This window comes from Paramisgurnus dabryanus, chromosome 11 (genome assembly GCF_030506205.2).
Source record: "Paramisgurnus dabryanus chromosome 11, PD_genome_1.1, whole genome shotgun sequence".
In the NCBI taxonomy this organism is placed as follows: Eukaryota; Metazoa; Chordata; class Actinopteri; order Cypriniformes; family Cobitidae; genus Paramisgurnus; species Paramisgurnus dabryanus.
Window position 1 is genome coordinate 31,673,088 of NC_133347.1, and position 144,179 is coordinate 31,817,266.

Consider the following 144,179-nt stretch of genomic DNA (forward strand, 5'->3'; position numbering starts at 1 on the left):
GTGACTTGTTTTACCACACAGAAGAATACTACGCTAGATTTATGCTATGGCTCAGTTTGCGGGGCTTATAAATCTTTGCCTATGCCTTCTTTTGGTGATTCTTACCATAGCAGTGTCTACCTCATGCCTGTATATAAACCGTTGTTCCGGCGCCTTGAGCGGGAGGAAAGGACAGTGAAAATCTGGTCAGAGGCAAGCATCTCCTTCCTCCAAGCATGCTTTGAGTGCACAGACTGGCAATGTTTTTATGATGGTTGTGGTGATGATAATAATGAACTCATAGACACTGTTTCATCATATATTACATTCTGTGTGAAATCAGTAATTCCATCTAAAAAAGTGGTTATTTTTCCAAATAACAAACCTTGGGTGACCAAGGAACTTAAATCTGTTATTAACAAAAAGAAAAGATTATTCTATTCAGGAAACCTCCTGGATAAAAAAATAGCTTCCAGAGAAGTCAAGGTAGAAATAAGGAAGGCCAAAATGAATTATAGGAATAAAATTGAAAGCTTGTATTGTAGAGGGGATCTAAGGGCAGCCTGGACGGGTATAAAATCTATGGCATCAATTAATCAGTCTTCCTGTGGGACTAAGCAGGTTGTTCATGTAGATGGTGTGGAAAACGCAGACTTGGCAAATGGTTTTAATTCTTTCTTTTCCCGTTTTGAAAGGTCTGATTTTCTGAATAATATAGCTAAAACCCGGGAATCTTTGGTTCCAAATAATGGCCTAGTGATAACGCAAGGTAATGTTGCAAATCTTTTTAAGAAGGTAAACATACGTAAAGCTGCTGGCCCTGATTCCATCTGTGGACGCGTTTTGCGTTATTGTGCGGATCAGCTCTGTGAGGTGTTTACAACACTTTTTCAGAGGTGTATTGAGTGTGGTAAGATTCCGGCTTTATGGAAATCATCAATCATAATTCCTGTCCCTAAAACAAATAATCCAAGGGAAATGAAAGAATTCAGACCAGTGGCATTAACATCACTAGTGATGAAAACTTTCGAAAGAATATCGAAAGATGAAATTGTCTCCCTAATTGATGGAAAATTAGATCCTCTACAATTTGCCTATCAAGCGGGGAAAGGTGTGGAGGATTCTAAGATTTTTATTTTAGATAAATTATATAAGCACCTCGAAAAACCTAAATCGCATGCAAGACTTTTATTTGCTGATTTCTCTTCAGCGTTTAACAAGATGCAGCCTCATATCCTAATTGAGCGATTGGCCTCTCATTTTAATCTACCTGATCAGATTTTATTGTTGCTCTTAAATTTTTTAACAGACAGATTACAGCAGGTCTTTGTGAATGGCCATATGTCTAGTATTCTCACTTCAAACACAGGGTCTCCACAAGGCTGTGTCCTTTCTCCTTTGCTTTTTATTATGTACACTGATAGCTGCAGGACTTCCCAACTGGGCAGCTATCTTGTGAAATTCTCCGATGATACTGCTCTACTGTTACTTCTTCAGGGGGCTCAATCGGGCCATGGAAGTGCTTTATCCCAATTTGTGAATTGGTGTGATGACAATTTTTTAGACCTTAATGTTACAAAAACTAAAGAGTTAATTATCGATTTTAGAAAGAATCAGTCTAATCCAGAAGCCAGCATTATTCATGGAGAAAATGTAGAAATTGTAGAGACGTACAAGTACCTAGGAACTATGTTTGATTCTAATCTTAGGTTTGATAAAAACACAGAGTCAATCATTAAGCGAGGACAACAGAGAATCCATTTGATGCGGAAGCTAAATTCTTTTAATGTGTCGCAAAGGATTCTATGTAATTTTTATCATTCATTTATTGAAAGCCTTTTAACATTTTCCTTCACCTGCTGGTTTTATGGATTGTCGGTGCGGGACAAGAATAGGCTAAACAGTATTGTTAGAATCTGTTCCAAGATTATTGGTGTTCAGTTGACAGACTTGAGCACCCTTTGGAAAAAAAGGGTGCTCCAGAAGGCTAGACAGGTCATGAGTTGTCCTGACCATGTTCTCAGTCAGGAATTTTGTCTAATGCCGTCAGGACGACGCTACCTTGCTCCCCCAAGGAAAACTAACAGATACGCAAGTTCTTTTATTCCTTCTGCTATTACATTTTTAAATGCTGATTCCTAATTATTATTATTCCTGTATATATGGATGGAAATGTATAGATATACTGTGGACAGCGGCAACTATAGGTGCCAGCCATCCTAAACCTTGCATTATTATTTATTAGTATTTATTGTTTCATATTGTCTATTTATTATTATGATCGTGAGCATTGGTTGCTGCTTAGTCAGTACTGTGGCTGGTGTACTTGTTGCTTGTTGTTTGCTATTTTTTATTTTATTTTTTTTTATGCCCATCTATGCAAAATTATGTCACTGACACTGTTTCTTTGTTTGTGTGTAGGCTCAGATTAAGTGTTGTGTTGTCTTGTCTTGTTGATACGACTGGTAGACTAGAAATTGAATTGCCCTTCGGGGATAAATAAAGTTGTTTGAAGTTGAAGTTGATATAGTTTACTTCAGTGGTAAACAAACTAAAATACACGAATAATTCTCTTAATTAATTAATGCAAACTTATAGACATTTATGAAAATATTATGAGCAACTTTCCTATATCATCTTTATTTCAGTCTTTTCATAAATTACAATTAAATTACAATGACATAAAAAATTACAATGAAAAACTATTTACATTAACTCATTCCCCGCCCGCCTTTTTAAAGAAGTTGCCCGCCAGCATTTTTTTTTTAATTTTTACAAAAGTTTTACAAAATGTCTTCCAGGAAAATGTTATTCTAGAAATATATAAACATACAAATATATCAAATAAAAAAACAGACCCTCAGCTTTCAAAAAAACAAAACAGGAAAAAAGTTTCATCTTATCTTTATTTGTTCTGTTTTTATATTAAAAAAATAACAAATTTTGAGCAAATAGCTGAAATAATTGCATTTTTGTAAAGTAATTTTCTTAGAGATCAGATTCAGAATGATTATAAAACATACATGAAGTTTAAAATTAATTCGTTTTTGCTTTAGTTTTTTCGCTAGCAGCCATATCACCCTGTAGCCCAAGACAGCTTGCCCACTGAAGCTAAGCAGGTTTGAGCCTGGTCAGTACTTGGATGGGAGTAGGCGTGTGCCCCGTCATCCTGGCCAAACTTGCCCATTGGCCTACTAATCATCACCATATATACTAATTGGCGATCACTTTGTCTCCTTGCCACTAATAAGCTGGTGTGTGGTGGGCGTTTTGGTGTAATATGGCTGCTGTCGCATCATCCATTTGGATGCTGCACATTGGTGGTGTTTGAGGAGATTCCCCCATTCATATGTAAAGTGCCATTCACAGGAAAGCATTTTCTCTTAATAGACCCTTTCACTGTTTGTACACAATGATGACGTGGCAATGTATGCACGCGCAGTTTGGCAACGGAAGTATGGCAAGAATTAACAGTAAGGCAACACGGACAGAGAAAGTTATTTAAAAAAGTTGACATCAACTTTTTCAACACAGCTACCAAATCCTGTACTATGGTGGAGTGGATAGAAGACGTTAGCAGATGGCCAAATACAAAGTGGCCAGATATATATATACGTATATTAGTATATTATATTAGTGCATCCAAACCCAACAACCAGACATTTTGATGCTGGGAAACTGTTTTAATAAACTTTCTGAGTTGCTAACACGTTAGAGCCAATGGGGAACAACACCACTTCTGTTGCCAAAATGCGCGCACAGGCTATTTGATCACGTGGGCTGTAAAAGGGTCTATTGACAAGATAACTCGTCAATGGCGGGGAAAGAGTTAAGTAACAGGTTGTTGGATCTGTGTTTTTTTTTTATCACATATAAATAATTTAAATAACAATCAAGGATAAAAGCTTTTAACACAGTTTAAGAGATACATCAAGACCTGAATCAATGACTTTAACCACCTGCTGCTTCAGAGATTGTCAGAGAATCTTTCATTTTACTTTGCATGAGTTTACCTAACCAGGTGTGAAAAGAAAAAGTGCTTGCTAATATATCTATAATGTATCTGTAATATATCTACATTATTTGCACAACTATCTTAAACAGAAAGCAATTAGAATATCCATGTGAAACATTTGATCAGCATCTGTCCAGCATTATTGCTGTGGTTTAACTTCTACTAATAGTTTGTGTGTAATTTTGAATAGATGTTTGGAAGTATGCAGCAGTGTTTTTCTTCGGTTGAAATAACATAATGTAAGATTTTGGTATGAAATAGCAAAAGAGAATTCCATATGTACTGGATATCTGAACCAATGCATTCATTAGAAAGTTGTCTTTGCTATTTACAAGAAAAATAGCTGTCAAGTATGCAATCCAGATCACAATATAAAAAATTATACTAAAGGTTATTGATTTGGCCTCATTGTAATTTTTGGGAAGATCTCGTGCCATGTAAGAAAACAAGATACACAAGGCACCAAGAACAATATTTATGAATGCAACTGTGCTAGTGGTTATAACATACCCCATTTTACAGGTGAGAAATATCTGTTTTTTAAAAGACAGTACGTCATTGAAGGGTTTAGGAGGTGTAAAGATCATCCACATAATACAAACAATAAAATAAAAAACAGAAAAAGAGATTACAAACATCCACTGGCCATTGTACTTTACCCACAACCTGTGCACGTTCGGGAACTCATTCATTTTGAAGACACAAACTATTTGAAAGGCACGGACAAACAAACAGGAGAGACAGACAGTAAAGAAAAACGTAAATAGGACATTTCTTAACATACATTTTATGGATGTGGGTTCACCAAAGAAAAAGAATGCACTTAGGCAAGACATAATCAGACACACTAACATTAGGAAAGACATGTTGCCACCAGCAGACCTCACCATTGGTGTGTTGTAATTGTAAACAAAAATGAATACTGTGATAATGAGAAGAGTAATCAAGCATACATTAGAAAATATAAGTGCAATGGAGGGAATATCTGTGAACTGTAGATAGATAACAGAGCGTGTCTGACATGTCGCACTGCCCTCATCAGACCATTCATTCGCTGCACATGGAAAACAGGTATAGGGGTCCCCTGGAATAAAAACAAAGATATGAATGTTTGGTAATACAGGCAAAATATAAATCTTGTAATGACTCAAATTAAACCATTCATAAAGTTCTATATAATATAATAATAATAAACTATTAAAGGAGTGCCCTGGATTTATGAAGCCTAAATATCAAGGACTCACTACTTAAGGTACTTACGAGAATAATTCACATAGCTGTTTTGTGGACATTTTTTACAGAGAAAGCAGCAATCATGATATCCCACGTGTTCTCTTGAAAATCCCTCCTTACACTCAACAGAGCAGTTTGAGAAAGGAACCTTTATAGAATAATAAAGGGTGTTAAAAGCTCATCTGGACTGCTAAATGTATAAATGAAGCCTTCAAAGACCATGGGTGTCATTAGAAAAAACTTTTACTGGAGTAGACCAAGAGTAATAAAGGGTAACTTACAGAAGTATTGTTACGCCAGGGCATGAGCGAGTTGTCGATGGTAAAATTAATTTCTGGATATGTGTCATAAGTGCCCACCAACTCAATCCATGGAGAATTTGTTACAGTGTGCCAGACCACAACTGCATAACTGACAAATGGATCACCATTAACATCATATTTCACCTGATGGTTATTGAGTGTGAAATCCAAATTCTTAATTTTTTCCAGAAGCTGTTTTGAAGTGAAAAAGAAATGTTCACAAAATGTTAACAAAAAATAATAACAAATTCAAATTAGTACTTTATTAGTAGTGAGTTGTAGTAGTGATCCATTATCCATTATATACGAATTTCATATCACAAACATATCACAGCTAAAAATTTTATTCATTCGATTTTTATCATGTTTCTCTTGTTGTAACGTGTGAGAATGTCACAGAGTGACTCGGTAGGGCGGAACCAAAGTGGGAGAAGAGGTTCTGCCCGGGCCGGTTTCTGCAAACACCGGCACTTCCGGGTTCCCCGGGAGTCCCCAAAATTACACGCAATGAGGCACAGCTGTGTAAACAACGTGGTGCGTGGTGATTGGGTGAGTCATGCCGGGTGGAGGGATATAAAGAGGAGAGTAGAAGAGACAGGAAGCGCTGTTGTATCAGGAAGGACGCCGCGAGTGCACGCTGGGTTGAGTCGCGAGTGCAGAAGCACGATTGTTGAAGTTGTCCCGGAGATTTGTGGAGAGAGAACGAGTCAAAAGTCAACAAAGGGTGAGCAAAGGATTTGTATGAGTGGATCAATACAGCCATTATTGTCTGTGTTTACACGAAGGCTTGGGCGAGTCGCACCGGTGGAGTTGTTTACATCGTGGATTGACCTGTAAGAAGAGAAATAGAAGAAAGATCGATTAAGGAATATGCCAGTCGTAAGTAATATTTAACTCCAAGTGTGTGCTAGATACTTAAATTACTGATGAAGAGCGTAATTTGTTTGTAACGGCCCCACCAGGTGTGTCCGACAGGTGGGCAAGCCGGAGGAAGGGTATTGTGCTGACGCTGGGTGGCGAAACTTACGACCCGGTTCGGACATCGCTCGGCGTAGCCACTTCAATCCCCCCCAAGCAGCGTGTGAGTGATTATTTGATCTGAGTACACCAAAGCGTTTTGCAGTGTTGTGCCGTGTCCCTGTTGTTTGTACTCACCCCAGGAAGGACCAGGCCTCTGTGGAGACCATCGGGAGTTGCCGAGACGGTGGCCTTCCAACTAATTAACTACGCGACTTAACTACATCCAGCGGGAGTCCTATGGATCCAACTAAGTGAGGTACTGTGGGGAACTTTGTAGCCATACCTAACCACGTAATGACCGAGGAGGTGTTAGGAGCAGTAGAAGATCTTGGCGGCCGTATATATGCTGTGTGTGGTGGTGCATGTTGAATACTTACCTTCTCGTCTAGATCTTAACCTGCCCACAGGAGGAAGGGAAGACGGACGTGCTGGTCCGGGAAGACGGACGTGTGTTCGTTGTGCCACTCTGAACTGCACCCCCCACGAGACATTGTCTCATCGGCCACCGCTGGACGCCGGTAAAAGCCCTTAAAAGTCCTGTTTATTTTTGCATTTTGTCATTCGGACTTCTGTAATAAAATACTACATATGATGCTAGAACATCTGTGTCTCAAAACAGCTTTACAGGGGGTATGGCTTAGCTAAATGAGATGTAAATGAGCCCTATTGTCTCTCCAGCCAGGGAAAAGGGCAAGTGTTAACTTTTTTCTTTCTCAAATTTCTCAGCATTCGCTTTCTTGAATGTGTTACATTCAAATGGCCAAATCTTATCAGATTTCCATGTGTTACACATTGTTGGAAAGCTTAGAAACTGCACTTTCAGAATCTATGAATAACTCAAAATGCCCCAGATCCGACTTGTGTCCCTACTTTCCGTGACTGGTCACATATATACAACACTATGTATAGTATATTATTGGCAGTGCAGGTCTATAGATTATAAATGTGACTGGTGTTATGATGGTTATAATTTCTATTAGATAGGCACTTTAACTGCTTTTGCTCTTTCCATTTCTCTCTTACCGATTTAAAAAGCTTAATCCACTCATTATTTAAGGCAGGTTTTCCAAGGTGAGCAAACAGCAGTAGACACAAAAGGGCTTGCTTATATAAGCAACAATGGATGTACAGACTGGGCTTCTTTGTAAGCACACAACAATAGAATCAGCAGAGACGTTCCTGTACGAGCGAACAACGGTAAGTATGCAGGTAGGTCTTCCAAGGTGAGCAAACAGCAGTAGACACAAAGGGCTTCCTTATATAAGCAACAATGAATATCTAGCCAGGGCATTTATTTCAGCTCTACAATTGGACGGTATTCACGGTCACAGGCACGGACATCAGCAGGACAGGTGCTCCGCACACTCCAATAATAGTCAAACCACTCCACAGCAATGCACACGTGTAGTTATGCACAATACACAAACTGAAATCCAAGTACTCACAGCAACGTAGGGCTTATACTCTGCCACCTTGACCGAGCCCCGTCTCCTGGAGTCGAAGTGTCTGATAGTAGTAATGAGATGGAAACATAGACAGCGCTTCACTTCAACATGCAAATCTGCCACGCTAGCTCCTCTTCTCTCACACAGCCGAGACACATAAGAATGGAGTATTCTTTACAGAGGGTCAAGAAAACAGAACACCATAAACACACAGAAGCAGATAATCAATCGTGTAGACCCAGCAAAGCAGCGTAGCTGAGGAACAGATGACTTAACTCATTCGTGAGGGCATCCATTCACATCCATTTCATTTTCCCCTAGATCCTTATTCACAGCATTAATTCCTCTTCAACCAAATGAATGGTCTGGTCCTTCTACCCTTTTCGAACTCACTCTTCTCGTGCCACTCGCTAAACTGCTGCTTCTTCCTCCAACCGGAACAGGAATGAGAGCTTCACAATAGCAACAACAACAACAACGCTCTTCTTCTTCTTTAGTTTTTATTGGCGGTTGGCATCCAGCATGGTGCATTACCGCCACCAACTGTTGGGTGGGTGTGGAGCATCAACAACGCTCTTCCTTCCTTCAACATCCCTTTAATAGCTCATCCTTCTCTGTCGTGTCCCAATCGGCCATCGCCACTTTCAACCCGCACACCTGACGCACGTTAAATCCCCGGCGGAGCGATCCGAACTGGCTGGGTGTTTCATTTAAATCGGTCCGATGAGAAACCACCCTCGCAAAAGTAGTTGCGCTTGCCCACTTTCTGTTGTCACCCCGTGACATATATCATGTATAGAGTAGTATAATAAAGTGTTATTTGAATTCATGTCAGTGCAGCAGCACTGCAAATCAACAATTTTATAAATTCTGCAAAAATGTTTTATGGTTGTTTGAATACACTTTGTTTCTGGAACAGTGTTTAATGTGGTCAATCTTTTTAATTCATTCATAGTTTAGCCAGTTTACAATTATATATACTAAATACTACTTACTTACTACTTACTATTATTAATGCTAAATGTTGGACATGTTCATAATGTTTTGATGCAAAAAACACACAATGTGCAAACATTGTTTTCTATATTTACATTAATCTCTAAAGATAAGTTTTACATTTTCTCCAGTGTTTAGTTGTGTGATAAAAACATTTATCAAAGGCTTGGAAACAAGTATTTTATGTATATAAGGAAATAGATAGGCATTTATTTTACAGGCTAGTACTGGCTAAAACAGATTGATGCTGTGAAGTGCTCGCCTCACTCATAATAATTTGGTTTTTAGTGCTAATTAACTTCAGAGCTCTTGATTACACATTGGTTCTTATCCATAATGAACAGAGGGTGTCATCACATTGTCCCTACACAGGCTCCTTAAAAGCTGTTATGTCCTCCTCTGAGCTGTCATCTTCCTTTAAGTGTGTATCGAATAGATTGCAGTTTTGATCCGTGTCCAGCTGTATTCTGTCAGTCGCTGTTTACACACATACTAAAACAGTGCCTCCGAGCCAGAGGTAGCATCAGCCCTCGTGTGCAGCCATCCAAACGACCAGCACCTCTGTCTGCACAACTCCACTGGGCAAGGACACCATCATTGCATTTGAGTTATTGGTATTACTATGTCTTTATCTTTGCATTTCTACTATTTCTACTGTCATTCATAACAGATAACACTTGCATCCCAGCCGCAAGACACGACGCACTCGTTCCATCGTGTGACCCATCCACAACTCCCTTCCTTCACCTCATCCTTCTCTGTGGGACTCTAGAACTGCCAGTGAGCTGTCAACAAAGAAGACTTCATCCAAGCCTTGCATACCCAGTCTCCCATTTACATCCTAGCTCTGACAGAGACATGAGCCGTTTCTCAATATGCGTTCTTGTCTGTACTTGTGTTCTTGTGGACTTGTAAAACGTCATCAGTCACTGCACAAGGACTGTTCCAATTCAAAGTTCGCATCAAGCCAAGTTCACAGAACATTCCCAGATGTATTCTTGATCTGCCTATTTTATCAAGGATGCATCATTAGGTGACTTGTGCAGACTTATGACAGCCAAGTTTCCCAAAATGCATTCTGCATCAATGGCATTGAAACTTAAAACTTGCACAATATTCGAAATATTACTCTTTCTGTGTCATAAAATTTAGCTGTTTAGTTGAGAATATATAAGAAAAAACTTCAAATATGTGGTCAGTTAGTAAAGATAGCACCTACATTGAAATTTCCTCTTGGATATGTGAGTTCCAGGGAATCAGCAGGTGGTCAGTGGCGTGTACACCGCTAAAGCAGCCTCATCTCGGCAAGTCCTTCTGAAATTTGCCGCTGTCTCGGTGCAGCTGCTCTGCAATCCATTATTTGATGGTCTAACATAAAATATTCCCTTTTGACATATCTTACTGGCATTTTTTTTGTCTCATCAATGTATTTCTCTTTACTATTCATATGAAGTCTGTTATTTCTTAGTATCTTTTTAACTAACGTTAAAGTTAAGTTTCATAATGTAAATCACATATTTTCTATATAATCTTAACACTGTAGTAAATTACTGTGCTTTACTTTAACTGGATGTTTTTCTTGTGTTTATTTCATGTTGTACAAATGTTTTGTAGTTAAAAATAAATTTTTGTGTTTTATATCATACTATATTTTGTAATAAATACATTAAGCAAATCAGCGTATTCACATGTTACCTTAACACTCTGGGGTCGACGGCGGCGCGGGCGCCCGCAAACTCTTTATTTTTCAATCACTCCGCAAAGAGACTTAAAATACTCTGCTGATTTTTGACATACAGATATGATTTATACATCATTTAAAACGTTAAAGTGTCTAGTTTTTTTCTGTCCACTCCCAATAAAAACAGAATGTTGTGCTTTTCGCAAAATTAAGAAAATAAACATGATGCGCGTTTTGTTCTCTGTCCCTCAGTGAAGTCTTTTTAGAAACGCGTCAGAAAAATAAACTGTAACTTAACGAATACTTGTCGTAGAAACAAAAGATAAATGTCTACATAATGCTTGGAATGTCTCCTTTTAAATGATGTAAGTGAGATTGAAAACAGATATTGTCATTCGGTGTAAACTGTATGAGAAGGAGGAGAAGTACCGTATTTCTCCAGTTACCTCATTATCTGTAATGAGAAGAGATTGCCACACCCCCGCGCTATTGAAGTGAACGAGCAGAAACATCCATATGCATGACTCGTGCCTCCTGCAGTCAATGGATATGCAATCCACAATCCAGTCTCTCCATTTCTTGTATTTCCATCCGATTGCACCAAACATGACATCTAAATCCTTATTTACTTGCGTATGTGTGTCAGTATCTCCAGACGTGAGTGTTTTCTTTTTCTTCTGTCAAACAGTTGACGCGACGGGAACGCACATACACAAACACAGGAGTCAGGAAACTCGACGCGCTTTTTGGTATTTTTATAAAATACGCGATTGCAAACAGTACAATCACTATTTAGTTGCGTCTAAGCGCATATCTCCGCACAGCAAGTTTATTAAACACAGGATCACTCGCATGTGCACACGTTTACTGCAACACGTGAGGTAATGGCGGCGGCTGTAAACAAACATTGATAGGTTTATCACACGTGTCCCTTGTTGTATTTCTACTATAATGATCACAAAAACACAAATAAGAGTCCAGACAACGATAGGCAGTTGTTCTTTTGAGCTTTTTACTGCACAAAAGTAAACCTCTCGCTGGCCAACCAAACACAAACCCTGTGTTCACTTTACGATGGCCAAACAGTACCTTTACCATGATTAGACTACTATGGTTTTTAAAAGGTAACTTATACTTGTGAAATTAATAGAAAATATTTCAATAGAAATATATATATATATATATATATATATATATATATATATATATATATATATATAATGTGTGTATATATATGTCACAGGTCGGAGCGGACCCGAGATATCTAAAGGGTCACGCCCCTTCCTAGTTTCCACCTCGAGGAGGTTCCCAAGACCACCCCAATGACCAGACAGACAAGTATACTATAATTAAAAGACAACTTTATTAAATATTTAAAAAGGTAAAGGGAAAAGGGGAATGGCAGTTAAAACAGTTTCTTCTTCTGATCTCCAGGACAACTTCAAGTAAAGCGGGGGCTAGGACTCCTTTCCAGAAGGGTTTCTACTATCCGTGGCGCCCTCCGCTTCTCCTGGAGGCAGAACAGGAAAAACAATTTAGTGCTTGGACTGATGTTTTCTTCACTACCTGTTGCTGGTAATGGTCTGAGGTGTTCGCCCTTCTCTCGCCCCTTAGGGTCACTGACTAACTCCTCGGGCCTCCTCCCGGCCGGAACTGAAAGCAGAAGTGGGATATGTAACACGGGTGAAAGCTTCGTACAGAGGTAAGTACTTTACCAGCTGGGACTTGGCATTCCTCTTCCAGCCGTACCGGGACAAGAGGTAAGTTACGTCACACAGGTAAGGTACACACACAGAGGCAAGTGGTTGCAGATACTGGGACTTTACGTTCCTCTTCAGGGCGTGCTAGGGACAGAGGTAAGTTACACCACACAGGTAAGGTACACACACACAGAGGCAAGTGGTTGCAGATACTGGGGCTTTACGTTCCTCTTCAGGGCGTGCTAGGGACAGAGGTAAGTTACACCACACAGGTAAGGTATTCACACACAGAAGTAAGAGGTTTGCATCAACTGGGACTTTACGTTCCTCTTCAGGGCGTGCTAGAGACAGAGGTAAGTTACACCGCACGGGTAAGATATTCACACAGAGGTAAGAGGTCTGCATAAACTGGGGCTTTACGTTCCTCTTCAGGGCGTGCTAGGGACAGAGGTAAGCTACACCACACAGGTAGGGTATTCACACAGAGGTAAGAGGTAGGGCTGTCACTTTTGTGAAAAAATCATTTTCGATTTTTAATATATAAGTGTTCATTGAATCGATTGTAAAATCGATTTTCCATGTCTAAAAAAGACGTTTCCATTTTCAACGCCAAATAACAGACAAATGTAAAGAGAGCGCCTGAAACGCACAAGTCAGCAATATTTCTTATTCATTGTCATTAAGTTTCGTGCAGAATAAAAAACAGCAACAGTAGTGCAACATTCTAAAAAAAATATGCAGAGTGGACTGCTGCCATAAATGAAAAACATTACTGCAGGCTTCAACCGGCTGCTTTTATGATTTAGGCAATTCAAAAATTATTTTAAATAATGATTCGATCCATTTCAAACAACTGTTCAAAAATGAAACTTTAAATAGACTTACTTGAAGTTGAGAACATGCTGTGTATTTTTTTATTAAACGTAACCGACACTTAGGCGGCACTAGGCAGGCATAATGAAATGCGCAAAAAGACTAGGGCCATTACAAATTATTGGTCAGGAAAACAAGTCGATCAACATTTTAGGGGTCAAGAGCAGAGCGCTTTTCATTCACTATATGTCCATCTGTTGAGAAGACCCACTCCGACCGCACTGATGTCCCAGGGAAACTCGGGTACTTCGTTGCCAGCTGCGTATTTTGTACTGCCAATCTTCCATCACAAAAGCGGGTCGCTGTCAGCTCGCAAGGGTGGCTCCTTGTCATAACTCATCATCTCCTGTAAGGTCTCAATTCGACGCTGTCTCGTGTTGCACAGGTTTATTGACGTTGTCCTCCATTTTCTTTGCAAAACACTAGATGCAGCGATTGAAAGCGTGAAACTATAGGTGCGTAAAATTGCTGGGTATTTTCTGTCTAGCTTTCGCACACCTACTGCACTTTCGGAATTCTTTATTTTCTTTTTCTGCTTGTTTGTGAGTTTTGTTACATCTATATTTTTAACTGTTTAATTCTTTTAAAATTAATAGTGTACATATTTGGTTAAAATCGATTGCCTATTTTCGTTTTCGAAACTTTTTTTGGTTGGTCCGATCGATTGTGCAATCGATTTTCGAACGAAAAGTGACAGCCCTAGTAAGAGGTTTACATAAACTGGGGCTTTACGTTCCTCTTCAGGGCATGCTAGGGACAGAGGTGAGTTACACCGCACAGGTAAGGTGTTCACACACAGAGGTAAGAGGTTTGCTTAAACTGGGGCTTTACGTTCCCCTTCAGGGCGTGCTAGAGACAGAGGTAAGTTACACCACACAAGCAAGGTATTCACACACAGAGGTAAGAGGTTTTGATGGTTGTCTCACCCAACACTTTTCCCTGGGGCAGTGGACTTTCGGAACACCTGCTGCACACAGGGGACACCTGGTAGATGCGTGCGGGGCCTGAACGCTTCCCTAGTTCCCCCCTCCTCTCGGGTACTGGGGGTACTGAACTGGGGCGAACTCTCGAAGAGGCTCCGTACAAAGATGGTGGAAGTACATATAACTGCCCTCAATAAGGACCACAGGGCCACACAGTAGGTGTCAAGCGCTACTACTCACACAGTTTCACAGAGGTAATCCCCCACTGCCCTCACTCGGGATCTGTACGGGCCGTCGCGGACACACTGGGGGTCCTACTTTTCTGGCACCTTTCCTTATGGTGGTCTGACCACAACGCGCTGGTAACTTCCCACGGATTACACTGGACTGAGGGCGACACCTGTTTCTACAAGCACAGCACACACTGCAAGCTTTAGTGCACACACCCACAAAATAAAGTTTAAGACTTACCCACAGCAGTCTTCACACATTTCACATGACATAAGGAGTTACCCAACTCGGCCCAGGTCTCCCGGAGGGGAATTCGTTGGGCACTATTTCCAGCACAAGGAGAAAAGGGTCGTAATATTTGTCGTTGGATCTCCCCACTGTTCCACATAGACCTCGCTCGGCTCCCCCACACTTCTCTCATCCAGTGGGGCCGAACACTCGATCGATAAACTCACAATACAAATTAGAAACACAGACCGGCATCAATATTTCTCTGTATGTCAATGGTTGGGGTACTCACGTATGGTAAGATTTATCCCCAGCAAGAGATCTCCAGCTTGCCTTCAATATTAGCTCCCGGCTCGCCTACGTTTTTCTCCCCGTAGGGCCGTCACAATGTAGCACGCTCACAACACACTTCGAGTAAATCTTCCTTCGTAACACTTGCAAAGATTCGTACTGTTACTCACATGTTCATAGATCCACAATACACCGTGTTTTTCCCACTGTTTACTCGATCCTGTCACGTAGTTTCAATAAGTTTGCTTCACCCAGTCACCTCTCCTCTCTACTCCCTCTGGCTTCACCGTCAACAGCTTCAGCTTTCTTCCCTAAGGGATCGGTTTCCAGTACATACACAGGCCTGCACAGCAGCGATCAAACGTACCAAAAAGCACCCCGTTTGAGTTTGTAAAGGTCTTTTTATACTCTGCTTCTCCTCTTCAATGACCTATCAGCAATCGCTGCACTTATCGCCCACACCTGTGCATAATATGGCCTGATTTTGCCCTCGGGGAAACCCCGGAAATTCCGGTGTTCAGAGTTAGTCGTCCAGGCGGAACCATCATCGAGCGGAACCCATCTTCCGTACTTTTGGTTCTGCCCTCACAAATCGTCACCCGGTGACATATATATATATATATGTGTGTGTGTGTGTGTGTGTGTGTATTTACATTATATTGAAAAGTAAACCTTATCATGGTTTTACTACAGAGAAAGTTACATTCCTGTTGAACATCCCCACAAGACTCATTATGTGGCTCATTATTCAATACTCTTTTGTCTCTCAGCTGTCAATCACTGATTATTCAGGAGCTTTCCCACCTCCACGCATACAGCTTTTCCCAAGCAAAAGTGTCTTAGAAATTGTAAATCAATATCTTGCTTTATGTGAATGAGTAGGCCAAATGATTTTCACATCATTTTGAAGAAAAAACTCTAGACTACTAGATCCTGTTTGGAAAGTCTTGGGAAAACATGTTTAGAATGAGTTTTGTGGAGTTATATCAGTGACTTTAAAATTTTGCTTTTTCAAAAACCACGCATAAACATTTTTCTCTCAAAAATACAAACATGTATATACATGCATGATTATATGATATTGTAGCCCAGTTTGTGATGAACACAGTGTTATGAGACTTTTGCCATTAATATGTTTTTAAGCAACTGAAAAAAGCACAAATGTCAGTGCATGAAAAAAAAACCTTTAGATGACAACAAGTACTTGCAAGTCCAAACTACGAAGGTGGAGCGGTAGGGGGAGTTACCTTAGCAACACGCACTACGTAGCTGTGATAAACGAGGCGCCCGCCTCGTCCCCCGATCACCACCAGAGGGAGCCATCCCCCGAGTTTTAATGCTCATTTCGGACTTCATTTACCATGATTCCACATACCGGGACTGATTACACTCCACCTGTATCCCTTAATGAACTCTTTAAATACTCCCCTTGGACATTCTTTCAGTGCGAAGTCTTGATTTGCCACGGCTGTCTTTACTGAGCGGTTTCCCTGTCTGGTTATACTCTGGTTTGTGACTTTGATCTGTTTATCCTTTATTACGATTGTTTGCTGCCTGTCCTGATCTCCTGCCTGTTATAAGACTACGAGTTTGCCTTATATTGTGTTGTTGGTGTATAACCTGTTCTGTTTTACATTGAGAGACACTTTTTTGGGCTTTACTTAGCTTCCTCTTCTAGACGTTACTTTAGTAATACGTTCGTTTATAATATTGAGTGATAGCCCCAGCAAATTTAACTGCTTATGCTATCATGTATTTTGTTGTGCTATCTGTCGTTTTTCTGTGCTTTTCACTGCTTCTATTTATGTAAAGCTGCTTTGAAACAATTGACTTTTGTGAAAAGCACTATATAAATAAAATTGAATTGAATTGAATAAAGACACAAGCAGCAGGTAAGCCAAGAGAAAATATACATTTATCCTACATGCTGCTACTGTAAAGGTTGCGACAGCATGTGAGTTATACTTAACTAATTAGTAAAACTAGATTTCAGCTGCTTTCTGAAAATGTTCAATTTGTTTTCATCCAAGGCCAATGTAAAGTTACATCCTCATGTTTTCAGTTTGGAGAAATTCATCTAGTGCATTAAAATCTAAGACCATGTCCATCTCTTAATTGTAAGGAATTTATCTTTGATTTCATAGTAATGCTTTACATAGGGTGACCATACGTGCCATTCTTCCCGGACACGTCCTTGCCAGGATTTCGGTGCATCTTCTGGAAGTCGTATTTGTTGACCGCATACACCATTCAATTAACCTCTCGACGCGCACTAGCTCGCGGACGGAAGGACGTCAGTTTTTTTTATGCTGCTAACAATATATATATATAGCCTACTGTGTACAAACAACAATAATAATAACACTACTATACATCGTTTAAAAGGTCTAAGGGTTTAGCATCAGTGTATGGTGTCCGTTTTGAGATTAAATTGCTCTAGTATCATAAATATAGTATTTTATTACAAAAGTCCAGATAACAACATGCATAATATAAACTGACTCCTTACCTTTGTGCTGGAACGCGAATCGAATCCAGTCTGTTTCAGATGTGTGAATAACCCATAAAAACTCTCCAACAAAGTACATCCAATGACCATTTTTGTCCACAAATGCGTATAATCCGTGAAATATGGATATGTTTTCCATTGTTTACATCAGATTTCAGATGCACGTCTTGTAATAGATTATAATATACAATCTGAGGACAATTTACATCCTAACACTTGTATATGAGAGCACACTTGCGTTCAAAATCAGCGCTCAAACTTAATTGTACGAGTAGGCGGGAGTATAATACATAATATCCAAACAGCGCTGTCTAATATCGTGACGTCATCTGACTCGCGCGTTCCTCCAATGACTTCATGGAAAATATTGATAGACAGAACGTGTAGCCAATTAGAACATGAATTCAACGATCTTTGTGTGAAGCTTTATTTCCTGGTGTGGATACGGCATTTTATACGCTTATATAAGGATAAACAATAAAAAGAACGAACGTGTATGCATGTAAACAAAAGACTTTTATTTTGTGGCTGACTGGCACTTAGAAAAGGCACTAGTCTTACAAAAACTCTTGCAAGAACCTCATTTTTGGGTCTATTGACTTCAAACGTGAAATATAACTTCTTTAGACTTGTGGCTTTGGCCTCATTGCATTTATAGGTTTCACACATATATTTATCATTAAGATTTTTAGTGTTAAAAAAGATGTTATGCAAAAAAAAATTATTACAATGTACTTCAGCCTCTCTAACTTTTTTTTTTTAAATCTTAAAATAATTTTGAAACATGGAAAACGAAGCTCAAAGTGTCTTCTATCTAATGATACCACAGTTATGCTTATACTATAAATGGTTTAGTAAAAACAGCCCTTTTAGTGAAAGTAGGTATTTTCATGGTTTCGGGCCAGAATGGGGGTGCTTTTCAAGAGGTTAAAAACATAAGACATACAATTGTAGTTTCATTCTTACCTTAAAATGTAACGGTTGCTTTTCTGTAATAATAATAATAATCCTCTATGACGTATGTGGCCGAGAAATACGACTTCAGCAAGACGAACCCGAAATCCTGGCCAGGACGCGTCCGGGAAGAATGGCACATATGGTCACCCTAGCTTTACATGAATGCTGTATAAGCGCAGTTTAGCGTTTGTATTTGACCTTTATTTTAAAAAATTTAGAGACAGTAATGTCTTAATATGTGTCACAAGTTATGAAAATGAAATTCGGACTCCAAACCTGTAAAATGAAATATGACCTGCTGTCACTGAAAAAAATCTCATGCATGGTCGTCATGAAAGAACTTCGCAAAACAACATTCCTCGGGGCTTCTGGTTCAAAGGCATGCAAAGGTGGTGATATGAGCCACTGGTACCTAAAATGACCTTTACACCTAGGGCTGCACGATTCGGAGAAAAAATCTAATTGCAATTTTTCTGATCAAAATTGCGATTCGTGATTTAAAGTGCGATTCATTAGTATATAATAAAAAAGCTACATCCAGGTTTGTTGTGGTGGTTTTAATAGCACCAAAGAAAGATGCTGTGCTACTGTTTATTTAAGACCTCTTAAACATTGTACCAAGGTGTCTGCAGGACTTTGCTCTTCTGCAGACACACTTTTTAAAAAAAATCTAAGAACATTAAGAAAATAGAATTTAACAAAAATTTATTGAAAGTTTTATTTAAAATAAAATATAGGCCAATGTATTTTGGCTGTCACTACAACAATGCTTCTGACAAGCAAATGTTTAGTTTTTTCTTTTAATCATAAGACTATACTCATCTTGTTTTACTTTTCAGGCATCTGTAATAAATGTAAATATATTAGTTATTAGAATCTATGCTTTAACATAAGCAAAAAATACAAATAAAACACTGCACAGTCCTCACTGTAGGATTTTAAATGTGGAGCTGCAGAAGCTTGTTCAGTTAAGATTAAGGAGTGATTTTAATTTTTGGTGTGTAATAAACATTTCTGACACAGAAAGCACCAGGTTACTGTCTGTCACTTTAAGACACAAGACAGCTTTAAAAATGCTCTGCTTTAATGTACTGATAAACATCCAGCTGTTTATGTTCAATTAGACAAGAAAGAAAACTTAAGTTTAGTGATCACGCGTGTGCTGACTGCTCTCTGTGTGCGCGCTTCATGAACCCTCGTGCCTGTAAATATACTTTCAAAGCGGTGCGGATGTGCGCGTGCAAGCAACTATACTGTACCTCTTTCGTCTACTGTGTTCCGGGCTTTAATGAAACCTGCTTATAGTCTGATGAGGCGCTTGTCATTGTTTGCGATGCATGACGAGAAACGGACGTATATACACCTTTCTTTAAGTCCAACATTACACAAAAGGGAAATGTTTTCGCGCATTTCTGTCCTTTCATTTGCCGGTTAATGAGTTATTTTATTTTTTATTATTTTTTATTTTTATTTAACCTTTATTTAACCAGGAGAATCCCATTGAGATTAAGAACCTCTTTTGCAAGGGTGACCTGGCCAAGACAGGCAGCAGCATATAAAAAAATACAAACACATAAGTATGAACAAATACGCACACACACAAAAAAAAAAAAAAAACAACGCCTCATAAAATCAATTTAGATACTTACAGTCTAAAAACATTTACATATTAAGGCGTCTGCCTCTAAGTCTTTCATTTTTACTTTAAAAGCATTTAGCGAGATTAAATCAGTTAGTTTCAAGTCCTTTTGCAACGTATTCCATGATGAAGGTGCAGAATACTGAAATGCCTTCTTTCCCATTTCCGTACGAGTCTTTGGCACAGAAAGCATAAAAAGGTCCTGAGAACGCAAAAAGTGTTGCCCATTTCCTTTTTGTATGACATAATCACATAAGTAATTTGGGAGCAAACCAAGAATTGCTTTATATATAAAAACGTACCAATGACATAGCCTTCGAGTGGCTAGAGGAGGCCATCCAACCCGAGTGTATAGCTTGCAATGGTGAGTCAGTGCTTTACAATTTGTAATGAACCTTAACGAAGCATGGTAAGCTGTTTCAATCTTATGAATATTCTGTGCAGACGTATGCATATATAAAAGATCACCATAGTCTAAAACAGATAAAAAAGTGGTGGCCACAAGTCGCTTTTTTACATTAAAAGAAAAACACAACTTATTTCGAAAATAAAAACCCAGTTTTAGCCTCAGCTTTTTCACCATGGTCTGCACGTGTGGTTTAAAAGTCAGGGAATCATCAATCAAAAGACCCAGGTATTTATAGGAGTTAACAACCTCTATTTCACTTCCCCCCATCGTGACAATTGGAGGGAGGCTTTGAGGCCTAATTCTGGATTTAGAAAACAACATAAGTTTGGTCTTTTCTCCATTTAAAACTAATTTTAGCTGCATAAGGGTATTTTGAACTTCAATGAATGCAATTTGCAAATATTCAATTGCTTGTACAAGAGTTGGGGCACTACAATATATGACAGTATCATCAGCATAAAAATGGAGATTGGCATTTAACACCTTTTGACCCATATTTTTTATGTAAATAGTAAATAAAAGTGGACCTAATACAGAACCCTGTGGTACACCCTTAGTCACTGTTGCAGTTTTGGAGCATAGACCATCACATCTAATACACTGAGACCTATCACTAAGGTAATTTGAAAACCAAGCAACTGCTTGCTCTGAAAGTCCTGAGTTAATAAGTCTACATTTCAAAACTTCCTGATCAACAGTATCGAAAGCTTTGTACAGATCAATAAAGAGTAATGCTGAATGCTGCTTCTTGTCAAGCGCAACCAAAACGTCATTTACCACCTTCATTGCGGCTGTGATTGTGCTCTGTCTTTTTCTGAAGCCTGATTGATGTGTTGATAAAATAGCATTTGAATATAAAAACTCCTTTAATTGATCACTCACAAGACCTTCAAGAATTTTAACTAGAACTGATTAATTAGATATTGGCCTATAATTATTTAAAATTGCGGGGTCACCTCCTTTCAATAAAGGTAAAACAAAAGATGATTTCCATATCCTTGGTATTTCCTTATTTTCCACTGTAAGATTAAAAAGATATGTAAGAGGCACAGCTACAAAATCAGCTGCCAGTTTCAAGAAATAAGGATCAATAAGGTCAGGTCCTGAGGTTTTTCTACAATCCAAGGATTTTAGGGCTTGATGAACTTCCTGTACCAAAAATGGTACGAAATTAAAAGGCTGATCAATATATCCTGGCTTATCAATAATGGGATTCACAGACGCAGAACAAGTAGTATCAAATAGAGAACCTGAAGATATGAAATGCTCATTAAAACTATTTAAGATCTCCATTTTGTCATGAACAGCAACTGAGTCCTTCATAACAAAGGTGGGTACTACTTGCGAATTTTTGCTTACAGAAAGTGATTTTATGGTTTTCCAAAATCTTCTGGGATCATTTAAATTTTTTGTAGTAATAGACAAATAATATTCAGATTTGGCGGTCTTAATAAAAGAGGTGCATTTGTTTCTTAACTGTCGAAATGCAAGCCAGTCATATGTTGAACCTGTTTTTCTTGCTTTGGCCCAAGCCAAATTACGTTCATAAATAATTTCTGCCAGCTCTGTGGAAAACCAGGGGTTATCACGCCCCTTTACTCTATATCTTCTAAATGGGGCATGTTTATTTATGATTTGTGTAAAACCATCATTAAAAAATGTCCAAGCTATCTCCACATCAGGGATAAGCTCTATTCTACTCCAATTAAAATGAGATAAATCATGATAAAACCCCTGTTCATTAAAATGTTTAAGATTCCTCTTACAAATGACACTTGATTTTGATTTAGGGACCTTAGTGTTCCTGATAGCAGCCACAACACAGTGATCACTTATGTCATTGCAAAAGACACCAATAGATGAAAATTTATGAGGAACATTGGTCAAAATCAAATCAATTAGTGTAGACTTCTCTGGGCATTTAAGATTTGGATGTGTGGGAGAATTGATCAACTGTGTAAGTGGGACAGAATCACAGAAAGTTTTAAAATCATCAGATACTGGTTTAAGCCAATCCCAGTTTAGATCGCCAGCTATAATAATTTCACTATAATTTAACCTACTTAAAAGTTGTATTAGAGACTGTAATGCAGAAATTGGGGCAGATGGAGGTCTATAGCACCCAACAACTGTTATACTGAGGCCCTTAACAATGTCAACATTTACTGCCAGAAGTTCCAATTGTTTGCAGATTGATTCAGACAAAACTACCCTGACATGAAATTTAGTTTTCACATAAATAGCAACTCCACCACCTTTCTTTGCTCTATCTGCTCGATAAACATTATATTAATCCATGCTAATATCTTTATCCATAACTGATTTTGTCAGCCAAGTTTCAGATATTACAACAATGTCTGCATCTGTTGATTTGACCCATATTCTAATCATATCCATTTTGGATATCATACTGCGGACATTGAGATGAACAATACTTAGACCAGACAAGGATTTACAATCAGGTGGCATCTGAAGACATTGCAACTCAGGCCCAGGATTAGGTTGCACATTTCCAGATATCAGTAAAAGTAAAACAATCAACATTCTTCGTCTAGCAACATTACATGATGATTCCTTAGACAGTTCATACGTAAAATCCGAATGAGATCTCTCATTGAATATAAAGTAATTATTCAAAGCCAAGAGACTTTGAAGATGAGGTAAGTCTCTGGGTAGCATGCATGCTAAGTTTATGTCCTGATCCAGCCGTTTAGGAGTTTGCACAGATTGTACAACATCCACAGAACAAGTGCATCCAAAAGCAAAGTTCAGTGGGCAATCCACATTGTTAGATGTACTCACCCCGAAACGATTGCTTGCTCGTAAATCCCACACAGCCAAGGCGCATAGTAAAATCTCAAAAAGCGCCATCGACTTAGTTATAATGGGTTTTAAAAATGTCTGAATCCAAAATCTGCCAACTTCCATGACATTCCGTGTTGTGCAGTTAATTCCATTTGTATGCTTGGATTTCGCGATTCTGTCCGTGTTTTCCGCATCGCGGAAATCATATGGCCGTACACTTTGTTGGGGAGTTGAACTGCTGCTCGCGCAATGGCGTTATCTGACGTTGTTCAGTCTGACACCTCAGTGTTAATGCCCTCTATTGGTTAAACCGCATCAAACATAAAATGCGCATGAAGCGAACTGTCAAAAACTGCGTACTAAATGATTGTTATATTTGATAGTTCTGAATCGAAATAATCGCAGCTTTTGCAATTCGAAAATCGCACCCATCCAAATCGCGATTTCGATTTTAAAACGATTAATCGTGCAGCCCTATTTACACCAGTCTGTTCATTCATACGTGAAGCCTGAGGGCGCCTCACTAGCATGTTATTTAGACAAAATAAAATATTTTAATTCGCGTGAGGAAGCTGTCGTTTTTATGCACACTTTTATGTCATTGGATATTCCACTGCAGTGAAGGCTTATTGCACTATTACTGTTAACGATTATTCGATTGATTGATCGTTAATTTAAATGATCATCGAATATGGGAAATTGCATAAATTGACATCCCTACACAGGAATCAAACAACGGGCAGGTAAGTAACACAGGAACATCCAACGTGAACAGGAACAGACATGGAAGAAATGACAATGAACCGGCAGTGAGTATTGCACAAACACAGGTATAAATACACAGACTAAATATAATAATAATTAGTTACATTTATATAGCGCTTTTCCAGTGCTCAAAGCACTTTACATATGAATGGGGGAATCTCCTCAACCACCACCAATGTGCAGCATCCACCTGGATGATGCGACGGCAGCCATATTGCGCCAGAACGCCCACCACACACCAGCTTATTAGTGGAGAGGAGACCGAGTGATATAGCCAATTAGTATGAGGGATGATTAGTAGGCCAATGGGCAAGTTTGGCCAGGATGCCAGGGCACACCCCTACTCTTTTTCGAAGGACATCCTGGGATTTTTAATGACCACAGAGAGTCAGGACCTCGGTTTAACGTCTCATCCGAAGGACGGTGCTTTTTTTGACAGTATAGTGTCCCCGTCACTATACTGGGGCATTAGGACCCACACAGACCACAGGGTGAGCACCCCCTGCTGGTCTCACTAACACCTCTACCAGCAGCAACCTGGTTTTCCCAGGTGGTCTCCCATCCAAGTACTAACCAGGCTCAGCCCTGCTTAGCTTCAGTGGGCAAGCTGTCTTGGGCTACAGGGTGATATGGCTGCAGGTGGAATGAATCAGGTGATTAATCAATGAATGTCCAGGTGACGACATTCAGAACAGAAACAAAACATGACACGGACTAACCGTGACACGTGCACCATCGCACAGAGACACTTTAGAATTGACACACAAAGAACGCTTGGGTCCGGTTCAGAATTTACACTCTTAAGGGCATTTATCTACCCAGCTGCTAATAACATGCAAAAAATATGTTCTGACGGATAAAACAAAAAGACAATAAACTCATTAAGGATTATATATGGTATATCTGTGTTGTTCCGGTCATGCTGGGTATTTTCATAATACAGTACATTTATTTATTATAATGCAATGCTTAAGCACTGTGCAGAATACCAAAAAGAAAGGGTGTATTTATTTTGCGATCTGAAGCCACATCAGATCAAAACACTCGACTTCTGCTATAAAGTTAGTTTGGAGCAGTGTTTTGATGGTGTGCTAAACTAAGGCTATGTTTACATTAATGCGTTTACCCTTAAAACGCGTTACTTTTGCTACGTTTACGCCTTTCATTTACACTACACCACCGTTTTCGACCCTCATAAACGGAGTCGTTTGTAAACGCTGAAGACCCTGTTTTAGTTTGAGAACTCAGACGTTGCGCTACAGTGTTAATGACAAAGACAGAGTCTTATGTAAACGAACAGCCGATTTTAACGTGACAGCGCATCATTTTCAAAGTAAAAATTTGTTTTATTCAGGTAAATAGAGGTTTGCAACGGAGGTTTTGCCAAAAATAGTAAACATCTACCAACCAGCTATTATAAACGCTATATCAGATTGTTTTAACATGTATCCTTATAAATAATGTCTGTTTTATATTTGAGTATTGTTGGGTTTGAATATTGTTGTAATGTTGTTTGTCTTGTTTAAATTTAGTTAGCTTATTACGAAAAATAGACTGTAATTTTAAACGCCGTTGTAGAGGCCAATATGAAGAGAGAATTGTGATCGGTCAGACATTATTTTTGAGTTTAATTTAAGTTTTGTTTGCTACTTTAAAATGGATTTCGTTTCATATAATTTGTCTCTTAATTTTAATCGATGTTTATTGATAAGTTTTGTTATATAAATTAATAAAAACAATAAAATCACCGTCATATTAAGATTTAATGCTCGTTTAGCAGATTGCGCTTTTTGCTATTTCTGTGTTGCTGGCGGAGGACGTGCACGGACCTCGCACACTTTTAAAAATTAATGTCATATTAATTTTTATTAATTAATCGCACACTGAACAGCGACAGGTAAGGGAAGTTATTTGGTGTCTTTCTGAAGAATACAGTCAGTTCGTACGAAAATTTTAAAATGGACTAAGATCATAAATATGAACGGCGAACAATGAACTATTATAAATATAACAGCCTGAAATGGTTGAAGAGGAACTTCCTGCATTAAAGCAATAAGCATTTCTGTAGGCTAAAACTATACTTCATCTCTTATTATATTTGATTGAAGTTTGCATTTGCTGAATTTTTTTGCTTCAAGTTTATTACTGTTTAGTACTGTTCACTTGAATGCTTCCTTTTTAAATCAGAAAGTTCCCTTTCAGTCGGTCACTACGACGTCACGTCGTGACCGACGAATTGGGAACTCGCTTAGAGAGACCAATCTGCTTCGAATACTACTAAAACGCCAATGAACTTGGCATTGAAATATTTGCATAATGCTGGCGCCGCCCCGCCAGGTGCGTATATAAGCAGCAGGTGCAAATAGGGAAATTAGCTTTTATCGCTTCGAAAGCCGGCAGTATCTGCTATTGAGAAGCTACTTTACTCTGTTGGGATTTGATTGCTGAAGTTGGTTGAATTAGCAGTATCACAGCCGACGCTTCGCTTATTCCACGGCTCTACATCTGTTTATTGTTTTAAGTTTAGTGTGTGCGTTGCCTTTCCCTGTGCGCATCATCAACTGAGCATCTGAGTGAATTTCCCTAAAAGAGTGATACGAGAGAGCTTTGTGCCTTGTTAAAGGCAGCCACTCTCTCGTATATGCGGAGATCAGCGTCCTTTTCAGGATAGCTTTTCGCCCGTGCGATCTTGGATGCGAGAAGTGTAAGGGTTTCAGTGACGGTCACGAGCGCTGTCTTCGTGCTCAGGCATCGAGCACTCCGGGGCTGCGTTCGTGGAGAGTTTCTGTTCTCTCTGTGAGAGCATTACCCTCTTGGATTGCGGAGACGACTGTCGTTTCTACGGGAACGCTGTCCGCGCCTTTGCAGTGCTGATGCCGCCATGGTGCGGCTGTCAAGCCCTCGCAGGGCGCCCTTCGCGTCACTACGCTGAGTAGGACGGAGGATGCGTCCTCCACCTACCGGCCTTCTCATCCTCAGCCGGTTGAGGCTCCGGTGGAGACTGCAGAGTCGTGTTCTACGATGTCTGCCGAATCCATTGGACCTCCTTCTGGTCCCGTCACTTCTGCAGCATCAGAGGGGTGTCCATTTTTCCTCCGAGGCAGAGTCGTTCCGGAGATGGCGGCTGTGCCCGCTCGAGCGGCGGAGACGGTAGAGTTGGAAAGGTTAACCCCTCTCCGCCCGAACCGTCCCGCCCACATGATTGGTACTTCGGAGCTGCTCGGGCCTCTCGGTCCTCTCCTCCTGTGCCTTTCTTCCCCGACGGCACGAAGAGCTGACGTGATTTGCGGCCGTCCGGCCGTTCAGCTTTCACCCCTCACCTCCCTCACCAACGGAGCCGCTAAGGGCGGGGACCCCTTCAGTGGAGCGGGATGCGTTCCTGGAGGGACCACCCAACCCTTCCCTCCCGTGTTTGTAGACAGTCGTCCGGTTACGGACGCTGCCCATCAGGCATGCCGGAGAGGCGGCTTCGGCCCTGCACGTAATAACGTTGCTGCAGGCTCACCAGGATTTACCAGGGAGGCCGTGACCTTCAGTCGTGCGATGTCCACCTCAGTGGTTCAAGATTGCCACCTTTGGCTGTGTCTGGCTGACATGACGGACGCAGACGAGAACAACTTGAATGCTCATGTTTCACAGACCGGCCTCTTCGGCGAGCCAGGGGAGTCGTACAGCTCCGCTGCGCAGACTGAGGCGATCTCCTAGGTCATGCCCCGGCGGAAGAGAGCTGCCCTTGGTCCACCACGCCGGCTCCTCAGTCTGCCTCTCGCCGTCGGCGTCCTGCGGCGACCACCTCCGTTCCCCTCCTCGGACCCCATCTCGGCAGCGCAGGGGAACCGGTCGTCAGCAGCTCGCCCCGCCCGCTTAGCCGCTTCCCATGAAATTCAGGAGTTTAAGTGGCCAGTGAAGGGCGACCCGGATTGGCAGAGGATCACTCTTCAGGAGATGGAGCTCCTTCCCCCGATAGAGGGTCGGGTGGAAAATCCTTGGTTTGCATATGTTCCACCGGCTGTTCGGCCGGTACCCACTTAACCACACATAAGAGTGCATTCCTCTTCCCTCTCTAGGTCTCCGGAGGATCGAGAGAGCCGTGAGCGGGTTCACACCAGCTCCCCTAACTCTCCTCTATCGCCAGCGGGTGACCTGAGGAGTCCGAGCTCTCCGCTGAGGAGACCGGACCACCAGCACCCTCATCGGAGTCTGCGCTCTCCGTAGAGGAGACCAGACGACCGTTACCCTCAGCGGGCTCAGGTCAGTGTCACACACACATACTGTAGATGTTTATGCTGTCACAGCAGACGCACCGGCAGTCCCACCTGTCTCGCTTCGCTGCCCCACCGCGGGTACTTCGGTAGTGTCGTTATTTCTCCTCGTACGGTGCCTGGGTGCTTGACTTCAGTTCCCAGCCCGTTTCGTTGGGTTTTACGCACGATCCGCCTCGGTTACGAATCCGGCACACCCCAAATTCGGGCTTTCGTTTCACTGTGGTGAAAGCGTCCGATGCACATGTACTGCGTGCAAAAGTCGATATCCTGTTGGCGAAGGATGTTCGAGCCGGTCCCTCTTACCAAGATGATGATGATAGGGTTTTTCCAGCCTTTATCTCATAGTACCCAAAATACGCGGCGGGTTACGATCGATTTGATTTACGCACCGGCTCTACGAAGGTGTCCTTTTTGGATGATAACGCCGAGGCTCGTATTTCAATATTCAGATCGGTTTGCAGCCTTAGACCTGTAAGACGTGTACTTTATGTGTCCATCTCCCCTCGCTTTAGACCGTTTTTCACTCTGCGTCCTGGGGTGGGCATATTAATACTAAGTACACCGTTCGAGCTGTCTCTCTCTCTCCGTGTCTCCATGTAGTCACGGCATTAAAATATCAGAGAGAGAGCGTTGTTCGCATTCTGATTTTATGTTCGTCGACTTATAATAGCCCGTTCTTGGCAGACGTGTGCGAACACAGAGAGTTAATGCTTCGGCATCTCGCTCGTTTTGTCTTCAGGTCGACTGGGAAAGAGCAACTTTGCCCCGTGCAGAGGATCCTTTTTCTCAGTATGGAAATAAGACTCGATCGACTAATTGGCGTGTTTTACAAGAGCGCGCAACCAGTCAGTTCTGACTTGCCTCGGTTTAATTCGAGGGAAGTACGCGGTCCCTCTGAAACAATTTCAGAAGCTCCTGGACATATGACAGCATGCTGCGGCTGTGACACCGCCCGAGCTGCTTCATATGAGACCGCTTCAGCGTTGGCTTACGATCGAGTCTCGAGGAGAGCGTGGCACACCGGCATACACCGTGTAAACATTACACCTGCGTGTCATTTCAATTTTTCCCCGTGGTAGACCCGGCATTTCCGATAGAAGATGTGCCCCTGAGGGGTCTCCTGGCATTCTGTAGCATGCAATGCCCTCAGCACGGGATGATCAGCCACGTTTGACGGGCTTGCAGTCTCAGGGGTGTGCATAGCACCCCAACTGCCGCGAGCGGTGCGCTGTATATCTGGGACTTGTACGCTCCGCTATGGAGATCCGAGGGAAGGATGTATTAGCCGACACCGATAACATTGCGACTGTTGCGTTATTTACCATTAAGGCGGTTTTGCGCTCTCGTCACCTGTCGCATCTCGCTCGTCATCTCCTCCTTTGGAGTCAGAAGCATCTGAGGTCTCTTCGTGCCATTTACATCCCGGGTACGCTCAATACAGCGGCAGACACGCTTCCCGAGCTGCGCCCCCGGCAAATGGCGACTCCACCCCCAGACAGTCCAGCTAATTTTGATGAAGTTCGATCGTGCGTAGATGGATCTGTTTGCGTCGCCGGACGATACCCACTGTTGCCTACTTTATTCACTGACCGAGGGCAGCCTCGGCGTGGATACGTTGGCACACAGCTGGCCGCGGGGGATGCGTAAATACGCATTCCTTTCAGTGAGCTTTATCGCGCAGGCTCTGTGCGAAGTCAGGCAGGACGAGGAGAGCCTTTTTAATAATCGTCCGTACTGGACGACTGGTAATTGGTTTTCATAGTTAATGCTCCTCGCGACAGCCCTCCCTGGCGGATTCCCCTGAGGAAGGACTTTCTTTCTTTAGGAAGGGGCACATTGGCACTCGCGCCCCGACCTGTGGGATCTCCATGTATGGTCGTTGAGCGCGCGCAAGGTTTAGGTGATTTATCGCAAACGGTATCTAACACCATCGACGCGGTTCGAGCACCGTCCACAAGACGGGCTTACGCGCTTAATGAAACCTTTTTCGTCACCTGGTGCTCTTTGCAACGCGAGGACCCCAGAGAATGCCCATTAACATTGTGCTTTATATCTTCTACATAGGTTAGATGGTAGGCTGTCCCTTCGCCATTAAAGTTGATATCGCCGCTATTTCTGCTCGTCACTCACTCACTTATCAACGGCAGATCAGCTGGCCAGCATGATTTGGTTATTAGATTTTAAGAGGCGCTCATAGGCTAAACCCCTCGCGCCCTCCTTCTATTCCTCCTTGGGACCTGTCCATGGTGCTGAAAGCCTTTCAGGCCCCCCCGTTCGAGCCTTTGCAGTCCGCGAGTCTGAAGCTTTTATCAATGAAAGCTCTGACCCTGCTAACATTGGCCTCAGTGAAGAGAGTAGGGGATTTACATGCATTCTCTGTTGACGATTCGTGCCTTCAGTTTGGTCCTGCTGCCTCGAGCGTAACATTGAGGCCCAGACCAGGCTACGTGCCCAAAGTTCCCACCACTCCTTTCAGAGATCAGGTGGTGAGCTTGCAAGCGCTGCCCCCGGAGGAGGCAGACCCAACCGTGGCTTTGTTGTGCCCCGTACGCGCACTGCGATTCTACGTGGACCGCACGCAAAGCCTCAGGACCTCAGACCAGCTCTTTGTTTGTTATGGTGGCCAGCAGAAAGGGAAGGCTGTCACCAAGCAGAGGATGTCTCATTGGATAGTTGATACTATCACCCTGGCTTATAATCTTCAGGGTATTCCTTGCCCCTTTAATTTGAGAGCTCACTCCACACGGAGTGTTGCCTCATCTTGGGCTCTCGCTCGTGGTTCCTCGCTAACAGACATCTGCAGAGCTGCTGGTTGGGCGACACCTAATACGTTCATTAGATTCTACAGTGTTCGTATCGAGCCTGTATCCTCTCGTGTTCTTTCCTCACCAGGGGGAGCACGGAGAGCAGGCTCGCAGGTCGGCTTGCAGCCTCCAACTGATGCTTCATAACTGTGTCAGTATGGAAGGGCTTCAGAACAAAAATGCGTAATGGTTTGAATTGTTCTTCCTCCGCTGCCTTGGCAGCCTTTGTTGCGGAGCATTGGCTGTCAGCCTTTCACTAGCTGTATCCTCGCGAACCTACGTGTCTGGCTCGGGCTCCACATTGCGTCCCACCGGGTTCCTTTGTGAGTATTTTCCGTGGGGTTAATCCTACTAGCCCACGTTTCCCTCAGCAGAGCACTGCTTTGCTTACACAGCCAAGGCTGTCTTTATTCCTCAACCACGGTTGACTTTCGCCCACCATTAGCCCTTAAGAGGGGCGGTGGCTTCCGCAGCGTTCCTATCCCGCTCAGGTAGGGCGCTTCCCAGTCGCTGGCACTTCTGTGGGGTTAAAGGAACATCTAGTGCCCGGCCTTCTGCCTTAAAACCTACCTCCTCCTCCTTAAGTGGAACCGGAGGGCTTTTACGCAGACACTGGAAGAGGTCAGCCCCTAGTGGCGTTTTGGTAGGGATTCCCAATTCGTCGGTCACGACGTGACGTCGTAGTGACCGACTGAAAGGGAACGTCTCGGTTACGGATGTAACCCTCGTTCCCTGAAGGAGGGAACGAAGACGTCACGTCCCGTCGCCACAGGTGCTGCCACCTGCTGTTACGGCCGGTCACACTTCTGGCTTTCTCAGCGAAAAAGAAGCTAATTTCCCTATTTGCACCTGCTGCTTATATACGCACCTGGCGGGGCGGCGCCAGCATTATGCAAATATCTCAATGCCAAGTTCATTGGCGTTTTAGTAGTATTCGAAGCAGATTGGTCTCTCTAAGCGAGTTCCCAATTCGTCGGTCACGACGTGACGTCTCCGTTCCCTCCTTCAGGGAACGAGGGTTACATCAGTAACCGAGACTATCTTTCTATTTGGTTTAAAACATCAACATTAACCTATTAATCATATTAATATGTTGTAGGTCGGAATTTAGAACAATATAAGCCTTCCAAAACACATTTTTATAGGTTCAAAAATAGTCCCTGCTGAAAAAACCAGCATCAAACCAGCATGGACCAGCATGGGAATTATGCTGGTCTATGCTGGTTTAGCTGGTGGTCACAGCATACCAGCACCAAAACACAACATATGCTGGTATGACCAGCATGGGATGCTGGTGCTAATGCTGGTTTAGCTGGTGCTAATGCTGGTTTGTTGCTGGTTTAGCTGGTGCTAATGCTGGTGCTGATGCTGGTTTAGCTGGTGTTCACTAGCAAACCAGTACCATATGCTGGTCTTGCTGGTATGCTGTTTTTTTCAGCAGGGGTGTCTGTTGTAGTTGCCTGCAAAGGATCCAAGTATGAATTTTTGTCAATATCGCACACCCCTAGGCTGCATAAATGCGCAAAGGTAAGCTATTATTAGATTAATAAGTTATTTTACACTTTAATGCGCATGCCCAGTTACGTGATTGGTCATGTTTCATGCGTTTATGGTTGTGTATAGTGTGGATGAAGATTCTTTTTAAAATGCCAGTATAAACGAGGATCGTTTTCATTTTAAAATGCCGTTTTAAAACACAAATGCTCTAATGTAAACAGGGCCTAACAAAGCGGTGTGTTTTAGCTATGAAAAATAGGTTTTAGGAATAATTTCAAATGGTAAAGCTTATTGTTTCTTTTTTTGTGAGACATTTAATCAAAGAAATAAGGAATTAAAAACACTGTGATAGATCGGTTAACTTGCAGATTTAACACTTTTATACATATACACAAAGTTTACAACATGAACATGAAGTCCTCAAAACTTGATTCTCGCTGTTTTGTTTGCTAAAGTAAATAATATTTTCCCTATTTTAGTTTTTGTTATTCATTTGTTACAACATTATTTAAATAATACCAAGGAAAAAAAAAATAAAAAACACCAAAGTAATAAATACATTTGATTATTATTTGACATAAAAAAATTATGCCCTTTTTAGTCCATCAGCCCCTGCCCCTGAGTAGGTCTGTGCACTCCACTGTTTAAAGGTGCATATTGGTAGCCTAAAGATACAAATTTGTACCTAAATGGTACATATTAGGACCTTTTTTAAAGGGTACTGCCCCAGTGACAGCTTTTGTACCTTTATTTTTGACAGTGTAGAAATTACTGTTAACATGGTAAGTGCGTATCAGAATCTTAATTGCGGCTGGCTTGACCTTGTTTTCAAACCGCGACTGGCTTGACTACATACACCGTAATACTAGGGCTGCACAATTAATTGAAAAATAATCAAAACTGAAATTTAGAAACTTTAACCAACCCTATTTTATCATGTCGGTTATTTCATTTTTTTAATCCTGTTAATAATTTCCCTTTAAAACATACTACCGCATGTGGGGTTACATGGCCATGTCCAGTGAGTAGCATAGAGAAACATGGAGGTGAACTCAAACACTGTTAATTGAGCAGCAGGATCATCTAGTGCCCAAAAGAAACGAGGTACTCGCGCATGTGCGGGCACCCTTGACAAAACTATAAAATGCGTGCAAATTTGTGTGGCAGGGTAGTTAGATCCTCCCTGTAGTGACGTTGGATTATTGACGGTAGAGAGGGGTGTATAAAGGGCTGCTTGGTGCTGGCCGGATGTGCGTCATGTGTTCTGTGCCGGCGCTCTTCCTGTTTACGGGCATTCAACGGAGGTCTGTGGTTAACACATAGCCATGTGGATATTCTAGCACTGCTTGTGGGGCTTTGTGTATGCTGGGAAAGTAAGCATTTTAGCATTTGGCTCTGTTTGATATTGGATTATGTTATGTTAACACTAGCGCATTGTGTCATTTATAGCCTATTGTTAAATAACCGTTATGTGCGGTTTGGCTCGTTATTCTGCCTAGTCTCAGGTACGTAAGAGATTTAGTATATTGCCAGAGGTTTTAGGTTGTGTGGTGTGGGGTCAGCTTTGTTTATCTTTACTGCAGCATTCCTGTGTGTTTACGGTTTGCGTTGGTGTGGCTTCTAGCTGTGTTGTCAAATACATGCTGTTTGGCATCCTCCCTTTCATCTCTATCCCGTGGATATTGACGTCAACTCTGCTTGTTGGTGTGGCAAGCGGCCGCATTATCTGGTATGTGTATTATATTTCTGATTTGTCGTTCATATACTGTCACAGGTGGGAGCGGACCGCCAGTGTGTTGTGGGTCACGCTCCTCCATCTGTTTCCACCCCGAGGAGGTCCCAAAACACCCCAATGCACAAACAGATGAGAAAAACGGTTAAATTTTATTTAAATATTAAAAACACAAAGAGGGGGATTTAAATACTTCAAAGAATTTCAAGTCCTCTGGCCTTCGTCTCTTGAACTCACGGGGGGGGGCATTGAAATCGGTATGCAGGTGAGTACACTGGGCTCGTAGCTTTGGACATCCAGGGAGTATGCAGGTGAGTACACTGGGCTTTTAACGTTGGGCGTACAGGAGGTATTCAGGTGAGTACACTGGGCTTTCAGCGTTGGGCGTAACAGGGAGGTATACAGGTGAGTACACTGGGCCTTTAGCGTTGGGCATACAGGAGGTATACAGGTGAGTACACTGGGATTTTAGCGTTGGGCATACAGGAGTTATACACATGCACACAGGCCCGGAAACGGCTGCCCAATGCCATCACTCAGCTCTTCTCGGACAGGGCTCTTTCTTTGGCCTAGAATGTGATCACTGACGACACTGACAACAGCACAGCACTACAATTGTCCAAGTGCACACATTTCAAGAGAATCACCCACCGCACTCCACACACTCACAGTGAGTTAATAATAATAATAATAATAATAACTTTAATTTATATAGCGCCTTTCAAAAACCCAAGGACGCTTAACAAAACAAGGGGAGGGGAAAGGGGGGGGGGGGGCGCTACAGGCCATAGGCCTCCGTGAAGAGATGTGTTTTTAGCTGCTTTTTGAAGGTTGTTAGAGAGGAGGCAGAGCGAATGGCATGAGGAAGCTTGTTCCAGAGTGATGGAGCACCCACACAGAAAGCTCTATCTCCAAACGTCCTTAGCCTGGACTTAGGGACAGCGAGCAGGTCCTTGTCAGAGGACCGCAGGGATCGTGCTTGATTGTATGGTTGTAGTAGATCATTGAGCGTTCTGAGGAGTTAAGTTCAGGGTCACAGCTTTGGGCCGGGCTCGGAGTCCTGAGTAGTCAAATGACTTGGGCAGAGGGCAAACACATGCAAGCGTTGAGGCCACGATCCTTGGGTTCCTCCTTCCTTTTCTCAGCTGGCTCAACACGCCAACAGATCCTCACAACGAGCTGGGTGGCTAACACACTCTATAGGAAGACAGAGACGAACTGGGATAACAGTATTAGAAATGTTGCAAATGACAAAGCACTAGCAAGACGAATTCCAAATGTAACACACTGTTCCTTTAACTTCTTAATACTTCCCTCTTCCTTGCAGATGTCCCATGCATCCGAAGCCTTGTTTACACAGATTTCTCAATTTCTTCCAACGTATAAGATCTCTTCGAGATACAAGTTGAATTAATAACACATTACTGCAGAATGAATGATCAAACACTTATCTCCGCCTTGGTTTCAGCCAAAATACTCCGTCTTGACTTCGCCCAGCCTGCAAATCCACACAAATACGTCTCTCCAAACACCCTGATAACCTCCGCCTCTCTCTCACAGCGATCGCCGGAATAAACTTCTCCTTAAATGCGTCTCTTCAACCACCATAGTTTTTCCGCTTCGCTTCTCCACGAACGCCGGAACAAACATGGCTTTTCAATTCCTTCTTTGAAGGCTAATTCTCATCCGCCATTGGTTTCCAGACACTCGTCTTTACTCTTAGTTTCGGTTTCCAGCTTCCCTTCACCCGCCCCCTTTCATAACAAACCCAGTGGGCTCCCGGAGAGTACTCCTCTTCCTGCTTCTCAACAGCTGTTTTACACGCCTCTCCTCCAAGGCCCAATCGTTGCACACCACATTCGCTTTACACACCTGATGCCGATTTGTTTTGATTTCTTCTTCCCGGAGTCGACCGGAACCGGCCTGGTGTTTCATTAAAACTCGTCCGGGCGGAACGATCTTCGCCCTTTTCGTTCCGCCTATAAAAGTCACTCCGTGACAATACTATAAACAAGCTTATTAATCATGTATATTATCTGTTAGGGTTAAGACTGTGTGTGCTGCATTCCCTACTACATTCGGAAGCACGCTGCTGTTTTGTTCCTGCTGGATTTGTTTTCTTTACTTTTTCTATACATTTTTGACTGTCATTATTTTTGTTTTGGGTTTTGTTCTGAATGATTTGGTGTGGCGCCATAATCACATGCCCGAAGGGCGCGCTCATTCAGATTTATTTGTTTCCTTTATTGTTTTCTTATTTAATTCAAATTAATTCAGTACGCTGAGATTTTCTTTAGGGATTTCTTTCTAAGTTGCTTATGTTTGTCTTTTTTTGAGGTTGTTTAGTTGTTTAAGCTTCAAATTATCTAGCTTATTCATCTATCTTTACGCCATTTATTTTGGGAGGATTTCTTTGCTCCATTGTATTTAATAAGGGATTAATTAACATTTATTTTTGTATTGATATTTGTTTGTTTGGTATTATAATTGCAGGAGCTGTGTGTCTGACAGAAGTGAGGCTGTCCTCTGTCCTGGTTATAGTTTTCTGAGTCACCGTGTGCTGTGTTATGCTGTGTGAGCACCAATGATAAAATCACTGGTATTGGTGCGTGCGTGTGTGTGTGTGTGTGTTCCCAGCGTGATTTCTTGTGCTCTCTTTCCTTAAGCCCTTCTGATGCCAGTAGGCTGCAGCCCTGTAATTGTGGAGTTTATTGTGATTTACCAGCCTCAGCCATTAGCTGAGTGATTACCATTTAACCCTTGCATTACTTAATGTTTGTATGAATAAACTACAACTAAATTTTGCTACCCACGTCTCTTGCTCATTTTATTCAGTAGAATGAACCTGGATTCCTTAACACTGGAGTAGTTCCAGGGTGACATAGTCTATTCTTATACTTTTGAGTGTTGGTTGTTACCTTCAAAAGACGTGGGCAAATATTACTTTACCAGCTGGTATTGCCATTATTGTTTTTTTTTTTTTGTCATTTTACAGGAACAAGACGGGCAGCGTAGACTCTTTTGAAGGGTCTGTTTGGCCATCCCTCCTGATTGTGTTTCAGGTCCCCATTTACTCCCTGTCCCGCCTTGGCTGGTGGTAAGTGTTTTGCTAAAAGTTAGCTATGGCAGAATAATTACAAGAACTTGTGGCCCAATTAACGGCTGATAATGAACAACTTAGACAAAAACAAAACCAAATTGTTATTCCAGGTCCCAGTACAGCTCTTATTTCTACCACCTTACCTTCTGGTGCACAGCAATCTGCTGGTGCAAGTACCCCACCTTCTGAGCGATTTGTGTTTGTACCCAGAGGAAAAAATGTCCAAAATTTAGCAGTAGACCCGTTATTACCATTAATTAAGGGGTAGAGGAGGCCCAGGCCTGTATGCGGGTTCACCACTTGTCTAGAGCTAATCATGCATTCTTTCTTTATGATCATCTAGAGGGGGAAGCGCGGGATGAGATCAGGTTTCGGTCTGAGATAGAGAGGGGGGATCCAGATAAGATAATTCAGGCCTTAAAGGAACTGTATGGGTGTTCTTTGTCATATGTAGCATTGCCACAGGCCTTTTTCTCTAGGAGGCAACAGGAAGGAGAAACACTTTTAGAGTTCTCTATTGCACTGATGGGCCTCCTGGAGGGGGTAAAACGGCTTTATGGCATGACCAGTTTATCGAGCATGTGCTCTATTGGTCTTCGTCGGGAACTTAAACAATTAGACGGCCATGACCCTACCTCTACCCTCTTAGATGTTCGTAGTGAGGCAATGCGCTGGGAGCGGGAGGGAATGCCTGGGGGTGCGAGAGGGCGGAGTCAGTCCCCCGTGCAGGGGGAGTTACAGAAAATGTTGAAGTCATAACAAGAACAGTTAAACCAACTTACCCAAGGTTTCGCCCACTTACAGGCCCCTAATTCATATAGCCGGTCCCCACATCACAGTAATATAGTATGTCGGAGGTGTCAACGTTCTGGCCATTTTGGTACATCATCTTCGATTGGGACTAGGCAGTTTCGATCTTCACAGCCGTCGGAAAACTAATCTCCACCAGGCTGCGGAGTCATTTGGCTCAACTGTTGTAAACCGTTTAAATTCTGTTTCTCGATGGGTGTCCTCCTGTCTTCATCTTTATGTGCTCATCGGTGGTGTTCTGGTGCCATGTTTAGTAGATATCAGTTTCATGGTGTCCAGGATCACAGAGAGTTGCTTTCATCATCATTTTGAACCATGGGGGCAGGAGTGTCTTAGGTCTTGTAAATGGTTGCAACTTACCAAGGTGAATGGTCTTTCGATTCCTTATATCGGGTATATGGAGCTCGATGTCAAACTTTGTGGTAAAGTAGTTCGGAGTGTGGAGTGCTGGTTGTCCAAGATCCTCCTGGTGGTGCCAGTGGACATGTCCCAGGTGTTTGAAGTCATTCTTTACCCCAGGACGTCTTTAGGCACCTTGAGTGGTGTCTTTGTCATTAGCTTGCCAGAAGGTATTACTGAAGTAAGGTCCTTAACTGCTACTGTAGGCTCCCATAGTTCCTTGGTCCCCTCTATTGTGGAGGACCAGATTGATTCCGTAGATTTGTCAGTTTTGGCAGGGGAAGAGCACAGTCGGGTCCGGGCCTTACTTCACAAATACAAATTTGTGTTTTCAGCCCATTAGGGTGATCTGGGGTGCACTAACCTCCTGTCAGGCAATGGTATAGGCTTAGTTAAGAAAAAGGACAGTGGTCTATGTACGTGTGTAGACTATCGTCAACTTAATTCTAAAACTAGGAAGGATGCTTTCCCTTTGCCTCATATTGAGGAGTTCCTTGATGTCCTGACAGGTGCCTGTTGGTTTTCCACTATGGATTTAGCCAGCGGGTACAAGCAGGTGCCTGTTACTGAAGCTGACCAGCCTAAGACTGCTTTCTGTACCCCATTCGGCCTATTAGAGTGGAATAGAATGCCATTTGGTCCTTGTAACGCTCCCAGCACCTTCCAATGTCTTAAGGTCTTTACACACCTGGACATTTTTCGTGCGCGTTTATCGTCGACGTTTAACGTCTCGTGCCTCAAGAACGAGCGCCAATGTGAGTGCTCACACCCACGCGTAACGCGTGAGGCGCAAATGCGTCATTTTCAGAAAAACGCCTGGGACAAGTTTTTTTGGTTTGACGCGGCGCGTTAAAAGTTGGCCGACCAATGAGATTGGCGCTTTTGTTCACATGCCTGGCGTTGCTGAGGTTCCAGTAAAACATGACTTTGTGGCGCTCAAGCACAAAATGGTCTTGCGGAGCACGTGGAACAGGTAAACACACAAAGAAGCATCGAGGCTGTGGAGGTTTATGAAGGTGTCGGAGTTCCTCACAACATCGACTGAATTTCAAAGTTAACGTAATATTAGAACATTACAATACATAGCTGTGTGGGCTATATGATTAGATTCAACTTTATTGTCATTACACAAGTAAAAGGCAACGAAATGCAGTTTAGGTCTAACCAGAAGTGCAAAAGCAGTATAAAAAGTGCAGGATATCAGTATTTGCATAGGTGCAGGATTATGTAATACGATGGAAAAATTTACTGTGGGTGGTATTATGAACATAATATACAGAAATTTACAAATGGATATGTACATAATAAATTAAGCTATACAGACCAGTACTGAAATTAATATTTAAGTAGTGCATGAATGAATTTGGATTGTAACTAGTCAGTTAAGAGTGCAATGGCATAAGTTATTGTGCAGTGAATAGTTATTCTAATATTCAGTACATAGAACAGGGGTGCAAACGATGCAATTCAAGTAGTCCAGCAGTGCAAATGAACAGGGAGTATGAAATAGACAGTCCAGTAGTGAATTGAACGGACCAGTAGAGCAAATCTACATTATAACTGTGCAAGTAATAAAAATGATTATTGGTGCATTACATTATGATATGTAATGCACTGACATTGAACAGTGATTAACTTCATACCATGGCATGTTCCCTGTACACCGTGTGATATCACGTTTTGTTGTTTGCACCATAATACTTTGTGTGTAACTGGAACCTGTTGTACACAAACGTGGACAATTACACTTCTTCATGTTCAAATAAAAATATTTGGTTATTATATTCATTGCTTCTTCCTAACCCCAAAATAGCTGGAAGAAATCTAAAATGCAAGCCTAACCAAAGGTTGGGTTTTAGGAGGTTAATTTGTGTTCTGTGTATACCTAATTTGTTTAGTCAGATGAAATACCATGAATCTAAATTACATTTGTAATCAAATATTGACCTCATGGATATTGTGGCATGGCCCTCAGTGTGAAAGATTGACTCTGATGAAAACTACATTTATCTTTACAGTGTTCACAGCAATATTTCTGCTAAAAATAGAGCAAAACATTTTTGCTCTACAGCTCTGCCAGTTCTTGTTCACACAAATTAATGTTTATTATATACCATTTTACTTATGTATTTTAAGTGTTTATACATTTAAGAAATACATTTGAAAATGTCTAATTTCTAAATGTTGATTTGCACTACCGTTCAGTAGCACTATAGTCATTGTGACTTTTCTGGACCAACATTTCTGACTCCTGTTTTATTTGATTTTACTGTCATGTCTCTGATTGTTATTGCAAACTGCAGTTCATTCACAAAAATAAATGTTTGATTAAAAAAAACAAATTGTAAATAACGTGCCATTTTGACACTATATTTGTACATCAGTATTGTTGACCTCTTATTGTAATAACTACATACCTACTTCTTTAGCCAAATCACAAAATACAATACATTTGGCAGGAAATGTGAGAAAATTGTTAACAGAGAAAGTGCTTGTAAAAGTTTAGTTAAAAATACACACATTGGATCACCTATTTCCTTTTATTTTGTAAAAGAGCTTTAATTTTGACATAACGTGTTCTATCAAAATAGTTAATTTTATGTGGAGAGTGCTGATTTATTAGCCGATGATAAAAGAATCGAATCAAATAGATTTGATTTAAAAAATGTATTTAATTCACGGAGATATTGTTTGTACAAAGAATATATATATATATATATATATATATATATATATATATATATATATATATACCATGATCTTTTCAGATAAAAGCAAACTGTGCATTAGTGTTATAGTCATTATAATTACCATTTTGAAAACGGTGTGTTTATAATATATATGTGTGTGTGTGTGTGTGTGTGTGTGTGTGTGTGTGTGTCTGTGTGTGTGTGTGTGTGTGTGTGTGTGTGTGTGTGTATATATATATATTATAAACACACCGTTTTCAAAATGGTTAAAACAGCAGTTTGCTTTTATCTGAAAAGATCATGGTTCACATGATCATACTGTCAAGTAGCTGATGGTGAGTCCTGATGGTGAGTTGAAGTAGTCTTTGTACAGTTGCTGCTGTTAGAAATCGAGCTGCTACTATTAATATCCATGTTTTGTTAAAAGCAAGCATATGACTTGTTATTGACTAGCGTGTGGCTTTCTTCTTCTTTGTGACAAGCGAGTGTCAGAACAGAAGCATAAAGTTTTGCTGCGCCCCCTTGTGTACCGGCATATATCTGTTTTGTATTAAGCGCCATCTAATGCCCAGGGGGAGAATTTGCACCTCACTCGGCTCAGCGCCAGTAAAAATCGTTTGGGTGTGAAAGCAGAAAAACGTCACGTAAAACGCCGATGATAAACGCGCACGAAAAACATCCCGGTGTGTAAAGACCTTTATGGAGAGGTTGTTTGGTGACAAACAATGCCAATCTTTGCTTCTGTATCTAGATGACATTGTGGTCTTCTCTTCCTCCATGGCTCAACACCTGGAGCATCTGGAAGTGGTCTTGGGTTTGCTAGGGCCTGAAGGACTCAAAGCTAAGTTAGGGAAGTGTGCATTCTTTCAACGTGAGGTAAAGTATTTAGGGCATGTGGTGTCGTCTCAAGGTGTGGCCACAGACCCAAGTAAAATTGAGGTGGTAGGCACAATTGCTTATGCCAGTCGCAGTCTTAGGCCCACTGAGCGCAATATGAACAACTATAGCTCTATGAAATTAGAGTTTTTGGGCTCAAGTGGGCCATGACCGAAACGTTTTGGGAATATTTGTTGGAGCACAAATGCGTAGTCTTTACTGACAACAACCCCCTTAGCCATCTGACATCGGCAAAGCTTGGGGCAACTGAACAGCATTGGGGAGCACAACTTGCAGCTTTTGAATTCGAAGTAAGGTATTGATCAGGTAGGTGGCAGGTACACAGGTAGCTGTTCAAGTCACTCAAGCAGTAATTACGGCTCTGCCCATTTATACCGCTGCTGATTTGAACTCTTTGCAACAGTCAGATCCCGTCTTTAAGGAAATATTGCCCTTCTGGAAACAAAAGGTGTTCCCTAGAGTGGAAGACACAGACGGTTGTCTAGGATTGGGTTGATCCTGCTCCATCAGTGGGACCGGTTCGTAGAGAGAGAGGGTGTACTGTATAGACAGGTGTTTCACTCTGATGGGGTGAGGAGTGTTTTCAATTGGTTTTACCCACCACCTTGAAGTCTGAGGTTTTGAGGCAGCTTCATCAGGAGCATGGGCACCAGGGGAATGAACGTACCACTGAGTTGGTACAGCAGCTGTGCTATTGGCCTGGGATGTCCTCTGAGATGGCACGATAGTGCCAGGAATGTCCACAGGACCAACGGGCAAAGACTGTGGCCCAGGCTCTTGTGGCCGAGTGGTTTTATTAGTTTGGGGTCCCTGGTCGGATTCATTCCGATCAGGGCCGTAACTTTGAATCCTCTCTCATCCAGCAGTTCTGTAATTTGTGCAAAGTCGAGTAGTCTTGTACTACTCTTTACCATCCGTCCGGTAATGGCCAGTGTGAGCGCTTCAATAGGACTTTGCATAATCTCCTCCGCACATGGCCTGTTTCTCGAAAGAGTGACTTGGTGTCTTGCCTTCCGCAAGTACTTTTCTGTTACAATACCACCCCACATCAGACCACTGGTGCGTCCCCATATTTCCTGATGTTTGGGCAAGAACCACGGCTTCCAGTTGACTTTTTGCTGGGCAGAGTCCAGGAGGTGGGGGTAGGTTATGTTCATAAGTGGGTTGTGGAACATCAAACTAGGCTCCATGTGGCCTTTGAAGGGGCACGTGATCGGTTAAGGGTTGCGGCAGAGAGTTGTAAAGTACATCATGATCAAAATGTGCGGTGTGTACCACTTGAGGAGGGCCAATTGGTTTACATCTGTGAGTGTGGCATGAGAGGTCGCCATAAGATTCAAGACTTGTGGAGCCCAGTTGTGTATAAAGTGGTGAAGGCACCTGCCGAGGGAGGTTCTGTATATACAATTGCACCAGTTGATGAGTTGGGTAAGGTAAGGCATGTCCATCGCTCTTTGTTGAAGGCTAAGATTCTGGGGGAGCATCCAGTTTCGAGCCCTGAGGATAGGCCTTTGGCTGGAAGGGTGCTGCCTTTAGAGGACGAGCCAGATGAGGACGATTTGGTGATGTTGGTGCCTGAAACCACCAGGCTCAAAGTCTGGCATTTAGTGATTTAGTCACTAAATGCAGCTGCACAAGCTCCTTTGGGTGTAGTGGACCCTTGTCCCCCGGGGACAGAACCTGGGATACCAGTAGCCCAAGGACAGCACTGTCCGGGGGAAATGGGCATTGCTTTGGGATCTGTTACGGTGTCCACGGGTCAACCAGGTACTGGGGAAATGGCTTTGCGGAGGTCAACGAGACCCACAGCAGGTCACCACTCTAATGTCCATCATCTTCCACGGTCAGTGGAGGCATTTGGTAAGGCCGTGCCCCAATGTGGGCCTGTTTCGAGTGGGATCTGTACTTTTCAGGCCTTGGAACTGATAAGTGGGATTGTGGGGTTGCCAGTATTCTATCGTCGGGGGCAACAATACAAAAAGCAGGGGTAGATTGTGGCCGGGAAGGTAAATCCTCCCTGTAGTGACGTCGGATTATTGACAGCCTATGGTTCGATACGGAGGGGTGTATAAAGGGCTGCTTGGTGCCGGCCGGATGTGCGTCATCTGTTCTGTGCCAGCGTGGATAATGACGTCAACTCTGCTTGTTGGTGTGGCAAGCGGACGCATTATCTGGTATGTGTATTATATTTCTGATTTGTCGTTCATATACTATAAACGAGCTTATTAATCATGTATATTATCTGTTAGGGTTAAGACTGTGCGTGCTGCATTCCCTACTTCATCTGGAAGCAGGCTGTTGTTTTGTGCTTGCTAGATTTGTTTTCTTTACTTTTCCTATACATTTTTGACTGTCATTATTTTTGTTTTGGGTTTTGTTCTGAATGATTTGGCGCGGCGCGATTTCGGAGCTGTCTGTTAAAACCTGCTCCTGTTGTGGCTGTATTTAAAGATATTTTCCCGTATGTCAGATGGGAAAATAATCACGTGCTCTTTCAGATTTATTTGTTTCCTTTATTGTTTTCTTATTTATTTCAAATTAACTGAGTACGCTGCGATTTTCTTTTGGGATTTGTTTCTAAGTTACTTATGTTTGTCTTTTTTTAGGTTGTTTAGCTGTTTAAGCTGCAAATTATCTAGCTTATTAATCTATTCATCTATGCCATTTATTTTGGGAGGATTTCTTTGCTCACTTGTATTTAATAAGGGATTCATTAACATTCATTTTTTTTATTGATATTTGTTTGTTTTGTATTATAATTGCAGGAGCTGTGTGTCGACGGCAGTGAGGCTTTCCTCTGTTCTGGTTATAGTTTTCTGAGTCACCGTGTGCTGTGTAATGCTGTGTGAGCGCCAACGATAAAATCACTGGTATTGGAGCGTGTGTGTGCATGTGTGTGGGCACTCAGCGTGATTTCTTGTGCTCTCTTTCCTTAGCCCTTCTGATGCCAGTAGGCTGCAGCCCTGTAATTGTGGAGTTTATTGTGATTTACCAGCCTCAGGCATTAGCTGAGTGATGACCATTTTACCCTTGCATTACTTTTTAATGTTTGTATGAATAACTAAATTTTGCTACCCACGTCTCTTGCTCATTTTATTTAGTAGAATGAACCTGGGTTCCTTAACACTTAAGTGAACTGTGATTTCCCTGGAGTAGTTCCAGGGTGGCGTAGTCTATTCTTATACTTTTGAGTGTTGGTTTTTACTTTCAAAAAGACCACTTGCCACATTTGCATCAAAAGTTTTATGTCACCATGTGCTTAGTTGAATCTACCGATGAGTCTACGCAGCCCAGCGTAAAGTCAATACAACTTGGAACCGTGAGAAGACGCGCACGCACTGGTTTAATTAGGCATGGCAGAGATGAGAGATAGAAAGAACAGGAGAACTTCTACTCTACACTAACACCAAAAACATTATAGATGAGAATAAAGGTCTTAGACAGCAGTGCCCAGTTAAGAAAAACTGGATAGAAGAAAAAAGAAACGTGTAAAGGATACAAGTATGTGTATTACCATGCCACTCATCCCATTATCTGGATATAACTTATTGTATATGTATATCTTATGGCTAGAATTAGTCATGGGGGTTGTATGAATCATTGGTTCATAACTTCCTATTCTGAAAGTTACATTAATTGTGCATAATGACACGTGCAGCAACTGCATAGGGTTAAGTCTATTTAGTATTTTTCAGTAATGCAGTTATTTTGGGGGGAAATGTGAATAATTGCTTTGCAGGCTGATTTAAGGTGTGCCGTAAATTTTCTGTTTGTGCTTCTAAAATTTTCAGTCAGGGGCGAAAAATGCTCCTAATAACAAAAAAGTTATTCTGGAGCCCTGAATGACTCGACTTTTAAAATAAAAAATATTAAGTTAATAAGTTAGTTATTTATGTTTTACATTTTTTTTAATGAAACTTGCAGTTTAAAGTTAACTAAAATGTGACTGTTTTCATTTCAAGCAATGTGTGCTTTGATCTCAGATGTAGTCAAAATGTTCAATAAATAACCTTAACAACTAATACTTTCTTCTTCACTCAATTCTTGTAAAATCACAAAGATAACAACAAATGCCCTTACAATAGAAAAATATATATCCCACCTTTAATATCTGAGTGGCAAAAAATAATAACAATCATTTATTAATCGTAATCTATGTCAATTGTTAAATTAACAGAGGTTTTGATTTTAGGTCAAATCGTCCAGCCCTACGTAATAACAAGGATGCTTCAGCGTGTGACCACGTGGTAAGTCCTTATCACTAACTTTGTGTTTAGACACAGATGTTACACACAATTAGTGTTGTATTTGGCGGCCTGTTTTAATTTTAGTATAGTCTTTGTGTCAAGCTGTCATTTTAGTTTTTATTAGTTTTAGTCACGTTCATACTCTTTTTAGTATAGTCAAGTTTTAGTCGACTAAAAGTCTCGGCATTTTAGTCTTATTTTAGTCAGAATTATCCATGACTATTTTTTGTCTAGTTTTAGTTGACGGAAACTGATGACATTTAAGTCTAGTTTTTGTCAATGAAAATTGTATTTTAGTCTCTTTTTAGTAATGCCATTCCATTAAACCCAGTCAATTTAGTATAAGTACCTAGTAGTAGCCTAGTATAGATGGAATCAACATTTTCTTTTAGCCAAACCCATTTAAAAAAAAGTTATCTTTTATATTATTGTTACCTGATAGACTCAAGAATACATCCATTCCAGACATAAAAGATGCTCTGATTTGAATTTGAAAGATATTTATTTTACTAACCTTCAAGTAAGTGACTTGACTGTTTGTAAAAGAGTCCACATAAAAGTCTAAATAATTAAAACAGAAGTAGTCTAAGCAAAAATACACACACAGGGCCGCTGGTCAAATGGGTTCCCTAAGCAGATTTTTACGGTGATGCCCCCTTTAGTTAAAAAACCTACAACAAAATCACACACAAACTATTGTCACACAGGGAACGGGAAGCAGACAGGTGTAAGTTAAATGAAGCTTTATTAAATGACACACGGTTGCAGAGTGAACAGTGGTGAGTAATATGTAAGTAGTTCTTCAGGCAGGCACTTAACTTGATAATAACAAGTCTCTCTTTGCAGATGGCGGATGAAGATCATAGGACTGGAATTACTGGATGAAGACGATTTCAGGAGGATGAACACAGGTAAGTCTAGAGGTAAGTAGCATGGGTGTGTCTGAGTGTCTATACTGACGAGACCAGACAGTGAGTAAAAGGGAAAGTGCGGGTTTTAAAGGGGTGAAATGATGAGGCACAGGTGAGGAGGATAAATACAGGAGAGCATGAACGAGTGGGAGGAGTGAATGATGATGGTGGAGGAGTCCTGACAGTACCCCCTCTTCCCAGGGCGCGTCTCTTAATAATAATAATAATTTGTTACATTTATATAGTGCTTTTCTGCAGCACTCAAATCCAGATCAAGTCTGACCGTTGGTTTGAGGGTGGTTTACACATTAACACACTATTGAATAGGGCCTCTGCTGTTTCAAAGGCAGTGGGAAGTTTAGGCAGTGGGATCAATTTACAACCCTTGGAGAATCTATCCACCACAACTAGGACAGGGGTATGATTCTGAGATTTGGGAAAGTCCGTCATGAAGTCTATGCCTAAGTTAGACAACGGCCCCTGAGGTATGGGAAGTGGTACTAATTTACCTATGGGGAGCCTTCTGGGGGTGTTGGTTATGGCACAGACTGAGCATCCTTGAACATACTGAGAAACATCCTGGGAGAGAGAAGGCCACCAGTACCGATGACTGAGGAGTGAGAGGGTACGCCTGCTACCTGGATGTCCAGAGCCCGGAGCGGAGTGTGCTGAGTTCAGAAGATCTGTGCTTAAGTGTTCTGGCACGAAGATGAGGCCTCAGGTTTCCAGCGGAGCGGGATGTAGCAGATGTTGTTGGTTAATCTGTTCATCAAGGTCCCAGACCATCGCGTTGACCAACACGGCTGGAGTCTCTTGGCTTCACTGAGATATTCCAGATTGCGATGTTTGGTTATGACTTTGAACTGATGATTAGCTCCCTCCAGCCAGTGAGTTTAATAGGTAATCAAGAACTAAATGCGTAATTCTGCTCCTCCAGGGATAATTTTTTGGAGAAGTAGGCGCATGGATGAAGTCGTGGAGTGTTCCCCTGCCTCTGGGAGAGAATAGCTCCGGCTCCAGTGGAGGAGGTGTCGACCTCGACTATGAATGGGAGATCTGGATTAGTGTGAACCATGACATGTGCAGACTGAAAGGCTTCCTTGAGGTGATGTTGTTGTGGTTTTCCTTTTGGGTTCTTTAAGAATAAAATACTCAAGCCGTAGGTTTCATTTTCAAAAGATAGACTTTTATTAACCAGACAAATAAAAGCAGAGCAGTCCTGCAAAATCTCCAAGACTCACTGAAGTCTCCTCCGATACGGCAGTTATTTAAGCCTGCCTTTGCACGCAATCCTATTCCCAAGGGTTTCTAACATGAAGAAACATATGTGACCCGTCATGGAAACCAGGGACACAAGTCGGCAGCACAAGTTTCGAGAAAATGAGAATCAAAGTTTTTTTTTTCAAAATTTGTGATTTTCGTTTTATTGCAGAATCTGTTAGTTGAGATCACGAAGAAGCCTCTCCATGTTTGAGATAGCAGTTTATGTATATTTAAAAGCGTACATTTTGCGGTTGAAATCGGCTTGTTTTTCCAGAGATTCTAGCGTGCAGCGGGGGGCGTCATCATCTGTGTGTATATTTACATACTGGATAAGCTTGTGTTTTCGCCTCCGCCCCCACAGGTAACAGCGTGACTACTGAATAAGGATAGTTCGCCCAAAACTGAAAATAATGTCATTAATGACTTACCCGTATGTCGTTCTAAACTCGGAAGACCTCCGTTCATCTTCGGAACACAGTTTAAGATGTTTTAACTTTAGATTTAGTCCGAGAGCTTTCTGTTTCCTCCATTGAAAATCTATGTACGGTTTCCATGTCCAGAAAGGTAATAAAAACATCATCAAAGTAGTCCATGTGACATCAGTGGGTCAGTGAGATTGTGATGAAGCATCGAAAATACAGTTTGGTCCAAAAATAGCAAGAATTACGACTTTATTCAGCATTGTCTTCTCTTCCGGCTCGAGCGTGAAGTCACGTGACTTGTAATGACGCGGCTGCCCTGTTCCTCAGACATGTTTGCTTAGTTTTATTTAGTTTTTCAAACTTATAGCGTGCGTCTCCCCAGACTGTAAATGAAGCTCGGGCGCACAAAACAAAAGAAAGATAAAAGAAGCTGGGGCGGAACAAATAACAGTCAGCCGCATCGTACGTCAGCCGCGTCACTGACTTTATGGGGCGCCGCAGTCGATGACGTCAAAGTACCGCGAGAGCTCTTCAAGAAATCTTACGCAGTAGTTTAATTTCGACTCGCTCTTGCGGGACTTTGACATCTTGCAGCGCAGCCTGAAGTCAAACTCATAAGTTACACAGAGACCCTATTTTAAATACAAAATTTGAAGGCGGGTTCATGTGTTTAACAGAACGCAAATACCGGACTGTAATCTGATATACCCTTACATGTTACGATGTAAATAGTCCTCAAATTGTATATTATATTGTATTACCAGAAGTTCATGCGAAATCTGATGTAAACAATAGACTATATATCTATATTTCACGGATTATATGCATTTGTGGACAAAAATCATTGGATGATTCAAACATCTGAAACAGACTGGATTCGACTTGTGATCCCCACAAAGGTAAAAGTCCTGTTTATTTTTGCATGTTGTTCATTCGGACTTCTGTAATAAAATACTACATTTGATGCTAAAACATCTGTATCTCAAAACGGCTTTACAGGGGGTATGGCTTAGCTAAATGAGATGTAAATGAGCCCTATTGTCTCTCCAGCCAGGGAAAAGGGAAAGTGCTTCAAATGCTGCAATGGCTTCAGGGGACAAGGAAAGAGACGTGGGTCGACCCTTTAGCGAAGAGGTAAGAGGAGCACTGATGAGACTGTAGTTTTTGATAAATCTTCAATAGAAGTTAGCGAACCCAAGGAATCGTTGGAGGTGCTTTACAGAAGAGGGTAATGGCCAGTTGCAATTCGTTTACACCTTCCTCTGATCTAACTGTACATCTTGTTGGTTTATGATGTAGCCCAGAAACTGAACGATGGTGGTATGAAACTCAAACTTTTCTAGCTTAAAGTAGAGCGGATGTTCTCCAGAAAATACCTCATTTATGTTTCCTTGAAAGACTGCCGGCAAGTTGGAGAGTCTGAAGGGCATGACATAGTATTTATAGTGGCCTGAGGGTGTAACAAACGCTGTCTTTTATTCATCGTCTCGTCAAATAAAAATTAAACTGTAAGCACTGTGTAGGTCCAGCTTGGAAAAGATGCGAGTTCCACGTAGCTGTTCCAGCGCAGCAGGGACCAGAGGTGATGCACAGGTTTTATTTTGGACTTTTCTATTTTGAGAGATAGAATGCTGTGTCTTCCCTTGCATTGCTGTCCATCAGTTGTGACATGTGTTACTGTGCAAATGGATGGCATATGGTATCAAAGCATCGCAAGAGCAGACTGCTCCGCATGCTTTCTTGATGCTCTTGTGGTACCTTTATGTTTTTTTAGCATATTGATCTGCACAGCGCATTTGACCTCGTGATCAGTGTCAGTAAACAACATGGCCGCCTCACCAGGTCAGCAGACAACATGGCCACCGTTTCAGTGTCAACAAACAACATATCTCAAGTGTCAGCAGACAACATGGGTGCCTCTCCAGTGTCAGCAGGCAAGATTGCAGCATTGAGGCATTGGAGTCTGGTTTCAAGCCTGGATGATACTCTACTGGTGTCTGTGTGGGTGGCTGGTGTCCCAAAGGCCCCAAGTCTGGTGGTCTAAGAGGTGTCGAAGGTTTGTCCCCTGTCTGTTGTGCTTCCTGTGATGCTGATGACCTTGTGGGGTATGTGTGGTCTCCTCTTTGTTTCTCATTCTTCTTAACAGTTCCTGTTCCTGCAGTTCCTGTTCTGAGTCTCCTGAACCTCCTGTTATGATCCAGTTGGCTGAAAGTCTCCTAAGTTCCCTGTCACAGTCAAGATGGCATAATCAGAGTTCTTTGTGTTCCATGGATGGACAAACCTACCATAGCCAGAGTGAATGTGCACATGGCTGCTAACGACACAGGAGTGTTGTTGTAAAATGTGAGCAATTGCAAAGCGGCATGTTATGATCTCCATGGTGCAGTTAGGCCTGCCAAACAATGATACAGAGAATGAGTGGAATCTCACTTTCATCTACAAGACTCCTGACATGTATGGCAGGAAATGAGGACAATCAGTTTTTTGCAATCAAATCCTCCACTTATAGTGAGAGCTGACACTTCGCTGGCTGACAAGTTATATACCTTTTATGCATGCTTCAAAGCTAAGGCAATAGCTCAAACTGCTGCTGAGTGGTCCAAAGTTATGTTCTCTGATGAAAGTAAACTTTGCATTTCCTTTGGAAATCAGGGTCCCAGAATCTGGAGGAAGAAAGGAAAGGCACACAATCCATGTTAAGTCCAGTGTAAAAGTAAAGTTTCCACAGTCAGTGATGGTTTCCACAGTCAGTGATGGTTTGGGGTGCCATGTCATCTGCTGGTGTTGGTTCACTGTGTTTTCTGAGTTCCAAGGTCAACGCAGCCGTATACCAGGAAGTTTTAGAGCACTTCAAGCTTCCTGCTGCTGATGCAGATTTAATTTTCCAACAGGGCTTGGCACCTGCACACAGTGCCAAAACTACCAGTACCCGGTTTAAGGACCATGGTATCCCTGTCCTTAATTGGCCAGCAAACTCGCCTGACTTTTGTGAAGAGGAAGATGCGATAGATCCAACAATGCAAAAGCGCGGAAAAGGCAGAAAGGTGCTGCACACATGCGGTGGGGATGAGAGCTTCCTGGGTTTTAAATGAAAGACCAGTGGAAAGCTGGATGGACGGGCACAGGGGTTTGGTGTGTCATCGGATTGGCCATACTTAATCTGTACTGGAGGACAGGGACTGAACTAAAGTGGACCTCCCACTACCAATCTATAGAGGTCTCTGATGCAGTCGGAAGCCAGGCTGCACCATAACAACATTGTTCACCTGCTTGAGCCTAGAACATCAAGACAGAGTCTCTTGTCTGTTCAAAGAGCACAGAATATGGAATACTGGTCCAATCTAAAACTTCTGGGAAAGTTGGCAAAACTGCCCTATGCGGGACCACCCTGTATCACACACAATTTACAACAATGCCACCATCATTGAGGAGATCCTCACTTTTCTGTGTAAAAGCACGTCTACAGGTTCTTCCTACAAAATACAACCTATCTCTGTGGTTTCCCGCCACACATTCCCCCCTCTACCTGCTGCATGACCCTCAACACTTGGAGTCAGTAGCCCATATCATGAACAGTTGTTTATCATTTAAAAGGACTATACACTGCCAAACATGACAGACTTGTGAACTTGCTGCTCAGATAAATGGTTCAATTCACCTGCAAACACTTTTAGATATCGTTGATATCTCTCAGAATGGCAAAACAGTTACACTATTTAAAGTGTCATGTGCATTTGACTTGTTTATGGAGGAAGTTTATAGTGCTGGCGTTTGGTAGTCTAGGTCATGTACACAGGCTGGTGATTCATGGACTTTGAATTGGGGGCTATCTAAAATAAGGGCCAAACAATTGGCAAAGTACTGTTCAATCTCAGCCATTACAGGAAGCATGTTTATTTGGAAGGCAATGTTTCTTGTACCCATAGAACTATATTATCCATAACAATGTGCTGATCTACTTTATCATTCAAAACATTTGAATCCTAACAAAATGACTTGTAATGTGGAATCAAATAAAGTATATAAAATGTGTAACATTTTAATCCAAGTTATAGAAAGAGAATTAGAAGAGAATCACATACAGGGACGTTGTTAGGCCATTTTTAGGGAGGCTTTAGCCACCTGCGCTGTGCTTGCTGTTCTAAATCTAAGCTACAAATTAAAATAGGTGTGTCATCTAAACATACAAGACTCTGCACACGATTAACTATGGGGGTAATTTCATGCCAATATTATTGAAAATGGACAGAGTAAAAGTCACAAATAGATATTACAACTTGTAAACACAAAACGCAATCTACAAATAGATTAAAAATCCACAAACACAGTCCTCGTGATCCGCAAATGTAAAACAAGATCTACGAATCGTCTTTGTGATCCACAAATATAAAGCATGATTTACAAAAAGAAATCAGTCACTTGTACTTGAAAACCAGAATTTGAATGAATGTAAAGTGACTTCTTTGCAGATGAATATAATTTTCTATTTGTAGATTGTGTCACATTTGTTTTCAGAATTCTGACACTATTGTTTCGCTTTGGTGACAAAATAATGCCATAATCGTTGAAAATGAAGAGACTGCAATTTGTAAACACAAAACAAATCTGCAAATAGGTTCCAAATCTGCAAACAAACTCCTCATGATCCGCAAATGTAAAACGAGATCTACAAATATATAAAAATCCACGAACAGACTCTTCATGACATACAAATATAAAATGCGATTTACAAATAGATTTAAAATCCGCAAACCAACTCTTTATGATTCACAAATAGAAATCATCGACTTGTACTTGACAAACAGAATTTAAATGAATGCAAAGTGATTTGTCTGCGCATGAGGGTCATTATTTGTTTGTAGATTGTGTTGCATTTGTTTTCAGAATTTTGGCACAACTGTTTCGCTGTTTTTCATAAAAAAAATCTACAAATGCCCTCCTCACAATTTGCAAACAAACACAGTCTAACTTGTATTTTCCAACAATTGTAAAAAGACATTCTTACACATTTTGTTTAAAGTTTAGCATGCAAGTGTTGAATCTGTGTTTGCAAATCACAGGGCATTCACGAATCCTTCTGCACAAGTCTACAGATCTTTTTGGCACTATCTTTCCGCAGAGTTTGTCACTACGATCCACGCGTGTAGTCAGCCAATCAGGGGTATTGCTTCAAAGTAATGCCACGCCCCCTCAATAAGCTCTTTTCAAAATAAAAGCTGGGCTCACTGCCATTTACCGTTGCCGGTGTTACAGCGCTGAAAGGCGGCCAGACCGCGTTATCGATATTATATTAATGATATTAAAGCATTTATGTATAGCATGGCAAATATGTAGCATTAACGTGAACTAGAACAACCCCTCGTTTAAGTTATTATCAGTGCCTGACAATTCAGCCGAGGTCATTAAATCGTTAAAAACACTGCATGAAGCGGTTTTATCCTTAAAACATCAGTGTCTCTTCAACGAACATTTGCCGAGCGTCAGCGAGCCAGCTGGATGGAGTGGAGCTGCTAAGGTGACGCAGCTAAAATAAAGCAAGCGGGTGCAACGATAATATTGGATGTAACTTGCCGTAATTAACAAAAACATGAGCCTTATTTGACAGCAGCACTAATTGAACTATTTGACCATATGCATTTGATATACATACCGTGACCGGAATGCACTTACAAATCGCGCTGTTATTAGAAACATTTAACTGTTTCCAGACTGAGCATGGAGACAAACAAGCCGTTTATAGAAGCAGCTGCCTGTCAGCGTGTACGGAATGAAGTCAAAACGGTCTCGGTTTTAAGACCGGCAGTCTGCCTGTGCCATTCCACCCTAATCCGGACTGCAACTTACATGTTAATATTATATCCACCATTTACAATCCTTCCTTTAAGGTCTGTTCTGCTTTTAACAGCTCAAAGCTATTACTCTCTGTAGCTTTCGAGTCCGTTGTAGGCTACAGGTAAATTTTGCAGTTGTTTTAGTTAACTTTGCAGAGCATTTTATTGTCGGAAATGGTCCTGGGCTGGGTTTTCCTATAACGATTGAACTTAGCACTCAAGAGCGCTTTCTACAAGGTAAAACGATCGCTCGCAGCTGGGTTTTAAGTGCTACTAACGAGTCGCTATCCCTTTGTCGAGTGCTGAAATGTCACTTACTGAATGACTCGTAATTGTAGCAGAAGCTTGTTTAGGCTAATGATCTTCAGCCGATGTGCACTAATATTTTTTAAAATATTATTAATAATTTTTCAATGACTTATTACATTTTTAATAATTTGTGCATCATGAAATATTATTTTTTCATATTTAGTTAGGACTCGTCCCACTGCGCAATGCCTTCTGCATTTTATAATATAGTTTAGATTTTTCTTTTTATTTGTTGTTTATTATCTATGTTTATTTATTATTAAGGATTATTGCATTGTACCGTAAATATTTATTTGGTTTCTTTAATCAGATGCCATACCCTTCAAAAAATATTTTTTTACTGTAGCCTAGATGAATTATAGCAGCAATTGGTAGGAACCATTTATCAATTTGCTAGTACCAACTTTTACCAAAATTGTACCAAATACGTTTTCCTTCTTAATTAATTTATGTTTAGTCATTTAAATTTCATTTCTCGTTTGAATTTTAAATATATTATATTAAAGTAATTTAAACAAATAAACAAAGAAAAAAACCCAATAAATAAATATAGCCTACATTTAAAACATTACATTATCGTTATTGCAGGAGTGCAATTTGCTGGTTGTCCTGCAGGTGACCTTGTAACACTGCTGTCCTACGATGCACTTATAAATTAACGATTATTCCAGAGCACTCGTAGATCTACGATGATTTTCGAGTGCTACTTAAGCTACAAAGCTTTTGGGAAACGGCCCATAATTCTAAGATGAATTTTAAGATTGTTTTTACGATCTACTTAGCGATGCTTTTGGAAAAACCCAGCCCTGCTCGTTTGGAATTTGCCTGGCGCACAGCTCTAGTCAGAAAGATTAAAAGGCGGGCTTTGTTTTAAAAAAATGTAATGCATTTCTATATATTACAATAATGAACAAGTCACCCATTTATCAAGTATCGATTCATTATTTTTACTTAATCCTTTTTGCTTTTTACAAAAAGTAGAATAGGCACGCATATTCTGCATTTAGCCAAAATTATGACTGTGGCATGAAGAAACTTTCCTATTTTAGTGAAAAATAAATAAGTTATTTTGCTATTATGACGTAGCATATATTGATGATTTTTAATAACAAATATGACCGTTTTAAACAAAACAAGTACACTGATAAAAATAATATTTGCATCATTTTTACATACACTTTTTTAAAGTAAGTTTTACATTGAATTTAAGCCTTTGCAATTTAAGCAATTGCAATGTTTAAGTAAGTTTTACATGGAGAAGCAATTAGGCCTACTAAAAATTCCATGTCAAATTTACTTTAAAAAGTGGATGCAAAAATGATGCACTATATTTTTAAGTTAATACAGCCTATTATTTTTTTTATAATATTTTAATTTCCTTCTCACAAATTTTACATGATAAATCTAGAATTACTCACATTTTTGCATTATTTGTACTCAAAAATAGTTTTTGTTTTAACCTATTTTTTTATATAATTGACTAATTTTATTTAGTTAAATTTACTAAGCCACAAAACATTTTTTACAGTGTAAAATAAGATAAACGAAGTAGGTAAAACCGCATACCCAGCTAGACACTCAAATCGAGCTAGGCACTCAAATAGAGTCAAAACAGTCTTGGCTTTTAGACCCGCAGTCTGCAATCCACCCTAACCCGGACTGCAGGTGACATGTTAAAATTATTCCACCCATTACATCAAATCAGTAGTGGTTCAAGCATATGTGCCGAACCCCCCCCCCCCCCCCCCTCCCCTTCATTGTCCCCCAACCCTACCACCAGTGAATAAATAAATACATTAAATAAAAACAAGCACTTTAAACAAAAAGCGCACAGAATTCTTTTTTTGGTTTTTAACTGAATTCTAAACACTAAAGTTAATTCCTTAAAGTTAATTAAGGGTTAATCCCTAGTCCTCCCCTCGCGAGTTGTTTTTTGTTCAGGGCCTAAATGTGCATTGAAATATAGTTGAATGTATTTCATAAAATTAATAAAAGATATACAATTATAAATTATTGTTGAATTATCCCTTTTTCCAAGTATGTCATTATGCACAATGTATCAAACTTTGAAAATGAAACAAAAACAATAACTTAAAAGTCCTTTTAAAAGCAGTAGTTATTAATGACATAACTGTATATACTGTACATTGTATATTTTGCACGTTTCTCATCCTCTTTTTAATCCTGCTTGACTGAAGGCTTCCGTTAGAACGTTTCTCGTTTGTCGTAAGGTTTTTGTACATTAAAGCTGTTGAGTTTCTCCCGTGGACTTTTCCCCCTCGCGCTCGGGCACGCTGTCTGCACGCTGTATATGAACTTGAACGCACCGCCTAAAGTCGAGGGCAGGGCGCACACTTCTAGTTCTAAACAGGTTAACTGAAAGCACAATGACATTAAATGAGCTGACGCCTATTTCGTTTTTTTTTTTTTTTTCGCAGACGCGCACAGCTCCAGTCAGGACATATTAGCCAGTTTTGTATATCAGTAGGTTCCAAACTATTGCAACCCCATACGTATTTACAAGACCTACATTTTTTTATAGAAATATAGGGGAAAAACACATTTGTTCCCTTTTAGTAGTTTTTTAACAAGTTTACTTAAATAATATTAAAATATAGGGCTGCACAATTATGGCAAAATCATAATTGTTTAGGCTACTGTATTTGCACTGAATTGGAAATGATATATTAGAAAAATACAATGAATTTTCAAGGCTGCAGAGAACAGTATAGCAGATATGGCTACTGAGGATTTAATTATATTATTTTATTACACTGCTCTCTGGAATGCTTGATTCTGATTGGTCAGTTGAGACATTTGCAGGTTCGTTATTTTCAAATAATAACCGCTCCAAATTAATAATGCATAGCCGGACTACTTGCACGAGTAAAATCGCTCCGCGCCAATAAAGATCAATAAGATCTTTATCTGTTTGGCGCCATCTTGTGACAAACACTGGACAACCACGACAAGACACAGAGAGCTTACTGAGACTGAACTTGACAAAATAGAGCATGACAGCTACGAAGCCAACACACAAAAAAATACAGAATGGGCATTTAAACTTCTCAAAGACTGGCTAAAAGAGAAAAAATGGAGACAGACAAGTATGAAGCAGAGGATCTTAATAAGGTATTACGATCATTTTATGCATCTGTGCAAAGTTTCGCGGAAGGATAAAAATGTTAATTTAAAACAAATATGCCAATAAAATGTTTCAAATTCATATTCATGTCCAGTTTTTTTTCTTATGTGGCTATGGAAGGCCGAATTATCTTTTAATGTACCCAGCCCTACTCGTCGTAATTATATTTTTACTAGTAAGAATTGAATTAAAGAGCTCTATAATAAAAATTTTACTAGTATCAATTACAATTGTAGAGCTCTATAATTCAATTTTTACTAGTAATAATTCCAATTAGTGAGCTCTACAATTGAATTATAGAGCTCTGCAATCGTATTTTTACTAGTAACAACTGAATTGTAGAGCTCTATAATTCAATTTTTACTAGTAACAATTTTGATTACAGAGCTCTCTAATTGAATTATAGAGCTCTGCAATTGTATTTTTACTAGTAACAACTGAATTGTAGAGCTCTATAATTAAATTTTTACTAGTAACAATTCTAATTACAGAGCTCTATAATTGTATTCTTACTAGTAAAAACTCCTATTCATGAGATGCTAAATAGATGCGGTGTTGCAGCCATATCCTTACCAAGTACCGCCTGCGATAGCATGTGTTCAAAATAAAAGTCCTTTTATGCCTGATTTTACATACTCTAATGAATATATATATATATATATATATATATATATATATATATACAAACCTTTTCAGCAAACATATCAAGAGAATTCATGTTATAGTAGAAGTCAAAATTATTATTAAAAATTTCTACCCTGATAAGTTTAACGTGAATTTTGCTAAGGGCTACTTGGGGAGTGTTACATAACTTTATGGCGTGTTGGTACTGTTACTGACATACGAAACGGGAGACCGAGGTTCAAATTCCCTCAATGCAAAATTTTGATTTATTATAGTTTTTAATCAAGCGACCAGAGTTACAATTTTAGCATAGAATTGTACATATGTTGATCTCACGATGTCAGTGTGACAGCTGCAATATATAAAGCTGAAAGTAACACAGAAGTAAAGTTTATCCTAATTGTACACAATTACTTGATTTCTCACCTTTACAGTAGTATAATTCTGCAGTATCAGATTATTGAACCACATTTTTCTTGTTACTTGTTTCTTGTTACTGCACAACATTTCGGATAAAAACTTTTGCTCAAAGTTTTAAAAAATTGTTCCGCATAAATGCTACTTTCAGTCTTGCCAGATTACTTGGTAAAATAAAGATGCAATCATACAGTATGCTATGGCCTTTGCAGTCACTATATCTTAACAAAACACATGAAGGGTTAAAGAGACACAATGATGATTTCATGGGTAGACAATCTGTTTTATACAATTTTAATTAACAAAGCACTCACAGAAAACAAACAACTGCCACAGAACTACTGCAGGCTTCACATACTACTTAGAGAAAGAGATGGACAGAGACAGAGAAATGCATGAAAGAAGAAATACTTGAACATGTTCAACTCAGTTATTTCAAATCTCAGATTGAAAAGTGCTTAATAACCTCTCAAGAACTTAAACTTTATGTCAAATGGCTTCAACATAGCAATGTTAACACACCACAACAGATCTAGAAACAGCATATTAGTGGATCCACCAGCACAACACTGGAGAAACAGCTTCTCATCTTCTATTTTCTCTTCAGCATGTTTAACCAGGCAGTTCTCAGCTGGTGGCAGTTAGCTACTGTATGCCTAACCAGAGGAGCAACAGAGAAAAAAGAAAAAGTGCAAAACAATATTTAGTGAAAACACAACAATAAGACAGAGCACACACTTCCACACCATACATAATTAAATATATATCTTAATGTTAAATAATCTTTATTTTATATAATGAAATATAATCTATATTACTTTTATAGTTTACTGTCCACAGATTTGGACACAGCTCTATAATTTTAAATTAATAAAATTAATCCGGATCAAAGAGGGAAACATGCTCAGCCCCATGCTCACACACACACACACACACACACACACACACACACACACACACACACACACACACACACACACACACACACACACACACACACACACTAAATATTATACTAAAGGTAATATCAAAATTAACCTAACTTACCTCTGTAGCATAATCCTTATGGACATGTATGAAGTGGGACATAATGGAGTCATCATAATTATGCACGTCATGTCTTGGTACCGGTTGTAGTTTAGTTTACACATTTGCCGCTGTTACAGTAGAGACATCTGGATATCGACAAGAATCACAGTACAGTTTAACAACAAATTAAACGAATACTGAAAGTAGACAAAATTAGACCACAGATCATTTAAATAAGGCAGCAGGAGATTGATAATCACTATTGACAATCTGTATCCTTAATAAATGAAGTTAGCTTAATTAAAATGGTAATAGCCTACAATGAGTATTCAACAAACTTTCAGACTGAAGACAGCAGGCTAGCATGCTAACAAGCTAATAAGGAGTTCGTTTTGAGTAGCTTTGGCTTATGGGAAGCCAAATTATCTTTTAATGTAGCCAGCGTTACTCGTCGTAATTATATTTTTACTAGTAAGAATTAAATTACAGAGCTCTATAATTCAATTATTACTAGTAACAAGTTCAATTGTAGAGCTCTCTAATTAAATTTTTACTAGTAATAATTCCATTTAGAGAGCTCTACAATTCATTTTTTACTAGTAACAATAACAGTTACAGAGCTCTATAATTCAATTATTACTAGTCATATGTCTCCATTGACTTCCATTCATTTTTAATTATAGAGCTCTCTAATTCAATTTTTACTAGTAACAATTACAATTATAGAGCTCAGTAGTTACATTTTTACTAGTAACAATTACAATTATAGAGCTCTGTAATTCTATTTTTACTAGTAACAATTACAATTAGAGAGCTCTGTAATTCAATTTTTACTAGTAACAATTACAATTATAGAGCTCTGTAATTCAATTTTTACTAGTAACAATTACAATTGGAGAGCTCTGTAATTCAATTTTTACTAGTAACAATTGATTTACAGAGCTCTTTAATTGATTTATTACTAGTAAAAATACACATTAAAGATATGTGTAATTGCAGAGCTCTGTAACTTAATTAGAGAGCTCTGTAATTCAATTGTTACTAGTAAAAATTGAATTCCAGAGCTCTCTAATTGTAATTGTTACTAGTAAAAATTGAATTACAGAGCTCTCTAATTAGAATTGTTACTAGTAAAAATTGAATTATAGAGCTCTGTAATTGAATTATAGAGCTCTGTAATCAAATTGCTACTAGTAAGAATTCAATTGTAGAGCTCTCTAATTGCAATTTTTACTAGTAAGAATTCAATTACAGAGCTCTGTAATTCAATTATAGAGCTCTGTAATCAAATTGTTACTGGTAAGAATTCAATTGTAGAGCTCTATAATTGCAATTTTTACTAGTAACAATTGCATTACAGAGCTCTGTATTCAGCGCCATCTTATTATGCTAATCGTGCCTTATGCATATTCATTTAGGTCGTATAAAGTTGACTGGGGGAAACAGGTTTTTTGTTGCAGTGTTTATAATAATATATTACTGTAACTTAAGTAACAACGTCATGAAATAATGGATGTCGTTAATAAAGAGATTATTTCGCGGATAACAATAACTTTATTTTCATACGGGGCGTGGTCAGTTTGCAAACACAACACCACTTGCTCGTGTCTCCTGCCTCAGCTCTGACTTTGACAGCAGGCCGGGGTTTTTACACCAGATCGACAAATTAGCAGCATATTTTAGTTAAACCCTGCGGTTCATTTTGGGCTTGAGGTCCATTGGTTGCATTGATATCACTGGCTTGCATTGGATTAACAGTGGAAACGCGAGTAGCATAGACAAGATGGATAACAAACAACGTAAGTACTGCATATATTACGCTTAATTTGTTTAACGTTAAAACAGTTATTGTGTCTTGAATTGTGCAGCAAAGTTAACAAAATGTTAGCCAAAGCTACTCAAAACGAACTCCTTATTAGCTTGTTAGCATGCTAGCCTGCTGTCTTCAGTCTGAAAGTTTGTTGAATACTCATTGTATTACCATTTTAATTAAGCTAACTTCATTTATTAAGGATACAGATTGTCAATAGTGATTATCAATCTCCTGCTGCCTTATTTAAATGATCTGTGGTCTAATTTTGTCTACTTTCAGTATTCGTTTAATTTGTTGTTAAACTGTACTGTGATTCTTGTCGATATCCAGATGTCTCTACTGTAACAGCGGCAAATGTGTAAACTAAACTACAACCGGTACCAAGACTTGACGTGCATAATTATGATGACTCCATGATGTCCCACTTCATACATGTCCATAAGGATTATGCTACAGAGGTAAGTTAGGTTAATTTTGATATTACCTTTAGTATAATATTTAGGTATTGTCCTAGTTATTGTGTGTGTGTGTGTGTGTGTGTGTGTGTGTGTGTGTGTGTGTGTGTGTGTGTGTGTGTGTGTGTGTGTGTGTGTGTGTACCTGGTAATTATCACGTTGTGGGGACCAATTGTCCCCACAAAGATAGGAATACCAGTGTTTTTGTGACCTTGTGGGGACATTTTGATGTCCCCATAAGGAAACAAGCTTATAAATCAAACAAGATGATGTTTATTGAAAATCTAAGGTACAAGAAAGGTTTTTGTGATGGTTGGGGTTAGGGAATGGGGCAGGTAAGGGGAATAGAATATACAGTTTGTACAGTATAAAATGCATTACGTCTATATAATGTCCCCACAAAACATGGAAACCAGAATGTGTGTGTGTGTGTGTGTGTGTGAGAGCATGGGGCTGAGCATGTTTCCCTCTTTGATCCGGATTAATTTTATTAATTTAAAATTATAGAGCTGTGTCCAAATCTGTGGACAGTAAACTATAAAAGTAATATAGATTATATTTCATTATATAAAATAAAGATTATTTAACATTAAGATATATATTTAATTATGTATGGTGTGGAAGTGTGTGCTCTGTCTTATTGTTGTGTTTTCACTAAATATTGTTTTGCACTTTTTCTTTTTTCTCTGTTGCTCCTCTGGTTAGGCATACAGTAGCTAACTGCCACCAGCTGAGAACTGCCTGGTTAAACATGCTGAAGAGAAAATAGAAGATGAGAAGCTGTTTCTCCAGTGTTGTGCTGGTGGATCCACTAATATGCTGTTTCTAGATCTGTTGTGGTGTGTTAACATTGCTATGTTGAAGCCATTTGACATAAAGTTTAAGTTCTTGAGAGGTTATTAAGCACTTTTCAATCTGAGATTTGAAATAACTGAGTTGAACATGTTCAAGTATTTCTTCTTTCATGCATTTCTCTGTCTCTGTCCATCTCTTTCTCTAAGTAGTATGTGAAGCCTGCAGTAGTTCTGTGGCAGTTGTTTGTTTTCTGTGAGTGCTTTGTTAATTAAAATTGTATAAAACAGATTGTCTACCCATGAAATCATCATTGTGTCTCTTTAACCCTTCATGTGTTTTGTTAAGATATAGTGACTGCAAAGGCCATAGCATACTGTATGATTGCATCTTTATTTTACCAAGTAATCTGGCAAGACTGAAAGTAGCATTTATGCGGAACAATTTTTTAAAACTTAAAAGTTTTTATCCGAAATGTTGTGCAGTAACAAGAAACAAGTAACAAGAAAAATGTGGTTCAATAATCTGATACTGCAGAATTATACTACTGTAAAGGTGAGAAATCAAGTAATTGGGTACAATTAGGATAAACTTTACTTCTGTGTTACTTTCAGCTATATATATTGCAGCAGCTGTCACACTGACATCGTGAGATCAACATATGTACAATTCTATGCTAAAATTGTAACTCTGGTCGCTTGATTCAAAAGTATAATTAATCAAAAATTCTCCCGTTTCGTATGTAAGTAACAGTACCAACACGCCATAAAGCTATGTAACACTCCCCAAGTAGCCCTTAGCAAAATTCACGTTAAACTTATCAGGGTAGAAATTTTTATTAATAATTTTGACTTCTACTATAACATGAATTCTCTTGATATGTTTGCTGAAAAGGTTTGTATATATATATATATATATATGTATGTATATATATATATATATATATATATATATATATATATATATATATATATATATATATATATATATATATATATATATATATATATATATTAATTAGAGTATGTAAAATCAGGCATAAAAGGACTTTTATTTTGAACACATGCTATCGCAGGCGGTACTTGGTAAGGAAATGGCTGCAACACCGCATCTATTTAGCATCTCATGAATAGGAGTTTTTACTAGTAAGAATACAATTATAGAGCTCTGTAATTAGAATTGTTACTAGTAAAAATTTAATTATAGAGCTCTACAATTCAGTTGTTACTAGTAAAAATACAATTGCAGAGCTCTATAATTCAATTAGAGAGCTCTGTAATCAAAATTGTTACTAGTAAAAATTGAATTATAGAGCTCTACAATTCAGTTGTTACTAGTAAAAATACGATTGCAGAGCTCTATAATTCAATTGTAGAGCTCTCTAATTGTAATTATTACTAGTAAAAATTGAATTATAGAGCTCTACAATTGTAATTGATACTAGTAAAAATTTTATTATAGAGCTCTTTAATTCAATTCTTACTAGTAAAAATATAATTACGACGAGTAGGGCTGGGTACATTAAAAGATAATTCGGCTTGGCTAACATTTTGTTAACTTTGCTGCCCAATTCAAGACACAATAACTGTTTTAACGTTAAACAAATTAAGCGTAATATATGCAGTACTTACGTTGTTTGTTATTCATCTTGTCTATGCTACTCGCGTTTCCACTGTTAATCCAATGCAAGCCAGTGATATCAATGCAACCAATGGACCTCAAGCCCAAAATGAACCGCAGGGTTTAACTAAAATATGCTGCTAATTTGTCGATCTGGTGTAAAAACCCCGGCCTGCTGTCAAAGTCAGAGCTGAGGCAGGAGACACGAGCAAGTGGTGTTGTGTTTGCAAACTGACCACGCCCCGTATGAAAATAAAGTTATTGTTATCCGCGAAATAATCTCTTTATTAACGACATCCATTATTTCATGACGTTGTTACTTAAGTTACAGTAATATATTATTATAAACACTGCAACAAAAACCTGTTTCCCCCAGTCAACTTTATACGACCTAAATGAATATGCATAAGGCACGATTAGCATAATAAGATGGCGCTGAATACAGAGCTCTGTAATGCAATTGCTACTAGTAAAAATTGCAATTATAGAGCTCTAGAATTGAATTCTTACTAGTAACAATTTGATTACAGAGCTCTATAATTGAATTACAGAGCTCTGTAATTGAATTCTTACACTGTAAAAAATCCAATTAATGAAATGTTGGAAGGGCAAAAATATATAAGTTAAACCAATTTTCTTGTTTGGGCTTAGTTGAGTAGACATATTATTTTAAGTCTAGATAAATCTGTGTTTAAAACATTAAGTGAATGGTTATTTCCAAATTCAGTCAACATCAAGAATGGCTATGTTGACTGAACTAATTAAGACAAATCTGGTCAATATGTGGACTTATGACAGCTATGTTTCCTGACAACAAAATGCTCACAATATTACTGTTATTTGGTAACAAAATGTAATTTTAAGAGTTGTTCAGGCGTGAATGTATGTGCTTTAAGTTTAAATATGCGGTCGGTTAATATAGATAGCGTCTATTTAAAAGTGTGCTCGGACACTTTCGGACGGAGAAGAGCTCCAGCTGAGCTCCAGAAAATCACAGACACTTAAGCGCTCACACCCCGCCCAGCGCAGCCTTGCCTCGGCAAGCCCATCAGAAACCGACTGCTGGCTCTGATATCTCTGTGGCGTTTAAACATGCGATTTAATTCATTTTAATTTCTTATACTTAATAATAAAAGGTTTACCGGTATGTTTTAAATCATATTTTAGGATTGCACTTAAATGATATCGCTGTTGAATGATATTTCATATCTTTCACATTTGTTATAACTGGGCTGCGTACTGCCTGCGATTTTGAACTTCAGAGCTGAAGGTGCGAGTGGAGAAATAGTCCCAATATCATAACAATCTTTAAACTTCTAAATATACCCGTGTGTGTACCCGTGTGCGTGCGTGTGTGCGCGCGCGCGCGTGCTCGCGCGTGTGCATGTATGTATGTATGTATGTATGCGCGTGCGTCTGTGTATTTTGAATTTAAAATGTTTTAACTCGGAAGGATCTGGATCACAGGTCATTTCATCTGAGATCAATCCGCACGCAACAGCTGGAATCACTTACTGATTCACACAAGGGAGGACACAAGTCAGCCGTTTCCTCAAGTTCACGTCAGGTAAGTGTTTGTAATTAAATGTTAATTTTAGAATATATTAATTGGCAAAGACGCAAATACTCGACGTTTTTGTAATTATATTTTTGTAAAGATACATTAGAAGTGTGTTATGTTACGTGACCGAAGTAAAGTGGAGCTATTTTAGTTAAGATAAAAAGCCTGGATATAGGGTTGGTTTACCGGACAAAGTTTAGAACTCGGTCTTTATTATAATTGGGACATTTTTACAAACAAACCTTATATAATACAATACTGGCGTGCATTTTGAGACAAAACAATAGCACTCATATTTTAAGAGATGTCAGTAAGTTATTTTAGTCAGTGAAAAGCCCTGTCCGAGAAAACCGCCCAATAGTGTTTAATTATGTGTGATGTCTGAGGGAAATTTGGCCTAACATTAACGTTATTTAGGGAATAAAGTCTTTCACCGTCAAACTTTATTATATTAAACATGTTATTTATGTATGTGTGTGTTTATATTCCTCTGTTTATCAAACCAGAGCGGAGATGATGTGAGGGGCAGACCAGAAGGATACATAGCGAGACAGTCTCCGCTTGGACTGGCTGAGGAAAGTCTCCTAAATGGCCCTGGAGATGTTCTGACTGACTTTGGAGGCTTTTTGGACTGTTTTATGCCCTCTATTTAAAGAAGACTTAATTCTGTATGTTCAGTCTGTATGATAAGTGAATAAAAAGCTTTTGTTTTTATGTGACTGAAGTTAATTATTTTGTTTACAACACCAGCATAAATTATTTGATAAATAATTTAAAAATGTTATTAAAAAAATCCCAAATAATAAATATTAATTGAAGTAACACATAAAACATTGAGTGAATACTTAAATTTTAATTGACAGAGTCTTTGCTGTAAGTTTTTAAAGATTCAACTGATTAAAACATTTTAGTTGAATGAACTATAAAGCTAATTGAGCCAACATACTTTTTTATATTTGAGTCAAATTTGGGCCAACTAAAAAACTTCAATCCAGGTAACACTTTGGAGACAGAAATTGAGTGAACGTAAAATTTCTGTGGAACTAGTTACTAAAAAATAATTCATTGAGCCAACAATTTATTTTTTACAGTGTACTAGTAAAAATTGCAATTAGAGAGCTCTACAATTGAATTCTTACTAGTAGCAATTTTATTACAGAGCTCTATAATTCAATTACAGAGCTCTATAATTCAATTTTTACTAGTAACAATTCTAATTAGAGAGCTCTGTAATTCAATTTTTACTAGTAACAATTACAATTAGAGAGCTCTGTAATTCAATTTTTACTAGTAACAATTGAATTACAGAGCTCTCTAATTAAGTTACAGAGCTCTGCAATTACACATATCTTTAATGTGTATTTTTACTAGTAATAAATCAATTAAAGAGCTCTGTAATTCAATTGTTACTAGTAAAAATTGAATTACAGAGCTCTCCAATTGTAATTGTTACTAGTAAAAATTGAATTACAGAGCTCTATAATTGTAATTGTTACTAGTAAAAATTGAATTATAGAGCTCTCTAATTAGAATTGTTACTAGTAAAAATAGAATTACAGAGCTCTATAATTGTAATTGTTACTAGTAAAAATTTAACTACGGAGCTCTATAATTGTAATTGTTACTAGTAAAAATTGAATTAGAGAGCTCTATAATTAAAAATGAATGGAAGTCAATGGAGACATATGACTAGTAATAATTGAATTGTAGAGCTCTGTAATTGTAATTGTTACTAGTAAAAATTTAATTAGAGAGCTCTATAATCATAATTGTTACTAGTAAAAATTGAATTATAGAGCTCTGTAACTGTTATTGTTACTAGTAAAAAATGAATTGTAGAGCTCTCTAATTGGAATTATTACTAGTAAAAATTTAATTAGAGAGCTCTACAATTGAACTTGTTACTAGTAATAATTGAATTATAGAGCTCTGTAATTTAATTCTTACTAGTAAAAATATAATTACGACGAGTAACGCTGGCTACATTAAAAGATAATTTGGCTTCCCATATGTGGCAAGTAGCCGTGTAATAAGCGGGATAATGTAGAGGCAGCCAGTAGTTATTGGGAAATAAGCCCCTTCAGTGTGATACAAGACCCTCCGCTTCGCGTCGGGTCCTGATCACACTGTCGGGGCTTATTTCCCAATAACTACCGGCTGCCTCTACATTATCCCTTACTTAATAGTCAGCGAGTCCCACTCCGGCCCTCATTTTGAGTGTCTAGCTGGGTGCACATTTTTACCGACTTTCTTTTTCTTATTTTGGTAAAAAATTAAGAAGTTCTATTATTATGTAGCATACATTGATTTTTTTTTATAACAAATATGACTGACTTATTCATTGGCAAATGCAGAACAATGAGGAGAAAGCAAAGGTAGGAAACACGCCTTTCTCCCTTATATGATTAAAGGCTTAAATGTCATTTTTAAAACGAAAGCACATGCTTGTCAAATTTATGCTGGCTGGATAAATGCAGAATCAACAATATCTTAATTTTTTTTCGATTTATTTGTTCGTATTCATTGACCCTTTTTTTTTGTGCCAATTAGCACGATTTTCTTTTTCCTGTCACTCAGCACGAATTTCTATAGCCTATATTGTTTTCCATGAACACAAATACATATATCAAATACTGCCTGACGAAATTTTGTGACCGAGCCAGCATAAATTTGACAAGCTTAAACAGTCCGCTTTCGGTTTAAATTTGTTTTTAAATTAAATACATTTTAAAATTACATTTAGCTTATGTTCCCCATGATTAATCTTCTCATCGCAAGGTAGAGGCGTGTCGCCTATGTTCTACATGTTCCTGTCACGGTAGGATAAGTCCATCGTGACTTTCTGTGTTGTGTTGTCATATGACTGGAGTATGCGTGTGTGTGTCTGATCACTAATGATCTGAGTGAATGCAGGTGCGCGTGATTGCTTTGCTCCAGCTGGTGATAGTTACTGAGACGGCATATATACTCACTCATTCTCTCTTCTCACTGCCAGATGATTACGCTACATGTCTCGCTTGTGTTCTCGTGTTCGTGTGTTCCTGTGGTCTCGTCTTCGCGTGAAGGTTTGCCTGTTTGTGTATCCGGTTTCATCCGTTCACCTGACTTCACCCACGAGCACCAGGATCCGTCACCGCAGCCTTTGTCTGTCCCACCAGATCATCCGTATCATCTGTGTCATTTTCGTAATAAACTGTGTTTCATTTCATTCCTGCATTTGCTTCCTGTTTATTCACATACAGTCATCACAGAATCATCTGGCCCATAATGGAAGCAGCAGGTAAAGGATCCCCGGCTCGGTTTGAAGAGTTCATCTCCGCTGCTATACATCGATTCACCACCCAGGACAACCGGATTGAGGAACTGAGCCTGGGAATGAAGGACATGACAGACAAAGTGTCCGAGCTCACCCAGGCGATTCAACAGCTGACGCTACCCACTGCGCCACCCGCACCGTCTGTTCCTCCTACACCACCCGCGAGCGCGTCCCGTCAGGAACCTAAACTATCTACGCCAGAGAAATACGCAGGTGATCCAGAATGTTGTAGACCATTTCTATCTCAATGCTCTCTCCATTTCTTTCTTCAGCCCCAGACCTACAACACGGAAGAAAGTAAAGTAGGATTTGTGTTGTCCCTCCTGACGGGAAAGGCGGCGCGTTGGGGAACAGCGGTGTGGGAGAACGGCGATCCGTGTACCCAGAGCTTCGAGGCGCTGTCAGCGATGATGAGGAAGGTCTTTGATCGATCAGCAGTTGGAAGAGATGCGGCCAGAAAATTGGCCGATCTGCGTCAGGGTACACGGACCGTCTCCGATTTTGCCATCGACTTTCGTACGCTAGCAGCGGATACGCATTGGAACGAAGAGGCGCAGTGGGATATTTTCCTGCATGGGTTAACCGGCCGCATCCAGCGTGAACTTCAGCACGGGGAGATTCCAGCCTCTCTCAATGGTCTTATCGATGCGGCTATCCGTGCGGATATTCGACTGCGGAGTATTCCAGCTTACGACGACGAAGGAGTTGTTCACGCTGTTCTGGAAAGAAGACCGCCATTGAGAGAGAGTGCGGCCGGTCCCTCCATGTCCGATCCGGAGCCCATGCAGGTGGGTCGAGCTCGGCTTTCCCGGGAGGAGAGGATTCGCCGTCGAGCACTGGGGCTTTGCCTATATTGCGGAGAGGCCGGACACCTCCTCCATCGGTGTCCGGTAAAAGGCAACGCTCGGGAGTAGTGCTGGGGTTACTTTCGAGCGGAATCTCTTCAGCAAAGACCCCATTAACATCTACCCTCCTCCCGGCGAAGCTGCGGTGGCGCAACGTACATCTCACCTGTGAGGCACTACTGGACTCAGGAGCCGAGGGGAATTTAATCGATCACCACTTTGCATGTAAGCTCCAGGTTCCGTTGACAGTTCTCTCCAAACCCATTTCACCCTTCGCACTAAATGGTAGTGAATTATCTGTCATCACTCATATCACGGACCCGGTCACCATCTGTATTTCTGGCAACCATTCTGAGACTTTGCAGTTCTATGTCACTATTTCCCCTTTGGCTCCCATTGTACTTGGACATCCTTGGCTGCTGAAACACAACCCTTCTGTCAACTGGAGATTAGGAACTATCACTGGTTGGAGTGAAGCTTGTCATAAGTCTTGTCTTGTCTCTGCTTGTATACCTGTCTCTGCGTCTGTGTTTCAGGAGGAGACGGTGGACTTACCTAACGTGCCCGCTGAGTACCATGACCTGAAGGGAGTGTTCAGTAAGTCCCGGGCCGCTTCTCTACCTCCACACCGTCCCTATGACTGTGCCATAGATTTACTGCCAGGTACGTCTCCGCCTAAAGGCAAACTTTACTCTCTTTCTGTTCCTGAGATGGAGGCCATGGAGAAATACATTTCTGATTCTCTGGCAACCGGGTTCATCCGCCCTTCTTCATCTCCAGCAGGGGCGGGGTTCTTTTTTGTTGGTAAGAAGGATGGGTCCTTGCGTCCTTGTATTGATTACCGAGGGTTGAATAACATTACGGTAAAGAATACTTATCCTTTGCCGTTAATGTCTTCGGCCTTCGAGAGGTTGCAAGGAGCATCCGTCTTCACAAAACTGGATTTACGTAATGCTTATAATTTGGTCCGCATAAGGGAGGGGGATGAATGGAAAACTGCTTTTAACACCCCTCGTGGCCATTTTGAGTACTGCGTGATGCCTTTCGGATTATCTAACTCGCCAGCGGTTTTCCAAGCACTCGTTAATGACGTGTTGCGAGACATGGTCGATCAGTTTCTGTATGTCTACCTGGACGACATACTGATTTTTTCTACGTCTCTCCAGGAACATGTGCAACACGTACGACGAGTGCTTCTTAGGTTGCTAGAGAATGGGCTTTTTGTCAAGGCGGAGAAATGCGAATTTCATGCACAGTCTGTTTCCTTCCTAGGGCACATCATTTCGACTGAGGGTGTCTGTATGGATCCGGAGAAAGTTAAGGCTGTGGTGGATTGGCCATCCCCAGAGTCTCGCAAGGCCCTGCAGAGATTTCTGGGGTTCGCCAATTTTTACCGGCGTTTTATTCGTAATTTCAGCCAACTAGCCGCACCTCTGACCGCCTTGACCTCCCCTAGCACGGCGTTCAGGTGGTCGGATGCAGCCCAGACTGCATTCACTAAACTGAAAGGCTGCTTCGTTTCAGCCCCGATTCTCGTGGCCCCTGACCGTAAACGCCAGTTCATAGTGGAGGTCGATGCGTCAGATGTGGGGGTAGGAGCCGTGTTGTCCCAACGCACATCCTCAGACGGAAAGGTGCATCCCTGCGCGTTTTACTCTCATCGCTTATCGCCTGCTGAACGTAATTATGACATTGGTAATCGGGAGTTGTTGGCTGTTAAACTAGCACTGGAAGAATGGCGTCATTGGCTTGAGGGGTCGGGTGTGCCCTTTATAGTTTACACTGATCACAAGAATCTCGAATACATCAAATCTGCTAAACGTTTGAACTCTAGGCAGGCTCGGTGGGCTTTATTTTTCGGTCGTTTCGAGTTTACATTGTCCTACCGTCCAGGTTCTAAAAACACCAAACCTGATGCTTTGTCCCGCATTTTTGAGCGTCCCGATCGTATTTCCTCTCCCGAGCCGATTTTACCGGAGACTCTATTCATCTCCGCGCTCTCATGGGAGATCGAATCGAAGGTAACTAAAGCCTTAGAAGGGGTAACGCCCCCGGCCCGTTGCCCACCGAACCGGTTATTTGTGCCAGAGGGACTGAGATCAGAGGTACTTAAATGGAGCCATAATTCCAGTATAGCTTGCCATCCAGGGGTCAGTCGAACCAAGTTTTTGGTTAAGCAAAGATTTTGGTGGCCAGGGATGGCTCGTGACACACACGATTTTGTATTGGCTTGTTCGGTTTGCGCTGTCGGTAAGGCGTCTAATCGTCCTCCTGACGGATTACTTAGACCGCTGCCAGTCCCTTCGAGACCCTGGTCCCATATTTCGCTCGATTTCATTACCGCCCTCCCACTCTCCCAGGGTAATACGGTGATTTTAACCGTAGTGGACCGATTCTCGAAGGCGGCTCATTTTATTCCCTTGCCCAAATTACCTTCAGCCAAGGAGACAGCGGTTACTATCGTTGATCACGTATTCCGGTTACATGGCCTCCCGACAGACGTGGTCTCCGATAGGGGTCCTCAATTTATATCTAAATTTTGGCGAGAGTTCTGCAGATTGCTAGGGGCTACGGTTAGTCTGTCTTCGGGGTTTCATCCTCAGACCAATGGTCAAACCGAACGAGCCAATCAGGATGTGGAAAGAGTGTTGCGATGTTTGGCCTCCAAGAATCCTTCCTCCTGGAGCCAACAACTCTCTATGGTGGAGTACACGCACAATTCATTACCAGTGTCAGCTACGGGCCTATCTCCGTTTAAGTGTAGTTTAGGGTACCAACCACCATTATTTCCCAGTCTGGAGTCCGAGGTCGCGGTCCCCTCCGCGCACGCTTTTGTCCAGAGGTGCCGTCGCACTTGGAGTAGGGCACGTGAGGTCATACTCCAAGTGAGACAACGCACCAAGGCTAAGGCCGATCGCCACCGGTTGAAGCCTCCCGTTTACGTCGTGGGTCAAAAAGTGTGGCTTTCTACTCAGAATATTCCGATGCGTTCCGTCTCGAATAAGTTGACTCCCAAATTTATCGGCCCGTTTTCTGTTGCTAAGATCAGTAACCCAGTAACAGTCCGCCTTAATCTTCCTCCTGTGTACAGACGAATTCATCCGGTTTTCCATATTTCCAAAATCAAACCCGTGTTTAAATCTCGTCTTAATCCGCCAGTCCCGGTTCCCCCCCCACCTCGTATCGTAGATGGGGAACCAACTTATTCGATTAATCGTATTCTGGACTCTAGACGGAGGGGACGCGGATTTCAGTATTTGGTGGATTGGGAAGGTTACGGTCCGGAGGAGAGAAGTTGGGTTCCTGCTCGGGACATATTGGATCACTCCCTTATTGATGAATTCCATCACAGGACTAGGACCCCGGGGACGTCAGGTGACGCCCGTGGGGGAGGGGGTACTGTCACGGTAGGATAAGTCCATCGTGACTTTCTGTGTTGTGTTGTCGTATGACTGGAGTATGCGTGTGTGTGTCTGATCACTAATGATCTGAGTGAATGCAGGTGCGCGTGATTGCTTTGCTCCAGCTGGTGATAGTTACTGAGACGGCATATATACTCACTCATTCTCTCTTCTCACTGCCAGATGATTACGCTACATGTCTCGCTTGTGTTCTCGTGTTCGTGTGTTCCTGTGGTCTCGTCTTCGCGTGAAGGTTTGCCTGTTTGTGTATCCGGTTTCATCCGTTCACCTGACTTCACCCACGAGCACCAGGATCCGTCACCGCAGCCTTTGTCTGTCCCACCAGATCATCCGTATCATCTGTGTCATTTTCGTAATAAACTGTGTTTCATTTCATTCCTGCATTTGCTTCCTGTTTATTCACATACAGTCATCACAGTTCCTTGTTGTTCTGCATTTGCCAATAAATAAATAAATAGGCTACTTAGTTTGTTTAAAACTGTCATATTTGCTAGATAATAATAGCAAAAGAACTTATTTATTTATCACTAAAGGAAGGTTCCTTCAACGCCACAGTCATAATTTTGATTAAATTCAGAATATGCCTGCCTATTCTACTTTTTGTAAAATGCAAAAGGGATTAAGTTGAAAATAATTAATCAATACTTGATAAATGGATTAATCAGTCCTGACTAGAGCTGTGTGCCAGGCACATTCCAAACGAACAGGGCTGGGTTTCCCGATAACGATTAAACTTAGCACTTAAGAGCGCTTTCTACGAGCTACGCCACGAACATTCGTTGTTCATTTACGTGCGTTTCCCAAAGATGCACGTATAACGATCGCTCGCAACTGGGTAATGCAATAATCCTTAATAATAAATAAACATAGATAATAAACAACAAATAAAAAGAAAAATCTAAACTATATTATAAAATGCAGAAGGCATTGCGCAGTGGGACGAGTCCTAACTAAATATGAAAAAAGAATATTTCATGATGCACAAATTATTAAAAATGTAATAAGTCATTGAAAAATAATTAATAATATTTAAAAAAATATTAGTGCACATCGGCTGAAGATCATTAGCCTAAACAAGCTTCTGCTACAATTACGAGTCATTCAGTAAGTGACATTTCAGCACTCGACAAAGGGATAGCGACTCGTTAGTAGCACTTAAAACCCAGCTGTGAGCGATCGTTTTACCTTGTAGAAAGCGCTCTTGAGTGCTAAGTTCAATCGTTATAGGAAAACCCAGCCCAGGACCATTTCCGACAATAAAATGCTCTGCAAAGTTAACTAAAACAACTGCAAAATTTACCTGTAGCCTACAACGGACGTAATAGCTTTGAGCTGTTAAAAGCAGAACAGACCTTAAAGGAAAGATTGTAAATGGTGGATATAATATTAACATGTAATTTGCAGTCCGGATAAGGGTGGAATGGCACAGGCAGACTGCCGGTCTTAAAACCGAGACCGTTTTGACTTCATTCCGTACACGCTGACAGGCAGCTGCTTCTATAAACGGCTTGTTTGTCTCCATGCTCAGTCTGGAAACAGTTAAATGTTTCTAATAACAGCGCGATTTGTAAGTGCATTCCGGTCACGGTATGTATATCAAATGCATATGGTCAAATAGTTCAATTAGTGCTGCTGTCAAATAAGGCTCATGTTTTTGTTAATTACGGCAAGTTACATCCAATATTATCGTTGCACCCGCTTGCTTTATTTTAGCTGCGTCACCTTAGCAGCTCCACTCCATCCAGCTGGCTCGCTGACGCTCGGCAAATGTTCGTTGAAGAGACACTGATGTTTTAAGCATAAAACCGCTTCATGCAGTGTTTTTAACGATTTAATGACCTCGGCTGAATTGTCAGGCACTGATAATAACTTAAACGAGGGGTTGTTCTAGTTCACGTTAATGCTACATATTTGTCATGCTATACATAAATGCTTTAATATTATTAATATAATATCGATAACGCGGTCTGGCCGCCTTTCAGCGCTGTAACACCGGCAACGGTAAATGGCAGTGAGCCCAGCTTTTATTTTGAAAAGAGCTTATTGAGGGGCCGTGGCATTACTTTGAAGCAATACCCCTGATTGGCTGACTACACTTTGGCGGAAAGATAGTGCCAAAAAGATCTGTAGACTTGTGCAGAAGGATTCGTGAATGCCCTGTGATTTGCAAACACAGATTCAACACTTGCATGCTAAACTTTGCACAGAATGTGTAAGAATGTCTTTTTACAATGGTTGGAAAATAAAAGTTAGACTGTGTTTGTTTACAAATTGTGAGGAGGGCATTTGTAGATTTTTTTAATGGAAAACAGCGAAACAGTTGTGCCAAAATTCTGAAAACAAATGCAACACAATCTACAAACAAATAATGACCCTCATGCGCAGACAAATCACTTTGCATTCATTTAAATTCTGTTTGTCAAGTACAAGTCGATGGTTTCTATTTGTGAATCATAAAGAGTTGGTTTGCGGATTTTAAATCTATTTGTAAATCGCATTTTATATTTGTATGTCATGAAGAGTCTGTTCGTGGATTTTTATATATTTGTAGATCTCGTTTTACATTTGCGGATCATGAGGAGTTTGTTTGCAGATTTGGAACCTATTTGCAGATTTGTTTCGTGTTTACAAATTGTAGTCTCTTCATTTTCAACGATTATGGCATTATTTTGTCACCAAAGCGAAACAATAGTGTCAGAATTCTGAAAACAAATGTGACACAATCTACAAATAGAAAATGATATTCATCTGCAAAGAAGTCACTTTACATTCATTCAAATTCTGGTTTTCAAGTACAAGTCACTGATTTCTTTTTGTAAATCATGCTTTATATTTGTGGATCACAAAGACGATTCGTAGATCTTGTTTTACATTTGCGGATCACAAGGACTGTGTTTGTGGATTTTTAATCTATTTGTAGATTGCGTTTTGTATTTACAAGTTGTAATATCTATTTGTGACTTTTACTCTGTCCATTTTCAATAATATTGGCATGAAATTACCCCCATAATTAACAATGTAAAACTTCACTAAAAGTAACCGTAAAACAATAAAAGTGAATAGATGCGGTTCAGGTAATATAATAGCATAATAATGTTCAAATCGTAAAAAGTGTTGTGTGTTCCATGGGGTCACAGTGACCATGGTTACCCATGCATATAGTGACTAAGTATTTTTCCACATTAAAGTGACTTTTATTTGTAATACTTGGCTGTTGTGCTTTTATTTTCATTGCCTCTCTTTAAACCAGTTTTTCTCAAAATTCCGTTCCTGAAAATCACAGCGATCAGCCGACCTCAGATAACCATATCTTTTGTTATTGTCTTTCAACATAAGGAGTCGACTCTGAAACATATTTTTTTGTTATGTATCTACGTCACAAAGTAACACATGTGCAAGATATTTGTCTATTGCTGGTTCACTATGAACGATGTCTACACTGAGCCACGCTCAGAGACTTCAGCTAGTTAATTTGGTTCACGTCATGTTAAGAACAGGTTGTTTGTTCCGCGCCGTGAAAGCAAATCTGTGTTATTTTCAATTCTAAAGGATGATTTGTATGATGTGGAGTCCAACTCGTTAAATCGACAAAGATGCGATTCTGTGGAACAATCGGCAAAGAACGAAAACTGTGTGCGTGAACAATTTTTACATCAGAAACAACATGTGCAGGTGAGTCAGTGCTACAGTCTCGCTCTCCTTCCACTTGTTTACCTGTTTTTGAATTTAGAACATTGCATTAAGCTGTCATCTCTGCATAAATTGTAAAGTTTCAAAAGATAAAGATGTAAATCACTTGCATTTTAAATCTATAAAACATGACCGTTCTTATTACTCAGAGAATTAAAAAAAGCATGTAGCTAGATGTTGGTTTAAAAACTGTAATGTTAAGTCAGACATGTTTGTTTGTGCCATTATAATGGCAATGGGCGTTTCGTGTCTGACACGCACTGTCTGCGGAAAGACTAATCACAACAAACTGGGCCAGCTGGGCAAGAGTAAACAGGTCTGTTGATATTAGTAAGGATTTAGGGGTTAGGGAGGGTTCCTGTTTTTATAATCCATTAATAAGTGTGAATATGCGGGAATAAAATTTGATGAGATTGCTTTTCTGAGAGGGGAATGCAGAGTTCTGGGAAGGCTTTAGTGAGAGTTGGATGGTAGAGATGTAGATAAACACAACAAAACATTAAATAAAATTTTTAATAAACTTAAAACAAACATACATAGAAAAAATAGCCAAGATTTGTGCTGATCCGTTTAACTTTTATAAGTTTGATGATGCTTCCAGAGAAAACAATGCTAAAGTTAAGTTTTCAACTCCTTCTGTATAAGCACAATGGCAAAGAGGTTTACTGTAGCAGAGACCTTGGCCCTCTTTCTTGAAATTTGATTTCTTAAATGATTGTATTTTCCTTATAATATGGTCAGATTTGTTTGTGAGCATATTGTGGCATCTTTGCACAGTCATGCCTTACTTTTTTATTTTATTATTTTTTATTATGAATTCTAATAAAATCTACAATTTAAAATAATCTACAATTTACAATGATTGTATTTACCTTATAATATAGTCAGATTTGTTTGTAAACATTTTGTGGCATCTTTGCACAGTCATACCTTATTTTTTAATTTATTAATTTTTTTAAATTCAGATCAAATCTACAAATTAAAATAATCGACAATAATTGTATTTCCTTATAATATGGTCAGATTTGTTTGTAAGCATATTGTGGCATCTTTGCACAGGCATACCTTACTTTTTAATTTATTTATTTTTATTCTGATAAAATCTACAATTTAAAATAATCTACAATTTACAATGATTGTATTTACCTTATAATATAGTCAGATTTGTTTGTAAACATTTTGTGGCATCTTTGCACAGTCATACCTTATTTTTTAATTAATTAATTTTTTTAAATTCAGATAAAATCTACAAATTAAAATAATCGACAATAATTGTATTTCCTTATAATATGGTCAGATTTGTTTGTAAGCATATTGTGGCATCTTTGCACAGGCATGCCTTACTTTTTTATTTTTTATTATGCATTCTAATAAAATCTACAATTTAAAATAATCTACAATTTACAATGATTGTATTTACCTTATAATATAGTCAGATTTGTTTGTAAACATTTTGTGGCATCTTTGCACAGTCATACCTTATTTTTTAATTTATTTATTTTTTAAAATTCAGATCAAATCTACAAATTAAAATAATCGACAATAATTGTATTTCCTTATAATATGGTCAGATTTGTTTGTAAGCATATTGTGGCATCTTTGCACAGGCATGCCTTACTTTTTTATTTTTTATTATGAATTCTAATAAAATCTACAATTTAAAATAATCTACAATTTACAATGATTGTATTTACCTTATAATATAGTCAGATTTGTTTGTAAACATTTTGTGGCATCTTTGCACAGTCATACCTTATTTTTTAATTTATTTATTTTTTAAAATTCAGATCAAATCTACAAATTAAAATAATCGACAATAATTGTATTTCCTTATAATATGGTCAGATTTGTTTGTAAGCATATTGTGGCATCTTTGCACAGGCATACCTTACTTTTTAATTAATTAATTTTTTTAAATTCAGATAAAATCTACAATTTAAAATAATCGTCAATAATTGTATTTCCTTATAATATGGTCAGATTTGTTTGTAAGCATATTGTGGCATCTTTGCACAGGCATACCTTACTTTTTAATTAATTAATTTTTTTAAATTCAGATAAAATCTACAATTTAAAATAATCGTCAATAATTGTATTTCCTTATAATATGGTCAGATTTGTTTGTAAGCATATTGTGGCATCTTTGCACAGGCATACCTTACTTTTTAATGTATTTATTTTTATTCTGATAAAATCTACAATTTAAAATAATCTACAATTTACAATTATTGTATTTCCCTTATAATAAGGTCAGATTTGTTTGTAAGCATTTTGTGGCATCTTTGCACAGGCATGCCTCACTTTATTTTATTATTTTTCATTTTAAATTCTGATAAAATCTACAATTTAAAATAATCTACAATGATAGTATTTTCCTTATAATATGGTCAGATTTGTTTGTAAGTATTTTGTGGCATCTTTGCACAGTCATACCTAACTTTTTTATTTTATTTTTTATAATAGACATAAAATCTACAACTTAAGACATTAAGTTTGTTACAACATTGGTTAATAGATTTCAGCCTTTGCAACCAGTGAGTAGTACAGACATTAAATAAATAAATTGTGACATTTATGCAGAATTTAAGTGGAATCACAGAGTGCCCAAATTTGTCCACTAACAGCAGTGATAATTAACATCATTTGAGGGTTAAAAACATATTTTAATGTATTTACTCACCATGTATGGCTTGACTGTTGTATTTTTGTTGCATTGGTTCATGTTGCAGTGCAGAACTTTATGTAATGCGTGAGCTATGGTGTATATGGCAGCGTAGATGGCAAAAGAGAATGTGGGATCTTCATTTATAATTTTCTCTGCTGTCACCAATGAGCAGTTGTCACAATCTTGATTACATGTCTTTGTGTGGATTTCACTTTCAGTGCCATCATTAGGATAAACCTCAGTTGTTTCTTTGGTTTTATAAATGAATTCATTAAATCCCGGCAATGACACAAATCTGTCTGCAATGCCAATAATTGTTCCAATTGTATCAATTCGTGGCTCTTTTAAAAGCTGCTGATTCATGGACCATGTTTCACTTGCAATCCAAACTTTGTCTCGGATGTTGTTTGTTATGGCTGCTTTGATTATATTTTTTGCATATTGTCGCGCAGCGAAAACCACAATGACATTGATGTTGAGTTTATCAATCTTTTTAAGAGTTAGACTGTAGTTTGCACTTTGACTGAGAATCTCTTGATAAGCCAAACAAATGCCAGTATTTCTGATATAATTGTTAAACAGTTGAAGGCCATCCCCGCTGTCTGGGTCTCCAAGAAAAGCAACCCAGTTCCATCTAAACCACTGGATGATGTGAATAATCATCTGTATCAAGTCTTTGTTGCTAGGGATTGTTCTTATTAAAGATGGATACTGAAGTTTATTACTCAATGTATAGCTGGTAGCTCCATAATTAACCTTTAAGAAAGAAGAACATTTGTATTAAATTTGCCTGACAATTTTTCGTATATTACATTTATTATACATTTATAACACTCAATGTTTTGTTTTATGCATAAAAGTACTTACAGTTGGTAAAATAAGTATTAAACACAACACAATTTTTCTCAGTTAACATATTTCTAAAGGTGCTATTAACATGAAATTTTCACCAGATGTTGGTAACAAATCATTCAAAAAAAAAAAAAAATCATACCATAAATAAGTTATGTGTAATAATGTAAAATGACACGGGGATAAAGTATTGAACACGCTTACTGAAATGTATTTAATACTTTTACAAAAGCCTTTGTTGGTATTGAAAGCTTCAAGATGCATCATTTATGGAGAAACTAGTTGCATGTATTGCTCAGATGTGATTTTGACCCTTTTTATTGTTCCACTTCAAATCTTTGAACTCTGATCTTTAGTTTTTTCCATACATTTTCAATTGCATTTCTGGACATCTGTGGTTTAATTTCTTTGTGTGATAATTTCATGCCAATAGCACCTTTAGAAATATATTTACTAAAGAAATGGTGACGTGTTCAATACTTATTTTATCTGTTGTATATGTGTCTTTGTGTCAAAGTGATGAAGTCTGGCAGCACTGGATGGAGGTTATGAAGTATGTGTGTTTGTTATTAAACATTAATAATTTACCAGTGGTATAAGGTCCATTGTGATCAGTGGTGCAATAGTAAGAGTTCTTGTGTTTCCATATGGTCCTGTTAAAGCAATGACTTTAGTCTGATGGCTGTTAAGTTTTTCTTGAGGATTTATTGATCCGTTCTGTGAGATAAAACTGAAGACTGAAGGGAAATTCTTAGTGTCAGAACAATGATCAAAAACTTCATAACCCAGAGAGACATTGGGCAGCAGTGTGGTTGAGTTATTAATCTCCTCAACAGCAAACCTCATTACTTGAAACATCTGATAGCCCGAGTTTGAGAAAGTTTGCCTATAGTAAAAAACATTTGTAAGGTAGATAATCACTGTTAAATATTTTTTCAGAAAGGTGTAAATGTGTAATATTCATCCAGATAATAATAAATGAACCTCATAAATAAAATAAATATTCTTGCATACCTGGAACATTCAATGGCCTCCGGGGAGAACAGGGGTGCTGCATGTTCAGCTTCATGTACTGGAAAAAGTCCACCCAATAAGTAATCTCCATCTAAACTGAACTCAGATGAGGAACAAGAAACTTTTATGCAGTTAAGAAAGGCCACAAGGAAAGTGTAAATGCGAAACATGATTTAAAATGGATTGTTTCTCATGAAACAGAGATGTGTGGTGGTTATTATACTACAGTTTAATTTGCTTAAAACAAATTTTATTTGCTTGAACCACATTGTTTATTCACATGTCTGCGCATCACTCAGGCCTGGTTTGACAGATGGCTTAGCTAAAGCCAGGACTAGGCCTTAGTTAAATTAGGCCTTAGTTAAATTATTAGCATTTTTATAAACATGCCTTAGAAGAATATGGAGTTACTTTTGTTTCTTTTTTATTTAGTCAAACATACAGTGTTTGAGAGCAATTTTTTATTGTATTTAAAAGTAGAAAATTGCATATAAAGGTTTTAAAATCTTAAAATTATTTTAATTACAAAATACAGTGATTGTTAAAGTCGCAATGAAATTGAAATGAAAAACTATATATGTATTTTTAATAGTGTGGTATTATTAACAAATGACTTATCTGTGAGCTTCATTATTTTTTAAAAATTCGTGTGTGCTCATAATCTTTAATCAAAAATGCAAATCTCCTCCCCTCCTCAAAACGATCTCTCTTCACTTCCGGTCAAAAGTATGGCAGGTGGGCGGGGTCCGGGAGAAGATCGCAGTGATTAGCAATTAGCAACACGACCCAACTTCAAACGATCCAATCAGATCTCGATGGACAAATACAAATCCAGCCCTGCCTTATTTCATCTCAAAAGCCGTTTCATTCGGATATACGTCACCACGGGGAAAATAAGGCAATCGCTACTTCCGTTTCATGGCGACTTTAACCAAATTATTTGCAATACGAGTTTTTCTTTGAGCAGTTTCATTGCGTTTTCCTTCATTTTCCTATATCCTACACTTTAAAAAGTAAAGGTTCTAAAATGAACCTTTTGAAGTTCCTGGAGATTGCAACTGTGGGGGAACCTTTAAGGTTCATTTTTGAACCTTTTTGAAAAGGTTCCAATTAGAACCCTCTTTTGAAGGTGCTTTAAAGAACCAGCAGAGATCCTTTTTGAACCTTTTTAAAGACATTATTATATACATATAATTATTATTATTATTATTACTATTATTATAGTATTTTTAATTACTACCATTACACTTTTTCATAACAGACACAACATGACTCTTCATTAAATGTTTATTGCATACACAACATGACAGCGCTTTGAGCAAATAGGTGGAAGACAAAACATTTTCTAATAAACAACCTTAATAATTCTCAAAATCATTCAGCAATTTCATTCAACATTTAAAAGAATGTAACCGAATCATTGTTATCTTTTAAATATATAATCAAAATAATGTTGATTTCTTACATCGGCAGTCTTTACACTTGTCCATTTTAATAACTGCAAGTGACATTTTTGTTTTGTTTCGTTGCATACATAACATGACATCACACAAGACAAAATATTCTCTAAAAACAACTTAAATAATTCAGTCAATCATTCAACAAGTTCATTTAACATTTAACAGAATGATTCCTTCCACATCATGTATTTACACCCCACTCTATGCATTTACATAAACATACATTCATTTAAACAAGAAATTGGCCATTTTAATGACTGCAGGTGGCATTTTCGTTGTGTCATTATGGCACATTAAATACTTCTCAATGAATGTTAGAGTATTTCTCATCTTTGGAGCATATTCAATGTTGAAGATGAAGTGGACTGCTATTAGAACCACAAGAGCTATGGTGACATCATCTACCTCACAGACTTTCTCACCTTCCATCATTATCTCCTGGATTGAATCTGCACCCAAAGGGCTTCCTTTTATATATAGAACCGGGTTGGGTGTATTTGGTACCTAAACAAGAAAGTGATAATGTTACACAAGGCTCATACTTAGTGGGTTTAATATTATATAAAAAAAATACTTTTAAACCTTTCCAACTTCCCAGTTCATATTCTTTTTTATGATTTTTTACCTGTCACAATATACCGGCTTTAAAAATTTGATATTGAAAGATGGGGCCCAAAAAAGCAGTTGAAAAAGGAATATTAAACTATTTAAAGATAAACCGACCCACATACACTTACCTCATTAATGACATAAAGGAATCTTGGGCTCTCCTTAAAAAGAAATGGAAGCAACAGGGCAGCAGCAGCCAATGAGAGACCTTTAATGAAAAATTATGAAATTGCACATGACATATTGTGTCACTTTTTATTGTCATTCTTAGTCTTATGCTACATTACCTCTGTGTGCCAAATCAACGTAGGCTTGTTTTGTTTTATTCAATTCGGTACAGATATCCACTCCAACCTGTCTTCTGTGGCACTCATTAATCACTTTCTGTGCCACCAGGCCTAGATTCTTCAGGATGTTTCTTTCAATATCTGTGTCAAGTATGCTTTGGACCTCAAATGCAAGCTGTTAGAATACAATAACAATATTAAAAGATACAATATTTATTTTCTTGCTTTTTAATTTTGAACAATATTCTACTTACAACCAAAGGGACTTTAAGGGCTTGATATCGTGTTAATGTATCCTTTGTTGGGTTATGTTTTATGAAGTCTGTCCTCTCATTCCTTGTCCGTGCCATGTAGTCCACTAAAAGTTTGATATTTGGTGTTTTTTTCAAGCATTCTGTTTTCATTTTTTCCAAGTGGACCCCGATGCTGTAATCATCTTCCCCTGACTCAGACTACCCACAAAAACAAATGTATGCATTTATTAAAGGTAGGGTAACAGATTTGATCCTGAAACATTTTTAGTTATGCTGGTTAAAAGTCTCCTCACATCCTGATAGCAATCACTGTGTTAAGTTGTTTAAATGTATTTGTAAAAATTTATGTCATCTGTGAAAGGCGTAGGACCAAAAAATGTTCAACAAATCATAGATTTCGGTCCGAACGGACGTTTCCTTTTATGTCCCTCATACGTAAGCGTAATTTGAATTCCCACCGCGCAGCGAGTCCACGCAGACACCATACGTCATCGGCGCGTTCACGTGCGCTCTGTCTGTAAACAGCGAGAACACCAAACTTTTCTGCTGAATTGACAACCTACACAGGAGCAACAAAACTAAATGCATCTTTTATAACAACAACAGCAAAAACTGCCTGGATCAGCAAGAGCAAAAATCCAAATTAACATCGGTAACTTTACTGCTTTACCGCGAGATGCAAACAGCTACAGGAGGCAAAGGGTCTGAAAGGGTCGTTGCACTGTTTATTTTGCTAAGATAGGTACGCGATATGTTTGTATTGAGATGGATTCAGATATTATACTTTGATGAAACGTTGTGTTGCTTATGAAATTTGTGTTCGTTTACGGATTAGCATAACGATATAGTTACTACGTCTACACAACCGAAAGTGTGCTTTAACTAATTCTGATGTAAACCAGTTGTTTATGTTGGTTATTTTGGAAGTGTTATTCACTTTGTACTGCAAAGTTCTCTCACTGGTGAATGAGACATGAGACGTGACCGTCTGATCTGTGCGTGTTCATGTGTTTGGAAAGAGGCGTGACTTTGGAGAGCGATTTGACTTGAGGGTGGGATCGGGATTTCATTGCTAGGCGGCTACCGTTAGCATTTTTCAAAATGTGTTACCCTACCTTTAACTTTACTCTTTTTACTGAATCCTGAAGATCAGTCTGTTTGTGACACTTACCCCTTCAGACAATGGCCTCTTCCTATTCATGTCTTGGTTTTCCTCAGTCTTATAAAATAAACAACAAAAAAAGAATTTTAAAATGATAATTGCCCATTAAGGTGTCAATTTGTCTGACATGCTTACCTCTGCACTGGGTATCTGTTGGACCCTTGATGAAAACTTGTGGTTCCTCACTTTGCTGAACTTGCATCGAACTTTATCTGATTGACCTCAACTAAGGGTAATCTTTCTTTTTTGAATTTATTTTTAAGCATTTCATGCCATGACTCCTTAAACAGAAAAATAACAATGTTGATTTCTAACATGTATCACCTTTAAGTATCAACAATATCCTAGATCTATAGGTTTTATGAAACTAAAAAGGTCTTTGACATGTTCTTACATATCCTCTTCCAGTTTTGTCTCTCAAGAACTGGTATTTGGTGACAAGGGATAAGCACACCTTGTTGTATTGGTCACTTGTTGGATACCTAAAAATGGAAGATATATAAGAGTTTAGATGCAAAACCCTTTATGTGCGCCTTTACATGTTTTCTTGTAAATTAGCATTTTTTTATCAGACTCTTAATGAATTCTGCCAACAAACTATTACTTTTAAAATGACCTGAGACAGAAGTATTAAATGAACATGTAATACATGCCGGGACCTTTCAGTTAATATCATCTTATTTTAGACAAAGGTGGTCTTAAGCAGCTTTTGTATCTGAGCTCCTAATATATAGATATAAATATAATTATATTTCTGCAAATCACTTATTCATATATGATTTATTGGATTAAAATTACCATGTATATGCGCACATCTGATCAAACAGTGCTTGAATAATTTTTGATCTCCATTTGCATAGTCCTGTTGAAGAAAAAAAATCTCCACTTTCCTCATCAAGTCTTTTTTGGATTGACATGGGGAAGTTTGGTAACTGATAATTTTGAACAGGAAAACTAGATGAAGTCCTATAAAAAAGGAAAACAAGGAAGTTGTAAGTAAGTGTTTGGTATGTTTGCATGGTATGGGCACCAAAAAATGTTTTGAGTTACAAAAATAGCAGATAGTAAATATAAATAGTAATAAGCTTAAAAAAGTAATTAGATATGTAATATACTTACTCATGACTAGTGTATGTAGGCTTGGTAGGCATTTCAGTCTTTATTTGTTTTTGTAGTCTAATGAATTTAACTTGATCCTTCATTTTAGGAAATATTTTAGCTATCATATTCTCAGTTAGGTTGATTAATGTATCCCCATCAATTTCATTCTCTAAAACAACAGGTCAACAGGAGTAAAAGATGATCATGTAAACAAAATTGCATGCTGAATTATATATTGCAGCAAACATATATTTACTAATGTTTAGTGATGGTGTGTCGCAAGGGGATGAAAACATTTCCTTCTAGTTCTTTATAAGAGTCCAGTCCATGGCAAGCTAACTCATCCCCTACTTCAAGGGCACACCAAGATGCTTCTGTAACTTTGTATGCATGGAGATGGCTGTCAAATTTAAGTGGAGTAAGAATTTTTCCAAACATGTACCACAAACCAATATATCCATATATTGCCTTGATCTTGAAGAATATTGGAATCTCTTCAGTGTGTACAGTGTCAATCACTTTGCATTCACCAGTTTTATAATTTGAATTATTAACTGTGATGGAATTTGTTTTTTTGTAGGACTTCATTAGACAGATGTTTGCCAATCTTTGTTTCCAGTGTAGCCAGAACTAAAGAGGGCAGGGTGTTTGATGGAACTTCAGATGATCCTGAGGCATTGCAAACTTCATATCCAATGCTTTTCTTCTCAGCTTGCTCCCAGCACTGTCTCAGCTGATGTCTTCTAGCAAGTGTTTTGGTGATGTTCTTGAAGTTGCAAACAACAGTGGACACCTTCTTGAAATACTGGTGCTTTGGCTCAAAGCGCATACAAGATAAATGAACTAATGGACCATATTTCAGCAAAAGTGAAGGGTAGTGCACTAAAAAATGCATTTTTGGAGTGACACCATCAGGAAAGATTGTTTGAAATGTTGATAAAAACTCAGAAATTATTTTCTGTAGATATAGTATCCATGATCTTCTAACCACTGGGGCCATGATTACATCTACCACTTCTCGCAGTAAAATATAGCAGTTCCAGTACTTGTTGGGAGAGACATACGATCCAACCATCAGTGGTAACAGTCGAAACAGTGTCCATGTTTCTGAAGCTTTACCAGATAAATGGGTTCGCAGCATTCTCTCAGTGAGGGTTTGTGGCTTAGATGATTTGTCATTTACAGAATATGAAAAATTTTCAATTTCAAAATTCAGTTGAGCCAGGGTGATTTGCTTATCTCGAATAAGCTGATAAAGAGTCAACCTCAGAACTTTAGGGATGACTCCCTCCAAAACATCATGCATCACATCAGGTGGAAACAAGTGAGTTATCAATGAAGGGGCATAGTTTAGAGATGAAAAACAGCACTCTCTCAGCACACCATAAACATTTCCCAAATCAGGATTTTCACAGACAGCCTGAAGATGGTATTTGTAGTTGGCACTGTCTCTTAGAGTAAAGTCTTCTTCCCTGAATTTGATGGTAATGTTGTCTTTTGTAGCCATACAAAACCGGCATATTCTTCCATGTGAAAAGTTTCTTTTCAACCCAATCAAAGAGTGAGCTGAAAGATTATCTGCTGATATGGTGACTATTCTGCCATAGAATCTTCTGCTTTCACCATTACATGACAGAGTCACTCCTTCAGTCTCTAAGTGCCTGACTTCCTCAATCAAGGGCTGGAAAAGATTGTTGTAGTTGGTAAGGTCTTCTTCAATAAACTGATGTCTGATTAAAGAAGATAGGTATATATTCTCAAGTTTTGATGTGTATTTCTTGTCAATGTTTCCAAGTTTAAAATATACAGCCGTCAATTTATGTTTTCCCTTTTTAGAGCCTAAAGGGTAAACAATTTCAAATTCATCAATGTAGAAATGTAGCCGTAGATTGGATAAGGAAGTAAGATCACTACTTTTGAACTGGTCACCATCAGTGTAGTCCTCCATAATATCCTGATGTTTGGGTGCTACCTCTTGGTTAAGCATCGCCCACACATCCTCATTCTGTACAATCTTACTCAGCAGAGCCTGCAGAGGTATGTACTGAAAATGTGCACCATGTTGTTCTGTTTGATTTAGAGGAACTTGCACTGGTGCAATGTATTCAAGTTCATCTTCACAGTAGCGCTCCAGCATCCATTCACTACTAATCTGTTTGAGGCATTCATCAAAAACATTTTGCTGATTAAGCAGTTCAGATAGGTCATCATCATTATCAGTGTCAATTTGATGTTGTTGCTGAAGATGAAATCTTAGTATCTCAGTGTAATGAGCAGTGAACTCCTCAAAGATGACTTTTAGGTTCTCCCCAATACTGAATTGAACTGTGGCAGCAATACAATGCTTTTCTCTTAATTTCAAAAAGAAGAGGCAAAGATTGTGTTTTAGGTTGTGCAGTAAATTATCTGTTCTAAACTCTCTGCAGTTAATAATGTCTACCAAATCAGTCCTAGAAATCTCTTCTTCCAGATCGTCTCGGTTACGGATGTAACCCTCGTTCCCTGAAGGAGGGAACGGAGACGTCACGTCGTGACCGACGAATTGGGAACTCGCTTAGAGAGACCAATCTGCTTCGAATACTACTAAAACGCCAATGAACTTGGCATTGAGATATTTGCATAATGTTGGCGCCGCCCCGCCAGGTGCCTATATAAGCAGCAGGTGCAAATATGGAAATTAGCTTCTTTTTCGCTGAGAAAGCCGGAAAGAGTGACCGGCCGTAATAGCAGGTGGCAGCACCTGTGGCGACGGGACGTGACGTCTCCGTTCCCTCCTTCAGGGAACGAGGGTTACATCCGTAACCGAGACGTTCCCTTTCAGTCGGTCACTACGACGTCACGTCGTGACCGACGAATTGGGAATCCCTACCAAAACGCCACTAGGGGCTGACCTCTTCCAGTTTCTGCAGAAAAACCCTCCAAATCCCCTTGGGGAATGGAGAAAGGATAAGGCAGAAGGCCGGGCACTAGATGTTCCTTTAACCCAGGGGTGTCAAACTCATTTTAGGCTGTGGGCCGGATGGTAAATAACGCCATGAAGTGCGGGCCGGATAATTTTTTTAAACCTTAGTGTGCTGATAATTGTGTTAAAATTAACTTAACAAACCAATTAATTAGTTTGTTTAGCAAAAAAAAACAGAGAAACACACAGCTCTGTGAAAACAACATTTCATAAGGTCACACTCATACTGTATATTATACACACAAATTTATCTGAACAAAACCCACTGGCCTTATAAGTTGAAAAGCTTTAATTTAACTTATTTTGCCTTAATGCCAAAATTATTTATAAACCATTCACTTTTCTTTGGAATATATTTGTAATGAGAACAGTCATTTAGAAAATGCTAGATGGGGCAGTGGCCCAAACCAAAAATGGCACTATGGGGGGTGGTACTATTATTATGGTTTTAATAAAGTATTATAAATATTATGTATTATATTACTAGCATCAACTTAGACAAGTGATTATAATGGGAAATATAATAAGAATTAAAGTGTGACAATCTGCTAAATATTCAATATGATTTACCTGCTGGCTTGATGGAGCTTTGAATCCATGTTTGCAATGTTGAACTGCTGCTAAAAGCCTCTCTTTCCGTTCTCTGTCGTCATTTTGTGAAGGCATTGGTGTTTTTTTTTATTTTTTGTCTAAAAAGTGTGCCAACAACAGCAAATTTAGTGTTTATATTAACTTAGATCTGATCGGGAACATTAAATCGATTAGACAAGCATTGTAACGTTAATAAGAATGTTGATATTTTGTTTTTGTTAGCTTGCTAAGATGTTAGCACTTTTTGAACACTGACAACAAATCATTACCGGAAGAAATACATAAACATACTTACAAATTACTAATTCTGCGGTTTAACAACTGATATAATGTAATGAATCTACCTGTTAATGCAACGAACTTCGGAAACGGTCGTCTTCGCTCTCCAGGCAGAGAGTGGACACAGAGATGCTGCGGAGCGGGCGAGAAAACACGAAGTGGATCACCGGAATCAGTGGATCTTTAGCGGAGCGGTAACAATAAAACGGCAAGATTTTTGGGCACCATGTTTAGTCTATGTTCCGCGTTTTTCTCCTTTCCGCAAGTCTCTCATATTAGAAACGAACTAGACACCTGCCTAAAAGGGTTTTTAAAATATGTATTTAATATTTAATAATACTGTATAAATCATCACGCGGGCCGGATTGGACACCTTTGCGTTAACCCCACAGAAGTGCCAGCGACTGGGAAGCACCCTACCTGAGCGGGATAGGAACGCTGCGGAAGCCACCGCCCCTCTTAAGGGCTAATGGTGGACAATGAAAGAATAAAGACAGCCGTGGCTGTGTAAGCAAAGCAGTGCTCTGCTAAGGGAAACGTGGGCTGGTAGGATTAACCCCACGGAAAAATACTCACAAAGGAACCCGGTGGGACACAATGTGGAGCCCGAGCCAGACACGTAGGTTCACGAGGATACAGCTAGTGTAAGGCTGACAGCCAATGCTCCGCAACAAAGGCTGCCAAGGCAGCGGAGGAAGAACAATTCAAACCATTACGCATTTTTGTTTTGAAGGCCTTCCATACTGACACAGTTATGAAGCATCAGTTGGAGGCTGCAAGCCGACCTGCGAGACTGCTCTCCGTGCTCCCCCTGATGAGGAAAGAACACGAGAGGATACAGGCTCGATACGAACACTGTAGAATCTAATGAACGTATTAGGTGTCGCCCAACCAGCAGCTCTGCAGATGTCTGTTAGCGAGGAACCACGAGCGAGAGCCCAAGATGAGGCAACACTCCGTGTGGAGTGTGCTTTCAAATTAAAGGGGCAAGGAATACCCTGAAGATTATATGCCAAGGCGATAGTATCCACTATCCAATGAGACATCCTCTGCTTGGTGACAGCCTTCCCTTTCTGCTGGCCACCGTAACAAACAAAGAGCTGGTCTGAGGTCCTGAGGCTTTGCGTGCGATCCACGTAGAGTCGCAGTGCGCGTACGGGGCACAACAAAGCCATGGTTGGGTCTGCCTCCTCCGGGGGCAGCGCTTGCAAGCTCACCACCTGATCTCTGAAGGGAGTGGTGGGAACTTTGGGCACGTAGCCTGGTGTGGGTCTCAATGTCACGCTCGAGACAGCGGGACCAAACTGAAGGCACGAATCGTCAACAGAGAATGCATGTAAATCCCCTACTCTCTTCACGGAGGCCAATGCTAGCAGGGTCAGAGCTTTCATTGATAAAAGCTTCAGACTCGCAGACTGCAAAGGCTCGAACGGAGGTCCCTGAAGGGCTTTCAGCACCATGGACAGGTCCAAGGGAGGAATAGAGGGAGGGCGCGAGGGGTTTAGCCTGCGAGCGCCTCTTAGAAATCTAATAACCAAATCATGCTGGCCAACTGATCTGCAGTTGATAAGTGAGTGATGAGCAGAAATAGCGGCGATATCAACTTTAATGGTGGAGGGTGACAGCCTACCATCTAACCTATGTTGAAGATATAAAAGCACAATGTTAATAGGGCATTCTCTGGGGTCCTCGCATTGCGAAGAGCACCAGGTGACGAAAAGGTTCCATTTAAACGCGTAAGCCCGTCTTGTGGACGGAGCTCGTGCCGCGTCGATTGTGTTAGATACCGCTTGTGGTAAATCACCTAAACCTTGCGCGCTCAACGACCACACATGGAGATCCCACAGGTTGGGGTGCGGGTGCCATAATGTGCCCCCTCCTTGAGAAAGAAGGTCCTTCCTCAGGGGAATCCGCCAGGGAGGGGCTGTCGGGAGGAGCATTAGTTCTGGAAACCAATTCCTGGTCGTCCAATAAGGGGCGATCAGTAAAAGGCTCTCCTCGTCCTGCCTGACTTTGCACAGAGTCTGTGCGATTAAGCTCACTGGGGAGAATGCGTATTTGCGCATCCCCCGAGGCCAGCTGTGTGCCAGTGCATCCACGCCGAGGCTGCCCTCGGTTAGTGAATAAAACAGGCGACAGTGGGTATCGTCCGGCGACGCAAACAGGTCTATCTGCGCACGACCGAACTTCTTCCAAATCAGCTGGATCGTCTGGGGGTGGAGTCGTCATTCGCCGGGGCGCGCAGCTCGAGAAAGCGCGTCTGCCGCTGTATTGAGCGAGCCCGGGATGTAAATGGCACGAAGGGACCTCAGATGCTTCTGACTCCAAAGGAGGAGATGACGAGCGAGATGCGACAGGTGACAGGAGCGCAAACCGCCTTGACGGTTGATATACGCAACGGTCGCAGTGTTGTCGGTGCGTACTAGTACATCCTTCCCTCGCAGCTCCGTAGCGAAGCGTACGAGTCCCAGATATACTGCCCACAACTTGCGGCAATTGATATGCCAGTGCAACTGGGGTGCTGTCCACACCCCTGAAGCTGTATGCTCGTCGTACGTGGCTCCCCAGCCCGTGTCGGACGCATCTGTGTGGACAACAGCATGCCAAGAGACCTGTCTCATGGACACACCGGCCCTGAGAAACGCGGGGTCTGACCACGGGGGGAATGTTAGGCGACACGCAGGTGTAACAGCTACACGATGGATGCCGGTGCGCCACGCTCTCCTCGGGACTCGATCGTGAAGCCAACGCTGAAGCGGTCTCATATGGAGCAGCCCGAGCGGTGTCACGGCCGCTGCTGCTGCCATATGCCCCAGGAGCTTCTGAAATTGTTTTAGCGGGACCGCATTCTTCCCTCGAAATGAACCGAGGCAAGTCAGAATTGACTGGACGCACTCTTCTGTCAAACGCGCCGATAAATCGATCGAGTCCAGCATGGGGCAGAGTTTGCTCTTTTCCCAGTTGACCCGAAGACCCAAACGGGCGAGATGCGGAAGTGTTAAATCTCTGTGTTCGCAAAGCGTCCGCCGAGAATGTGCTATTATAAGCCAATCGTCGAGGTAAGCCAAAATGCGAACACCGCTCTCTCTGAGGGGTTTTAACGCCGCCTCCACTACTTTCGTGAACACACGGGGAGAGAGAGACAGCCCGAACGGTAAAACTTTGTACTGGTATGCCCGCCCCTCGAATGCAAACCGGAGAAACGGTCTGTGATGAGGGAGAATGAACACATGAAAGTACGCGTCTTTCAGGTCTATTGCTGCAAACCAATCTTGGGGGCGAATTGAATTGAATATTTGCTTCAGTGTTATCATCCTGAAAGACCTCCTCTGCAGAGATTTGTTCAGAACGCGCAAATCCAAGATCGGTCGTAACCCACCGCCTTTTTTGGGTACTATGAAATACGGGCTGTAGAAACCCGACCTCATCTCGGTTGGAGGGACCGGCTCGATCGCGTCCTTCGCCAGCAGGACTTCGACCTCTAGCGGCACTACCGGGGTACCCGCGGTGGGGCGGCGGAGCGGGACAGGTGGTACTGCCGGTACGTCTGCTGTGACAGCATAAGTATCTACAGTATGTGTGTGTGTAACACTGACCTGAGCCCGCTGAGGGTGACGGTCGTCTGGTCTCCTCAGCGGAGAGCACAGACTCCGATGAGGGTGCTGGTGGTCCCGTCTCCTCAGCAGAGAGCTGGGACTCCTCAGGACACCCGCTGGCGATAGAGGAGAGGGAGGAAGAGCATATGAATGCCCGCTCACATCTCTCTCGATCCTCCGGAGACCTGGAGAAGGAATAGGAATGCACTCTTTTTGTGGTTTTGTGGGAGCCGGCGGAACAGAAACAAAACAAAACCAAAGATTCTCCACCCGGCCCTCTACCGGTGGAGGGAGCGATGCCATCACCGTCTCCCGAAGAGTGATCCCATCCAAATCCAGGTCGCCCGTCTCAGGGCCGCTTCGATTTCCGTTTGCCACGGAAAGCGGGTGGGGCGGGCGGGGCGGGCTGCAGACGGCTGGTCCCCCTCCGTGGCCTGGAAGATGTTCTAGCGGGGGGGGGGGGGGTGGAGGCAGCCGCCGCAGGGCGCCCTCGGCGAGGAGCAGACGGGGCAGCCGGCGCTGGAGGGCGAGATGCTGGTCGCTTGCGCCGGGGCATGATCTCAGCGATCGCCTCCGTCTGCTTCTGGCCGGCGGAGAACTGCTGGGCGAAAGACTCCACCGACTCACCGAAAAGACCAGCCTGGGACACTGAAGCATCCAAGAACTTGTTCTTCTCCGCATCCGACATGTCCGCCAGACATAGCCATAAGTGGCGTTCCTGGACCACCATCGTGGAGATGGCACGACCAATCGCCTGCGCTGTCACCTTCGTTGCGCGAAGAGCCAGATCAGTGGCAGCCCGGAGCTCCGAAAGGACAGACGAGTCGTGTCCTCCCTCGTGCAGATCCCTCAAGGCCTTCGCTTGATGAACCTGCAGCAACGCCATTGCGTGCAGGGCTGAAGCCGCCTCTCCACATGCCTGGTGGGCAGCGCCCGTTAAACCGGACGACTGTCTGCAAGCACGAGAGGGGAGGGTTGGGCGATCCTTCCAGGAGGGAGCGTTGGCCGGACACAGTTGCATCGCGACCGCACGCTCCACGGGGGGGATCCCTGTATAACCCTTAGTGGCTCCGCTGGTGAGGGAGGTGAGGGGGGAGGGCTGAAACGGCCGTAATCTGGTCGAAAACGGCGACTTCCAGGTTCTAGTCAGCTCCTCGTGCACCTCGGGGAAGAAAGGCACCGGTGGAGAGGGTTGTGAAATCCGGGCAGCTCCAAAGAACCAATCATCCAGGCGGGACGGCTCGGGCTGAGGGGGGTTAACCCACTCTAACCCTACGGTCTCCGCCGCTCGAGTGAGCACGGCCACCATCTCTGGATCGAACTCCGGCGTCCCAACCCGACCAGAGGGAGGAAGGGCGTCGGGGTCCACATCAGGGGGAGGAGGCCCACCCTCGGATGCTGCGGCTTCGGTGGATTCGGAGGGAGGCACAATGGATTCTAGAGACATCGTAGAACACGACGCTGAAGTCTCCATTGGCACATCAACCGGCTGTGGATGAGGAGGCTGAGAGCAGGAGGACGAATCCCCCGACCGGCTCAGCACAGTGATGCAGAGGTCGTCCTTTGAGAGCTTAACGGCCGCTCCGTGGCGGCGCTCAGCACTCGCATGACGAGGGTTGCGCTTTTCCCGGAGGAAAGACAACCGTCTCCGCAAATCCACAAGGGACATGTTCTCGCAGTGAGAACACTTACCCCCAGCAAACGCTGCCTCTGCGTGCTCGATGCCCAAACACGAAAGACAACGCTCGTGACCGTCCTTCGGACCCATGTATTTGCCGCACCCAAGATCGCACGGACGAAAAGCCATCCTGAAAAGGACGCTGATCTCCGGATATACGAGAGAGTGGCTGCCTTTAACAAGGCACAAAGCTCTCTCGTATTTACTCTTTAGGGAAATTCACTCAGATGCTCAGTTGATGATGCGCACAGGGAAAGGCAACGCACACACTAAACTCAAAACAAACAAACATATGCAGAGCCGTGGAATACTGCGATGCGTCGGCTGTGGTACTGCCAGTCCAACCAACTTCAGCAATCGATCCCAACAGAGTAGAGTAGCTTCTCAGTAGCAAATACTGCCGGCTTTCGAAGCGATAAACAGCTAATTTCCATATTTGCACCTGCTGCTTATATAGGCACCTGGCGGGGCAGCGCCAGCATTATGCAAATATCTCAATGCCAAGTTCATTGGCGTTTTAGTAGTATTCGAAGCAGATTGGTCTCTCTAAGCGAGTTCCCAATTCGTCGGTCACGACGTGACGTCGTAGTGACAGACTGAAAGGGAACATCATGTTCCTCTGAGTTATTAACCTCATTATCACAAGCTTCCTCTTCTTTACTTTTCAATGAAAGAAGATCTCTATGGTTTCGATAAATATGAGATCTATAGGAACTGAAGGTTTTGTTTATTTTGCCACAACCATTTAATCCACACGTGAATTCAAATTTTTAGCTATTTTGGTGATAAAGGCCAATATGTTGAATTTGTTTAATTAGAGAAAATGTTTGTTTGCTGCATAGGGGATAGTTAAAAAGAGTAGGCATTTCTGTGAGATCAACCTTGAAATTTTGGAATAAATTCGTGGAAACTATTTGCAGTCAACCAGTCAGCCACATCTTGGGTAGTCCACTGAATAACTTCTGTGCTCATTTTTTTGCAGTCTCTAGAAAAATAATTGCAGTTTAGAGAAGAATTGTATCACATAAAAGTTAATTTGAAAAGATAAAAACACATTTACATACTATTAATATTAATATTTTTAAAGTATACATCAGAAATTACTTCCCCATGTCAAAACATTAGTTTTGTAATTCATATCTAAAGATTCTCATTATTTCTGGACCTCCTGTCTTATATATTGTCTTGAAAAACACTCAAAATATGCAGCCCATGCTTTAATATTAACATTAAGCTACATTACATTAATGTTATTTTCATTTTTTATAGAGTGAATAGTAAAATTGTTAAGTTTTTCCTCAGATAGGTGTACTGTTCCTTTCAGTCCTGTGCTCGGCTGCAATGGTTGTAACGGTTCTTGCACGTGAGACCTTGCGCGTGTAGATGCGCGACTGCGGCTGCTGGACTTATCGCGTGAATATTAATTACTTCATGTTGCAGATGGGTCTCGGTTTCATGGACTTACAAACGTTTGCTGCATTGTTTCATTCTATGTTGGCGTTGTTATATTCTGGCCAGCTCAACTGTATCTCATTTATTTTATGATACCTGTATTAAAGTAATGAATGATGAATGACAATTGGAGATGCTTTAAGTGTGTGTTAAAAAGGTAGCCTACTGTACCTGTGGCAAGGTTCCTATCTATTCAATGAGTTTAATTGAATAGACCCAAATGAAGCTTAGGCTATATGCACATACTCCACACACGCGCGCGCCCGCACACACACACACACAAATGAAAGTGTAATAATAAAAATATTATTGATAACACATGGTTGTATTTGTTAACCTTATAGCAAACGCATTAACATTTATTTGTCTTTGTAATTGTCAGTTAATGTCAATACAATTGTTCATTAGTTCATTGTGCATCAACTCATGTTAACAGTTACAACTTTTGATTTTATTAACATGAACTAAGAGTGATAAATGCTGTAGTGTTGTTCATAGCTGACGTAACTAAGGCATATACTAAACATAACAAAAATATCCTTATTGTAAAATGTTAAAATAATAATAACAACAATAACAATAATAATATGCAGATCATGCATATTGTTTGTATTAATAAGGCTTTTATTAGTATTAGTATTATTATTACTTTAGCCTATACAATTATAAAATCTCAACTGTCTGACTCATTTTAGAAAAGGTTCATAAAGGAACCTTCACAACAGGCCAGGTTCTAAAATGAACCCTTTGGCCACAACAAAGGTTCTAAAAAGAACTGTTCAAATAACCAGGGGATATTCATAGAACCCGTAAGTTCAACTTTGAACCTTTATAATTACTATAAGTTCATATTTGAACTTTTAAGTTCCTTTTTTAACTCTAAAGGTTCAATGTCTTCTAAGAGTGTATGCTGTTTTCGTTTGCGGGTCAAAAACTTTTGCTTTTGAGTCGAAACTTTTGCTTGCAGGTTAATGTCATGGGCTTGCCAGATCTTTTGTACTAGACTCAGGTCTGAGTACCTGGCAAGACCATGACAGTACTATCTTCTGTGTGGGAACATGTGGAGTCTTATAGTATGTGTGGCTTCCACGTAGGGCTGGGCGATATGACTCAAAAAATTATCGAGAAAATGTTTTCCATATCAGTCGATATCGATAATTATCATGATAAATAACAAATCTTTACTCCTGTCAAATTTAAAGGCAGATTTTTGCTCCTGAATGAAAATTGTAAAAACCAGACAGTTAATAATGGTTTTAAACTACTTTTTATTCAGAACATGACAAATACAAAAACTAAAATCTTGTTTTAATGCATCTGTATTAAATGTAAATCTATTTGTTATGAAATCAACACATTTCTGACACAAAAGCAGCAGACTACTGTCCCTTTAAGACCCAAGACAGACTGCTTTAAGTTTCAATATACTGAGTAACAGCTGTTTATGTTCACTTAAACAAGAAAGAAAACTTAGTTCAGTGATCACGCGTGTGTTATACATATACGAGCTATACACGCTGATAAATGGATGTCAAGGGTGTCACTTTGCTGTGGGAGCGCACATACCCAAACACTATATTCACTGCAGTGGTGGATCTGCTGCTTTTCCTCAGTTTCCTGAATTTGTGAATGTCCTGTAAATATACTTTTAAAGCTGGGCGGACGTGTGCGTGCGCAAGGCGGACGCTGAATGAAAGTAAAGTATACTGCACGCACCTGTGTCTGCTGTGTTTGACGAACCCTGTTTGCGCGTCCAACATTACACACAAGAAAATGTTTCCGCGCATTTGGATTCCGTGATTCCGTCCGCGTTATCCGCATCGCGAAAATCATAGGTCTCTACTAATAAATAAATAACTTGCCTCATCTTCCACTCCTTCAAGTCTGACTGTCACTGTGATTGTAAAGCCGCATCCGGAAGTGCTCGCGCAACATTACGCACAGTGCTTAAACATTATCGATCACTTATCGAACTGTCCTTATCGTTTTATCGAAAAAGTTTATATCGGTAAAATTATCGTTATCGAATTATCGCCCAGCCCTACTTCCACGTGTTCCCAGTGTCTTGTCGCTGTCATGGTCTTGCCAGACCTTTGTGTAGATTCAGGTCTTATTTCAGAGGGCAAGATTATGGCAGCATTGTGTGCTGTGTGGGAACACGTGTTTTCATATTATGTATTTGTGTCACGTGTTCCCAGTGTCTTGTCACTTTCACCCTACTCCCTTACGTACTCGTGTCTTACGTAATTAATTATGTTCACCTGTTCCCCATTGATGTGGTGTCTTTATAAAGCCCTCGTGTTCTCTGTCGTGTGTGCGTGCGTTATCGTATTGTTGAGAGTTTAGTGTATTCATGTATTCCGTGTTTAAAGATCTGTTCCCCCTGTTCCTGTTTAAGTTTGTGTCCCATCACAGTGTTTAGTTTATATTCTGTTTTACCCCCACGTGGGTGTTTCTGTTCTGTTTTAATAAATATATAGTTATTTTTGTACTCCTGGTCTGCGTTTGGGTTCATCTTTAGTTTTCATTATTCGGTGTTTAATCCCACCGTGAGAGTTAAAGGATTATTCCACTTTCATAAAAAAATCATGATAATTTACTCACCTCCATGTTATACAAGATGTTTATTTTTTTCTTTGTTCAGTCAAAAAAAAATAAAGTTTTTTTTTTTTGAGAAAAGAAAAACATTTCAGGACTTTTTCAATTTGTATGAAATTCAATTTAGGACCATACAGTTAACATATTCAATGCATCTTAAAATTGCAAAAAGGCATAGGGGTCTTATCTAGTAAAACGATTGTCATTTTCGCCAATAAATATTGTAAAAAAAAATATGTATTTTATGCAACATATTTTTATATAAGCACATATTTTTTATTTTCCAAAAAGTTAATTTCATCTCAGCTGAAAGAAAAGAAAGACATAAACATCTTGAAGGATATGGGGGTGAGTAAATTATCCGGCCCTGGCAAATTTACTGTGTACATTTTCATATAATTTGTATTTATTTAATACAATAAAGATTTAATACTGAATACTGTGAAATTTATTTCATTATTTTAAATAAATAAATAACACATACATTTTTAACAAATAAATAATGCTAATGCATTTCATCACTGTGGAGAACAAGTAAAAACATGTTATGCAGTAAAAGAGGTTCATCATCTCAGTTCACTTAAATAGCCACATAAACCAAATTTGTTAACTGGATTAAGACGTTGTGGAAAATGTTTCCAGAAGGAAATCACGAAAGATCAGCCAAGATCACACCGGCTGCGTTTGCACCGCTTTATTTTACATGCATTTATGAGAAAAACCTCTTCAAGACGCTTTTTGATGGTCTGTGTAATTTATATAAATGTGATTTTTTTAATCCACATTGTTTTAGTGCTGTTCTGGTCCGTTTAATGACAGATATGGACACAATACACAATTATAGACATAAAAAGCCCATGGCACATTATCTGTTTCTCTGAAGTTTTTTGATAAAATAAAAAAAATCAATCAGTGATTTACAGCATGAAGCAGACGTTTGTGTTTCCCTTCAACAGTTTAGGCATAAGATTTAGATTTATAGATGTATCTGTTTCTATGAAGATTTTTAACTTCTATATTCACTCTGGGCAGAGAGTGAATGACGGTGCAGTCTTCTGGTGTTTTAAAATATTTCATTGCTTTTTTTTAAATTGCTCATGACAGTCATGACTGTTTGAAACACACTTGGCATCACATTCATGATTTTATGGTCAAATTACACTTTTTCGCGTAAATCCACGACCATTTCAACCAGGGTTGTCAAATTCATTTAAGCTGAGGGCCGGTTCGGAAAAAAATGTCCCCTTATGAGGGCCAAACTTTATCATGCTGACATTACCCATACAAACTAAAATACAACTAGGCCACAAATGTAACGACTCGTAAAGAGGAGGAAGCAAATGCAGGCAATCAGAGATGGTTTATTGAATGAATATGAGAGTACACAGAAATGAATGAAAATGTCAACTGAGTCCAGAATGTTTGCAATGGTGATAGAAGGTCTACGGTGGCGTGAGAAGTGCTGGATGGTGAAGTCGGTGTTGAACGTGGAGACGGTCAATGGATGAAACCAGGAACAGACCGGAACATTCACACGAAGACGACAACACGAAATGATAATCCAGAACACGAACACGAGAGACGGTAATCCAACTGGTGTGACTGCAAACATGAGTGAGGATCTGACAACAGACAGAGAAGTGAGTGAGTATTTGTAGCTGAGTGGAGATGAGGATCAGCTGGAGCGAGACAATCAACACACAGGTGACAACAATCAACCAAACGAGAACATGGAGACTACGTGAGTACAAACACAAACACAAAACATGACACGGAGGGAACAATGGATTTTGTAACAGAAAACGGGCCAATAAATTTGGGGAGCAAGCTTGTTCGAAACGGAACGCATCGGAATATTCTGGGTTGAAAGCCACACTCTTTAACCGACGACGTAACGGGGAGGCTTCGACCAGTGGCGATCGGCCTTAGCCTTGGTGCGCAACCTTGCCTGGAGCAGAGCTCTGCGAGCTCTGGTCCAGGTGCGGTGACACCTCTGGACAAGTGCGTGTGCGGAGGGGACCGACACCTCGGATTCCGTACTGACAAAATTAGGTGGTTGGTATCCTAAGCTACACTTAAATGGAGACATGCCCGTAGATGACACTGGCAGAGAATTGTGTGCGTACTCCACAATTGAGAGTTGCTGACACCAGGGCGAAGGATTCTTGGACACCAAACATCGCAAAGCCCTCTCGACATCCTGATTGGCTCGTTCGGTTTAACCATTGCTCTGGGGATGGAACCCGGACGAAAGGCTAACAGTCGCTTCTAACAATTGACAGAACTCTCGCCAAAATTTGGACACAAATTGAGGACCCCTGTCAGAGACCACGTCTGTCGGGAGGCCATGTATACGGAAGACGTGGTCAATGACAGCTACCGCTGTTTCCTTGGCTGATGGTAATTTGGGCAAGGGAATGAAATGAGTCGCCTTCGAGAACCGGTCCACTACGGTTAAAATCACCGTATTACCCTTAGAGGGTGGGAGGGCGGTAATGAAATCTAGCGAAATGTGGGACCAGGGTCTTGAAGGGACAGACAGCGGTAAGAGTAACTCATCTGGAGGTCAATTGGAAGTCTTACCAATAGCACAAACCGAACAAGCCAAGACGAAGTCGTGGACGTCACGAGCCATACCAGGCCACCAGAATCGTTGCTTGACTAGAAACCTAGTTCTACTAACCCCTGGGTGACAAGCAACACTGGAACAATGACCCCACTGGAGAAGGTCTGACCGTAACCCCTCCGGCACAAACAATCGGTTCGGTGGGCAACAAGCCGGGGGCGTTACCCCTTCTAAGGCCGTCACAACCTTCGATTCGACCTCCCATCTGAGCGCGGAGATAATGATGGTCTCCAGTAAAATGGGCTCGAGAGTAGCAGTACGATCGGAACGCTCAAAAAGACGGGATAAAGCATCGGGTTTGATGTTTTTGGAACCCGGCCAGTAAGAAAGTGTGAAATCGAAACGACCGAAAAACAATGCCCACCGAGCCTGCCTGGAATTAAGTCTTTTGGCGATTCTAATGTATTCGAGATTCTTATGGTCCGTCCATTAGGCTTGGGCGGTAATACGGTAATATGGTATACCGCGGGATCTAAAAATAGCAAAGGTATCAATTTCTATACCGCCATACCGGCCTTTAAAAAAAAACAATGAACTTATATAGCAGACAAGGATTAAATATTAAATTAGGGATGGCGAAAACTAAACATTTTCTTCAACGACCACCGAGCCATTAACTGATTAGTTTAAAACAAGTTACGCTGTTTGAAATAACAGCCATTTCGAGCCGCGCCTGCAATTTCGCAACTCTGTCGCATCTCTCTGCTGCTCTGCCTCCGGCTCATGCGAAACATGATTCCCGCAAACGTGTCGCCGAGGAGCTTGTATGCTGCTTGTATGTAATCAGAGGACAAATGACTCCTTAGTTTCAAAATGGTTTTGGTAAGGTGATCGCGTGGAAAATAAAGGCGTTTGTCTTATTAGAAGCTCATTTGAAACACTGCCACGGCTTATTTAAGAAAATGACAGCTCCGGAGAGACGGCGCTTAAGTTTGAGGTAGTGCTAAAAATAATAAAGAAAGATGATGATCATCATCACCTTATCAGTTAGCACTAAAATGTAGATGTAATGTAATTCCAAATCTAAACCCATCTTATGCGGAATGTTGCCTAATAGACTGCAAAACGATAAAACAGGCACCTTCAGAATGCATTAAAGACGCACCGCCAAGGCAGGTCTAACTGCCTTCTAATAACGACTAGAACAACTCTTTTGTATAATTATTATTACTTTTTTATTTTTCAAAAAGACAAGTGTTAACTTCTGTTAAGTGCAACATGGACGATGCAATGCTTTGCTGATGCAAGCCGCGAGAAAGCCCTTGTCTGTTTTAGAAAAATGCAGCAAAGATATTAAATGCTGATGTATGAGTTTCATTTATTTATGATGAGGTCCGTGCGTTCTAGTTAACAATGCAATGCAAGCGAACGCGCCGTGTCGGCGCCTCCATGTCATGGTTATTATATTGTCTACTATATTTGCTTTTAATTTATTAAATACGTGCAATTGGTCGATAAAACATTTATTAAAATTAAGACACAATTTATACAAAACGAAATTCACTTTAAAGAAAGGCTTTCTACAAAGCAAAACCTAATTAAGTGGTAAAAATGTCTAATGATTTACAAAAAAAAAACTTAATCTGCACTTTACTGTTAAAAGACGTGAATGTTAATAATTCTGAATACAACCAGGAAAGACTTTCGTTTTAAATATTTTATTGATGGATTTTACAAAAAATATTTTTATTTTATTTGCTGGAATATGCAGAAATTAAAGTTAACAGAAAGAGGACTTTATTTCATTAAAATATGGTGGAATGTGCAGAAAATAGGTTTAAATGTTCAGCAATTTTCTTCAAGTCTGAGACTGTTGCTTTGATTAAATTTTAGCTTGATGCAACGCGAGTGCACGAAACGCCGTGACCTTGCGCCAGAACCCAAATGCCGTGACCTTGCGCCAAATGTTTTTATTGGTTTATAAGTACAAACAGGCAAGTTGTGAAAAATTGAGTGTGAGGGATTTGTTCACTTCAAACAAAAATATCCTGGAAATTGGAATGAGATGGCTAACTGTAGTCGCGTTTAGTCCACTGTCTATAATAGCCTAATTTAGAGATCACTTTTTTAACCGACAACTGGTTAATTCTGTTTGAGCTTAGTATTTAACTTTTTTCATAAACTGCTAGTTGTTGCTAATAAAAGTTGTTAATATTGTTGTGCAGGTTATTTTGTTATTGTTTCAGTATTAGTGTTTGGTATTCAGTTTCTAAAGGGTTTAGGCACAAGCCAACATTATAGTGAAGCCGTCTGATTACGTCATAATTTTTTAATTATTATATACGGTAATACCGTATACCGGGGTAAAATAGGGAGGCGGTTTGATGGTATCAAAATTTGGATACCGCCCAAGCCTACCGTCCATACAATGAAAGGTACACCTGACCCTTCAAACAAGTGACGCCATTCTTCGAGTGCAAGTTTGACTGCCAATAACTCTTGATTGCCAATGTCATAATTAACTTCCGCAGGAGATAAACGATGAGAATAATACGCGCACGGATGCACCTTTCCGTCTGAGGATGTGCGCTGGGACAACACTGCTCCTACCCCCACCTCTGACACATCGACCTCCACTATGAATTGACGTGAGCGATCAGGGGTGACGAGAATGGGAGCTGAAACAAAGCAGCTTTTCAGTTTGGCAAACGCAGCCTCGGCTGCGTCTGACCACCTGAACGTCAAACTAGGCGAGGTCAAAGCGGTCAGAGGCGCGGCAAGTTGGATGAAATTGCGAATAAAACGCCGGTAAAAATTGGCGAACCCCAGAAATCTCTGCAGGGCCTTGCGAGACTCTGGGGATGGCCAATCTACCACAGCCTTAACCTTCTCAGGATCCATGCGAACACCCTCAGTCGAAATGATGTGTCCTAGAAAAGAAACAGACTATGCATGAAAAACGCATTTCTCCGCCTTGACAAACAATCCATTCTCTAGCAACCGCAGAAGCACTCGTCGTACATGTTGCAAGTGTTCCTGGAGAGACGAAGAAAAAATCTATATGTCATCCAGGTAAACATATATGAATAGATCGACCATGTCTCGCAACACGTCATTAACGAGTGCTTGGAAGACCGCTGGCGAGTTCTCGAGGCCGTAAGGCATCACGCAGTACTCAAAATGGCCACGAGGGGTGTTAAAAGCGGTCTTCCACTCATTCCCCTCCCTGATGCGGACCAAATGATAAGCATTGCGCAAGTCCAATTTAGTAAAAACGGACGCTCCCTGAAACCTCTCGAAGGCTGAAGACATAAGCGGCAAAGGATAAGTATTCTTTACCGTTATGTTGTTCAGTCCTCGGTAGTCAATACAAGGTCGCAGAGATCCGTCCTTCTTTCCCACAAAAAAGAACCCCGCACCCGCTGGAGAAGAGGAAGGGCAGATGAACCCCATTGCTAGAGAACTGGATATATATTTCTCCTTGGCCGCTGTCTCTGGAACAGACAAAGAATATATCTTGCCCTTGGGCGGAGAGGTACCTGGTAATAACTCTATGGCACAGTCATAGGGACGATGAGGAGGAAAAGAATCAGCCCGAGACTTACTGAACACCTCCTTCAGGTCGTGGTACTCCGCGGGCACGTTAGCCAAATCCACTGCTTCCCCCTGAAACACAGACTCAGAAACAGTAAGACCAGAAGACAAAAGACAAGACAAATGACATTGCTCGCTCCAGCTAATCACAGATCCGAGACACCAGTCGGCCTTGGGGTTGTGTTTGTGGAGCCAGGTGTGACCAAGAACAATGGGAGACTGAGGTGAGTCCGTGATAAAAAATTAAATGTCCTCCGTATGGTTGCCAGATGTAACCAGAGAAACAGGTATGGTGGTATGTGTGATGACTGGCAGTTTGTGGGGTGCTTGAGGGAGGTGAGAGGAATGTTGAGCTTACTGGCACATGTGAATTCCATGAAACTACCCTCTGCCCCAGAATTCATGACTGCAAACATGAGTGAGGATCTGACAACAGACAGAGAGGTGAGTGAGTATTTGTAGCTGAGTGGAGATGAGGATCAGCTGGAGCGAGACAATCAACACACAGGTGACAACAATCAACCAAACGAGCACATGGAGACTACGTGAGTACAAACACAAAACATGACACGGAGGAAACAATGGATTTCCTACCGTGACAACAAACTGCTCATAAGTAAAGAGCTGCTTTTACTTAATTGAATAAGTCCTCTTTAAATGAACATGAACATAGTAATAAATAAAACCATTAACTTTTCTTTGCAAATATAAATTTTTAACACTAATTAGTACAGTCACTAGCCAAAACAAGGGCAACATTTTGAATTTGACATTTGTGGGGATGTAAATAATGTTATCTTAATCTTAGGTGTCATATTTATTAATGTTACATCAAAAACAACAAATATAAAATAGGCATATTTTATTTGTATTTTATTTTGTACTTTTTTGTGATGCCAATGAAGATTCTGACTGGGCAAATACAATACTGCACCATCAGATTTCCTCCCAATCTGCTCCAGCAGAAAAAATATAACACATTATACTTATTCAACAGCCATCACAAAAAATCACGAACAAAAATTAATAATTACTAAGTACTGTAGTTACTAGGGGTGGGCCGATCATCAGTGTTCGAATTGAAGGGGGTCTGGGGGGGTCCCGGACCTGCTATAAGCCTCGAGGGACCCCCCATAAACCACAAAAATATAACTTAGGGGAGTCCCCTGGTTTTTATTAAAATTAAAATACAACATGAATTTAAAATTCTCATGTTGCACCTTTCACAAAGCGATAGGCTACTGTCCGTTATTCGTCCCAATTTCGCAATAAACTAATTCAAATGATTTTAGTCTGAAATAAATATAAACTCGCAAGTTCGCCTCCTGCTGTTTTCTGGAGGAATTGACAGACGAGTTAATGTCTCTGTCTGCATGTCGTGTGGATTATTTTCACCTCAGTGACGGTAAGAATGTTTAGTAATCTTTAGGGTTAGGTTTTTTTATTCTTCTCAAACTATTATTTCATAACAGTGGCGAGGCTACACACTCAAATTGACAGCTGGTCCACCAAGTCAAGAAACACAAAATATTTTATTGGGAAAGCAGAAGAAATCAATAAATTAACCTATAGTCTTTTTAAAACAAATTGCTCAAATACGCATCATTCAGAAATAAATAACTATTTATAGAATCTTATATTTTGCATGTGTGGTTTTAAACCTTGCAAATGTTAACATGCAAGCGATTTTAAACAATTTGAGCGCAAGATGTTAAAGTGAGCTGTTTTGTGTGTGCACAGGCAATGACGCGCACACATACTCAAATGGATGCACACTCATATGCGGACGCACGGAGACGCGCGATTCTAAAGCATACAAACACAAAATTATTTTGAAATACCACAGTCTTGGCACCTATTCTCATAAAAACATTCAGTTATGTCTTAAAGTGAGTGCAAACAGTTCAGAAAGAAGTCAGATCTTTGTGTCGGTCTGAAAGTAGCAGTTCTTATCTGCTTGTGTTTCTGTCATTTATATTAATTAAACAACAGAAAACTAACGGAAGGAAAATCAATTCTGGATCTTTAAAAATATTAATTATATTTAATTTATATAATAAAGAAGACTGTGTTTATGTGTATTTGATTCTATGTATACCTAAATACTACTGTTAGATCTTACTTTATTTGTAACTTTGTTCTTTTCTATTTTTATATGCTCATCATTTCTTAATTTGTTCTTATTTTTTTTTCCTAGCCCCAGTTTTGCTGATCCGAAAATTATTCGATCTATGATTTTAAAAACGCAATGTAATCCATTTAACCACTACTAGTAAAAATATGTAATTTGAGAATAGCCATTGAGGTCCACCCTATTTCACCCCTATTCTGTTTAAAATGTCTGGCCTTCACACTAATTTGAGGGTTAAAAAACGTTTATGGTTTGAGTTAAGGGTAATTTGGGGTTTATTTGATTAAAACCAGGGTCAGATGATTGTTGATTCAGGATCACATCTTACTTTGTCAAATCACAGCGACTCTATAATGAGGGGGGTCGGGCTTGGCCAGGGGGTGGGGCTTAGGTAGGGGACCCCCCATAAACTTTGACATAATTCGAACACTGGATCGGATATCGGGTCAATCTGAACCATTTTCTGCTGGATCGGGTATCGGAAAAACGGGGCCGATCCAAATTCGATACTGTGCATTACTTGTGGTTGTCATGCTACAGAAAAGTCAAACTATTATAAAAGCACCATAAATGTTATTATACACTACATTCAAAATCTTCCTAATATATTCAACAGCCTTATGCGAAAAACAAATGCAAATATGAAGATATTTAAGGTCACAAAAACTGAATGGTTTGGTGCTCGCCGACTTAATACACTGGAGTAGCGTGAATTAAATATGTCACACACACACACACACACACACACACACACACACACACACACACACGCATACACACACATGCACACACACACACGCACACACACACACACAAAAGCCGTATTTTAAACATCTGATTAAAAAGTCTTTCATGTTGTGACAGTTTGCGCAATTAAGTAAAAATGTACTTGACTATTTATTTGCTCAGTCGTTTGTCCACTCAAAAACAATTAATAAATATTTAAGAATACTTGCATTCTTTTAACTAGAAAAGTATCTAATTTAAAAAAAAAATCACTTGACATGATATTCTCCTGATTTTGTGCAACATGTTTTGTGTGTATATGTGTGCGTATATATATTTATGTGTTTATACACACACAATTCTAAATGGATCAAGAAAAATACTACTATTGGATCGGGATCGGTCGATACTCAGAATACAGGTATCGAAATCGTATCGGTAATAGAAAAAGCGGATCGGCCCAGCCCTAGTAGTTACCAATTATTTTATTGTTGGTCCTTTCTTTTTATTGCTTTATTTTATTGTTTGTGCTTTTTTTAGTTAAACTACATGCAGACAGCTCAGTGTGCACTATAGTGTTACAACTTAGTTTTCAACTCCTCAGGTTAATATGGGACTGCCATGAAAACACTGTCCCTGAATCAATATGTGTCCCGTATTTTGTGCATAAATCTGTTAATATAAGAATGCTTTCTTCCTCACTCACTTACCGGTAGCCTGCATGCATAATCATTCACATCGCGTCAGACTGGCGCTTTGTTTCAAACGAATGGAGCTTACATCACGTTTAGCGAGTAAAGACAAACCAATCATGAAGCAACGTAGGTTGGGGGGTGGGACTCAGAAAAGGAAAGCCAATCCTATTAGCGATGTGAGTTACAGAGGCAGGACTCATTGCAGAGAACAAGATCTGTTAACCGTTTGTGTACCACAAACAGCGCTATTTTTACAGAAAGTGATATGAAAAGAGTTTTAATCTCATTTAGAGATTTTTGAATAAATTAAATGTTCAAAAATAAATTAAATATTCAATAAGTAATAAGTAAAAAACACAAGAAACTGACGGACATCAGTTGTTTTATATATATATATATATATATATATATATATATATATATATATATATATATATATATATATATATATATATATATATATAAAGATCTTTTGATAAAAATTATTGTTGACATTCAGTGTTCCCTGAATATTGGTATATGTTCCTACCTTGCGTTTTCTATCCAAAACAGCTTTTATGGCGACATGATTTCATTGTTATTTAAATGTCTTTTCTCTTTTGGTAGTTTATTTATAGTTGCGTATTTACACCTACGTGCATCACATTGTGACAATTAATGATAAACATACCACTCATCTGCTGACTTGACAGAAAGAAACGTCCTTTCTATTTCTTTACTGTAATGTCCACTTGTCAAGTTCAACTGTTCGTTTATTTTTTCAACATGTTCAAGATCGAGTAACTTTGGCTGATACAAACTCGCACATGACATGAATGCCCTGACTTTTAGCCTTTTCTGGCTGACTGGCCAAGTTTTTGGTATAAAAAAAGAACAGTGATGCTGCTGTAACCGTTTCAGTAATGCTGGAATCCTGTCAGTGCTATGGACTAGAGCGGTCTCGTGCTAGATGCGGAGATCACATGTTTGGCGCGCAGTGCGTCCGCAGTGCTTGCTGGGAATTGTAGTGCAATGCTGCGCATTCTGAATTGAAGTGGGCCAAGATCAATTAAAAACTTATATCATTGCGCAGGCCAGATGCAAATGTACAAAGGGCCTTTTTTTGGCCTGCGGGCCTTGTATTTGACACATGTGATTTAAAGCAAAAACAATGCACTGTCACTTTAATTGAGCGTGAGCAGCGCAGCAAAAAATAGCTGACACCGAAATGATCCTTGTCTATCCATTTACATAATTTGCATCAAGCTGGTTTTCTCTTTAATCCTTACAGCCAAGATAAACTGAAGCCTCATTAAACACAGCATCAGGACAGTTTCTTTTAATGGGAAAGACATTCAAGTATCATACTTAGTCTTAATCACTGATGCACCATTAAGCCCTTTTAACTAAGGTGCATTCAAATTAATTAACTGATGGTTTGTTTTAGGCTTTGATCTGCTGAATTACAAATACTGTCATAAAATCATGCTTTATTCTTTCTCTACTTCAACCTTTACATTCTTCCAATGCTGAACAGTATGTATGTGTGCATGTTTGTATGTTTAGATTAGTTGTCACAGGGTGACTATTCTAGGGCGGAACCAAAAGCGGCGAAGATTGGTTCCGCCTGAAGATGGTTTCCGCCCAGGCCGAACATCGTAAACACCAACACTTCCTGGTTTCTGTGGCGACACAATCGGGCTGATAAGCAACAGGTGAGAAGAATTAATGTTGGCGATGCGTGATTGGAAGAGGTAATGAAGATGGGAAGTATAAATAGACCTGCAGCAACACAAGGAAAGCGGAGTAGATTTCGGGGTGAGCTCCTTTACGCCAAGGGCGGACCAAACCACACGCTGGCTCCGTTGATCCGGGGTTCGCTTTAGGAGTGAGCGGAAAGAGTGCGGGGCTGAAGGAGGCGAAAGGAAGGAGCGCTGGCTGTTGTTAAAGGAGCACCACAGAAAAAGTGCTTTTCTCTGCCTGAGTCGTTGTTTGCTGTAGCGAGTGTTGTTGTGGTGCTGCGGTAGTGCTGTATTGTTGTTGCCACGGAGGTCTGGCGGAACCGGTAAACAGAGGAAACGGAGGTTGGATTAACTGGGTGAGGAAAGCATCGCTAAAAGCGAGTCACTGGGCTGAGTAAGTGGAAGACAGTCGCTGTTATGATGTGGATGTACCGCCACGATATGACTTTGTGGAGTTAGAGATTTTGGGAGAGCACTTACCGTAGCGGATGCCGAAGACCATTCAACAGCGGAACTCCAGTTGTGATCAGGAACAGGAATAGCATAGAAGCCTCAAGGAGTGTGAGTTAACGAACTAAATTATTGGTAAGAATTAAGCAAAATGTATTACCTGATCTTGTGGTGTGAGTTTACCACGTAGCGTTGCGGCCCCACTGTAAAGGGAAGCGTGGGCGAGCCGGGGAGTAGCACTGGAAGTATAAAACGCACGTGAATGGCATTGAAGTCTGTATTACGTATTGTGAGCCTAAATTGTATTACCTGCTCTTGTGTTGTGAGTTTACCACGTAGCGTTGCGGCCCCACTATAAAGGGAAGCGTGGGCGAGCCGGGGAGCAGCACTGGAAGTATAAAACGCACGTGAGTGGCATTGAAGTCTGTATTACGTATTGTGAGCTTAAATTGTATTACCTGCTCTTGTGTTGTGAGTTTACCACGTAGCGTAGCGGCCCCACTGTAGAGTGAAGCGTGGGTGAGCCGAGGAGCACCAGTAATAACCACAGGGGGTCCTGTGTCCATCTCCCATACACTTCTTCCCCTCCACCAAGGAAATCGCCCAACCAACCGCACGGCGGGCCCGGGTCGAGTTCTGGCTCAGTCCTTAGTTCACTAAGTGTGTGTGTAGTGCCGTGGGTGAGTCTTTGTCTTCATTGTGTGGGTACACTTAAAGCTTGCATTGTCATGCTGTGCTTATGTTGACAGAAGCCACTTCGAGGCCAGAGGAGTCGTGAGGAGATCACAGCCTTTGAGGTTGGTGGAGTGTGGATTGGAGAAATTTGCAACTTCCTTGAGGGTAAAGTGGCGGATCTTTTCTCGACGAACGAACGGGCAGTGGTGAAGCATCTGCGTACCGAAGTGAGTAAACCACCTTATGATCAGTGCTTTGGACGAAGGGTTTTTGGGCTGACGTCTGCACGAAATAACTGTCCTTGTGTGGAGCCCCTTCAAAGGTTCGCTCCTTGTTCCGTGTCTCCGGTACCGTGAGTAGAGGAAGAACAAGGGAAGCGTTCGGCTCTATACATCCATACCCGACGACCCCCCTCCAGCCCTATTGGAGGCTGTAAGCCAAAGCACATTGTGTTAAACCCCCACCTTGTTAAGTCCACTGCCCCAGAGTAAAGTTTGTATGGAGAGACCGTTGTGTTGAGAGAAATTGTGAACGTCTCAACATCTGGATGCTGAAATTGACTATATGCTTAAAAATGGTATTGCCGAACCCTCATTTTCTAGTTGGGCGTCCCCGTCGTTGTTGGTGAGTAAATCTGATGGCTCCTTTCGATTTTGCACGGATTATTGAAAGGTAAATGCGGTTACCAAACCGGACTCTTTTCCTTTACCCCGGATTGAGGATTGCATTGATCAGGTGGGAAGTGCCAAATTTGTGACCAAGTTTGACCTTTTGAAAGGGTATTGGCAAGTACCCCTAACTGAAAGGGCGAGGGAAATATCTGCCTTTATTACACCGTCTGGATTATTTACTTATAAAGTAATGAGCTTCGGTTTGCGAAACGCGCCTGCCACTTTTCAGCGATTAATGAATCGCGTCATCTCTGGTTTAAAGGGCTGCGCGGTATATTTGGACGATGTGGTAGTTTACAGCCACACATGGGACGAGCATTTACAGCATATTCGGGCTTTGTTGGATCGCTTTGTTGAAGCCAATTTGACTGTAAATCTATCAAAGTGTGAGTTTGCAAAAGCTACTGTTACCTACCTTGGTAAGATTGTGGGTCAAGGTCAGGTGCGGCCGGTTCGTGGGAAAGTAGACGTCATTGATAATTATCCTACTCCAACTACAAAAAAGGAATTAATGCGTTTTTTGGGCATGGTGGGATTTTACCGTTGTTTCTGTCGGAATTTCTCTGTGGTGGCTGCGCCTTTAACAAATTTATTACGTGGGACCGTAAAATTCCATTGGAATCATATTTGCCAAGAGGCTTTTGAGAAGATTAAAATGTTGCTTACAGAAGCTCCTGTATTGGCGGCTCCGAAATTTGACCAGCCTTTTCAATTACAAGTAGATGCAAGCAACATAGGCACGGGTGCAGTCTTGATCCAGAAATCCGAGGAAGGTATTGACCTTCCAGTGGCTTTCTTTTCCCGGAAATTTAACTCATACCAGTTAAATTATTCTGTAATTGAGAAAGAAGCACTGGCTTTAATATGGGCATTGCAACACTTTGATGTGTACGTGGGGGCGACGGAGGGTCCTTTGGTCGTCTATACTGACCATAACCCATTAACTTTTTTGCGCTCCTTACAAAGCCCAAACCAGCGGCTTATGAGGTGGTGCCTATTTCTCCAGGCTTATTCATTAGAAATTCGCCACATAAAAGGCTCGGAAAATCTAATTGCTGATGCCCTGTCGCGTATTTATACGGTATGAACGTTCTGCTGGTGCACCCTTATTCTTGTCTCTCTCTTTTTTTTCCCCCTTTCTTAGATTTTGCTTCCTAGGCGCCAAGGTTGCTGGGAGGTGATGAAGAACTGAGGGACTGAATTTATGAGTGTGTCCGACATGGCCTAATACTGTTTGGGAAACAGGGTGATTTGTTTTTTGTGTGTTATTTTATTTATTATTGGTGGTCTCTTCTTTTTAGGAGGGGTGTGTGACGGGTCTCTGGCTTCCCCGCTGCGGCCGGCCGGTGGGTGGAGCTATCGATACATCATCTGCACCTGTTGCTTGTTATGTTTCATTATTTAAGATCGGCGTTGATTGTTTTGGAGAGAGATCTCCGTTTGGGTTGTTCGTTTGGTTATTTTGGGTTTTGTTACTTCTTTATTTTGTAAGTATTGATTTGTTAATTTTGTGGTTCCCAATACATTTGTTTTTTAATTGTTAAAAGCCTTAGCAAGTTCCGTTTAATTATTATTTCCCTTAAATAAAAGATTCAATGTTATTTTGGGTTTCACTGCGTCCTCCTTGTTTGTCATAACTTGAGCCGGTTGTGACACTTGTGTAATACTTACCTCTGCTTACAGCACGAACCCGAGGAAGAAAGTAAAGTCCCAGTCTTGTGTAATATTTACCTCTGCTTACAGCACGAATCCGAGGAAGAAAGTAAAGCCCCAGTCTTGTGTAATATTTACCTCTGCTTACAGCACGAACCTGAGGAAGGAAGTAAAGTCCCAGTCTTGTGTAATATTTACCTCTGCTTACAGCACGAACCTGAGGAAGAAAGTAACGTCCCAGTCTTGTGTTAAACTTACCTCTGCTTACAGCACAAACCTGAGGAAGAAAGTAACGTCTCAGTCTTGTGTAAAACTTACCTCTGCTTACAGCACGAACCTGAGGAAGAAAGTAACGTCCCAGTCTTGTGTAAAACTTACCTCTGCTTGCAGCACAAACCTGAGGAAGAAAGTTACGTCCCAGTCTTGTGTAATACTTACCTCTGCTTACAGCACGAACCTGAGGAGGGAAGTCAAGTCCCAGTTCTGTGTAATACCCACCTCCGCCTGCTGAAGAGCATCCATTGGACCCTCCACCAGGAGCTTGAGGGCGAGAGAGGGAGAGAGCAGAGGATGAGTTACCACGTTGACATCAGCCGTTGGAGTATCCCCGGCACAGAGTAAGATTGGTAGATACTAATTATCTTTCTCTTGTGATCTTGCCTCCAGGAGAAGAGGAGCGTGCCACGGGTTCAAGGAACCAAACCCAAAGGAGCCTGTCCTCCTGTCCCCGTGGAAGCTCCGCCTGGAGGCTTGAAGGAGCTATTGTTTTAATCGCCCCCTTTCCCTTCCCCACATCATTTTAAATAATTTAATAAAGATTCATTTTAATTATATTAATTCTCTGTGTGTCTGGTCATTGGGGTGGCTTTGGGACCTCCTTGAGGTGGAAACTAGGAAGGGCCACAGCTTGTTATACTCTGTGGTATGCCCCGACCTGTGACATAGTCTCTGTTAAGTTATTCAATAAAGTCTGTTTTGTATCACAGATGATGTTGTTTGTAGTTATGGCTCATAATCTGGAGTCACTAATCATTTGTGACCAGTCACGGAAAGTAGGGACACAAGTCTGGGACATTTTGAGTTATTCACAGATTCTGAAAGTGCAGATTCTAAGCTTTCCAACGATGTGTAACACATGGAAATCTGATAAGATTTGGAGAAGTTGTGGCCATTTGAAGATAGGCACTCCAAAATTCTTAATGCTGAGAAAACGGCTTTTAAAGATTGTGCCTTTTCACCCCTCTCAGCTGCTGGGAGGGACAATAGGGCTCATTTACATCTCATTGAGATAAGCCATACCCTCTGTAAAGCTCCCCCATGTGCTTTACAGTGGGAAGCTTTACAGGGTGTATGGCTTAGGTAAAAAAGGTCAGGAAAAAGTGGATTTAAAAAAAAAAGGTGACAAACAGGTAATATATAAAAAAATGTCTCTTTTGGCCCTTTTCCATTGCATAGTAGCCCACGGTTTAGTTTAGTTTGGGTCGGGTCAGCTCAAATCACTTTGGCGTGGTTAGCTTTTCTATCGAGTTTAGTAACACTTCGCAGTGGAAGGGATTATAGGCGTGTCGTAATATTTGCGCTTCCTACTGCTGTGACATCATACAAGTGAGAGCGCCATTGTACATTCCCATACATTTATTATTTCTCAGTCCACCACATAATTAAAATTGGCCACCACAAATAGATGTTTGCACATAGCGTTTATCACTAACGTTACCTCAGTCTCACATGACAGTTTCTGTTCAAACACCGTGGCGTCAGTCGACGGCGTTCCACTGAGCCTCATTGAAGTTGCATTAAGCATATAATGCTGACGTGCTCGTCGCGAATGTTCCGCCGCAAACTGCAAGTTTGGAAAAAACTGTTATGGTGTCACTGATTCTCAACCTGTGGATGTGTGTTCGTGAGTTTGGGATCTAGCAGAGCACAGATGACAACATTTTTGCTCAAGACAGCGCAAGCTAGCCTAGCACAGGTAAATCTAATCTACATTATAGCGATGACGCTGCAGTGATGATTCTCTCTGACCAATCAGTGACCTACAGTGTTTTCGCGTCACGTTTGGTATCAGCTCGGGTCGCTTGGAACCCCAACCGAGGTGGTACGAAAAAAAGTATCGGGTACTACGTACTGCACCCAATGGAAAAGCTCCCAAAAGTAAGCTGATCCGACCCAAACTAAACTAAACCGTGGGGTACTATGCAATGAAAAAGCGCCATTAGCATCTACCGATTAAGGCAACTCTTATGTACATTGAATAAAAAAATAAACTCTTATACTGTAGATTATTTTTCTAATGAAAGAGTGCCTAATCCTATAACTGTAATGATAAAATTAGGAAAGAACACACAGATAGCTATTAATGTTTATTTATTAAAGATTTCACACAAGCATGCAATGCCTGAAATAAAAACTCTTATGAAAAAGTAATTTGTTTTAATGTAATAAATAAAGTTTCCTAAAATGTAGATGGTTCACAGGTAAAAAAAATAGAAGAAAGTTTCTATTGTAAACAAAATAAGTCCACAGTCCACATCCGCATCCTCTTTTGTGTTGTTACCTTTGGCACTGGGCATGTGATGTGTCTTGCCTCGTCAGCACAGAATGGCCAGATTTTTTCATACAGGTATGTCTGCCTGTCAATGTTCAGTCCAGGTGGGGACAGGACAAGAACAGGGTCAATAGGGGGCAGATCTTCTCCGTCGCGCAGTAGCTGAAATTCAACATGTTGTGCATCAAGGTCAGTTTTTGCAAGCACCACACCTGGTCTCTTGGCGTCAAAGCTGTGACAGAATAAGCACATAAGACATTTTAAACATGGCAAAGTATTTTCTCATAAAAAACTGTGTTGTGTGTGTTGTTGCTACGTTATATTGTATGTGCACAATGTGAAAGTTTTAATTTAAGTACCTAAAGTGCTAATAACTCTTGATCTCTGGGAGTCTACGAAAGTGGCGAGTCAGATGGTGCTGCCAGTCGAATGTTTGGACTAAAACTTTGCCCCCTGCCGTTTCAACAAGCTGTAGTTGAGTGGTTCTCAACTCCAGTCCTCGGGACCCACTGCTCTGCACATCTTGGATGTCTCTCATATCTGACACACTCAGTTCAGTTCATGGAATCTATCCTAATGAGCTGATGATCTGAATCAGGTGTGTTAAATAAGGGAGACATGCACAATATGCAGAGCAGTGGGTCCCGAGGACTGGAGTTGAGAACCACTGATTTAAAGTACCTTAGCGATGTCTGCCAAAGTGTTGACTCTTGTCTTCATGTAGGCTTGCTTGATGAGTCCAAAGCCACAATCAGGAGAAAACTTGGTGTGACCAGCAATAAGGAAGTGGATGTCAATATTTTCGTGAAGCTTGTGTCCAGCTCGCCAGGCAAGGTACCAGAGCATGAAGTTGTTCTTGTTCTGCCCACTGCAGTTGTCACAATGAAGATCCACCTCTGTTTCTCTGTTATGTCTGACTGATGTGAAGGCTTGGCTTTCCTTAAATTTTTTAATCTTTAACAAAAAGAAAACTGAAATTGTAGTCTTTGGTCCATCTGATTCTTCAAATTCCCCAAAACTGGATTTTGGAGTGATGTCTATGTGCCTGAAACCCTGGGTTAAAAATCTTGGTTTCATTTTTGACGATGGCTTAAAGCTTGACAGACAAATACACTCAGTTGTCAAGGCCTGCTTTTTTCAGTTGCGTTTGCTCTCCAAAGCTAAGCCTTTTCTTTCCTTTAAAGATTTTGAGAAAGTCATTCATGTTTTTATTTCATCTAGATTGGACTATTGCAACTCACTTTATATTGGGATTAGCCAGACAGCTTTATCCCGCTTGCAGCTTGTCCAAAATGCTGTGGCTAGACTCTTGTGTGGGGTCAAAAAAAGGGAGCATATTACCCCTGTTTTATGTTCACTACATTGGTTACCTGTTTGTTTTAGAGTCGATTTTAAGGTTTTGCTCCTTGTTTACAAATCTTTGAATGGTTTGGCCCCCCTTATCTTGGGGAGTTACTGATTGAGTATCAACCTACTAGGTCCCTCCGGTCTTCCAACCAGGAACTTTTGGTCACCCCTAAGTCGAGGCTGAAGTGTAGGGGTGATCGTGCTTTCTCTATTGCTGCCCCTAGGCTTTGGAATGCCTTGCCTCTGTCCATTAGACAAGCCACCTCTCTTAATATTTTTTAAATCCAGGCTAAAGACATTTCTATTTTCTAAAGAATATGGCTGATAGGTTATTTGTATTATTTTAAAACTCTGTTTGTCTGTCTGTTTTTATGTATTTCATGTATTTTCCTATGTTTTGTTTTTATGACCTCCTGGAAAGCACATTGGTCGACGCAAGTCGTAAATTAATTGTGCTATATTTGTTGTTGTTGTTGTTGTTTCTCCAACTCCAAAGTTGCCGAAAATATTATGCATGTAGCTGATGACTTTGTTGCTTCCCTTAGTATATGACATGCCTTCATCAATCAGGTAATTCACCTGTTTCTGCAGCCCTTCACAGGAAACACCAAATAGGCCACATTTCCGTGGGGTCAGGAAGTACATTGGTCCTGGCTGGAGAGGGTTTGAGGGAAAGTGTAACTGTAGAAGACAGAGGGAACTTGGAATAGATAAAATTTTTTATCTATTCATAACTGCAAACTTATAAACAGTAAGTGTATGTGGAAGTAAATGTGTTTGAATTACCTGCTGAGCAAAATCAAAACTGTAATGCATCCTAATCTTCTTGCTAGCTGGTAGGGACGGTCCAAAGGTTAGAGACAGAGCAAATTTTTCTGCAGACAGCATTCAAATCGTTGTATACAGCCCTCTCTTTCTGTACAAGGGAAAGATGATCTTGTTGCTTCTTTACTGCTTCAGACTTTCTATCATCTGGGAGGTTTGCACTTCATATCAGCTGCTCGTTATTGCTTTGGCACTGCCAGCAAAGATCTGTGCGCGGCCGGCAACTTTTGATGTGTGGGAGAAGTCGGTTCCACAGTGCTTTGAAGCTGGTTTTACAAACAGCACGCTCACCTGAAAAACAGATTGCCTATGGTTACATTTTAATTGCTAATAGTGCTTTGCATCATTTCACATTATAAGCACTCAAATCTAAATCAATGTTTACACATACCAAGTTCCTTAGCAGATTTCACATAGACACGCCACACTGAAGCCTTGGACACATGAGTTGTCAGCAACTTCACATGCCAGTCCTTATGCCCAGGCTGTTGGCCAGGCAGCAGGATGGCATTGTCTTCTGCATAGTTTTTTATGAAGTCCACAACTCTGTTCATGTCCTCAGGGCTGATGAACCTGACTGGTGGACGTGGCAGTGAATGCTTCTTCCTCAAACGTGGTCTTGCCCCATTCTCCTCATAGTGTTTGACTATATCAGCCAGGGTGTCTTTCCCAATGCTGAAAAGGAAAAAAAAAGAAAGAAAAAAGTTTAACATCATGGTCTTGCCACTTATAGGTAATTTTACTTAAGTAAATTTTGACCAAGTCCTTTTACTTTTAATTCACTGTAAGAGTTTGTGGTTAGACCTGGTTTAAGTCTGATTAAAAAAAAAACGTAAAAATATTTTTAGTTTTGACTTATAATGCACATTAAACGGCTACACATACTTCATACGTGAGCTACGTCATTAACATTTGTCAATTCAGGCATTATCCAAATTAATAGCAGATGCTCACATTGCCATCTAAAATCTCATTATAGTAATGGGGGCAATCAAAACCAAGTCCTGACCTAACAGCAACTTTGGGTTTTGGCAATCCACAGTCCTGAGCTATCTAATAACAATAGGGGTTTTGGCAATCAAAACCACATTCCTGAGCTAACAATAACTTTGGGTTTTGGCAATCAAAACCTGAGCTAGCTAATAACAATTGCACAAAATGTGAATGTCTACGTGTATGTGTTCTTACGATAAACAAAAAACAACAAAATTTAATGTTTATGGAAACTCACCGCATAAGAAACAGAAAAGTGTTCTTGGAGATCTCGTTCCCTCCAATGAAATAAGTCATTCGGGCAAGGGCTGAAACGATTCATCGAGTTACTCGATTAACTCGATTCAAAAAAATCCTCAAGCCTCGTTAAATTCCTATGACGCGCACTACACGCACCAAGATCTGATTGACATGGACCGTTGTTCAATGTTAAGGAAGCACATAGCCCACGATACATTTTGAATTTAGTTGGCGCGATGGCGGAGAGTAAATATGTCCATAAACGGCAGAAAGAGAATGTCTAAAGTTTGGGATCATTACATTACATTCAGCATTTGACCGAAAACATCCATTGCTGTTTCACCAAGCGTCGATGAAACAAGGTAACTTTCGCTGACTTAAATCCCATACTGTATTTGTAGCGATGTCGTTATGTGGTTTGACTAGATATGATGTTTAGCTTTGATGTTTTTAAGTAGTAAACGTATTCACGTTCAATTGCAAGAGAGTATAGCTTAAAAAAGAGCCCCTTCCCACACACGCATGCACGCTCGTCTATATCACGTGAGTCAGACCGATCACGCAATGCATCACATATGCTTAAACTTTTATGTAGCCAAGCAACAATAACTTCAGCTGCATGCATTCACTGTATACAGCAGGACGTGATGTTGTGATTTTTCGAACGGATCCTTAACCGCAATGCAAGTGATGCAAACCAAATGCAGCATTATATTGAAAATGAATGTATGTATTTCTGCCGTACCAGTCTGCAATGAAGCAACTGAACATCTGACTGGGGTGTCACTCTTCCTCACCCACAGCACGCGTGCACACAAACACAAACAACGGTGCACGTGCGCGCACACGCACAGGTTGTTACCATAGCAGATTGGCTCACCCCAGAAATGATATATTATTTTTTGTAGCCTAATGGTAAATGCTGCAGGTGTAGAAATTTACATAAACCAGATATTTACTTTGATGTCAGGGCTAGATTACAGCATGAAACCTGTTGTGCATATTAATAAATTAAAGTGCACTGCTTAATTGTTGGCACTGGCACTTATAAACCCTAAATGGGTAAAAATTGAAATAAATAGGCTTATATTTTTAGAGCCAAATGTCAATACCTCTGTTTTTTTTTAGAAATAAAAGCCAAATGCTTGAACATTTTACAGCCATGTCATTTTTGTTATGCATTATATGTTTTGGTTGTTTAAAAACACACACAACATTTTTATCCGATTACTCGATTAATCGATCGATTCAGTGCTAGATTATTCGAGTACAAAAAGAATCGATAGCCCTAGTTCTGGCACACCTTCTCCTTGTCAGTGTCTACTTTGTGGATGTTATCATTTCCGAAGTTGGCACTGTGCGTCTGTTTGCCTCTAAATGTCCAATAATTTGCATGTCCTGCTACTCTTTTTCCGCAGCTAAAGAATCCAGCCGTATGTTGTACATAATGTCTGGAGAAAGCTTCTGACAGAGTGCTGTTTAAGTAGCCACGCTGTTCCCTTGGAGGGCGGGTCCATAACTAAAGTATCAAAAGCCGCTGTATGTAAATAAACACAGACAATGACGCCCTCCCCCCCGCTGCACGCTTGAATCTCAGGAAAAACAACCCGTTTGTACAGCAAAATGTAGCACTGTATATGATATTACACTCCTCCATCAGCCAATGACTTCATTGAAAATATTGATAGACAAAACATGTAGCCAATTATATAACGTATTCAACGATGTCTGTGTGACATTTGTGTATGTCTTTGTCTTCATGTTGTGATGCAAGAACTGCATCAAAGTACCGTGAGAGTGAGTCGAATTAAACTACTCCATAAGATTTCTTAAAGAGCTCTGGCGGTACTTTGATGTCATCCGACTGCGGCGCCGCATAAAGTCAGTGACACGGAACTACAGTCATGTGAATTCACGCTTGAGCCGAAAGAGAACACAATGCTGAATAAAGCTGTAATTCTTGCTATTTGTGGACCAAACTGTATTCTCGATGCTTCAACACATTCTTACTGACCCACTGATGTCACATGGACTACTTTGATGATGTTTAACTTACCTTTCTGGACATGGAAACCGTACATAGATTTTCAATGGAGGAGACATAAAGCTCTAGGACTAAATCTAACATTAAAACATCTTAAACTGTGTTCCGAAGATGAACGGAGGTCTTTTGAGTTTAGAACGACATAAGGGTAAGTCATTACTTATATTATTTTCATTTTTGGGCGAACTATCCTTATTTAGTAGTCACGCTGTTCCCTTTGGGGGCGGGGGCGAAAACCAAGCTGCTTATACAGTATGTAAATACACACAGACAATGACGCCCCCCGCTGCACGCTAGAATCTCCGGAAAAACAAGCCTATTTCAACCCCAAAATGTACGCTTTTAAATATACAAAAACTGCTATCTCAAACATGGCTTCTTCGTGATCTCAACTAACAGATTCTGCAATAAAACGAAAATCACAAATTTTGAAAATAAACACTTTGTTGCTCATTATCTCGAAACTTGTGCTGCCGACTTGTGTCCCTACTTTCCGTGACGGGTCACATTTAAGTGATCGCTACCTCTTAAAGAGCACCTATGTCATCACAGAAAAACAATGCTATTTTGTGTATTTGGTATAATACAATGTGTTTGCGTGGTTTATAGGGGTGCACGATTCAGAAAATTTCACGATTCGATTCGATTCCAATTTTAAGGCTCAAGATTCGATTCAGAATCGATTTTCGATTCAAAAACGATTCACAGTATGTAAATGTAGTTTACTTTTTCCTATGTGACTGATTGTAGTAGATATACAATTTTAAAGAAAATAAACACAACAAATTAAATGTAGTTTGATATTACTTTATGTCTTTATGCAAAAATCAAAACTGATATGAAGCAATTAGATGACCCCTTTTATCACTCTATTAAATACAATAATATAGTATATTAATGATAGACAGTGCAGGTCTATAGATTATAAATGTGACTGGTGTTATAATGGTTATTATTTCTATTAGATAGAGCAGAAGCAGGAAAAGTGCCTCTCTTTCTATTTCTCTCTTGCCGATAAAAAAAAAAGCTAAATCCACTCATTATTTCAGATTCAAAAGTCTACTTGCTGTCCCAGTGACAGGGGACTTTACATTACAGCTTTGCGTTTTGTAAATCTTGAGTCAGCTTGAGCTTTGCTCGTTCATTGCAATAGGTTTTAGAAAATATATGGTTTATTAATAATAATAGAAAAGAGCCAGCTTTAGCGCGGTAGCGCTCACGGCCACTCTCCGTTCGACTCGGGTTTTACACACAATATTAATCAGACTCGGGACCCGGAGTAATTAACTACGACTGACCCAGATCCGACTCACCATTTCAAATACAAACCCGGAACCATATGGGCCGCGGGTGCTCCGTTAAGTCCTCTAATGGTAAAACTTTGCTCAAGTTCATAAACATGAAGGATACAATGTGACACGAGCTTGTTCGTGTCGCATCCCAATTCATTGAGAAACAGAGCACGTGAACGCATACCGAACTCATTATGTCGCACACAAAATGTCATTATTAAAGAGTGTCATCATCATGGAAAAACAAAAAAGACACAATTTTAAGCCAAATATACTTGGGCACTTGTTAACCTGGGCAGCGCTGCACAGCAATGTGTGGGGAAACACTGTGACAAGAGTGTGCAGGCGTCAGTGTGACTTCGACGCGCCATCTATGGGAATACTGAGATAAACTCATTTCAGGACAGTAACACGGCGTTAAAAAAAATATATATATGAATCGATTTTTGGAATTCTATTAATCGATTGTGAATCGGCAATGCTTGAATCGCGATTCAAATGTGAATCGATTTTTTTGCACACCCAGTGTTTCCCCTAGGTTTACAGCTTTTTTGGGGGGGGGGGTTGGTTGGTTGGTTAGGTATGTATATACAGGGGTTAAATTGTGATTTGTTATGTGGGAGCTCTGTGGGGAGGGGTACTTCGAGGGGTAACATGTTTAATACTGATGACAGCAAAGCCACTGGTGTGTTTCAATGACATTCTAGACTTCTGATAGGATTTGATAAGTTTCAGCTTTAAATCTGTGTCAGAGGTTGACCCAAACATTTTTAAAAAGAGCATCTTAAATGATGCAAGTCAATGAGTTTGACACCCTATATCCATTTGTTGGACATGTCATTATGCACAATTGATCAAACTTTGAAGGAAGTTAAAAGAATCAACCTCCTTGAATAATTCTAGGCATAAGATGCTACCCCAAAAGACTTAATTATCAAGAAAAGGGACAACAGTACTGCATCAGCAACATGTCTTATAAATTAGCCATGATTCCCTATGCTGGTCGGCAGTTAGTAAAACAATCATTTAGTTAGGTTTGATTTGTGTAATCAAAATACATTATTTTATTAAACTATACAATGAGTTATATCCAGTGTTATCCAGTTAACATACTGTTATTAGATGAGTGACATACATACTTTAGTCTTCTATTAAGTTTTCTCAATGTGGGCACCATTCTTACCTCTCTCTCCCACTCTCTCTCTCTCTCTCTCACACACACACACACACACACACCTCTACAATGTCAAATGATCCTGCGTGCGCGTTCTTGAAGCTGCTCTCGCTTGAGCTGCATATTTTCAACTTGCGCAAAGACGTGTTTAAAGGGAAAAGCGCGTGTTTTCGCGGCAATTGCGCCGCCCAATTCGCGTCAATCGCAAATTCAGAAATATGACAGCATACAATGTTACTGTTACACAGAGTTACTACAAAACACGTGCGCGGCGCGGGCATATATAGCATGAGAGAGGGAGAGAATGCGCGCGTGTGTGTGGGAAAGTCATGATAAACTCAGTCGTCTTCTCTGTGAGTAACATCCGTGACTGTTGATGTTTACGCAAAAAAAGAAAGTATACGGAGGAACGGACTTTGAAAACACCTGTCACCTTTTCAGTTATGGGAGAGAGAGGCGCGCTCTGCTCACAACACGAGAGAGAGCGTGCGCAGTAAATTAAGCCGAACAGTAAAATATAAATGTGCGCACTCAATTGGATAATTGTAAACGCGCAAACACAGACAGAAAAAACATGCCATCGTGGAAATAAGATAAATAACATATTACTTGAGGGCTGTTTAGTATGTTTAATAAAATGACAAATTGTTCTCTGGCGCTTCAAAGAAAATCAAATCAAATTTACTTGACCTTCAAGGGGGGCGGGTCGAGCCGTAAGGAGGGCGGGGCGCCCCCTTATATAATGGTAGGGGAAACACTGCACACCCCTAGTGGTTTATATAAATAAATAAAAATATTTTCCACATACCATACATTTTTGTAACTCCAGATATACTGCATTCCTGAAATGCATTGATTTTGTAGAAAACTCATTGATCTGATCCCTGATTGGCCAGCTAATCTCTACGTTGTGATTGGCCTGAATACCTCTGACGTCAGCCGGAAATATGACGCTCCTTACCATGTTTGAAAGATTCACTCACAATGCAATGCTAACAGGAGTTAACTTACAGGCTAAATTTCCCTCCAAATGTATTGAGGTCATGGTTTAAAAAATAATAAATCGCAAATCAAAACTTTTAAAGCAATTAAAATAACATTTCACAAATCAGAAACATAAATGCAAAGTTATCGGTTTCACAATAAAAATTACGTTTTCCTTGGTTAATTTACTCGGTATTTTTGAATCATCTTAGATTTTCTGCTCACATTTTCCTTATTTTTCAACGTCTTGCGCTTGATTTTCTGAATATTGCAGTTTGAGTTTCATGGATATGTTGAAGAGGGGTGTTGACGTCACACTGAAGCGACTCGTGCAGGCTAATGCTCGTGTGGTGAACATGGATAAGCGTCAGGCAAAACCCGGACAATCACAAGTAGTTAAACAGAAATGTATTGTTACTGCGTCACAAATACACTTCCTATTTCTTAAGTATTGTCTGTTAGATGTACAAAAAGAATGTGTTTTTCGAGCATTATCTAGTCTGTTAATACATGGTGGTCTGTAAGATAGCCCTATATTAAATTATATATGGTTGTAAATGCACGGTGAATGATTTTGCTTGCTGTAACAGTCTAGCCATTAATTCACAATTTGTTTTGGTTTTTAGTTTTGGACGAATACATCATGTTTCATGACGATACTAAAATCGGTTGTTACCACGTCAGGAAAACATATTTTCACAGTGTAGTTAGCGTTGACTTTTTGTGTTGAGACATTCTAAGTGCCAACTAAATACCTAAACTTAAATGTAAATAAGTTTTTTTTACAAATCTGTTATGTAAATGTAAAACCCTGGTAATTCACCTTACCTTAAGTATTCAGATCTTTCAATTATGCATAGACATAGATAACCTTTGTAGATATTTGTCATTATATATCCATGACTCCTAATGTTAATTTTGTGTTTAGCAGACAGAATTCACGGACGTGGTTACTGCAGCACAGAGTCTCATCTCTGTGCTAACACAGACTCTCAATCAGAGTCCTGCTGGAACACCACATCCACAACAAGTTCAAGTACAGGGTCAAGGGCAGCAGTCAGCAGTACAAGAAAACAGACAGACTACCATTGATCAGGAGATTGACAGGTGCATGTTGCTGGCCATACAGAGTATTGATTTTACAATTCAACATTATTTAAATATATTTAATTTGCAGGCATATGTAAATAGTCACCCCATACACTATTGAAGTTGACAAAAACATTTAAAATGATTCAATTACTTTTTTTTTACTAATAACACAAAATGTTTATGTTAGAAATAAATAACATATTAAAGTTATTCTACTTGCAGTGCCGTTCCAAGCATTTTCCAGAGACACAGACCTACTGGAAAAAAGGAGAATAAACATAGCAACCAAACAAATGCAAAGCCTACAAAGGCTTTAAGGCTTTTGAGCTAAATCTATATCTGCTTGAAAAACATTCGGAGACAACACCTTCACCTAAGCATGAATTTGCATTTGTTCAAGCAGGGCTTGGAAAAAATGGAGGTCTTGAGAGGAGGGTGGATGTTTTATAAGGCTACTGGTGACATTTATTCTATTACCACATTAGGCAGTATATATTGGGCTATAAAAATAGTTAACATTAATTTTAAGGATGTGGTGTAAGAAGCCTAAATTTTATACCTCCAGACTCAGAAGGTTACACTAGATCCCAGATCAAATCTGCCACTGCATCTGGAAAGACAATGATTTATGTAGTTCCCCTACAAGAATAACTTGACCTTAATCCTCTTCCATCTGATGCAAGAGAATTTCAAAAAATTCATTTTTTATAATATATGTTTCCATGATGATTTTGTTGTATGCAGTTTGATAAAAACGGTTGTTGTTTTATTAATGCAACATTTGACAGCACTACAGCCCAAACTTGATGGTGTCATAGATAAAGACCAGTTAACTCTTTCCCGCCATTGACGAGTTATCTCGTCAATCTGCAGTACCGCTATTATCCACCAGGTGGCGCTCTTCTGCAACTTATAAAACCCGGAAGTATTGCCCTAGGGCAAACAGCTGTATGTCTGTATGTCGCTTTGCATCTGATCTCTATCTAAACAGAGGTGTAAAGAGTAGCTGAAAGCCATACTTGAGTAAAAGTACAAATTCCTTACTGTAAAAATTACTCCACTACAAGTTACAAGTCACCAATTTAAATACGACTTGAGTAAAAGTATTAAAGTAACCCAATTTAAAAGTACTCAAGTATTTTTACTCGTACTAAATGTTGGCTCAAAGATGCACTAGTCCTCAAAACACAAAGAGACATTGTAAGTCTGGGCAGTGAAAACTAAGAAAGTTTATTTATGAGGTTTTATTTCCTAATATAGAAAAGAAATCAAACACCTCAAAATTTTGACCTGGCAGAACAAACACAGATTAAACATAGTCATAGTCTTTTGACTGAAATTTAATTTAGTTTTAGTCATATTTTTGTCATCTGAATTGATTTAGTTTTAGTCTAATTTTATTCAACTAAATGACATGAGATTTTAGTCTAGTAATCTACATTAAATTTAAACCCATTTAATTTTAGTCTAAGTTAGTGTCATTGTGTACTTGAATGTGCCATGCTGAAAAATATATAGCCTAACTTTGTGATATGAACCTTATTGTAAAGTGTTACCATATATTTATTAGTTAACATTAGTTAGCTACATTAGTTAACATGAACTAATAATGAACTGCACTTATACAGCATTTATTCATGTTTGTTAATGTTAATTTCAACAATTACTAATACTTTATTAAAATCTTCTTAACATTAGTTAATGCACTCTGAACTAATATGAACAAACAATTAAAGCTTACATTTTTATTAACTAACATTAACAAATATGAATAAATAATGTAACAAATGTATTGCTCATGGTTTGTTCAAGTTAGTTAATACATTAACTACTGTTAACTAATGAACCTTATTGTAAAGTGTTACCAAATATTCTTATATAGGCCTATCCTAAAAAAGATATAATTTTAATATTTAAAAAATTCCAGTAAACTAAAATTACACTAACAGAAATATGATAATGCATATTAAAAACGTGAAGTTGTTCATTTGAAAGATTAATTGTAAACACATGTAGTACGTAACACCACTACGTACATTAAGTGCACTACATTTCTTCCGTCATTTCTTCCGTCATCTTTACAGTAAATACATTACAGCCTACTTGATTAAATGTGAGGACAGTGAAATTGTACACTTATTATCAATCTTATAATGTACTTAAGTTACTCGGGCAATCAGTACAGGACCTCGCTGGTTTATTTTGGCTTATATAGGAAGTTATATCAAGTTATGTACCAGCTCAGGTTAGCTGATAAAGTAGCATCAGAGTATATAAATATTTGTGCTTGCCTTTGAGTTGCGGGATGACCCTCCTGCAATCGCGCATCACTTTTGTTTTGATTGTAGCATCACATGTTTAACAAAGGGTCCCTTGACTGAAGCAAATGTGATATGCATCCATATGTTTGCTCTTTATCTCTTCTCTCAGACCAGACGCGAACTTTTCTCTACAGTTTATGACATACGCAGCACGCAGATGTCCCGCTACGGTGGCTCAACGCAAGCCATTCAGCGTTTGACATCAAAGTACCGCGAGACCAGACTTCTCCATATGTATTTGATTCACTCTCGCAGTACTTTGATTTCATACGATTGCTCTGCGCAGCGCCAAATGTGTGTGCGTGTAACCTTGCGACCACAGATTCTATCCATCATCACCCGCTGACACTTTCGTCTCGTTTTTATTTGACGAATAAACAATGTAGCGAGTAACGTTAAGTGTCATTTCAAATGTTGTGGAGTAAAGAGTACAAATACCCAATCAAAAATGTAATTGAGTAGAGAGTAAAAGTTGCCTATATTTTTGATACTCAGTACAAGTACAAAGTAGCCCAAAAAATACTTAAGTACAGTAACGAAGTACATTTACTCGAGTACTTTACACCTCTGTATCTAAAGCAGGGGTGTCAAACATGCGGATACGGCCCGCAAAGGTGTCCAATCCGGCCCGCGTGATGATTTATACAGTATTATTAAATATTAAATACATATTTTAAAAACCCTTTTAGGCAGGTGTCTAGTTCGTTTTTAATATGAGAGACTTGCGGAAAGCAGCAAAACGCGGAACAGACTAAACACGGTGCCCAAAAATCTTGCCGTTTTATTGTTACCGCTCCGCTAAAGATCCACTGATTCCGGTGATCCACTTCGTGTTTTCTCGCCCGCTCCGCAGCATCTCTGTGTCCACTCTCTGCCTGGAGAGCGAAGACAACAGTTTCCGAAGTTCGTTGCTTTAACAGGTAGATTCATTACATTATATCAGTTGTTAAACCGCAGAATTAGTCATTTGTAAGTATGTTTATGTATTTCTTCCGGTAATGATTTGCTGTCAGTGTTCTAAAAGTGCTAACAACTTAGCAAGCTAACAAAAACAAAATATCCACATTCTTATTAACGTTACAATGCTTGTCTAATCGATTTAATGTTCCCGATCAGATCTAAGTTAATATAAACACTAAATTTGCTGTTGTTGGCACACTTTGTAGACAAAAAATACAAAAAACACCAATGCCTTCACAAAATAACGACAGAGAACGGAAAGAGAGGCTTTTAGCAGCAGTTCAATATTGCAAACATGGATTCAAAGCTCCATCAAGCCAGCAGGTAAATCATATTGAATATTTAGCAGATTGTCACACTTTAATTCTTATTATATTTCCCGTTATAATCACTTGTCTAAGTTGATGCTAGTAATATAATACATAATATTTATAATACTTTAAAACCATAATAATAGTACCACCCCCCATAGTGCCACTTTTGGTTTGGGCCACTGCCCCATCTAGCATTTTCTAAATGACTGTTCTCATTACAAATATATTCCAAAGAAAAGTGAATGGTTTATAAATAATTTTGTCATTAAGGCAAAAGAAGGTAAATTAAAGCTTTTCAACCTATAAGGCCAGTGGGTTTTGTTCAGATGTAAATTTGTATGTATAATATACAGTATGAGTGTGACCTTATGAAATGTAGTTTTCACAGAGCTGTGTGTTTCTGGTTTTCTTGCTAAACAAACTAATTAATTGGTTTGTTAAGTTAATTTTAACACAATTATCAGCACACTAAGGTTTAAAAAAATTATCCGGCCCGCACTTCATGGCGTTATTTACCATCCGGCCCACAGCCTAAAATGAGTTTGACACCCCTGATCTAAAGTTTTCACAAAAATGGAATTATCTCAGCTTTTTACTCAAAATGTTGTGTTTTTGATGAAACCTACACATATTTGAGAGGTGATAAAACCAGAACACATGAAGGAAGGATGAAACAGATTTTTTTTGTTTAAAAGGAGAGGGTCTGTTCTTTTATTTCATATATTGTATGTTTATATATTTAAAAAGCATTTTAAAGAGCATTTTCTGGAAGGCATTAAACTTTTGTGAAAATCATGAAAAATGCTGGCGATGAAAGAGTTAAGCAATCTGGATGAGTCGAAACAAGACAGCTTCCCATATGAGCTAATGTGACAATAGAATTCTCTAGCCCTATTTAAAGTATATATTTTCTTCGCTTCTTATTATCCTCCATCTTTTGATAAGCATTGTAAGTTGAATTCAATGTCTTGACACACAGAAATTGTTTACTATTAACAAACATTTATTATTATTTACACTTACAGTAAATTCAGTGAGATTAACAGAATGAAGCCCGACAAATGAAATGTCTTTATTCAGTTGCTGCCACTGTCAGGGGTGATATGTAATTTTAAATTCAGGGCTTTTCCCCAGGGCTTTTTTCCAATGCCTGAAAATTTTGAAAAGGCGCCATCTGCTGTTTTGGATTGCATGGTCCCATTTGTGAGAAAATCATGGCACATGCCCCCTTGGTTTTTTTGAGCCAATGGATTTTGCATCCAACCTCAAAATCAAATAAGCATCCATTAATCTGTTATTTGACTTTTTTTTGTTTAATATGCACAATATTATACATTCTGTGCTGCATCCTTGTCACTTTTCGGAGATTTTCGCCGTTTTGATAGTGTTTTGATCATGTTACATTACTTTTATTCTGGCGGCAGCTGGCGCTGCAGTCAGCGCAGTCGCAGATGTCATCAGCGTCTGGGCACGCTCACGAGCTCTCTGCTGTTGCTGCTGCATTTGGCTATCTGAGGAATTAAAACGTGTTAGAAACGCTCACAACATTTCCAAACCCCAGTACGGTAATGTGCAGTTAACCTCCTCTGTGCAGAAAATGTATGGTTTTAAATGTGACCGTCTCAACGTTATATTAGTAGAAATTTCTAGATTCATCTTCTTGGTACAACGCCAAAATTCGTCAGAGTTCACGCGGGCGCGGAATCACACATGCTCACATATGAGGTAAAATTTAATGCAAAAATACGTTCCTCTAATAATTTTATCTAAACATATTTTTTTAAATCATTATTAAACATTAAAAATCAATCACATGGCTTATGTCATTTTCGTTGTTTATATACTTTATGGATTTAAAATTACATTAATTTTATATGATAATGCAGTTGTTGTGCAAAATGCATTAATGACCCAATTAAAGTCATTAAGACTTGAATAAATAAAACATGCCGTTTCAGATGTAAATATGATGCAAATGTGTCATTATTCTGATTGAACAGTATTTGATATTAAAGTTAGTCATCACTTTTATTTTGGAGGTTTTTGCATGAGAGCAGGGGTTTTCAGATTGTTAGAAATGTAAGTGCCATGGAAAAGACTCAAAGCTCTATAATGTTTCGTTTTATGTCTGTGTATGCACAAATTTCTATGAGCTGTGCACACTGTGCCCCCTTAAAAAAAATTGGTGCATGACGCCCCTGGCCACATGTGTGAAAAAATCATGGTCACATTTGTGAGAAAATCATGGTCACATTTGTGAGAAAATCATGGTCACATGGTCATAAAACACAGTACATATTTGTAACACCTCTGCATTTTCTCTCAAATTGCCTTTATTATTTGCAAAGCGTTTTCTGTTTGTTTGCGAGTCAAGTTTTCCCTTTGCAAAGCAGATTGAGTTTGTTTAGAAAATGCTGGATTTGTTTGTAAAATTTTGGCACAAAATTCGCTCCATAGGAGCGGTGCGTTCACCGTCTCCCGAAGAGTGACCCATCCATTTCCAGGTCGCCCGTCTCAGGGCCGCATGAACCTCCTTTTGCCACCACGGGAAGCGGTCCCTTAAGTGAACCTGCAGCAGAGCCATTGCGTGCAGTGCCGAAGCCTCCTCTCCGCATGCCTGGTGGGCAGTCGCCGTTAGACAGGACCACTGTCTGCAAGCTCGCAAAGGAAGGGTGTGTCGAATCCCGGTGTAACCCTTAGCGGCTCCATCGGTGAGGGAGGTGAGGGGGGAAGGGTGAACTGGCCGCAATGTAGTAGAAATGGCGACTTCCAGGTATGTGTCAGCTCTTCGTGCACCTCAGGGAAGAAAGGCACGGGAGGTGAGGGCTGTGAGTTAACCCACTCTAACCCATGTACTTGCCGCACCCAAGATCGCACAGACGAAAAGCCATCCTGAAAAGGACGCTGATCTCCGGATATACGAGAGAGTGGCTGCCTTCAAAAAGACACAAAGTTCTCCGTATCACTCTTTAAGGAAATCACTCTTTAGATGCCCAGTTGATGATGCGCACAGGGATTAAGCCATTTAACTCACTAAAACTCAAAACAAAAAAGCTGTACAGTAGTGGAAAAACTGCGAGCGTTCGCTGTGGTACTGCTTGTCCAAACAACTTCAGCAATCGTTTCCCCAAAGAGCAGGATAGTAGCTTCTCAGTAGCAGATACTACCGGCTTTCGAAGCGAAAAGCTAATTTCCCTATTTGCACCTGCGGCTTATATATGCACCTGGCGGGGCGGTGCCGGCATTATGCATTTACCTCAATGCCAAGCTCATTGGCGTTTTAGTAGTAAACGAAGCAGATTCTAAGCGAGTTCCCAATTCGTCGGTCATGATGTGACGTCATAGTGATCGACTGAAAGGGAACTGTGCCTTTCCTATCTCACTCTCCCTAAAGTCATGCAGTGGATTACTGGCCAGGTGCATAAGCCACTACTACTCTCAGAAGAAAAGGCTTTCAAATCATCTTCAAATTTGACCATGACTGTATAGTCAGAATGCCACAGCATACCATTTGCTACCCAATTGTTAGTGCTTGCACCAATACAGTTAATTTTCCAGCAGTACACATGGCAACATATGAGGACTTCAAATCCGTGACTATAGAAACTATCGCGTCAGGGGGAATTTAGCAGGGTTTAAATATCTAGCAGAATGAGTTTTTGACATGTTTCTGTTTTATCATATTTCCAAATCTGCCTTGGAGGTCTGCAGTTTTTCTACTACATTTTATATTCTGAAGAGTTTTAAAAGTGAGCCTCTGTTAGCGCGCTTCTAATAATAATTTCCATTTCATCTTATTCTGCATCAAGTTATTTTGTTAATTAAGCCATTTAGTTTGGTATGTGTTTTAAAGTACTAATGTTGGTAATGTTAATAAAAAATCTTTTTAGAAGTAATTGTTTATTTTTTATTTCAAAAACACTTCATTAGATCAAAAAAATTAAAACATACACATTCTAAAACAAAGCATATTGCTTTGTTTACTCACTTTGCAAGGAATTGATCAACTTAATAATTGAGTAAGATCACACAAAAACACCATTAATGTTTGCAAACTGTGTACATGAAACATGTTATTACAGTTTTTCTCGGTTGCTTAAACACATTTCTTGAAACTATGCCTCATATTCTCAAAACAGTAAACACAATATCATAACGCCTCACACAATTTTCCAAACATCATATTTTCAGGTCAAAATGAAGCTCTACACTCAAAACAGTTCACTCTTACTGAAAAAACAACATTTTCCCTCAGACATCACACACAAGCTTTCAAAAGCACACACACTACAACATAGTATTACACACTGGTGCAATAAATTCAAAACAATATATCCAAAACTGGTAAGTTGCTTGTGGTTCTCCCCCCTTTAAAAACCTTTTCAAATGACCAAAAAAGACACAATCAATGTATACATTGGCCAGAGATGGGGACTCGAGTTTGAGACTCGGACTCGAGTGCGACTTAAGTCGCACACACAGTGACTTCAGACTCGGCCCTCAAAGACTTCAGACTCGAGCCGCGCGACTCGTGAACAATGTTTATTTTTAGGAAACGTCTGATGAGCTCGCTGTTATTCCCCTCCCTCCGTTACCTACAACCTGCCCACGACGTAACACGTGACGTATCTGCTCCACGCGCACGGCCGCGAACATACATGTGGACTGCACCGGTCGCTGCTGTGCCATCATCTGAAGCTTTAGTAGTGCTGTGACGGATCCGCGGTTCGGCACGAATGCGATTCGCGGATTAATATGCAATTTAAATAGGGTAAGTTTATCATTAACGTGTTTCTAAGGCTTGCAATTGTTTAAATGGTTAAACAATTTAACCACAAAAAGGCGCTCAAGTGAGCAGATTTCTGTACGTACATGCGGTTAAATGTGTCCGGTCCAGCTCCAGTAAGGTCCAGAGTTGCGCTACTTTGTGTCATACTGTAGTCCATTAACATACATTTGCTGAATAGAGCAATGAAAAAACAACGCTCTCCGCCTGTGTGTAAGCACGCGTTTAAGTGCCCTCAGTAGTGCACATACAGAGAGAAGCGTTTCAAAAGTTAAGCCAATATAAAATCTTTCTTTTCTTGACAAGGCACATAAACACAAAATGATCTCACAGTATTCTTTTTCTAACATTTGTTTATGTCTTAAGAAACCAGTCAGAAACCAGTCTGGGCTTATTTGTTCTTAAAGAGACAGTAACTTCAATTAACCGTCTTAAGTCTGTGTCATTTATGTTAATCAAACAACCCAAGACAAACAGAAAATCACTTCTATTGCTCTAAAAATAATAATAATATTTAATTTGTATCATAAAGACAGTGTTATTATCCATTTAATTTCTGTACCTAATGCTAATTTTAGACCCTACTTAATGTGCAATTTTTTTTTTTTTATAAATGTTTGTCGTTTCTTTATTTGTTATTAGAGTTTTATTTGTTACAACGAGACTTGAGACTTGACTTGGACTCAAGCCCAGAGACTTGACTTGGACTCAAGCTCAAAGACTTGAGACTTGACTTGGACTCGAGCTCAAAGACTTGAGACTTGACTTGGACTCGAGCTTAGAGACTTGTGAGCATCTCTGGCATTAGCACATTTTTATTCATTCATGTGTTGCACAGCAAAACTGTAAAACATTTTTTTTTATTATTCCGCCTCAACATCCCGTTTTTGTTCTGGGTCAGGCCAGAGAATCTCATCCACATCACAGGCTATATTGGTCCTAGCCCAGGGGTAGGCAAGTTCGGTCCTAGAGAGCCGCAGTCCTGCATATTTTAGCCGAAGCACTGATAATCTAACCTGCTGTCTAAATCCTAAAGACATTGATTAGCTTGTTCAGGTGTGTTTGATTAGGGTTGGAACTAAACTCTGCAGGACTGCGGCTCTGTAGGACCGAACTTGCCTACACCCGTCCTAGCCAAACAGCGAGGGTAAAATCCTCTTGCATGATCCACCCCTGGCCTTCATCTACTGATATGTCTATCTGTATGTATATTATATATGATCTGTATGGAACATACCTGTCAAGTTTTGGATTTTAAAATAAGGGAAATTTTTCGGCGCCCACCGCGAGCAGTCCCACCAACCAAGCTCCAATATCCCTTACATTTTAAGAAAGGTGTTATAGCTTAAATGAAAACACAAAAGGGTATATATGAAGAGCATTTATTTAAAGGCTTATTGGCATATTTCTGTACATTTAACATTGCTTGTCATTACATTTACATTTGATTTTCATTCCACACATTTTATTTTTTTCATATTGCTTTTCTTTTACAGTTTTTCTTTTCTTTTTACATAACTTTTCTTTACTCCTTTAGTGAGCTATTGTATAAATATTGTACAAAAAGACTGTTTTGGAAGGAGTGTATTTGTGCGCTGGGCCAGAGTGGTTAATTTTACATGAGAGTAGAGCGCAAACAGTTCTGTTGTCTAACGTCATCCTGTTCTCTGTAACAATCTTTCGTACCATGTTAAACACCCTTTCTGAATTTGCATTGCTATGGGGAATGCATAATAAAGCCTTCATAAGTTTTGGCAGCTCACTGAACCTCATGTTCTTTCCTAACAGAATCTGTGGCTGAACATTGCAGATCTAAACAAGTGTCAAGTATACTGTGCCAATTATTTGTTTGGTTATTAATGGGGAACTGTCCCCAGAGGATGTTGTTATGATAAAGACAAATTGTTTCTAAAAATGGGCTGTACAAATTAAATTGCCTTGCCTAACATCAATAGGCTTTATGCACAGCTCCACTACTTCCTGAACTTAAGCCAGCTCCTTTATTTCCTGTCTTACATTATTGGACAAAATGATTAATCCAGGTGTGTCTGACCATTGGTAGGGTGGTTCCTATGGTAAGTAGTGGAGCTGGGGTAATGTTAAGACGAGCTGCAGGGTCCAGCACTTTCAGGTCCCTCAGGAGTGGATGGTCGATGGGAAAGGAGGAAAACATCTTCTTAAGAACAGCTTCATAGAAGCTTCTCACAGTTCTACAATGGCATAAGAGTGAAAAAATGCATTAGTGGTAATATTTTTAGGCAAACTACAGCCTATACTCTCATACTGTCAAAAGATTATATCATAATATAACTTCTGGGTAATATACTCACTGAAAGATTTTCTTTTGGGCTGACACAGGGAGCTCAGCGCTTCTCATGAATGTCTTTGTGTCTGCTCCAATAAAGAGATCTTCATCAGCCAACTGATGTCCCTCTCCATACTCCACCTCCCTGAGAGGTACACCCACAATTGCCCTGGCTGGTATGAGGTAGCCCAGGATCCTCTTCATCAGCCTGCACATCTCCTCCTCAAGTCTGTGAATTTGTACTCCCTCTGAATGCAGATAATATCAATGGTCACAACTAAACTACAGTGAAATAAGAATGCTACAATAAGCACAAACATTTAATTATATATTATTATTCATTCATTCATTCAGTATCATTGACAACTACCTAGAAGGCAATGTTAAAGTCAGATAAAGGCTTAAGGGCAGCACTCAAGAACAGGAAGTAGGTCTTCATGATTGGATCATGCAGATGGCGTGCCAGATCACGCACTTTAACACTCTTCTCCACTTCTTCATGACTGTTAAAGAAGGCCTACAGTACATAGAGATACAGGGTGGATAAAATGGAAATATAGCATAGTAAACTGTGTAGATATCTGCTGAGTGGAGTTACCATCCTACCTGTAGTGCATCCCACTGGTTCAGAACCCTCTGGATGCAGGTTAACAGACTCAGCCATCTGGTGCTGCAGTACCTGAGGAGCTTCAGGTGGTCTGAATCAGTGAAATCTACAAACTCTTTGTAGACTTCACATCTTTTTGCACTGAGAGATAGAAAATTACTCTGTTCGTGGTTAGAATGTTAGAATTGTGTGTGTGTGTGTGTGTGTGTGTGTGTAAAGAATATGAACTTCAGGCCTACTAGGCTACCTTGTTCATGAGTTAGCCACATGCAATGTTGTTATACTGTAATACACACAACATTAGGCGAGAGAAATAGCAGGCCTATATGTATGCATTTACCTTTTATCAAAGTGGGTGTATATTCCCACCAAGATGTCTTCCACTGGTACCTGGGCTGCTCTGATGCCACAGCCAGTGGCCAGCTGTACCAGGTGGCAGATGCAGCCAAGGTCTTGGACATGGGGCTGGCTGGTCTTCAGTCTGCTGATGACAGAGTTATGATGCCCTTTCATAACACTCGCATTATCAGAATTAAAGGCAATCAAGTTATCCCATGGGATGCCTCTTTTTCTATTGGAAACAGGAAAAAATGCCAAAAACGTCTCGGACAAAATGTAAGGTTGTAATTAAATTCAATCTACTAAACATGTCAACAACACAGTGCAGTTTCCGTTACCTTAATGCTTCATTAAGCTTGTCATAGAGATTTTCTGCATTTCCTACATTGCATATAGGCATCTCCAGGAATCTTGTTGCGACCTGCAAAGTGGCCTCATCATAGAGTCTAGTCAAGATGACGAATTCTTTGTCTGTTTTCCGGTTGTTTGATTCGTCGCACATCAGTGAAAAGGGCTGAGATCGGCATGTTTTGGCCAACTCTTCCTCTAGTTCTGCTGCTATGGCACCTGTTGAGTGTCCAGTTATTAGCTAGTAAGTTAACCTACAACATGCATGCCATGGGTCATTAATGCTCAAATGTTAGAATATTTAAACACATTTTATACCGTTTTAGCTAACTTACCTTTGATGATTTTAGTAGCCTTAGTTTTTCCCGTTGAGTATTTTTGTGCAATAGCGGAGTCCGGGAACATGTCAGCTACACACTCGTTGAAGTCGTTGTGGAAGGAGAAAGGAATCTTGTTTTTGGCACATAGCATTGCCATTTTTACCTCTGCACATGTGACCTGGTCTGCCTCTGTGGCATTTCTCTTCACGAATGCTGACATTGCCTGTGAATGTTTTTGTGCCTCTATCCCGCACTTGTGCTTGGCGGACTTCTCGTGCTGAGACATCATTCCTTCCTTTGTGTGAGATGCTAAAGTTGCAGTTACAAAACCTAAAAAACACGTGACTGTCCCCAACCTGCTCCTTTTCTGGAAAGTAAATTCGCTGTCCCACTGATCGCGGTATTTACATGAGGGTTTTGGTTTTATGTCAGGAGTGCCTTCCGTCTCTGCCGTACTAGCGTCCATCATCCGTCTCTGTTTACTCCTCGCGTTGTCTCTGTGTTTACCCCCCGCGTTGTCTCTCATCATCTGACCTTAACACACTAACCTCGCGTCAACTGCCACCTACAGTACCTGCATGCAGGTGGCAGTTATCGCAAGGCTAGTGACAGAGCTCAGATGGGAATGTTTTTTTTTACTCTGCCCGGGGTATTATTCTTTTTTAATAACGCAAGTTAAAATACGGGAGATTTACGGGAAAATACTAATACGGGAGGAAGCCAGGAAAGAAGGGTAAAATACGTGACTTTCTCGGCCAAAACGGGATACTTGACAGGTATGGTATGGAAGGCAATTTGATGCATTTCTTTATTCCAGTGGCATAGTCCAACAGTGTATGCACACTAAAGTTACTGTACAGAGCTGTATTACTGTAAGGACATCTATCTGATTTCTTCCCTAAAGGCTATGAAGATGGAGGGAACAGTGAAGCGACTCAAATTAGGCTTTACTCGTTGCTAAGCCACCCTCATAGTCATACCATGGACAATTAAGGACATGGTCAGATAGAGTGGCTCGAATTTCATCAGAGACTGATTGTCACCGTGCCCTACGTCTCCCTCCTCACCACGTCCTCCTCCTCCTCTTCCTCCTCCTTTACCATGTCCTCTTCCTCCTCCTTTACCATGTCCTCTTCCTCCTCTTTCACCACGTCCTTCTCCTCTTCCTACTCCTTTACCATGTCCTCTTCCTCCTCTTCTGCCTCATGATTTACTCACCCCGAAGCCGTCCAAGATGCATATGTCCATCATTTTTCAGACTAACACATTTTCAGTTTTTTTAGAAAATGTCTTATATCTTCCAGCAGCTAAACGGTAAAGTTACGGGGTCCAGCTTCTTCAAGTCCAAAAAATTTGCATATATCCTTCCCCAAAGAAATCCAAACAGCTCCAGGATGATAAACAAAGGTCTTCTGAGGGTAATCCGCGCTGTGTTGTTGTAGAAATATCCAAATTCAAAACTTTATGAATGAAAATAATTAGCTTCCGGTAAAGCAGCCATCTTAGGGTGCTTTCACATATACACTGTTTAGGTCGGCCCAAATGACGTGTCGCTCCGAGTACGGTTTGTTTGGGTCAGTGTGAACACAACAGCCGCACTCAGGTGCGCACTAAATGGCCGCTCCGAGACCGCTCTAAACAGGTGGTCTCGGAGCGGCTGTCGCCAAACTCTGGGGTGACCCACCTGTGGTGTGAACACTGCTGGACCTCGGACCGGACCAAATACAGGAAGTTCTCTACATGTTTGAGCCACTGGGCTTCAGTCGTGACGTGAGCTGGGTGTTATGTTGTGGATTAACAACAAACAAGCCAATCCTGGTCCGTTGCAGAGATTCGCTGTCTCCTTTACGTTGAGCTGATGATTTTATAAATGCATAGCTGTCCTCCACACACAAATAGTGACATTACCGGCTTTTTAGCAAACGGCTCCATCAGAAAGGCTTTAATAGAACAGCTACGCAATTTCGCGTTAAAGCAAAGAAACTTCGCAAAGACATGCATCGTTTATCTCCACATCTTGATAGCTGCGCTCTCCCTGTCAGGCTGGTTGTCGTGGAAACGTGGGGGTGGTCACGAAAGAGCTGTCAGAGACCAATGACAGCGTTGACCGTTGTCACATGGTGTACAGTGCGGCATTTCAAGTACAGCAAAACAAATATGTGAACACAGACTGCACTAACTGAAAAATGATACAATGTATTTTGGTGTGCTCCGAGGCCGCACCACGGTGCGCACCAACATATGTGAAAACACTCTTAGACTCCTCTGTATTCAGGAGAGAGTCTCAGCGTAGTGTACACCCTTATCTTAGTGATGTATGACAAATGCGGAGGGCGGGGGCACAGAGCAGCAGCACAGAACCCTCAATTAAGTGCATACGCTATCATCTTGAATGCGGATGCCACCAAGATGACGGCGCTACTGGAAGCTAGTTATTTTCCCAGACTCTACTCTACTGAAGTCGATGACCAAGAGCTTTTACGTGTCCCCTCATCATTTTGTAACCGGTGTGGTGATGATGTTTTGATTGTAGACACAAGGTTTTCTAACTCTTTGTCTGTCAGATGACTGTATGTTCCCCTCACTGTAATGTTACATTCTTGCATTCTCCGTTCCACTGTTCATGCCAAAATGCCAAGCAGTTTTGAAATGCAAGGTACAGTTAGACCAATGTCAATCAAACAAAACACAAATGTGAAAAACATTGCATCACATCTTGGGGCATGTATTCATGATTTGTGTGTGAGATGATCATTATCATTCCATTTATGAATACAAAATATAAATATTGGAGGTCCAGAGGCAAGCACCACAGGGCTTCCTGTAATCGGGACAACAGCCGCTCTAAAAGTAGCCTCAGCACTGCCTGTGATATACACAAAAGGTCACCACACAAGCATTAGCCTGCACGAGTTGCTTCGGTGTGCCGTCAACACCCCTCTTCAACTGATTGGCTAGAGGAGTAGCTGTCAATCGAGAACTAGTGGACCAATGGTGAGGCTAAAGCCCTCCCTAATTTACATGAAACTCAAACTGCAATATTTAGAAAAGCAAGCGCAAGACGTTGACTCGAACGTGCACGAAAACAGCATACATGAAAAAAAAGGAAAATATGAGCAGAAAATCTAAGACGACACAAAAAAACAAGTTAAAGAATTGTGGCCAAAACTGGCATTGCAATCACAAAACTTGTGGTTAAAACTGGTACTGCAATCACACAGCTGGTGGCTAATACACAACATAACAACATAAACATCAGTTGAGGGCTGCAACTCCACGTTTTAATTGACAATATCCTGGCCAGACCACTGATGTCAGTGATATAAATATTTGAAATGAAAATTATTTCTTAATGTCTAGTGACATATCAGGGCCATTTTATGATTAATTGATATATATTTCTTACTGTTTCTTTAAATAACCAAGGAAAACATAATTTTTATTGTGAAAATGATAAGTTTGCATTTGTTTTTGGTTTGTGGAATGTAATTTTAGTCATGTTTAAAGTTTTGATTTTCAACTATATTTTTTTATTAACGCATATTATTGTTTAAACCATGACTTCAATACATTTGGCGGGAAATTTATTCCATATATTTAGGCCTACCTTTTGCATATCTTTGACATGAAATGTAAAATCATGAATTGGACCATAGTTGCTCTTTAAAGCTGTTGGATCAATTTTGGGATATTGTCTCCTAAGCCAAGAGAGCTATATCTTAATATAATCGCTGGACAAATGTAGGTCGGACACTTTAGACAGATTTGAGATTCAAGATTTTCTCATCATTTATTTGTTCAACATATTTAAAATGGATCAAAATCCATTATAAGTACTTCACTTTTAAGCTAATGTTTGTTTCCCTTAATTAGTGATGGTGGAGAATGTTTAAAATATTACTAATTAATAATTATGACAATTAATTATTAATTATCATAATGAGACTACAATGTACAACAATGAAGCAACATTGTTCTAACCCCCTTT

The 144,179-nt window shown here is 40.1% G+C and overlaps 2 protein-coding genes, 3 long non-coding RNA genes and 1 pseudogene across 5 annotated transcripts; 2 read left to right on the top strand and 4 right to left on the bottom strand.

The window, feature by feature from the left end:
• Nucleotides 1-4,146: 4,146 nt before the first annotated feature.
• LOC135729896 (taste receptor type 1 member 1-like) lies at nt 4,147-82,608 on the bottom strand. Its single transcript, XM_065247784.1, has 6 exons — nt 82,439-82,608; nt 82,013-82,310; nt 80,588-81,328; nt 5,509-5,721; nt 5,255-5,375; nt 4,147-5,078 (listed from the first exon to the last, which is right to left on the bottom strand). Exons 1-6 carry the CDS (start codon nt 82,606-82,608, stop codon nt 4,147-4,149), a joined length of 2,475 nt encoding a protein of 824 aa, XP_065103856.1.
• LOC135730532 (5S ribosomal RNA) lies at nt 24,526-24,642 on the bottom strand (annotated as a pseudogene).
• LOC135729898 (uncharacterized) lies at nt 59,240-65,579 on the bottom strand. Its single transcript, XR_010525791.2, has 3 exons — nt 65,085-65,579; nt 60,412-60,539; nt 59,240-60,020 (listed from the first exon to the last, which is right to left on the bottom strand). It is a non-coding gene; the product is annotated as an uncharacterized lncRNA (long non-coding RNA).
• Nucleotides 61,886-64,000, top strand: LOC135729897 (uncharacterized). Its single transcript, XR_010525790.2, has 3 exons — nt 61,886-62,192; nt 62,537-62,664; nt 63,367-64,000. It is a non-coding gene; the product is annotated as an uncharacterized lncRNA (long non-coding RNA).
• LOC135729899 (uncharacterized) lies at nt 65,650-67,353 on the top strand. Its single transcript, XR_010525792.1, has 2 exons — nt 65,650-66,640; nt 67,141-67,353. It is a non-coding gene; the product is annotated as an uncharacterized lncRNA (long non-coding RNA).
• A 1,470-nt stretch (nt 82,609-84,078) lies between the features above and the next one.
• LOC135730144 (sterile alpha motif domain-containing protein 3-like) lies at nt 84,079-86,238 on the bottom strand. The gene is made up of 5 exons (XM_065247993.2): nt 86,220-86,238; nt 85,049-85,246; nt 84,795-84,969; nt 84,636-84,715; nt 84,079-84,402 (listed from the first exon to the last, which is right to left on the bottom strand). Exons 2-5 carry the CDS (start codon nt 85,196-85,198, stop codon nt 84,124-84,126), a joined length of 684 nt encoding a protein of 227 aa, XP_065104065.1. The 5' UTR covers nt 85,199-85,246; nt 86,220-86,238; the 3' UTR covers nt 84,079-84,123.
• Nucleotides 86,239-144,179: the final 57,941 nt, after the last annotated feature.

Coding starts and splice junctions, on each gene's coding strand:
- LOC135729896 (XM_065247784.1), bottom strand. CDS start 82,608: ATGTTTCGCATTTACACTTTCCTTGTGGCCTTTCTTAACTGCATAAAA. Junction 82,311..82,438: donor GAGGCCATTGAATGTTCCAG/GTATGCAAGAAT, acceptor TTTTTACTATAG/GCAAACTTTCTCAAACTCGG. Junction 5,376..5,508: donor CCTGGCGTAACAATACTTCT/GTAAGTTACCCT, acceptor TATTCTATAAAG/GTTCCTTTCTCAAACTGCTC.
- LOC135730144 (XM_065247993.2), bottom strand. CDS start 85,198: ATGAAAACAGAATGCTTGAAAAAAACACCAAATATCAAACTTTTAGTG. Junction 84,716..84,794: donor CGTTGATTTGGCACACAGAG/GTAATGTAGCAT, acceptor TTTTCATTAAAG/GTCTCTCATTGGCTGCTGCT. Junction 84,403..84,635: donor TCCTTTATGTCATTAATGAG/GTAAGTGTATGT, acceptor TTTCTTGTTTAG/GTACCAAATACACCCAACCC.